We start from the raw sequence: 105,511 nt of genomic DNA, 5'->3' as shown, positions 1-105,511 counted from the left end.
CCTATCGTTCTACTAAAATCGTTAGAAATAGTGCAAAGGGTTGATTTTTCAACTCCAAATAGATTCGCAATTGACTCTGCACTCTGACGACGAACCAAGCGCATATAGACCAATTCTTAGGGGATATTTTGACTCAGATATATTCCGAGCTACATCTAGTTGAAAAAAAAAGTCAAAGATTTTTCTTTCTTATAAATAATTGCTTATAACTTCAGAGTCGTGCAATATAGAGTAATACTTGAATTTGACTCGTACAATTAGACACTTGTTTCTAGGATGATTGATAGATCTTTATTTTTGTTCTTACAATCAATTATAATTGATCTTTAGTTTTCGAGGAAAAGCGACATAAACTGAGAATTTTTGAATTGAAACGAATTTCTCGGAATTTTTTTTGGTTTTTTCTTTGGTGAGCCGCAATGAGAAGTAAAAGTGTTTCATATAATATTTTCTTCAATCTCTCATTGTAACCTTACGCGAACCACCCTGTATAATGAATATATAAATATACATTAAGGTACATGTGATATAGCCATATTCACATAATAGAGCTATAAATTTTAAATTTTGCTAAAAATGAAAATTAAATAAAAAGAAAACTGAAAAAATCCAAAAAATTTAATAATAGTTTTTTTTTCTTATTTTTATCATGTTTTTAAAAAGTTTTTTAAAAAAATGCTTATTAGTTTCACTCTGCCTGTCCGTTTCCTGTTTACAACACTTCTACAACCTTCAAGATAGACAGCTGCAATTTTACATTTAAACTAAGCTTTAAGAAAAAGTAATCTATTTCTTTAGAAGAAAACTTTGATCCATTTCACCAACCATCTTTTTCCCTTCTAAAATCCTTTATTTCTACAAAGTCCTATTGTAATGAAATGACTAATATTTTTAGATTTTGCAGAAACCGAAATGATGTGGCTGTAGAAACGCAGAAATGATGTGATGAATGAATTAATAATTTTTTTTAAGTTTTTGATATCGTTTTTATTTTAGACCGTAAGTTGTAAGAGTCTGAAATTTTAGTAGCCTTCGGATAGTTTATTTCATTAGAGAAAATTTTTATGCCTCCTCTTAAGTTATCATCGCTCGAAATTCATAAGATTTGAATTTTTAGCTTTCACTTACGAAACTACAAACTTTTTCAAATTTCTATAAATGCAGAAAGCTGACATGCCATTAAAAAATAGAATTATTCATATTTTTTGTCATGCCATTAAAAAATATATCTTAACTCACCCAATTAACATTCGAATTCGAAAATTAGATTAATGCTTTTGCAATTTTTTTTTCCCTCATCCTAAAAGTATGTAATATTTTAAAAGTATGGAAAATTCAAGATGTAATAGATTGTTTTTAGGCAGTATTTTCACTCATTCCAAGGGAAAAGTACTATTTTGCAAACCATTGGTTTGACACAACTTTATTCTTTTTATATACACACAAATTTCTATACTCTTTTAGTTGAAGTTGGAAATTTACACAGTAAAGAAAAAATATATTGGAATACCTTTATAAAAAAATTATAAATAAAAAATTACATCATTTCCATAGAATTCTAAAAATCAATTTGAAAAAATTTTAAATTTAAATTTCAATTGAAATAAAAAAAATAATGTTTATTACTTTTCAATTTGTGAATTGAAATTTCTTTCTTCTCTCCCTACCACCCTGTGGCACTCTCTTTTTTTAATTTATTCAAAACAAAAAAAAACATAGCTTAAAATTTCCAATAAAATTCAAAAATTTTAATTTTACGATTATCTTACACAATTCAAATTAAAACAGTTATCTATGTATGTGTATATTAAAAAATCTAATTTGATCAGCACATAACCGACCGCAATGTGTATTGCCTAGTTAAGTGAAAGTGTTACAGAAGGTTATAAAAATGCCTTTCAAACACTTTTTTCCATACCTAAGCTTTTAGTGAACATACCTAAAAATAATTAAAAACGTAAATTTCGCTTTATGCCTCTCGAATTCCTTGAAAAGGTCGGCAGTTAGTTTCGGTAACAAACAGAGCTCAAATATCAAATTTCAAGAAATTCTATCAATCCGTTCTGTAGATATGGTAAAAAATGCAAAATTGGTTGAATATTTCTCCAATTCAAAAAAGTCCAATCCGTAAGGCCAGACACATCCCAAAAGTTGAACAATCTGTGACAAAGCCAAAGCAAACTCACATATAAAATTTTATGAAAATCGGTTCAGCCGTACTTGAGATACACGTGTACACACACAGACAGACAGACAACCGACATCTCTCTAAAAATAGTTTATTTATGCTTCCGTACTATAGAGAAGTGCGTTCCCACCGAAAACTCGGAATGCAAAATTTGATGCCATCACATCACCTGCCTTATTGTATGCAGTGCGGTCGGTAACAGGAATTACCGTATGTATATCTCTATTTTTATCTAAATATATAATATGAATAAATCACACAATATTATATATTATAATCTTATAACAAAATTTAATTTTTTAAAGCTATTCAAATAAAAAAAGGGTGATTTTTTTTCACACTTAATTCACAAAAAATTTCGTCAGAATAATAAAATCTTTCGACAATAAAATTTTTAATAAATTTTAGTTATAATATACATACAGTGGAATCCATTTGAAATCACATGGGACAACATTAAAACCCGCATATTTTTAAATAAACGTTATGACATAAAAATTTTTACATAGCGGTTATGATTTTTAGAAACGTTCAACTTGATATATTTACAATTTTTTTCAAAAATGATGTTATTTGTTAAATAGTAAACAAAACAAGTGCTCCTTGTCCTGTAATATTACAACTCAATTCCGATCATTTTAAACCCCCTTTGCTGTAGACATAGACTGTTACAACCACAATCTTATTTGTAGCGGCTATTTCGATTGTAACTTATATTCAATTAACTATCAAAAATGTTTACAATCCCATCCAACATTTTTACATATGTTATAGATATGTTAAAACAAAAGTTGCATTTTATTATTAGAAAGTTTTGATTGCTTCTTTTAACCGACCGCATATTGCAAACAATAAGGGCCTAGGCAAATCAGTATCTCAAGTTTACCTTCTTTTTAAGAAAATAATTAGCGAGTTTTCCTGAAATTTTATAAATAAGTTTCTACTGCAAAAGTTGGCTGAATTGAAATTGTTTGTATAGCATCAGTACAAACCGCAATGTAACAAAACCCAAATGACGATAAATCCTCATTAAAACCGCGCGTATGTTCGAAGGGTATACTAAATTTGCCTTACCGTTTATAACACCAAGAAATAATGGTCTGAGATATAGACTCAAGTGTATGTTTGTGATCAGTGTCCGTCCTTCCCAACGATAACTCAAAAACTAATTGAGCTAAGTTTCCAAATTTTCAAAAATGATTTACTATAGTAAGTACCAGAACCCTATTTAAATTGGACATAATCGGGGTACTGGTTCTAGTAGCTGCCATTTAATTTATTTGACTATACCTTAGAAACTATAAAGGTTATAGTATTGAAATTTCAAACAAATAAATATGTGTAGGGCAAATGTGTTTGATAAAAGTCGTTGAAATTGCTTGGTTCTTTCTGGTTGCTGCCATAAAACTTTAAAAGTTATTTGGGTTATATCCCAGAAACAACAAAAACTGTGATATTGAAATTTCACACGAACGAATATATAAGTAGGGTCAATGTGTTTGATAAATGTCGTTGAAATTGCTTTGCTCTTTCTGGTAGCAGCCATAAAACTCCAAAAGTTATTTGGCATTATCTCAGAAATTATTGGAATTATAATAAAGAAATCTCGTGAAAACAAGTGTGTGATAAAAATTATTGAAATTTCTTGACTCGTTGTGGTAGCAGCCATACAACTTCAATAGTAGTTTGGCCATATCCTAGAAAATATTGAAAAAAAATACTGAAATTTGGCATAAATTAATATGGTAATACAATAACTTAAAGTCTAAGTCTTTCCCAAAATCAGCTATGGCATATTTACTCGCACACAGAATAACAAATTCGTGTGTACAAGGTCAACTCAATTTTTTCTCGTTTTTTAATGAGGATTAAATTTTTCCTAAGTTTTTCTTTTAAATTCCCAAAAAAATTAGGAATACCAATTGCTGATTATTTAGAAAATTTCTAAAAATATTAATTTTCTTCATAAAATGGTAGATTATATGCAACACTTAAAGCACGTCATTTAAAATCTAAATGTGAATAATTTTATTTTAATATTTGCCATTAAATGGAAAATCAAAATTCCATCTGTATTTCTTTGTATGGATTTTCACAATTCGGTTAACGTCTGTTAAATTCTGTACATTTTTCTATGTGATGTTAACTGGGTACTTTCATTATTTGTGACAGGTATACATAAAAATTGGGAATTTCCTGGCAGCAATTACTTACTTGTTAATTATGACAGATATTATATAGAAGCTTATTATCACGCATACAAAGATCTTGTATCTATCAATTGAAAAAAAACCTTGAATAGATATTCGTCAAACAGAATATTTTTAACCCACAAAAATACTCTAGTCCGAGTTCCCCCCCCCCCCCCCCTCCACCACCATACAATTTTTTTCCTACAAAAATCCAAAGAATCACTCCCCGAACGCGTTTACACCAGAACAGGATTATTCTCTCTTTGTATATTGTCAATGTAAAATCTGATTCAGTTTTGGCTTACGGTTTTGTCATAATTTGTAAACGGTAGATTTATCAAGGTATTCTCTATTTTTATTCTATATATTCTCTATAGATATTATATAGAACTATATATTCTATTATATTCTCAATAAATAATTTTTGTTAAAATGTAAAAAACAAAAAAATACTGAAAAAATCACAAATTATTATCTATTTTGTAAAAAGATCAATGTGAAAATATACTTAGGTATATGCGATATAAATTCGAAATACATTTTAGATACGAGTATACCATTTACAAAAAATTTTAATCTTAATTCACTAAACTATATCTAATGCGTTGTATATATAATTTCACTCTTTATATGTAGTACTGGAACAATATTGCAAAATTCTTATAATAAATATAAATAAATATAAATCCATAAATATATAATTCATATTGTAACCATTCAAAATTAATAAAACATCGAATTTGAACATCAACACTAACATATTATTTAATGAATATACATACATGTACATACATTGTATTATTTTATGTAAGTGTTTAACTACATATATACTACATACAATTAACAAACGGCTTAATATATAAAAAAACAAAATAGAATAATAAAAGTCATAATAAACGAAAATTACCTTATTTTGGAAAATTAATTCTCACTAATTATAAGATACAAACAAATCATGTTTGCAAAGTATAATTACATAATATTTAAATTATTACAATAGAACATTAAAAATATTGTTATTATAATAAATAACGGTAACATTTATAATCAAAAATTTTGAAGTCTGGCAACAAAAATGCAAATATGAAATGCAATAATATGAATTTAAGTGCTTATATTGGTCTGCATTAAGATAAGTCTATGCAATATAAGCCGTCAAAAATTAGTAAGAAAAATTAATTAGAAGTAAAATTATAGATTGAGGTACACGATGGTTAGGAAGCATTTAAAATATAGTTTAATGAAATAAAAAGGGCCAATCAATATACAAAAGAATAAAAAATTTTAAATTACGAATGGGATTTACTTGATCGATTTTACCTCTTTTATATATGTATAGTAAACGGGAATACAATTTCAACAGCATTATTACTTATATAGTATCATTGATATAAATCAAGTCCGTTTAAACTCATTTAAATAAAACTCCGTGTTCATAAAAACGTCTAATTAAAGATGAGCTCCATGTTCAGGAGAATGCAAAAAAAATTATTGTCTTTACTTTATTTACTTTATCCATAGTACGTTAGTTCACATTGAATTACTTAAACTAAAAAAAAAATCTATAACAAATTTATTTGCATGATCAAAAAATTTTCAATCAAGTGTAGTCAAATAACATCAAAAAATAAAGTTGGGTCAAACCAATGGCTTGTATTGTAGCATTTTTCCCTTCAACAAGTGTAAATACTGCTTCTAAAAACAATCTAGACCTACTACACTATTTAAATTACTTTTATTCATATACGAAATTATGTCATTAAGGATTGCATATATTTAGGATAAAGTCTTTTAAATAAAGTTAAAATAAATTTAAAGAGGTGTTAACGTAATGCTCGATTTTAAGAGTTAATTGCGTAAGTTAAGCAAACTAATTATATTTTTTAATGACATGGAATTTATATGGTGCCAAAATTCAAATTTTACAAATTTCGAGGGGACGGAGGTGGGAAAAAACTTTCTTCTAACGAAATGAAATATTGATTAGTGTCTTGGAGCTGTTAAAATGTCAGACTTTTACAATTTGTGGTCTAGAAGAAAAACGACTTCAAAAATTTGGAAAAAACGGATTTTATATAACGGTAATTTGTTTTTTTAAAGTTAAAATATATGCCGAGGTCGAAGCAGGCACCCACTTCATTTCTGCGTTTGCCAAATTTAGAAATGCTTATGATTCACTACAATAAATGGTTAAAAAATACCATTTTTAGGGTTTTTAGAGGAGTATAACTTTTAGAGGTGGAGGGGGAGATAGGTAAAAATTTTATTGTACGGTGTTTTCTAGTAAAGATGTACATATAGTATATTACGCTGTTAACATTAAAATATGGGCGGCTATAACAAAATGGAGATCTATAACTTCAACTTGACTTATTCAGTAATACTGTTTTAATTACAGAATGGGTTAAATTGAACGTAGATCTGCATTTTGGTTCCACATACGGTCTGTTATTGCATACGTTTAGGATTAATATATAAATTAAATGAAACACATTAAATATTAGTCGAATACGATAACTATAACTGCAAACGTAATTGAATAAACTATTATTCAAAAAAAAAATTTTTATAGGAAGACATATACCGTTACTACTAGGTTATTCAGAGAAATTTCGAAAATTGTAGAAAATGTCAATGAAAACATGTTTCTTTTAATACATTATAATTGAAGAAAAAAAATTCTCAAAGAAAGTTCTATCGCATATACATAAAATACGAAGTTATCAGTAAAGAAAAATCTTACATTTAATTATATATTTCCCGTGACCGTGTAAATTAAACTGCGAATAAGCTGAGTACTGAGTTACTGCAAATTTTTTAAAATAAAGATTTTTAATCTAAAAAATAAATCTATTTATAATTAAATTTTTTAAAAAGAAAAGTATTAACATTTGCTTTAAAATTGCAGAATAAATAAAAATCCTTATTATTCAATTATTCCTTGTTACTCTTTTTTTGTTTTATTTTTAAAAGAGAAACATTACAATAAGGAATTCATTCTACTTCTAAAGAAGAAAATATTAATTTGTTTATCCTAAACGTAAGTAACTACAGTAATGCAACATGACTTATTGAAATTAAATAATAATATCATATAGGAAACTATTAATAAAAGAAATATTACTCTGTTTTGTCGTCGTCATCATGAATTGTCGCATGTCAATATACAAAATACACACATACAACGACAACAAACATATAAGAAAAGATCAATATGAAAATAAGCAAAAAAAATAAAACTACAATAAACTTGTTTTTGTTTATCGTATGATATAAGAGTTAGTGCTCGGACATAATATTTCTTTTGTTTTTTTTATTTCTCCAATTCTTAATTTATTCTTATATTTAAAATTATTTTGTTAATATTCTTAAAAACACTCAAGCATTAAAATGTCAAAACACTTAATATAAAATAATTTACAATAAATTTGGATTTCTTTCATTTCTAGAAAATTCCAATGTTAAAATGGGTATAGACCGCTGCTAATAGATTAATATAAATGTGCTATAATTTGTAATAATTATTAATTGAAACGAGGACAAAAGTTTTATTGTTACCAAAGCTATAGAAATTCGAAAAAGCTAGAATTTCAATACAAAAAAATGGACAAACACAAGAATGAAATTGGAAACAGCAGAAAAAATTGGGATGGTCTTGTAATCAATTCTTAGTTTCAATTTGCTATTGTCTAGAAATTCTAGCCTTTCTTTATCATGTTACAGTGATAAATAATATAACGCACACTGTTGCAAAGGTCTTGTAAAAGTCTACAAAACGCTTTTTGTAGAAGAGGCTGCGAAAAACTGCTTTTCATTCCACTTGTTATAGCCGAATACTACTTCAGCATAAGTTTGCAGATTTTTCTTTCATAAATAACAAGAATAGATGGTCCCACCTCTAGTTCCAATTTGATCATTCATTTATTCATGTTCATAATATAAAAATGATTACACAGTAGGAAAAACAACAAAACAATAGCAAGAGCAACATAATATAAAAATAAAGGTGAGCGAGCATGTTTTCTCGTTTGATTTTTTATTATTAGTTTTTTTGTTTTTTTTTTCTGTTTCTTTTTCTCATTTTAATTTTTATTTTTTTGTGTTGTTATTCATATACTCGTATTTACCTATTTTATTTACTCTTGTTATTTTATAATAAACGTCAACCGCACTCCTGGATAAAAGCTTTAAAAATATTTGTTGCTCATTTTTATTTTTACTACTTTACTGCCTTACTTTAGTTACTACTTTTCTATATAATACTTCAAGCCAACCAAATATCTACTATAAGTACATTTAATATTTTACTCTTTTGGCTGCTTATTACATTGCATTTAAAAAATTGTTGTTGTTTTTTATATTACAGAGATATTAACTTTGCCAAGTGCCAGATCGCACTGGGAAAATTAAAAAAAAAAACAACAGAAAAAAAAATATTAAACAGAACCAGGGATCCCAACCGTATACTAAAGTAAGTAGATCTATTTACTTTTGCTTTCGCCCATTTACTTAGCTATAACCAAGAATTACAAAGTTTGTACAGTACATGAATAAAGAGAAACGGATTGCAATACTGCATTTTTACTACCTAGATCCGCATACATATGAATTCAACCGCATTTATTTCATAATTATAGAAACGTATTTTTAATTATAGAAATGTATTTTAGATAAATTGTAAAAAATTCATACACATATATAAAATACACATATTTAAATGAAACAGCCCCGAATAAAGCGAAATCACCTTAGTCTAAATTCATATTTCACCGCTAGCGATTTATTTTTTGACATCATCTGTTTCCAATTGCGTGTTTGTGACATTATATGCAAAATACTAAACTTTTGAGTTTGCCGTTCCGCTATTTTTCTGGGTTAGCAGCGAAAATCTTCCGCTATTGCCGTTTACCACTTTGGTTTTGTTTTTACAATTAAAAAGGCAATTATACACACCTCTACCTTTATATTTATATTTTTTGTCAGAATTTACTTACTACATATTATATACTTTTTGAGTTGGGGCCCCTGACCACAACACAACAAGTTGTTTGTTAACATTTTTGTTAACGACCATCTTTACTTTTTCATTTGATTTTGGTTTTCTTTTTAGTCTAAGGTAATGTCCCGAAGTGTAAACGTGTATTTTTTAAAATAAATAAGAAAAAAAAATACACCAGGTCTTATAAAATTTTTTAATAAAAATTCGTGTAAATTACTTCTCAACATTTTTAAGGTTTTAAAGTCAAAAAGTGCGTGGTATTGAAAAAAAAAAACAGCTGATATTCCAAAAACATTAAAAATAATTTTTGTTTTTAATGTGTTTGCAAAAATTTTGTTACTTAACAAAAAAAAAAAAAAAAAACACGAAATTTTTGAAAATAATTTTTTTTAAATTTTGTGCCAAAATACATAAAAATTTTTGTTTTGGTTTTTCTTCTCTTTTTAAACAAATTTTCAAATTTTTTTTTTTGAAATTAGGAAATCGCATTTTAAAACAATAATAATAATTATTAAATAATAATATATAAAATTAGGTAATAAAATAATAATAAAAATAATCATAGTAAACAATAATATTAATATTTGTTTATTTCCAATATTTATAGTGAAATTTAAATTCAAAATAAAATTTACAATAATATTTACTGTGTCACTATACACAATTGAGTAATTATAATTCATCAGCTGAATCACATGTAAATACGAATAATGATACAAATAAAAAAAATAAAAAAGCAGGAGAATCCTTTAACATTCAGCATGACTTCAAAATTGCAATATGATATTTAGTATATACAATTAAGCTATTACAAGTCATAAGCTGAATGTTGTAAATAAATAACTTATTTTTAATACTGCAATTTTAAGATAGAAGTTTTTAATTAAAATTTTTGATAAATAAATAAAAATGCAAAAAACTAAACTAAAAATTCTAAAATAAATCAAATGAAAAACAGATGAATAAATCAAAGAATACAGATGAAAAATAGACAGATGGACAATTGAAAAATTAACTTTTTTTCCTAAATTTAATTTTCAAGAAATCTTCACATTTTAGCAATGAAACAAATCATGCACAATCAATGATAAAAAAAAAAAATTTTTTATTTTTTTTTTTATTTCGAAATCAAAATATTTTCGAGAATTGAAAAGAAATTTCGATTTGCAATTTTTTTTTGAAAATTTACTAGAAAAAAGACAAATATTAATTTTTACTTATAATCTTTTTTTTTTTTCAAATAAAAAAAAAATTATACACGTGTATATAAATATAGAACAGGGCAGGCGATATTTTTATAAAGGCTTATAACGGATGTGCGGGCAGGCAAAAGACTTTCTTTATGAAGTTTAGTTTGGGCTTTCCTTTTGAGGCGCCAATAAATTAAGGTATCATCCTCAGAAACCCACAAAACTGAGCTTTCCTTTCAAACACCAACACAAATTGAGCTTGAAAAACTGTGTCATACAATTTCATCATACATAATTTAAATATGAAATAAAATATTATATAAGTTTTTTTACTTGCAAATTCTAATAACGTTATTTAAACGTGTTTTTTTTTTCATATTTTCTGTTAAGTTCCTTTCATTTTGAAAGACGTCATGAAGTCGTTTATATAGCAATTATCTTAATAGAAAAACTCTACAACCCAAAACCAAATTATGTTATAAGTTTATAAAAATTCATAATACTAAAAGTATTTAAGTAGAAATTAGGCGTATAAAAATTAGAAGTAAGAAAATTTTACATGTAATTTAAATTTTATTTCTAATTTTATTTCTTAATATCCTGCATTTTTAATTAAAATTTATTAATTTTGTAATTTATTCATTCATTGGATATCTCATCAGTTAATTAAATTTTATTTGGGATTTTTATATAATAATTAATTTATTGGTTGTTCGGCACCTCCAAAATAAAATTAATAGTAATTCGTTTTCTATTTATGATGAAATTAATTTTATTAGTGATATTAATCTTTACAAAATTGCAAACTAACTGGTTATAGTAATGTTGTTCGTTCCTTCTAATTACCGGCATATTATTTATTCCAACAAACAATTCTTAACATTTTTTCGAATTTAAGTACTTTTAAAACTTTAAAATTTCTCTTAATCCTTCTCAATTGCATATATACTAGATATGTATGGCAATCAAATACAACTTATCGCCAGCCCTGTACATATTTATAATAAACATACGTACATTTGTATGTATAAAATATATTTATTTTATTGGTTAACAAAGTTTTTACATTTATCGCATAGCGACAATTCTGTTAGTCACAAGAGTAGTGAAGTATAAAATCATTAAAAAAAAAAAACAAAAAAAAATTCAAGAAATAAATGAAAAACAATAATAATAACAAAAATATCAATAATAAATAAAAGAAAAAAAACAAGCATAAACTGGTTATACAGGTAGAGGTAGGTATCAGTATAGGAAATAAGTAGTCATATAATGTTAAACGAAAAAAAAATGAGAAATAACAAATTTAAAAAAAAAAAATTTTTATATTATACTTATGGTAGTTCACGCTGCTTTCGCCGCGCCACCTAGCCAAAAAAATTTCAAAAATAAGTAACTACATATTTCAGCTTAACATATTTTTTTTTGTTATCATTATTGCTCTTATTACTATCATTAAGGTTATTATTATTAATATTATTTTTATTATTATTATTTTTATTATTATTATTATTATTATTATTATTTTTATTATTATTATTATTATTATTATTATTATTATTATTATTATTATTATTACTATTATCATAATATTATTATTGTTATTATTATTATTAATATTATTATTATTATTATTATTATTATTATTATTATTATTATTATTATTATTATTATTATTATTATTATCATTATTATTACTATTATTGTTACTATTATCATTATTATTATTATTATTATTATTATTATTATTATTATTATTATTATTATTATTATTATTATTATTATTATTACTATTATCATAATATTATTATTATTATTACTACTATTATCATAATATTATTATTGTTATTTTTTATTATTATTATTATTATTGTTATTATTATTATTATTGTTATTATTATTATTATTATAATTATTATTATTATTATTACTATTATCATAATATTATTATTATTATTATTATTACTATTATCATAATATTATTATTGTTATTATTATTATTAATATTATTATTATTAATATTATTATCATTATTATTACTATTATTGTTACTATTATCATTATTATTATTATTATTATTATTATTATTATTATAATTATATTATTATTATTATCATTATTATTATTATTATTATTATTATTATTATTATTATTATTATTATTATTATTATTATTATTATTATTATTATTATTATTTTTTATTATTATTATTATTATTATAATCATATTATTATTATTATTATTATTATCATAATATTATTATTATTATTACTATTGTTATTAAAATATTATTATTATTATTATTATTATTATTATTATTATCATAATATTAATATTATTATTATTATTATTATTATTATTATTATTATTATTATTATTATTATTATTATTATTATTATTATTATTATCATAATATTAATATTATTATTTTTTATTATTATTATTATTATTGTTATTATTATTATTATTATTATAATTATTATTATTATTATTATTATTATTATTATTATTATTATTATTATTATTATTATTATTATTATTATTATTATTATTTTTTATTATTATTATTATTATTATTGTTATTATTATTATTATTATTATTATTATTATTGCAATTGAAAATTTTTTTACCCTATCGTGTTATATCTATATATTTTTGCCATTACATGTACCGTACGCTTTATATAGTCTGATACACATTTATACGTGCACAATATAATTCTTAATATTCAAAATTAAAGGCTTTGCATATCCATATGTACATACATACATGTGCTGCAAAAATTTAATATTTAGTGGTCTTGCTAACAAATTTATTTCTCACTCCCGTACATGCGTGCTCCCAATACAACATTAAAAAAATATTATTTAACTTAATTAAAAAATATAAATACATACCCCCTTTGGAATGCATTATTCAGCATTATATAATTTTTATATATGAAATTTTTATATATGAATGATGCATAATGAACGAATCGGAACATTTTTATTTTAACATATTATTCGTCTTTTTCATATACCTTATCCATAACTTCAAAATTTCAATAACACTACAGTAATTAAAGCTCGTAAGCTGAAAATTGGGAATTAAATATTATATACAGTCAAACTTCGCTATCACGTACTCTATTTAAGACGAACTTCTCTTTAACACGAATTATTTATGTTTATATAGCATTTTGAAATATGTTTTTATATATTTTAGTCTATCTAACTCGAACATCTCTCTATAACTCGAATATCTCTTTAACTTGGACATCTCCGTAAATCGAACTTTACTCTATCTCAAACTGTTTTGTGTTTGAGATCTAAATGTTAACCCATAAACATTTGCCTCTATCTCTCAGTTAAACGTGTTAAATACATATATTTAAAAACATACGAAAAATGCACTTTTCATACATTTTTCATACAAAAAACATTCACAAATAATTTTACCGACCGAATTGCATATATCGATATTTTTGCATACCTTCTCCGTGGTAGGGAAGTGTAAATAAACTATTTTTAGCAACCTGTCGGCTTATTGGTTTGTGTGTACACGCATGTATTTCAAATTCGACTGAACAGGTTTTGATGAAATTTTATATGTAAATTTATTTAGACTATGGCACGGATTGATCCACTTTTGGAATATATCACTCCTCGGGAACTGGACTTTTTAGTGGGCCTGTTATATCTGTTTTTGAAAAAAATATTTAACCGATTTTTTAGATTAAATGTTTTGTAATTTCATTTATTTCCCTAAGTTTTTTGCAAAGCATTTAAAAAATAAGTCTTAAACTAAAACTTAATATAATTATAAAGTATAAAATTCTTAAAAATCTAAAAATGTTAATTTAAAAAATAATAACAATAAATCGGGTCAAACCACTGGTTTGTATTGTAGCACTTTTCTCTTCAACAAGTGAAAATACTGCTTCTAAAAACAATCTAGACCTACTACACTATTTAAATTACTTTTATTCATATACGAAATTATATCATTAACGATTGCATACATTAAGATACAGTCTTTTAAATAAAGCAAAAATAAGTTTAAAGACGTGTTAACGTAATGCTCGATTTTAAGAGTTAATTGCGTAAGCTAAACACAATAATTATATTTTTTAATGACATGGAATTTACCGTTAGCTTTCTGCGTTTATAAAAATTGGAAAAAGCTTGCGGTTTCGGAAATATAAGGTGCTAAAATTCAAATTTCACAAATTTCGAGGGGATGGAGGTGGGAAAAAATTTTCTTATAACGAAATGAACTATTTATTAGTGTCTCGAAAAGCTATTAAATTATCAGACTTTTACAACCTGTGGTCTAGAAGAAAAACAACATCCAAAATTTGGATAAAACGGATTTTAGATAACGGGAAATTTTAACGGCCATTTTGTATTTTTAAAGTTCAAATATAGTACGCCGTTGTAGAAGATGGGAGACACTTTATTTCTGCGTTTGCAAAATTTAAAAAATTCTTATGGTTTCTCTGCAACAAATAGTTAAAAAATGCCATTTTTAGGGTTTTAGGGGGTTATAACTTTTAGAGAAAGGAAGATAGATGGAAATTTTCTTCTACGTTTCTAGTAAAGATCTATGTACATAGAAAATTTCAGCTTTCTATTGTCAAGAGCGCAGAAATTTTGTAAACAGACACAGCGAAAGACGGACGGACGTACGGACAGAGTGAAACTAATAAGCACTTTTCAAAAAAAATTTTGGAAAAGTGCTAAAACTCAAAACAACAATTCAATATAATTCAATAACAACTTTAGGCATAAAGGCAAAAAAAGATAAATAAAAACTGTATAAAAATTAGAATAAAGAAAGATCTACTTGAAATTTCAGACAAGAGCTTCATTCGACCGTACGCAAAACTTCCTAACTTTTGGAAGAAATAAGGTGTCAGCAGTTGAACGTTTAATACGGGCCAAATATACATTTTTGCGTATATAAAGAGAAATAATCAACTGATTTTATTCAAATTTAATATTTAAATTTGAGGTTTGCTCGAAAACAATGAATTTATAATTTTTTTTGGAAAGATCAGGGCTCGGAAACTGATCTGGAGGCCGAGTTTACATTTTTTACCTTATCTACGAAATGGATGAATGGAATTTCTTCAAATTTAATATTTGCGTTCTGGTTGTAACCAGAAGTTACTGACGAACTTTTCGTATAATTCGTACGGCACAAAATGAAACTCTCCTAAGAGCCAAATTCACATTTTTCTAAGTTTGTTAACTAAAAGCTTATTAGTGTCCTTAAAATTGTAAAGAAGTGTTTACAACGCACTTTCATAATCTTCTGGAATACTTTTACTAATCTAGACAAGTACATTACGGTCGGTTAGGTGCTGAAGACATCAGTTTTTTTTTATTTTGATAATCAAATGATACATTTTCTGCAATATATACAGAATACATGGATACATTATTCAGTAGTATATTAATTCACACTTTTCCATATAATTTGTAAATTTATTATAATATTTAAAATTCATTATTATTATGGATGCGACGACTTGTTCCCTTACATGCATATGCTATAAATCTATAAATTTTTATTTCTGAATAAAGCAGATTGAAAATTTAGTTTAGTTATTTATACATAGGAGCCCTCTGCTATTTGGTTTCTTTTTATTACAAAGGCATTTACTTTCTTCTGATGTCAAGTGCATATTTAGGCTTAAATTTCAAATTTCGTCAGCAAGACTTAAATGATATAAGAGAAAAAAAATATGAAAAGAAAATTTTGAAAAAGAAAATAAAAAAGATATTTGTTTTTTTATCACTTTGGAACAAATATAAAAATTTTAATTGTGCACATAAGTGTAGAGTCGTTTGAAAAAAAATGAAGAAAATGAACAAAAAGTAAACTTCGATCAAACCAATGGTTTGTAATGTAGCACTTTTCCCTTCAACAACAAAATTCCTGCTTTTAAGAATAATCTTTATATTACATTATTAAAATTATTTTCATTCACAATATACGAATATATTTCAAAAATTGCATTAATTTAGGATGAGTATGCAATCTCAATCAATAATATAAAAAAAAAATTCAAAGAGGCTTTGACATAATGCTCGAACTCAAGGGTTAATTGCATGAGTTTACAGTTTTGGAGAGGGGATAACTTGATAGCGGGTGGAGGTGGAAAAAGATTTTCTGCCAACGAAGTGAACTGTTAATTAGTATCTAAATGCTAATAAAATTTCAAACTCCTACCACTTGATGTCTAGAAAAAAAGAGCATCAAAAATTTGGAAAAAATGAGTTTTAGATAACGGTAAATTTTAACGGCCATTTTGTTTGTTAAAATTCAAACATGTTATGACGGGGTAAAAGAAGCCAGCTCCTACATTTCTGCGTTTGTATAATTTAAAAAATGTTTATGGTTTCGCTGCAATAAATATTGAAAAAATGTTTTTTTTAAGGTTTTTGGGGTCTATAACTTTTAATGGAGGAAAAATTGTTTTCTACAGAAATATGCTTCCAGTACGGAACTATTCAATTCCACCTTTCTATCTTCAAGGTTGTAGAAGCTTTCTAAACAGTCACACGGACAGACGTACGTACAGACCGAGTGAAACCAATAACCACTTTTTTTCAAAAGTGATTTTAGTAAAAGTTCCAAATTTTTTTTTGGAAAAGTGCTAAAAAAAAAAATTATGCAAACGCCACAATTCACGTAAAACGCAACGAAATTTTTTATTACAATTGTGTGCGATTGTGTATTTTTTTTATTCATTTTTTCTTTTAACACTAAAATAACAGTTAAAATTATTTCAGTTTTTTTACTATCTAGTATCGAAATTTTTTAAATAAAATGTTACTAATTTAAGAAAAGATTAAATAGAAAGCATAATTGTTTGGTCAATGGGGAAGGGGTTAACTTTAAACTGAGACAAGGATAATAAAATTTAAAAATTAATTTATTTATAAAGTAATTTATAATTTTAAATAAATATAGTGCGACTTAAAAATTGCAGCAAAGCGATATAATTACATAATTCAACGATTACAGTTTATAAGCTAAATTATATACAAATATTTTTATTACTGCAATTTTCAAGCCAAGGATAATTTTTAATAGACACAAACTTAAAAAATATATATGTATGTATGTATATAAAATTCTTATGTGCCTACATTTTTAGCACTTTTCCAAAAAATTTTGAAAAAAGTGCTTATCAGCTTCACTCTGTCCGTCCGTCCGTCTGTCCGTGTGTCTGTTTACAAAACTTCTACATTCTTAAAGAGAGAAAACTAAAACTCATCGATCTCCCCCCCTCTAAAAGTTACACCCCCTTATAACCCGTCGAAAATGGTATAATTTAAGTACATATTGCAATGAAAATATAAGCATTTTTCAAATTTTGTGAAATCAAATTTTAAAAAACAAAATGGCCGTTAAAATTTACCGTTATCTAAAACCCGTTTTCCGAAATTCCTTTATTTCCGAAACCAAAAACTTTTTCAAATTTGCATAAACGCTGAAAGCTAACAGTAACCCTTAAAATCGAGCATTATGTTAATCCTTCATTAAATTTATTTTTGCTTTATTTCAAAGACCGCACTTGTTGAAAAGTGCTACAATACAAACCATTGGTTTGATCCAACTTTATTTTTGTTAGAGTGATCTTATGATTCATTTATATTTTTGAGTTTGTATAGTTTTTAAGTGTGAGAATTTTTTTTTAATTATCGTGTATTATTTATTAAAAATAACTATGATATCTCATTCAAAAAAATTTTTTTTTTTTTCTGTGAATAAATTTATGGCATACCTACATAATTTTCTAATTTTGTAATATACAAGTATTCAATAACTTGCGATATCATCATCATTTATTATTATTATGATAAATTATTATATACATATGTATATATACATACTTATGCATAAGCACAATAAATTATAAAAGTAACATCTTCAACATTTTTAACATTTTCTGTTTTTTTTTTTCTTAATTTAACAACCTTTCAATATTGCTATTCAAATTTATCCATGTATTAATAATGATGAATAACCAAATCATTATGTAATTTAGTTATGGAATTTCTCATTTTTTAAGAAATTTTTAATACTTAAGTATGTTAAAGAAAAAAAAAATTGTAGGCAGAAATGTTGTTTCCCTGAGTTTAAAATTGCAATCATATAGGGTACAAATATGTACGCCTATATATGCACATACTCTATTTTTGTTCCAATGAAACGAACGCTTTTATATAACATACATATGGGTAAGTACGTATGTATTAGCGATCATTCTTTAGTTGATTCATAGTATGATTTTTTAAAATTTCAAGATTTTAAGTTATGATTTTAAATATCACACTCCAAATTGTAAAAGATTTCCAATTTTTCTAAGTTCTGATTGTAACATTTTATCATTGAATTACATTGCTTCGTGTGACAACTTACGTTTTTATATTGAGTCAGTCACCAAATGCAAATACTTAAGTTTAGTTATAGATAATTGGTTTAGTTGGTCTGAACGTTCTAGTAACCAAAAAAATATTTTAACGGTGTGTTAAGACAATTCTTTTATTTCTTTTATTTTTTATTTTATTACTTAATAGAAATTTTAAAATCTGCATATTATACTTTGTTGAATAGCAAAATGGAATATGGTTTTAAATGTTCGAATCATACTTACATTATCAGAATTTAACCTCTGTTACTTGCACAAAAATATATAATTAAAAATATAGTACACACATAAATTACCTTATTTTTTGAAATTTTCAAAAAAATTGTATATTAGGCACTTGTTTTATTTCAAAACACTCAAACTGTTTTTCATTCGGTCAGAATAATTGGTTCAGCGTTTTTTTTAAATTATAACCTTAACATAATTTTTTTTTAATTTAATCCCCCCCCCCCTTCCAAGGACTGCATTTGTCATTTTAAGCTCTTTTATGACAAACATAACTAATAGAAATTTCTTCATACAACTGCAGAACAGATGGATTAAATATTTAAAGGAATGAGTTTAAGCAGAAAAATTTATTAAAAAATTTTTCTTTTTGAACTGGACTTACCGCTCGACTCGAACCAGTGACTTAACGCTTTCTAAGGAGATTGTGTACCAACTGAGCTACAGAGGTATAAAAAAATTGCCACCAAATTGTTCATCATATTGTTACGTGCAAAGCATATCTAATTTATAAGTAAATCGACTCGTTACAAGCCGTTAGTTATCGTTGGCTTGCCACTTCAACTATTCTCAAAATATTCCACTTCTATTAAGAAACTAGTGGTGTGTGCTTGCATTGCAAGTTATGTCTGTAGTTTTGAAATTGCGTTCCATTCTGTGTGAGATATTTTAAGTTTACTTTCTTCAAAAATACAACCGTAATATACATATAGATATGCTTTTTTCCTAATAAATAATAAGATAAAACTTAAAATAAGAAAAGTCCTTTTAAATAATTACAAAAAAGTATGTACATAATTAAACAAATAATTAGTTCCTTTGAGATCAAATATCTTTTGAGTAATTTATTTTAGAACCTCTCTTTGAGTTATGTCGCATAAAGTCGTAAATTACCTTTGACAATAAGCACTTTAAGTGATCAATTACTGTATACGCATAAAATAATTCGCTACTAAAATATACTAACGTATATAATAGGGTGATGCGTATTTCATACGATTTCTATGCAAAAAGTTTCAGGTTCGAACCCCGAAAAATGCGATGTGTTAGATGAATTTTTTTTATTGATAATTTTATTTTCTTATTCTTATTTAAAATGAAATTAAAAAAGCTTTACCCTTACAAATCAATATCAGCGAGTTTCCGTCCTAAATTTTTTTTTTGAAAATACCCTATTTGTAAAAGTTTAATGCAATAAAATAGCAATTTCTTATTAAATTTTGTCCAACATGCAATAAAATTGACACTTATGTTTTGCTTACTAATACATTTTGTAGCAGATCGTGAAAAAAATACATAACTAAATGAGTGCGTACATACTTATAATAAAACAATGTAGATTTTCTTAACTCTTAACAGTTTTCTTAAGAAAGTGTTCACTTTTTGTTGTAACTCACACCAAAAATTAATTTATATACAATATTTATGCCACCAAAAGTAAATAAAAATTTCCCCTATAAAGTGTGGTACCATTTTGCAAAAAGCGGTCACAAAGCATCTTGGAAGGGGGTGAAGGGGAGGGTGGGTGAAATTAATGGGACCGTAGAGGAAAAACTCTATGTAATGCCTTTTGTCCCATGTCTCTAGCCCTTCCAGAAGTACCCATACTTTTCGACACCTGAGAAGTAGCTATATATGTATAATGGATTTTAATAAGAGTTGTGTAGACAAGAGAGAAACAAATTATTGTAAAAACAAGATTGTATGAAAAATAGCAAAATGAAATAAAATTAATTTCCTAATATTTTATTATACGTTTCATAAAAGTCAGATAAAAACATTGGAATATACAAAAGCAATAAAAGAGATATAAGTCTAAAATTTCATATATTGTTATATTATAGTACAAACTGTCTTGACGCTTATAAGTTCAAAAGTGCAGTTTTAGTCTGAGCTTATTTCAAATCAAGTAGTGAAAATGCAATATTATAAGTGAAGTATTGAGTTATATTAATAAAGCAATTTGTAAAAAATGGAGCGTAAGCATATTAACTCATACTTTATAAAATGTATTACCGATAAGTGTATACGTACATTCATTGGAAGTGGTGTTTCAAATTAAATTTAAACAAGATTAAAATAAAAATAAAAAATCCATAATTTAAAATGCTACATGCAACACTCTATTTGAAACAAACAATCACAAAAATGATAGAGAGTTCGCCTAAAAAGCGGTAGGCTCGAGTTCAGCTCGAGGAGAAAATTTTTTAATAAATTTTTTTTCCTTTACTCGTTCCTTTGATAACGTAATCCATCTGTTCTGCAGTTGTATAAAGAAATTTCCATTAGTTATTTTTGTTATAAAAGAGCTTAAAATGAGAAGTTTAGGCTCTTCGATAGTAAAAAAATTATAAACAACTACATATTGTATTGGTAATTAGTAATATCTCTTCTATGATATTTTAGCTCCTAGGGTTTTTAACAGGCTACCTGTTTTCATTCGATTGTAGAATAATATGGGTGAGTTTTCTAAAAAAAAAGCTTACAATTTGTCTTTTTAGTATAAATCTTTTGCAAACTGAATCTAGTATTGTGCTTTTTCGAAGCACTACCCCTAATTTTTGTATTCCACGTAATTTGTTAATTTGGGATGGTATCTACTCTCCGTAAAATATTTTATTTTACAGTTTCTTCATTAAAATTTGTTCTTGCAACATGCTTTATTTATGCAATGCATAGCTTACGGTGAACTAATTGATAAAACTTAGAACCAAATTATCTCGGAAACGGGACATCGCACAAAAAAATTATTAAGAGATAATTTGAAGACCAACTCAAAATCTTTCAAATTATTGAAAAAAATTGAGTAGAGCATTTTAAAATTTGACATTTTTTTCTTTTTTTTGCTTTATTTCCTTAATTACTTTTTAAGTAATGCCTCAAATGACACGCTGTTTATACCCGTACGAACGTTAATTTGCCCTACCATTTGTAACGCTAAGAAATAATAGTCTGAGATGTAGACTCAAGTGTATGTTTTTGGTCAGCGTCGAATTCTGAGTTGCCTATTTAAATTGGGTACTGGTTCGGGTAGCTGCCACACAACTTCAAAATTTATTTGACTATATCTTAACAACTATGAAAGCTTTGATATTGCAATTTCGCACAAGTAAATATATATTAGTATAGTTAGGCTCTTTCTGGCACCTGCCATACAATTTCAAAAGTTATTTGGCTATATCTCAGAAACTATCAAATCTGTGATATTCAAATTTCACACAAGCGAATATATTAGTACGGCCAATGTGCTTGATAAAGTTTGTTAGAAGATGCTTGGCTCTTTCTGGTAGCTGCCATACAGCTTTAATAGTAGTTTGACCACACCTCAGAAGATATTGAAAACACAGTACTGATATTTTGCATAAGTCATAGTGTGTTCCATAGTCAGCTATGACATATTTATTCGCACATAGGATAGCAAATTCATACGGGTATCACAGAGTTGACACAACCAATTATATTTTTTCTCGTTTTCATATTATTTTATTCGCCGTGACTTCAAAATTGTTGTAAAATTGTTGTTATTTTGTAAACAATTCAACCTATTATTTGCTATGTATTGAATTATTTATTAATATTGTATTATTGTATTTTTGAAGTCGCAGATTATTATTGCTAATTATTTATTATAGTACTAATTATTTTCAGCTAAACAAATGCACGCTATTGACACAAAGCTATTCCTTATGCTATACATATAATTGTATTTTATTTGCATTTTAAATATAAAAAAAAATTCTTAATATTAATGATGAAACTTTTTATCAAATACATACACACTTGTGTATTCTCAGTTATTTAAATTTTTTCTTCTTAAATTTCATATAATTACGTTATGACATATATTTTCTATATGTAATATAGAATTTTCTATATGTAATATAAAATTTAAAAAAAAATTATTTATCACATTCATAAGAAAAAGAGTACATACTTATAATATTATATAAATAATGAATAATATGTATATGTGTATGATAATCTTTTATAAAAATTTAACTGGAACCTTATATATATATATGTATATATATATATATATATATATAATTAGCAATATTATTTTTTTTAATTGAAATATGTAATATTCACACTAATTTTATAAGGCACAATTATACGGCTATTATAATATCACTTATTAAAGGTTCAACAAAGTCTCGTCCTAATATAGTCCTGGCTAAATATACGACAAAAATCTAAGATCAAATTTATGATAAAACCTGAGATAACTGTTTAAATATCAGATTGAAATACCTTAGACTTAATGCCAAAATTCAATAATTTTGCTACGAAAAGTTTATCCAAAAAATAGAATTCAGCTGATCGCTTCTTCAAACTTTCACAAAAAAATTAATTGTCAACATTTTACTTTTAAAAACAAATCTAACAGTAAGCCTGATGAAATTTAGCGAGCAATTTTTGTTATTTTCAGTGTCAAATAAATTCTGATATCAAAACAGGGTACACATATATACAACTTCCATCAGACTTAGATTAAATCGCAGATTTTGTCATATGTTTATGTAAAACAGAGTTACTAAAAGACTTTTCCTACGACATGAGAATTATTTTATTGCAAATATTTCATTTTATATTTTCTTAAATTTTTTTCTGTACCACAACGGGCCTAAATGACCTAGGTCTTCCCTTCGCGATAATCTAATATTTTTTACACGAATGCTCACTATATAAAATATAAAAAGAATAGTTCATAACACGCCATTTAACTGTAAGTTATTTTGCATATACTTTGAAATTACAATTTAATATGCTGACATTTAATCAAAACAAAATGATTCGGAACTCAGAATTAACACAACTGTCATTTTAAAAATTGTGAAATAAAAGAAAGTATCACACTATAATCCGTGTGTAAGTAAGTTAAGGATTATTTTTATTTCAATATAATACGCAATCAACAATTGTATTTCATAAGATACCAACAATTGAATTTCATTAAAATACCGTATTTGCATTTTATAAATTAAACGAGAAAAAAAAAAGAATTGACCGTGTCAACTCTGTGATACCCGTACGAATTTGTTATCCTATGTGCGAATAAATATGCCATAATTGACTATGGGACAGACTATGACTTTAAGTTGCCGTATTACCATATTAATTTATGAAAGATTTCAGTACTGTTTTTTCAATATTTTCTAAGATATGGCCAAACTATTATTGAAGTTGTATGGCAGCTCCCAGAAAGAACCAAGCAATTTCAACTAATTTTATCAAACAAATTGGTTTTATTAATATATTCGCTTACGTGAAATTTCAGTATCACAGCGTTTGTAGTTTCTGAAGTAAAGCCAAATAACTTTTGAAGTTGTATGGCAGCTTACTTAAAGAGCCAAGCAATTTAAACGACTTCAAACAAACACATCTGCTCTACTTATATATGTACTTGTGTGAAATTACAATACCACAGCTTCTATAGTTTCTGAGATTTAGCCAAAGCTAAATCGACTCAGAATTCGACGCTGATCAAAAACATACACTTAGCGTTACAAACGGTAAGGCAAATTTAGTATACCCTTCGGACATACGTTCGTACGGGTCATTGCATAATACATAATTTACATAGATTCAATATTTTGTTATTTATAGCCGTTGTTAAGGACGAAATAAATAAACCCTAAAGTCAAACTCAATTTTGTTATTTACTCATATTTAATAACTGACATAAAGAATCATGTGACATATACATATATGTATATACGAATCATCTTTTATTTTTTGCTTGTTTTCTTTTACACTAAAATACCACATGACATAATACTGCATCGCGATATTGATCTTTCTTTTCTCGTTTTTATTGTTTTTTTTTTCTTTTTATTGTTTTATGGATACAGTTGGCAAATAAATCGTTCTCTGTAAAAATAAATTTAAAAAAATTGTATACTAAAAATGATTAATATAAAATTTTATAAAAATTTCAAAAAAAAATATTAAAAATATTAAAACATTTAAATTTTTTAAAATTTATGCATTGTACATGCCATTGTCATTGAAATAATGCATGACTTGTAAAAATTTATTTATATCCCCCTACATCGGAATTGTAATTATACGAGTACTACATTAATGTAAAATTCAGCTTATAAATTCCAATTGTTGAATTGTGTCTCGACACGGTATTGTTACAATTCCGATGTCGGGATTCCTTAACATAATTCGAAGAGTTATAATACGGCACATAATACTTTTTTAACTGCAAAAATGATATTAATTAATTTATTGCAAAATTTATCAAATCTGCATAAACAATAATGTTACTGTAATTGTAAGATTAGTGTTTATAATAAGTACCATAATATTTAAATTCATAGTCTACAAACCTATAATTAGTTTAAAGGTTAATTTTTCTTCGCTTTTGTATTCATTTATTTTTATAAAAATTTCATTTGTATTGTTCCTTCAAAAACTTGTACAAGAAAAAAATCAAATTTACGGGCTTAATATTAACTTATTAAATTTTGGGCCGGTTATTAAAACATTACCGGAAAAAAAACGTCTAATAATGTTACTGAAATATCCTTAATCATATTACTGAAAACTCGCGGTTGTCATTTTTAATATGAAATATAGACGCACGGTTTTGAAAGTTAAATTTTAAGTTCCCGCTTTACACAAGTGAGTTTGAAGTACTATATATCATTGTATTTAATAATTTCTAGAAAATTTAAAATTATTCTCAATTTTTTTAATTATACATATTCAATTTTTTTTAGACAAAATTCTGCTAAATCGTCTATTATGACTAATTTATAAAATTCAATTTACAAAAATTCCATGAAAAAAACAAAAAAAAGTCAAAATTCATTTTAAAAATTGAATTAAAACGAATAACCTCCTAAGTAACTTTTGTTTATTTATCGCATATATACATAGTTATCTAATTGGAATGTTATACAATACAGTCGTATACATATACAGTCAACCAACGATCTGTTATGAGAAATTTAAAATTATCAATAATAAAAAATCAATAATTTTATTAACTTAATGGAAATTTCCTCATACAACTGCAGAATTGATGGATGACGTAATCAAAGGAATGAGTTAAAGGCAGAAAAATTAAAAAATTTTCTTTTCGAACTGGACTCGAACCAGTGATCTACCGTTTCTAGGCGGACGCTCTACCAACTGAGCTGCAGAGGTAAGAAGAAATTGCCGACGAAATGTTCTTCACATTGATACCAGCTGGTAGAGCGTCCGCCTAGAAAGCGGTGGGTCCCAGATAGGTTTGTAACACTAAGAAATAATGGTCCGAGATGTAGATTTAAGTTTTTGACCAGAGTCGAATTCTGAGTCGATTTAGATTCGTCTGTCCATCCGCCACGATAACTCAAATATTAATAGAGCTAAATTCACCAAATTTTTACAAATGATTTATAGTAAATGCCAGATCCCTATTTAAATTGGATATGATCGTTACGGTAGGTACTGTTTCGGGTAGCTGCCATAAAACTTCAACAGTAGTTTGACCATATCCAAGAAAATATTGAAATCACTGTACTGAAATTTTGTATAAATTAATATGGTAGTAGGGCAATTTAAAGTCATAGTCTGTCCCATAGTCAGCTATTGTATATTTCCCCGCACATATGATAATAAATTCGTACGGATATCACAGAGTTGACATGGTCAACTCTATTTTTTCTTGCTTATATTTTAAATCTTAAAAAAGAGATTATTCTCTTACCCTTATTTCTTTAAATTTTAAATCTTAAATCATGAATGTTTAAATTAAATGTTTTCTCAAATAGCTAACTACATTATTCTTGACGTGCGAAGATTATATTTTGCAGCGCGGGAATAAACGCAGTGTATACATATAAATCCAAAAACTTTACTCCTCATTCAGCTTTAGTTAAAAATTGCTTAATTCAGCAATGAACATATTTATTTGAATTGAATTGAACAAAACTGTGATACTATATTATAGAATTTAAGGAGAAGCATGATGCATTCTATATATTAAGCAAAATCATATATTAAACCCAAGAGTATAATACTAGTTTACTCATAGAGTACAATTAATATGTACACAACTCAGCTTACAAATAATAATTGCTTAATTGTGTATTAGTATTGTATTATTGCAACTATAAAGTCAATTATAGAGTTTTAATATTTAACGTATATTGTATTGTACTATTTTACTATATAACTAATTGTATACTATAATAATTGAATTTTTAATGCTATACCTGGAATTAGTCATAAATTTTTAAATAGCTGTTAAGTTTACTCTACTTTTTTTTATTAGTTTAATTTTATTTACTTATTTTTTGACATAATCTTTTTCCTATAGTTATAAAACAGAAACAAAAAAGCTAAAATCAAATAATTAATTAATTTTGTTTCCATGTTGAAAAAGAAGAGAGAATTATTTCTATAGAATAGAGACACAAAAGCAATTAAAAAAGACAACAAAACTTACTGTTTGTGATTGTATACATACATAAAATTTACTCTGAATAATGAAGATTGCATAAACAATTTATGTAATTGTTATACTTTCATTGAAAACAATAAAAAAAGTTAAGGAAGAACACGATTAAAATTAAGGTATGCGACCGATTTTAAAATCGAAATTCTGTTTGAGAATGCCAAATTGCAGTAAATGTTGTACAATTATTGGAATTTTCAATTCGAAAATACGAAATATATTTTGCAATGATAAGTAGATATACAGGATGTTTCGCATTATGTGACAAATAATTTCAGGGATGATTCTTTGATCAATTTCTAGCAGAAAATTGGTGCATGGGTTGTAGGGAGGGGTGCAGATGTACTCGTTTTGGAGCTACAGCCTGTTTAAGTTAAAAGTACCGGACTTTTCTTACATATATAAATAAATTATATTTTTAAAGATCAGGGCTGGGAAACCGAATTGGGGGCCGATTTTACATTTCGGTACGGACTTAATTGATGGAATATATTTAAATTTAATATTTGACAAATTTAATATTAGGCACAAAGTGAAACTGTATCAAGTGCCAAATGTATATTTTTCGAGGAGTGTTAACTAAAAGCTTACTAGTGTCCTTAAAATTATTAAGAAGTTTATAATACGCATTTTCATAATCTTCTGCAACACTCTCAATTAACTAGACAATAATTATTGCGATCGGTTATGCGCTGATCACATCAGATTTTTTTCTTTGAAAATAGTAAAATAATTTTTCAAAAGAAAATATTTCTTAAAAATTTTTAAAATAATATTTGATGTTTTTAATTTGTTTTCAGAAATTACATAATATAACAAATTGAATGGGTGTTTTAGTAGTTTTACTGACGAGCGTACTTATGTGCTTCTAACTTTTTGCCAATTTACAAATCGCGGAATCAATGAACAATACAGCTTATGAATTATAATTGAAAGGTCGTATATATAGAACTTCATCATGTACCCTAAAACTTGAACAATTACTTTATTTTTTGTAAATTTAAAACATGAAAATGATTTATTAAAAAATTTAATTGAGAATCTTCTCGAACACGTGGAGCTTTTCAGTATTTCTCGAATAATATAGTTTTCCTGAATAAATTCAATTAAAAATGGTTTTTTTTTACATTTTGTTTGCGAGAAAATTTCAACTTACGTAACAAATTACAATAAAGTTTCATGTTTAATGCGCTAACTATATAAAAAATATATAATTGAACAAAAATGAAATTTACTATAATTGATATTATAAATTTTATAACAAATTCATTATCAATTCATTAAATTTTAAGAAATTTATTCATTATAAATTTTAATCACAATGGCACTGTTGTGATTACGCCACTGATAAAATGTTGAAACACTGGTATAAATTTTGTAAAATTTTTAAAATTTCCTATATGTGGGACAATCATAATGTTAACTGACATTTTCAACTTCCTCACTTAGGTTTTTCTAATTTTAATTAGAAGGAATTTAAGCCAGGCTTGTTCTTCTTTTCCGGAACGTCACCGCGCTTAGACATTTAAAAAAATTCCTACAAATTTAAGCAGTTTGTAAAAAAAATAAATTTCTTAAATTAGTAGAGCTATTGTCGAATCAAAATTTAACAAAATTAAAATTAAATAAAATATATTTTTCCATTTCCGAAATTAGACGTATAGAATCTTTTACATAATGAACATATAGCTAATAGGAAACCGTCGGAAGTTTTTAGATCAATGAAAGAACTTGCGTGTGATTCTTTTAATGAAAACGTTATAAAGAATTTGTGGCCGCCGTTTACCCAAAAATATACACGTCATTACAAAAAATATACGTAATCATGCATTAATTGTTAATGATTTATTTGTACATTGTAATTTATTTTGCGGCCAAATCTATTGTTTAAAATGCACGAATGTCTCGGCTGGAGTTTTAAAATTAATGTCTATGACACCAAATTATTTGCTTCTATTAAAAATATTAGTGATTGCCTTTCGTTACAGGACGATATTAATAATTTCTCTACTTGGTGTGAAATAAATTGGTTTCATGTAAATAAAAAGAAATGTAAAGTATTAACACTTCATAGATCTTTAAATCCTATTATCCTCAATTACAAAATTAATCAATGAGTTTAAAAATTTAGGAGTTATTCTGGATAGTAACGTAAAATAAATTTCAATGCACATATTGATTTTATTGTATCTAGGGCTTTTTGTATTCTTGGTTTTATCAAGCGTATTATTATAATCTATTATAATTAAAAATTGCGCAATAGTTTCCGTTATTTTTTTCCTTTAAAAATAATGAACGTAACATTATTCAAATACCATGAATTATATATAAGTGATACATGAAATGATATTGTATTGAAACACAATTCAGCAATGACAACTTTTAAGCTAAATTGTAAATTGACACACTAATTTTGCAATTATAGAACTTACAAACTGTTTTTAGGTCGTTAATATGTGCATTAATATTGTTGATCATTTAATTTAAGTATATTTTGTAAAACTAAAAAGTAAAAGGATTTTCATTACCACATTATTATTAATTTAAAAATATGCAGTTAAAACATTAAAGTACATAATCATCAGTTAAATTATGACCGCTGAGTTGGGTAATTACACAGTTCACATCTTATTTCAATGTCAATTATGAATATACATAAATACATCTATTTCTCATGCAAATCTAATTGAGTAATGTAATTTTGAAGTTGCTTTGATATTATTGCTTTCAAAGACGTTTTTTTCTATAGTATTAAATTTACAAATTATAATGTGTGTATTAATATACAATTCAACAATTATCATTTATAGGCGGAATTTATTTATAGTATACATTGTTCAAAATTACTGAAATTTTTTGAATTAGAAAAGAATATAATATTATATAAGTGCATATTTTCAAAATTAGGGGCCTTAATTTTTCATGTAATTTTATTAAATTTTTCCCAGTACAGGAGAACGTATAATCAAATTTACACAATTCAGCACTTTTATACAATTCCACTACAAAATTCAGCTGAACGATGTATAAACACCTGTTTTATTGAATTTTTGAAATTATTTGTTTTACATTGTACTACTGATATTCGATTTTATATTGGTTTTATTATTTTCATGTTCTATAAAATATAATTGATTAAATTAAAGATAAAATATAAAGATTTATACAATATAGTTAAAAAAATTTGAAAGATAATAATATAAAGCTCTGTCAAACCAATGACTCTTTTATAAACAATTTATGAGGCAAAAAAAAATTAAAAGAGTGTTAACATGCTGCTCGAATACAAGAGTTTATAGCATGAGTTAAGAAAAAGTTTTTTTATTTTTTGATGGCATATGATTTAAAGTTAGATTTATGCATTAATAGAAATTTGGAAAAACTTTCAGTTTCAGAAATATATGATGCCGAAAAATCGAATTTAACAAATTTCTTGAGGTATAAATTTGAGATGGGATGGAGGGAAAAATATTTCTTCTAACGAAATAATCCGTTTATTAATATCTAACAGCTGCTAAAATTTCAGACTCCTACAACCTGCGGTCTAGAAGAAAAAATATATCAAACGAAATCAAAAACCGTTTAGCGTTATCTGAAATCATATTTAGAAAAAAACAGTTTCAGATAACCCTAAATTTTAACGGCCATTTTGTTTTCAGCGTTTCACAGTATACCGCAGTAGAAAAAGTCAGGCACTACTTTTCAGCGTTTGCAAAATTTGCAAAATGATTATAGTTTCGCTACAATGAATTTTTAGTTTTTTTGGGACTTATAACTTTTAGATTAAAAATTTTCTTCTACGGAAATAGGTTGCTAGTAAAGATCTGTGTATACATGAAATTTCAGTTTTAAATCTTGAAGAGTGTAGAAGTTTTGAAAACATGTTCACGGACAGAGTGAAATTATTAAGCACTTTTCAAAAATTTTTTTTTTTTTAAATTTTGATAAAAGAAAAATTAAACAATAACGTATGTGTGTTATTATTAGTAGATGATTCATCAGTCATCAATGTTATCAAAAATACAAAATCATGTTAAAATTTTTTCGAACCGTTTTATTTGATAAATATTATTATCTATAATTAATTTTTGTGTGCATTTCTGTTTTTTTTTTCTATTTTTTAAACTCGTTTTTAGTATAGAGTATAGCATTTCAAAAAGCAATCCAATTTTAGTTTAACGTATATAAAAATTTTCATAATGTATTGTAAAAATTATAAATATTAACTTTAATGTGAAAACAGAGCAGGAGCGATTTTCTGTGGCAAAATGTAAAAATTCAGTTGGAATCGTCGAATGTACTGCTGTAAATTTGACCGAACGCGTTAAAAAATCTAAAATCCTATTTCATCGCTGTCAATTTTTTTAAATCATCTGTTTACACGTGCGTGTGTAAATAGATTAATAATGTAATGTAAGTAAACATTATGAAATTGTGATAAATTCTATTTACATATTTCCAAAATTAAACTAATCAAACAAGTGTACTAACGTAAAATTACATACATATGTAAAAATTTGTTTTTCTTTAATTTTTATTAACTGTTTTGTTTATAACTATTTATTAAACATCTACGGATTTCTTCTCTGTAGCGACAATTGATGTTATCAAATTTTATTAAAATACAATCAAAGTAAAGCGTATTTATGCGTCGAAAGGGTGGCGTATGTTTAGCTCTTACATAATTTTTTCCCCCCTGTTCTTCGTTAGCAAAAACAATTTTTTTTTCTTGACTTATGACTTAATTTTGGAGCTATAAGTATGAAATTCCAAATATGAAATGAAATTTGTTTGGAAAAATATTACGGCAATATTCAAAAACATTAGAAATTATGCTAATTTTCAAAAGAAATAAGAATATATTTCCTATAAGAAATTTTTTTAAATTCAATTAAATTTTATATATATATGTATATCCATCCTCATCTTATCTTGTAATATAATATAAAGTTTTAATGTAGTGACTGGTACTTGTTCGGGTGGCTATAGTAAGTACAAGTCTTCACATAACTCTAAAGGTTAATATTTAATACATATTTCAAAAACTGCAGTTTTCTTACCAAAATTTTCATGCGATGTAGTACAGGGTTTACGAATTCAGTATATAGACTAGGATCGATTAAAACATTTTTATTATATTGTTTTTAATAATTATATATATACGCATTGCTATATATATACATATGTATTTTGTATATATATATATATATATAGCATAAATACGTATAATTATATGTATACGTACTATATAATTGTATTTATTTTTGAAAATGTGAGCCCATTTCTTTTTACCGACCGCATTGTACACAATGAGGTAGTTTATATAATGGCAACCAATTTTGCCGAGTAATACATTGATAGTATAGTTTTAGGCGGGAACGCACGCATAGCGAAGCATAAATAAACTACTTATAGGAAGTTGTCGATCTGTCAGTCTGTGAGTGCGATCGTGCATCTCAAAATTGGCTGAATCGATTTTGATGAAATTTTATATGTGAGTTTATTTTGGCTATGGCACGGATTGATCAACTTTCGGGATAATAAAACGCTTGTCTGGCACAGATTATATTTAATTATTCGGAATTATATTTAAAATTTCAAGAAATCGAAATCAAGTTAAGCCTTTGTAAGTCGGAACCAAGTGAGTTATGAACATTATCTCTATACAAAAGTTTTATCTACCCATGAAGTCCTATACAATGTCGTGTACCAGATCACTTAGATACGAGATACCTTGTATATATAGATACCTTTACTGCAATTTTGAAGTCAGGGTTTGTGTTTTGTTTAGTTAACTTTTAATTTTTAATCGTTTTATATCAATAAAAAAAAAAGAAGTGAAAATAAAAAACAAGAGGAAAATTAAAACTGATAAATTTTTTAAAAAAAGAAAAACCTTAATTCTAGAATAAATAAAAAATATAAGTATAACTATAAATATCGTATTGTTATTCTAATGTAACGACGATGATAAGTAAATAGGTACACATAACAAACAATAACTATTTTTCAATTATACTGTATTTATATAGTCTAACCTCAATTACTAACCAACACATTTTCAATTTTCAATGAAATAGAAAAAAGTAAAATAAGCAACAAATAACAGAAAGCAAGGTCACAAAATTTATTTGTTTATTTTTCATATTATTGGAATTTATATAGATATTCTCACCTCCGTCTCTCTGTATATAGAATATACTGCCAAATTTCAAAAAATTTAAGTTTTTAAAATTTTTAACAAAACCCCCAAAAAAAAAGCACATACTGACTGTGCTTATAACTTTTATAAGATATAAAGTCATCACAAACCCTATGCATCAGACCCTATCCATAGTTTACTAGGATCTAAAATATAAGTGCGGCACACAGAACTTATATATGCATATATATATATATATATATATATATATATGTCGGAAACTCTTAAGGGGGCCGCAATATCAAAAATTTTGAAAAGACAAATTTGCGGTATATCAAAAATCAATTATAATTAATTTTATTGGATATATATTATGGGCCATATATTATATTTCACTGTAGAACAAGTTTTTTAGTAACAGCGCCAACCATTCTACCAAAGTATTATGGTATTAATACGAGTATAATAACCGTATAACAGCTCTTGTGAACTACATCATAAAATTTCATAAAAGAGATTTGTGTACTTGTATAACACATAGACTTAACATGGTATTAATACCATTAATTTTTACCGCCCCAATTGCATACAATAAGGTAGGTTATATGATGTCACCCAATTTCGGATGTCAAGTTTTCAGTGGGAACACATAGTAGGGAAGCGTAAATAAACTACTTTTAGAGAGATGTTAGTCCTTTGGTTTGTATGTGCAATCGTGTATCTCAAGTTTGGCTGAACCGGTTTCGATGAAATTTTATTTTGGCTTTTGCGCGGATTGATTAACTTTTGGGATATGTTAGACTTTGGGAACGGAACCTTTTTCCGGGCCAATTTTCGCGTATATAAAGCATTTTCGCGTATATAAAGCATTTTCGCGTATATAAAGAGAAATAATCAACCAATTTCCGTGAAATTTAATATTTAAATTTGGAGTGTTAAAACAATAAATCTACAAATTTTTTTGAAAGATCAGAAATTTGATATTTGAGTTGTGATTGTAACCAAAACTAACTGGTGAGCTTTTCGGGGACAAACCGAAATCCTACTAAGAGCCAAATTTACACTAGGTGTTTGTTGAGAAATAGACTAGTAAGCAATTTTATGCATTTATGAAATTCATAATTTTCCCATGTTAACTTACGTATCATATATGTTTCAAATTTACTTAAAGTAGAATGAGCAAACAAAATATATATAATTTGACTCCTACTAAAATATTGTGAAAAAGTTATGTATGGGAAAATATTTAAATTAACTAACTATAATATTTGCAAATACATGTGCGTTAATATTAAGTTTTGACAAATTAATATTAACGCACATGGGAAAATAATAATAAGAAATATAGAATTTAGAATAATTGTTGTCACACAACACTAGGTGTATTACCGACATTGCGGTCAGTTATGTGCTGACCACATCAGATTTTGTTAGTTTTGTTTGGAAAATTACAAATTTTTTTATAAGGTCCTGTAAGAAAATATATGGACGATTTGAAAATTTTTGACTTCAAAAACCGAGATTTTGAAAACGCATTTAAGGCATTTTGAACGCTGTTAATTATATATGCAATTTCATATTAAAATCTATCTCTCAGGCTCATGTTTTTCAAATTTGCGAGATAAAATATTGTTAAATGAAGATTATATAGAAAATGGAACGTTTCTTATATGGTATTTATAATAAAAAAATATATGGAATATATAAAATTTAAAAAAACGAAACAAAAAATAGATTTAACTATGTCAACTCTGTGATAGTCGTACGAATTTCTTTTCCCATGTTCGAGTAAATATACTATAGTTGAGTATGGGATAGACTATGACTTTAAAACGTCGTATTACCACATTAATTTATGCAAAATGTCAGTACTGTGTAATTTCAATATTTTCTAAGTTATAGATAAACTACTATCAAAGTTGTATTTTCAGCTACCACAAGGAGTCAAGAAATTTCAACGATTATTAGCACACATAACAGTCCTAATAATACACTTGTTTTCATCAATTTGTATGTTATAGCTCCAATAATTTCTGTGATAATGCCAAATAACTTGTAAGTAATCTATATGTACACCTACAACACTATTAAAATTGCTTTCATTCACATACGAAACTATTTCAAGGATTGCATACATTTCAGAAGAATGATTTATGCAATCTTTGAAATAAAGCAAAAATAAATTTAAAGAGGTGTTAACAAAATGCTAGATTTTAAGGGTTAATTGCATGAATTAAGAAAAAAATTATATTTTTAATGGCATGGAATTAACCATTAGCTCTCTGCGTTTATAGAAATTTGGAAAAGCTTACAGTTTTGGAAATATAAGGTGCCACAAATTCCAATTTTACAAATTTCGAGAGTCAATAACTTGAGAGGGGATGCAGATGGGAAAAAATTTTCTTCTAACGAAATGAACTATTTATAAGTGTCTAAAAACGGTTAACCTATTTCAGACTTTCAGAACCTACGAACTAGAAAATATGTTAGCATGAATGAAACTAATAAGCACTTTTCTCCAAATTTTTTGTGCTAAAAATACTTATAGAATACAAAATAACCATATATTTCGAAAACGTAACTACTTATATATGAAATAACCAACATTTAGTAGTACTTAATAATTTTTAATATTATTGGGGTGTTTTACAAAAATACCTTAATACACAATTCAGCTTAATTAATTGTAATTGCTGAATTATGTATAGTATAATACAATATAACAATGAAATTTTTGTAATTTCTTTCAAAGTCATTTCATACTAACAAAAAATTTCAAAAATTGGCACGTAAAATATTTAAGATTCCACTGCCATATACAAATAATATAAATACAATATATATATTGTATAAAAAGATGCAAGTATATAGTTATCTCAATATATTTCAAACTTCAATGTTTAAATAAAAAAAAATCATTTCAAAAGAGGTAAAGAGTAAATGGTTTAGAAAACGAGACTTATGATTTAATCACCTTGATAAACTATGTGTATAGTAATAAAAAAATAAATAATGAAATCGAAAATATTAATAAAATGAAAAAAATAAGCATCATTTTTATGAATTCTATAGAATTTTTATGACAATTTTAATTCTGATTAATAATTTTTTTGCGTCTTTTTTATATAAATATATATAAAATATATATACATATATAAGTACAATTTTGAATGGAAATTTGGTAGAATACCGTCGGGATAAATTGAAAATACAAGGTGTCCGAAACTCAACAACATTTGCCAATCAGGGTGATGGAATGACTCTATAGACAAATGTAGTAACAACTAATGAAATTTTGCATTTTGAGCTCTCCTTCTTGATTTATGTGAAGGCTCAATTAATTTGAAATTTCATGATTACTCGGGAAATATGACAGCTAAAACTAATAAATAATTTGGATTAGAAGTAATTTGTGGCGAAAAGCTTGCCTTTTTATCACATTTTAAAAAAATTTTCAAAAAAAGTGCTAATTAATTTCACTCTTTCCGCCCGTCCGCCGTGAATATGTACGCTCAAGAACCTTAAAATGCCATTTTTTGACTATTGTAATGAAACCGCAAACATCTTTTGAACTCTGCAAAAGGAGAAAAGTAGTAGCGTTTTTTTCTGCTGTCACACAGCATATATAAATAATTAAAAAAAACAAAATGGCTGCTATAATTAAACGCTATCTAAAATCTGTTATTTAAAAATTTTTGATACCGTTTTTCTTCTACACAATAAGTCTAAAATATTAAAAACTCATGTTATCTACCCTCGGAATTCGTAAAATTTAAATTTTATGATACACGGTATACGGCGATCAAAAAATGTAGTTATTTCTCTTAAATCACGCAATTAACCGTTGAACTTGTGTTCGATTTCTTTTCACATATCTAAAAGTATGCAATATTTGCATCCCTAAAAGTATGCAATATTAATAATCATAAAGTCGTTTTTTTAGTTTAATTTTTTACAACACTTAAACCATTACACTATTATAATAATTAACTTACAAATTATTAAATAAAAAATGAAAATAAAAAAAAATCTTTAAATTTTAATTTATACCATGTTTAAATAAAGTTGAGTCAATCCCATAGTTTGCAATGTAAGTACCACTTTTTTTTCTCTTAAAAAAGTGAAAATACTGCTGTCGAAAACAATCTACTACAGAGTTCGTTAGAAGAAAATTTTTTTCCACCTCCACCCCTTAAGTTACCGCCTATCGTAAAATCTGAATTTTTTGGTCCTTTTTTTTCCACAATCGCAAGGTTTTTCAAATTTCTATAAACGTAGAAAGTTGACGGTGAATTGCATATATTGAAAAATAAAATTATTTTTCTTAACTCACGCAATTAACTATTAAAATCGAGCTTTATCTTAACATCTCTTTAAGTTTATTTTTGCTTTATTTCAAAAAGTGCATAAATCGCTCATTCTAAATGTATGCAATCCATGAAATAATTTCGTATATGAATAAAAGTAATTTTATTAGTGTAGTGGTATACCTATATTCAGGGATGTCGTTTGGCTCCGATCGAAGCCATTTGGCTCCGATTTGAAGATTTGTGTCCCTGGCTCCTCCTTTTGCATTTTGGTTCCGAATTTGTTTTTTCCTCAGTTACACCCAAAAACAATATTGATTATTACTCGTATTCTTGAAAAAATTTTTCAGGTGAAAAATACAAATTCTAACTGTTTTTTTTTAACCATTTAAAAATTTGTTGACAAAATCTTGGATAAGAAATTATATACGAGTACATATACGAGTACCTTTTTCTGCTAATTCAAAAGCCACCACCTATCTTTTTGTAGCCCTGCTAATCAATTGGTCAGATAAAGTTTCAAATAACCAAACTTAGGAAAATTCGTCGACGTCAGCAGATGAAATATGTTTGTATAGAATTTTTTCAATAGAAAATTTTGACATTTTCCTTAAAGTCAATCGAGTATATTGTTGGAAACTTGAAAAAAAATATTTAAAGCTCCATCAGATTAGCAAGATCATAGTGCGGTAGCTGAAAGGATATTTTCTTTGATTAAAACTAAATTGACCAAATTCTTTTATGAGTTATTTAAACATATTGATTCGAAAAGCTAGGGACAAAGTTGTGATCTTATTTAAACTTATAGTAAGAAAATCTAAAGTAGATTTTTTTTTTATTTGAAATATGCTTTTCAACACCATTTTAACTTACATAAGGAAATGAATAAGGCAGTAAAAATATGATCAGAAAAACGTCATAAACGTTTCTATAAGTTTTTTTTTAATTTTTAAGGTACGAGTATTTTCTAATCATTGTAACTAAAGCCTAAACTTTAAAAAATGTATAAACGCTTCATGTAAAAAATATTATTTTAAGTTTAAGTTTTTATTGTGATACTTTTTAATTCGAATTTATTTATTAATTTGTTTATAATTTTTGTTTAAAGTTTTTGAAATAATTGGCTCCCCTTTTTTGAAAATGGTTCCCTTTTTTGAATATTATTTCTCTCCTCTTCCAAAAAATCAAACGACGACCCTGCCTAGATTGTTTTTGGAAGCAATATTTTCACTTATTGAAGGGAAAAGTGCTGCAATGCAAACCATTGATTTGAGCCAACTTTATTTTTAAGTTGTTTCATTCAGTTTTTCTTATTTAGAGTTGTTTTTTTTTTTAAATTCTTTTGCCATGTTTTTATAAGTCATTACTAGTTGTGTATTATACACGATGCTGTATGTGTGTAGTCAGCCATTTAATTTTAATTTTTATTGTATTATTTCTTTTATTTAAATTTAATTTTAATTTGTTGTTTTTATTTTATGTTTATCATTGTTTTTATATTTTTCTATATTCTGTTTTATATGTGGAATTTTTTTTATTTTTGTATTTCTAAGTCTTTTTTGGATTTGTAGATAATGTATTATATATTACTCGTATTGGTTGTGATTTTAGTTTTTTCCTAATAATTTTCTAATATTTATGATTTTCTATATTTTCTTATAAATTTTTAGTGAAGTTTGATAGGATTAGGTGTTGCTTATCAAGCGGTTTAGCTTGATTCATTTCGCTGGATGAAGGTTTGTCGTGTCTGTACTTGTGTCTGGGGCTCTTAGTTGTAGTACCTCGTCACTTCTCCTTTTTTCACTTTATCACTTTTGAATTGATATCCTTGTTTTCCTTCGGCTGGGAAGGAGTCGCATGTTATTCCAGTGCATAAAAACTGTATCCTTTTTTTAGTTAGTAATTATAGGCCTATAGTTAAGATGTCGGGTTTTCCTAAGCTTTTTGAAGTCATTTTGATTGATTACTCCTATTCTTTCTATGGTCTTTTTATTCATTACAGTTAACATGGTTTTAAGAAGGGTAAGTTTCCGGTTACTAATTTGGTAGGGTTTGTTTCGGATACTATTAATATTATGGATGGAGTGGCCAAGTCGATGTTATTTTTACGGACGCTAGAAAGGCTTTTGATACTACTCCGCATGAAATTCTTCTAATAAAATTGTTTAGAACAGATTTTTCTCGTCGCATGATGTGGGTATATTCTCATATTACATGTGGGTTGCATCAGGCTTCTTTACATTTGGCTTTGTCTGAGGGCCTTGAGTTTTTGTCAGAGGAGGGAGTCTTCTGTTTTCCAGGATGACTATTGCCTCAACAAGGCGGTATATGAGAGGGTTAGACTTTTTGTAATCTTGGGGTAATGCTTGACAATAGGTTACATTTTGGCCCTCATTTGAATATGATTCTTGGAAGGGATAATTCAAAGTTGGACTTTATAACAAGATGGGTTAGGAAGTTTCTTGACTGGAGCAGATTCTGGAGTGTGCTTGTTGTCAGGTTTGGGTGCCCTATCGTGTAGTGGATGTTTCTCGTATTAAATTTGTTCAAGGGAATTTTCTGCGTTTTGCTTTAAGCGGTTTTGGCTGGTCTAATCCTCTTATGTTGCCGTGTTATTAAGCTAGGTTGATATTGATCGATTTGCAGTCTTTGAGGAATTGTAGGGTTGTCGCGGATATAGTGGTTATTCATCAAGTTGTGTCTGGGGTCATTGTGGCTCATTCGTTGTTGGAACGAGTTTCTGTTAGGGATAATGTATAGAATCTTAGATCTGTTGAATTGTATAATGTTCACTATCATTCTACTGATTGTGGTAGATATGAGCCGGTCAATACAATGTTGGGTTTATTAATTCTAATTCTTTGGTGGTTGATCTTACTGTCAGTAAGAGTACTCTTAGTTCTAAACTTTTGTGTAATTAAAATTTGTGGTAATTTTCTTTTTTTCTTGTGCGCTCTTATTTATTTATTACCGACCGTATTGTGTAAACAATAGGTAGGTTATGTGATGGCAACAAATTTTGCATATCGAGTTTTCGGTGGGAACGTACTTCTCCATAGTAGGGAAGTGTAAATAAACTATTTTTAGCAACCTGTCGGTCTGTCGGTCTGTCGGTCTGTCGGTCTGTGTGTGCACGCGTGTATCTCAAGTTCTGCTGAACCGATTTTGATGAAATTTTCTATGTAAGTTTATTTCCACCATGGCACGGATTGATCAACTTTTGGTATATATCAGGCCTCGGAAACTGCACTTTTTTGTGGGCCTGTTTTACATTTTTGAACATTTTGAAGAAAATATTCAACCGATTTACTTGAAATTTTATATATAGGCTCAGCTCGACCGTCCGCAAAAATTCCTATGTTTTGGCAGAAATCAGGCATCGGCAAGTAGACGTTTACTACGGGCCAAATATACATTTTTGTGTATATAAAGAGAAATAATCAACCGATTTCATTGAAATTTAATATTTGAATTCCTCGTATTAAAACAATGAACATGTAAATTTTTTGGAAAGATTAGGCCTCAGCAACTAGACGTTTACTACGGGCCAAATATACATTTTTGTGCATATAAAGAGAAATAATCAACCGATTTCATTGAAATTTAATATTTGAATTCCTCGTATTAAAACAATGAACATGTAAATTTTTTGGAAAGATCAGGGCTCGAAAACTGATCTGCGGGCCGATTTAACGTTTTTCACCATATCTACGGAACGAATTGATGGAATTTCTTGAAATTTGATATTTGAGTTCTGGTTGTTACCGAAACTAACTGGCGAGCATTTCAGGGAATTCGGGTAGCACAAAGCGAACCTCTACTAAGAGCCAAATTTACATTTTTCTAGGTATGTTAACTATAAGCTTACTAATCTCCTAAAAATTGGAAAGAAATATTTAACAGACATTTTTATAATATTCTGCAACACTTTCATTTAACTAGACAATACACAATGCGGTTGGTTATGTGCTGACCACATCAGATTTTTTTTTCTCTCTTGTCGCTTTTTCTTGTATTGTTCTTTTTATTGTGCGTCTGGTTTTGTTGTTAGTCTTTAAGTTTTTATTTGTGCTCGTCATTTTATTTTACTTTTTCTTTTATCTCCTTCCTCTATTTTAACTACGCTATCTTATCTTTTTCCTCCCTTTTCTATAACTGATAGTTGCTTAGTTATAACTAAACGATGTTTTTATTTGCACCTTTCGGCGATGTTTTAATGTTTGATCTAAGCAATGGATGTTTTATATATAAGTACGACTACAAACTACAAATTTGGCTCAACTATGTTTAATTTTAAATTTCCACTCGCAGGTGCGATATTATAAAATGTTTATTAATATTTGGTAGTAAAATGAAGATGATTGTTACTTTTACTGTTTAAAGTAATATTTTGGCTTTTGGTGTAACAAGGATCATGAGTTTAAAATTCAAATAATACTATTACAAATATAGAATTCAATTTATAAACTGTAATTTTGTAGCAATGTAATTGAATTATTGCTATTTCAAATTCACGAATTATTCAAAAGTTTTTGTTTTAAAGGAAGTCTTTTTAAACATGCAATTTAATTACACTTTAATATAGTATTTATAACTGAAATAAATGTTCAATTGAAATTAAAAAATATTAAAACAAAGATAGTTTAAACTTTTATCTTAAAAAGCTTAAATCATATTTTCAATCATTTTTGATTTTCAAATGTGTATTTCAAATCATATCGCTATAATGAAAATTTGAAAGAGAAAAAAAAATAAATCGTTTATACCTTATCAATTTTCTATCATAATCCCGTAATTAAATTTTTATTTCTGTTATTTAATAAGAAAAAAATTTATTTTTAAGGGGCGACCATCTCTTTCCATATTTTATCTAGGATTTTTATATTGTGTCCCTAATATGTTGAATTTTCGCATTTTTATTTCAAAATACAATTATCACAACTTTATGTTATTTATTTATCATTGATTAGGTTGAAGCACTTGTCAAAGAATACGCATTCAGACAAAAAAGGCCCGTTGTGATACAGCTGGTTCTTCAATATCCCCACTCTTACTTGAACCAACCCGAGTCTTTAATAAACTAGCTTAGATCCCTAACATTCATATTCGCCAAGCAATTCTCTTCTTCCTCGTCAATGTATAGTTGCTGCAGAAATCGTTAACGGAGATTCCTTTTTCCAGTTATAATCCCTATCACTGCTCCGATATTTCCTTCATAGGGAGAGATTATTTAAGCTTATCATTGATTAAACATAAATAATTCCGTATTTCTTTTATTTTACGTTACTACTGTTATTCACTTGTTTTCAATTAAAAACAAATTCTATAAAATTTTAATCACAAAAATATATGATCACCGTTATCGTTATACTCAATCAATCAAAGTCTTTTTATAGATTTGGAATTTAAAAAAATACTTATAAATAGCTAAATACTTTATTTATATATCGTAATTGAATACAATAAATAACGTAGTTGTTGACTGCTAGAAACTTGACTTTCGAATAGTCATTAAAATCGTATTTTAATGAAAAAAAAAGTGAAAAATAGTTAATTACTAAAATAATAATAGTTAAAAACAGAATTATACGAATTATTATCCGATTATCCGATTATACGAATATACAGTTAAATCATCCCGTACTTATTTACGATAAAAATATTCAAAATTTGCATATTTTGCAGAAACCGGTTGAAATTAAAACAATGAAATTCGAATAAATTTTAAAATTTGGGTCCTCTGCATTTCATTCTTTTAATACTAAATTCTTGTTTTAATTAATTACTAAATTTTAAATTAATTTATTTAATTAATACTAAATTTTAAATACTAAATTCATATATACATATAATTGTCATGATATAAACGTAAAGTATATAGTGATTTATAAAGGTATACATCAACATACACCATTGGTTAAAATCTAACCGTTAAAGTTAGTCAACTAAATCTCAACGGTTTCCACGTCCATTTCGCATGGATTTTATCAATTTTGAAATAAATTTTTTTAACAAAATTTCCATTTGCCCAAGCTTCTTTGTTTATACCTCCAGTTCTGAAAAAGATAGAGGCTATTTTAAAAGAGCTTAAAATCAAAATATTACTTTATAGTTTGCATTTTATGTATGTACTTAATTTCAGAGAACCAAGAAAGCATTCTAATTTGAGAAAAATTCGAAGTTTCTTCATTTTTCCGCTTTTTTCTTTAGTTTTTTTTATCGCGATAATTTCGTAAGAAATTTTTTTTTAATTAATAATTATGTTCTTATTTATATTCTCCTTTTTTGCAGAATTTTAACACTGGAATAAATTAAAAAAGTACTTTAATATTAACTTATATACTTGTATACATATATATTCATGTATATACATATATAATATATGTATACAGGGTGTTTTGCATAAAATGGCAAATAATTTCAGGGATGATTCTTTGATAAATTTTCAGCAAAAAATTGTATGGGTGGGTGGTTTATATATACTCGTTTTCGGACTACAGTCTGTTGAAAAAAAAGATACTGAACTTTTACTGCATATACATAAATCCTTATAACTTCGGAACCATGCAACACAGTAAAGTTTTTTTACAAAACTCGAAATTTCTCGAAAAATGTTATAACTTTTTTTTTTCGATACACTACTATAAGATTAAGCCAGTCACTACGATAAAGCCAGTTAAATGCGTTCAAAAAACATGCGGAAAATGCATTAAAATTCACAAAATATTTGTGAATGTTGTTTGTATAAAAAATGTATGGGTTAACTTTCAGCTCTTATTGTAGCGCATCGAAAAAAGAAACAAAAAAAATGAGAAAAAATAGAGTTGCTATGTCAATAAATAATGTTGTCTATGTGCGAATAAATATATGTCAAAAATGGGTAGGGGACATACTATGTTTTTAAGTTGCCATGGTATGGTTAATATGGTAATTAATTAATGCAAAATTTCAGTACTGTGTTTTCAATATTTTCTAAGATATTTGGCAAAACTACTGTTGAAGTTGTATGGCGGCTACCAGAAAGAGCCAAGCAATTTCAACAAATTTTATTAAACACGTTGGCCCTACTAATATATTGGCTTGTGTGAAATTTTAATATCACAGCCTTTATAGTTTCTGAGATGTAGACAAATATATTTTTAAGTTGCGTAGCAGCTACCCAAACTAGTATCCAAATCATATCCAATTTAAATAGGGTTCACAAATGATTTATTGAAGAAAGTGCCAGACCTCTATTTAAATTAAACATGATCGGGGTACCGGTTCGGGTAGCTGCCATACAACTTCAAAATTTATTTAGCTATATCTCAGAAACTATAAAAGTTGTAGTATTGAAATTTCACACAAACGAATATATTAGTAGGGCCGGTGTGTTTGATAAAATTCGTTAAAATTGCATGGCTCTTTCTGGTAGCTGCCATACAACATCAATAGTAGCTTGGCACACAATGTATTTTGAAAAACACAGTACTGAAATTTTATATAAATTAATATGGTAATACGGCTATGTTCTATGGTTGCGAAGTTATAAGCATTTATTTATATGCAGAAAAAGTCCGTAATTTTTTTTTACACCCATACAATTTTTTGCTGGAAATTGATAAAAGAATCATCTCTGAAATTATTTTCCACCATATGCAAAACGCCCTGTATATGTACATATGAAAATATTAACAAAAGAATAAAAATATTAATATACAGATACACAGAAAAAAAATACAAAATAATAAAAAATGAGTACTCCACCACCGCCATCTGTTACAAATGCTGATCCATTGAGAGTACATCAAAGACTTTGCCATGTTATTAAAAGACCTAATTTTGATGGTTATGGTTTTAACTTACATTCCGAAAAAGGTAAACTTGGTCAATATATTGGTAAAATTGATGAAAAGTCACCAGCTGAAGCGGCTGGCCTAAAAGAAGGTGATCGTATTATAGAAGTAAATGGTGTTAATATTGGATCAGAAACTCATAAACAGGTAAAATTTCTAATTTTATATACAAACAGTCATAGTTACTAATATTTTTGACATGCAAATTGCAATTTCACATTATCACTAAATACATACATACATAATTAACTTAAAAATTCAAATGAATAAGTCAAATAATACAAAATTTTGTTGCAATTTGCATAAGATGTCACGCATACAATCTGATACGAATCAATTATCAATATACTTTTTAATAAATTTGTACATTTATTTTCTTTTTTATTATATAAAATAATAATGTACATATATATATATATATATATATAGGTGGTTCAAAGAATAAAAGCAATAGCAAATGAAGTCCAATTATTAGTAATTGATCCACAAAAAGAAAATGAAATTTTACAAATGCAAAAAACTGTTTTAAATGCAACTGCAATAACAACAAAAACATCTAATATAGCACAATCAGATTCAGATATATTAACATCATCAACAATAACAATCAAATCAACTTCAACAATATCATCGCCAACCAAAGAAAGTAATAAAATATCAATGTCAACATTTGCAGCAAAACAACCGACGCCTCCACCCTCATCATCAATATCAACAACAACTACATCTTCTATACCACTAACAAGAATACAAACAGAAGAATTACAATCATCATCATCAATGCCATTGCCATTATCATCAACATCTTCAACAATAATAAAGAGTGATGGTGGTGTTAAAACATCAACAATAATAACCGAACAAGAAGTGGAAAAAATAACAAAGACAACAACATCATCATCATCATCTCCTCCATCTTTACCAAAATTATTCCCTGCAACACAATTCACAACAATTAAAAATAATAATGACAATGAAAATATTGATGATGATAATAATGATGATGATAATGATAATGATGAGATAGATTCAAAATTAAATAATAATGGTGCCAATAATAATATTATGATGGTTGATACAAGTAGTCATCATCATAATAAAAATAATAATAATAAATATGATGATAATAATGAATATACATCAAATAATAATAATAATATCAATAGCAGTTCAATTAATAATATACATTTAAATAATAATTTAAATAAAAATATAAATTATAGTAATAATTATAATAACAGTAATCATCATCATCATGGAAATTATCAATATAATGAAAATATTGATTATCAAAATTCAAATATAATTAATGATAATAATTCATCAGCAACTACAACAACTACAACAATAGTAACATCTTCCGGGCAATCATCATCATCATCAAATAATAAAATCAATAATAATAATCATAATATTCATAATAATAATAATGCCAGTAAAAATAAAGATGATATTAAAGAAATAACAAAAAATTTTCAACAAACAATTACTGTTGAGGAACAAAATAATCGAAAACAACAACAACATGATCTAGATAATAATGATTATAGTCAACAGATCAAAGGTTTAAATATTAATAATAATCATAATAATCGCATGGACAATTTATCAAAAAATTCAGACGAACTTCAACAGAATAAATCAAAAGTTCAACAACCATTGGATAGTAATCAACAACAACAGCAGCAACAACAACAACAGCATCAACCACAACAAAAGGATGAACAGCAAAATGATTCAAAACAAAAACAATTACTTAATTTACCAATGACAGCAGCTGAAATGCGTGCTAAATTAATGGCCAAAAAGAAATATGATCCAAAAAATGACGCTGTGGATTTAAGAAAAAAATTTGAAATAATTCAAAAATTATAAAAAAAATACTTTTATCATAGCAAAGCAACACAAAAAAAAAATATATAAAAAAGACAACCTTTTTCGTCCCCCTCCCCCCTTCTCCAGAATTTAAATATTGTAGTAATATTAGGGCTCAGGTATAGGCATGCAATTTTTAGTTTCGCAATTACTGCTTGATTGTCAACTCAAATCGATCGCGTTAACTAAAAATTGTAATCAATTTGAAAAAAATTACAAACTATTTAATTGCTTAATTGCATGCGATCATACGGTTGCATATGTGCACGTTTGCTTGAATATAAACCATAGGTTTGATTTGATAGCAATCAAACAGTTTGTAATTTTTTTACAATTTGCCTGAGCTGTAATGGAATTAACACAAAATAATTTTATAAAGGCTTAGATAGACATGCAATTTTTAGTTTCGCAACTGTTCCATTATGTATGTTAATATGTTTATATTAGACTTGAAGTTTATAAGTAAAGTGTTTAAAATTGTCAAAATAAATTTTTAATCAAAGACAAGTTTAGAATTTCATTTTTTTTTGTATATTTTTGTTTACTTTTCCTACATATGTAATTTTAAAATTTACTGGAATGCCTTAAAGAAATTTTATATTTGTATAAATTTCAATTTAGTTATTTAGAAAAATTTGTATTTGAAATAAAATTTACGGTATTAATACGTAATTCTGAATTTTTATATGAAACCATATTATATAGAAATATTATAGCATTTGTACAATTTCGAAATTAGGTTTTATTTTCATTTATGTATGTATAAGTACACATACAGGATGTTTCGCATAAGGTGGCAAATAATTCCAAGAATGATTTTTTTATCAATTTCCAACAAAAAATTGTATGGTTGGGGACTGCAGATATGTTCGTTTTCGAGCTACAGCTTGTTGAAAAAAAAGTACTGGAATTTTCCTGCATATAAATAATTACTTATATAAATATAATAATTATTATATAAATAATTACAGAAAAGCCCGTTACTATTTTTTGCAACAGGCTGTAGCTCAAAAACGAGTACATCTGCACCCTTCCCTCCAACCCATGCACCAATTTTTTGCTGGAAAATGATCAAAGATTCATCCCTGAAATTATTTGCCACCTTATTCGAAATATCCTTTATAAATATCTACATAATTTTTTTTAATTTACTTTTTTCCCATATGTTTTTTATTTTACAACATATTTTACTTTGACATTCAAAAATGTTTGAAATTCGTATCAAATTCGTAGTATCAAAATTGTTGCATAATTGTACATGCCTTCAAAATAGCAGCAATATGGTATAAATACTTAATTCAACAATTAGAATACATAAGCTGAATTTTGTATAAATATTTTATTACTGCAATTTTGAGATCAGAGTGTATTGCTACATAAATTTACGTACAGGAATACACCCTGACCTAAAAACTCAACTTATAAACTGAATTTTATACCGTTTAGTGCAATTTTGAATTTAACGATTTTTATGTATATTTATACACAATTAATCTTCAAATTTTTTCACAATATAGGCGTTATATGTTACTTTACATTTTAATAGCTTAATTGTGTTGAAAATTTTATATTATAAATTATGGTAGTCCCTATATACCTATAACGTAAATGACTTACCACCATAATTATATCCATTCATAATGTATATATATATACAAAATGTTCTTCCATTTTATAAACAAACATTTTAGATATCAAAATTTATACTTTGTCAATTATTATATAGATATATATATATATATTATTAAAATATTAGTTTGTATAAAACATTCATATATATTATATAAAAATTTGAAAAAAATATTATTACTTATTAAATATAAAATTAATAATGTAACCGCAGAGAAAAATTAATTCTGAATAAAATGAAATAAAAACGAAAAAAGTGTTTTTTTATTTTTTTAAATAAACGCAAATGAAAGCATTCAAAAATGCGATAAAACTGCAATATAGATTAATGTTATAGATATATGTTATGCATAATATTGAACTCATTCTCATATAATGTTATACCAGTTTTCGAGAATGTCATTTGCGTTAAGTTTTGCAAAGCTCTTGGATTCTATTACTTTTTTTAACGGTAGCGTTGTGAATTTCAGTTTTTGTTTTATTTATAATTTTATCCGTTTTCGTAAATTCAAAATTTGTACAAAATTTGGCAATGAGTTTACAAAAAATATGCATTTACGGAAGCGCTATAAACTTGAGTTGTCAAGTAGTACACCAACTTGAATATCTATTCGTAAATGTAAAATTTTGATAGCAATTCTTTTTTTTCTGTATCTTAAAAATCCTATAAAATACTGAATATGCAATTAATTCATTTAAACATTATAAAATATTAAAACTAAATTGAAAACTTAAATTTTTGCGTTATTATTGCCAAGAACCTAAACATGGAAACTAAAAATTGCACACAATGTTTACAAAGTTTACGCGCGTTTTATATTTACGAAGTCTTATTTGGCAGCTAGTTGACAGCCAGCGTTCATTGAAGGTGCAATCCTTAGAAAATATTGTGCAGATTTTAATTTACGAAAACAAGGAATGACCGATTTTGATGTAGAAAAGGAAAGCAGATAACAAAACAATGGGCCAAAAAATTTATATGTACATCATGAACACCATCACCTTGTAAGAGCTTCTTTATTTGCATTTGATTTACAAATCAAAATGATGGAAATTATCATAATATTTATGATATCCTTAGAATGTACCCATATAAGTTATTAAACTATCTTGATTCGATTATAAAAAAATAATTTTATTTCACACAATGTCACAACTATTACTTAAAAATTAAATTTTACAATTACTTAAATTCGAATTGATAGTTTAATTATAATATTCTATTCTTATTAACACCAATTTTAGACTAAATCATATCTTAAAATCTAACAGTATTTATAGTAATTAAAATTAAGTTCATTTCCGGCCTCGTGCAAAATTATAGACGTTTCGTCAGCATTTTTGATGGGAACGATAATTTCGTAATTTCTTCATGTTTAAACATGTTCGATTGCAGACGCTGTGTCAGCAATTTTCATGTGAACAGAAATTAGTATCGTACTGAAGATGTAATTTGATACCACTTGAATATGTAACTAAAGACGGTGATAACTCCTCCCCCTTCAAAGATCTGCGTCCCGTAGATCAAGCTGGAATTTTGGTGCTTCTATGACTGAAATTTGCGGAATCTCTATAGTAGGAACCACTGTTGGAGTGCGTTTTCTCACAACCTTGCTGATGTTTTTCTTGATGACCCAAATGATGATGACTGCAATGATGACGAGTCCTATAGTAATATCGGATGCTATAGAGAGTTGGCTCCTTGGTATTAGCTTCTGAAGTTGTTTTGTGTTGCTGATATGAAGATCGTGAATGTAGTCGAGGCTTAGCTTGATATCTCCTTCTTTTAAATTTTCTTGAAGAACAGGTGGTAAAACTTGCGACGTGGTGGCAGATTCGCTTGTAAATTTCTGACCTTTTATGTGAACGGTTTCGTTGGTATGCTGTATCATAAAGCTTCCAGTTAAGTGTTTGCTCGTGTTGCCACTTGTTAGCTCCCCATTGAAATTATTGAGAAAGATGATATTTTCACTTATGGTTTCTATGATTTCTTCCTTATTGTATTGAAGGCTGCAACTGGCGTTTATTCCCTTTAGCAGTTGATACATACAGTGTCCTTCGTCCAGTTTTCGAATTTTACTTCTTTCGCATATGGTGATGTTTCTTAAATTCTCGCATTTTGTCGATATGCCATATACGTCATCTTTCACGAGAAGTTCCTGATATTCGAGGTAGACTTGTTGGGAGTTTCGGATTGTTGATCTCGCTATAATGTGGTCATAGTACTGGTTGCCTGTCTTCGGTACTGATAATATGTAGAGAATTTCTCGTCCATTGGTTACTACCTGTGGTTTTGCGTATTCTATTGCCTCAATTTCGTTGACGTAGGGTAATGTATCGATCTCCTTCAGTATTTTTTGGATTTCAATCCTGCTAAGAAGATTTGTGTTGACAATTCCATTTTTTGCTAATTCTGTCGCTAACACGATTTCTCCCAAGGCTTCTTTTATGATTCCAAGTTTGTTAAATATTATTTGTTCGGATCGATGATCTAAGTTCCCTACATGTTCCAAAATGTGGTTAAATCTTTCTACTACTTGGTTTGTTATCCTCATAACTTCACGATTTATTTTGTACTGTTGATTATTATTTTGTATCAGCTTGTCTTGGCTTGTAACGATGTTGTCCCAGTCTGTGGCGTCTGGTGTTCCTGCCAGCCATTTCCATGCTGTACCAATCCAATTTATTGACCGTTGAACTCTTGATTTGCTGCTTCTCAATTTAGTCAGAAATTCCATTATTTGAGCCAGTTGGTGTTCTAACTGTGGTTTCATTATGCTGGTCGAGTTGATTCCATCAACCAAAGGAATGATTTGTTGTATAACCTCGTCATAGCTCTTTAAATCAATGATGTGCACCAAATTGAAATTTCCTTCCAAGATTTGACCTTGTCCTTGTTTAATGGTTGCTATTGCGCCTTTGAATTCGAAGATTTTCGGAAATGCTGTAATTCTAGTGACTGCTAGTCTAAAAAGAAACCTAAGGTTTTGATTATTAACATAATATTCTAATGTTATATGTTCTTGATGTGTGATTTATGGATTCTTTTTCCGGAAGCGGTAATAATGGTAGCTTTATTGTTTTTTGCCACAATCTCTTTCTTGTATATCGGTTTGTGCTTTGCCTTTAACGGAATTTTTATATCTGGCTTGATCCTTAAGGTGTTGTTCTTTCTGTCTATAATGGCTTCGAGCTTCTTAAGCGTGTCGTCTCCAATTATACCATCAAAGGTCTTCAATCCTGGCAAAACAAAAAATTCAATGAAGGTGTTGTTTCCCAGACTCTGAAAAAATCTTCCTCCGATCTTCTTGGTGATTGTTATATCTCCTCCAGCTGAACGTATCTTGAATGGTTTTGTTGTTGGTTTGGCATTTGTCGCGATCTCTTCTCTTACAAAATTTTTATTAGCTCCTGTGTCGACTAGAAATTTTAGGAGCTGGTTGTTTTTTGTCTTGAATTCTAAGTAAGGAACGCTTGAAAGGCGTCCGTCATAAAATTTACTTCTTGAACCTCATCATCTGCATATGCTGGTTCTTCGTCATATTCGCTGCATTCTTCTGGGTGGTCATCTACGTCGTCTTCAAGTGTTTCCATATTGAATAGCCTTTGGTGCTTATTGCTAGGCATGTTGCCTACTGATGGTGGCCTCTTGTATATTCCCCTGTAGTTGTCTGGCCGGTTCATATAATTAACCTGACGTGTTTGTATGGATCGGTCAACGTCCATCTTCTCTAACGGTTTTGGCGGTCTAGGTGGAGGTTGCGATTCTCTCTGATGTTGAATGTTGTAAGCCAAGTTCCGTTGTTCCACTGTTAATGGCTGTTCTGGTTGATACGACCTTGGGTTCCCAGCACTTGGTTGTTGTCGTTTCATGGACATTTTGTTGAATGGTACAGTGATTCTGTTGTTATCATTCCTGTTGTGTATAGCGAAGTTTCGGCAACTATAGTTCTGGAGCTCTAGACACGTTGAATATGCTTCTGGCAGAGTTGACGGTTTCTGAAGCATCAAGTACCTGGACAATTCCCCATTGAGCCCTCGGATAAATACGTCCAGTGCTCTGTTTCTTTGTGATTCTATCAGTACGTCTATAGTTTCTTTTGTATAATTCTCGGTCTTGATCTTATTGATTATGAGGGAGAATTGATGGTTGACTCTGGCGTAGAATTCATCTATGGTTGATCTTCCCTGTGTCAGTGTGCTCATTTGGTGCTCCAATGTGCGTATGTCCCGTTTGTCGGCATAATGCAGGGACAAACACTGCTTGATTGCGGGCCATTCTTCGTCGAACAGGTTGTACGATATTAGAGCTGCATCTGCTCTACCTCTAATTTTTCCTCTAATAGCTTGTAATATTGCTCTGTATATGGGTTTGTTTCTGACAACTTCGTAATCTCGTAGAATTGATTCTACGCTGTGCACCCATGATACATACTGCACTGCATCGCCATCAAAGGTTTGTAAATCTTTGACACAGTCCGGAAGTCTCGATATTTGTTTCAGGTCGTCTTCACTTTTCGGTGCTGCCAAATTTGTTACCTGCGGTTGTGGTGTATTGAACTGAGCCTCTAGTTTTGCTAGGCGAATTTCAAACCGTTTGCTTTGTTCAATTTGAGCATTGATGGCTCCATTTAATTTTTTGAGCTCTTCCATTATTTGTTCCATTTTTAACTTTTTATTAAGGTAATTTCACTAATTAAATTATTCTATTACGCGGTTTTAAACTTTTAAATTATATTTTTCTTTCAAATTTTGTCGATTAATTTCAAATTTTTTGTTAAATTTAAGTTTTTAGTTGGTTAATCTTATTAATTTTTCACTGGTTTTATTTAAATTTCTGATTACTTTTGTTTTATTTTTTAATCAAATATTTCTTGGTAATATAAAATTTAATTGGTTAATCTTATTAATTTTTTACTGGTTTCATTTAAATTTTCAATTACTTTTGTTTTATTTTTTGTATTAAATATTTATTGGTTAAATTTTAATTTTTCAATTTATTATCGGTTAAATGATTAATTTTTCAAATTTTCAATTTAATTTTCATTTATCACTTCAATTTTTTTAAATCTTAATTTTTTTAAAATTAACGAAGCTTCTATATTTTTAAAGCTTATTCAGTGAGATGCAGTTAGTTTCCCTCAGTTAAGTTTTTAAGATTAAGTGTAATGAAAAACTACTTACAGGAAAAAAACGTAATTCATCTGTTTGAGTCTTGGTGAGTAATGCGAATAGCGGTTGAGTTGTGTTTGTCCTTTTTAGACGTGAACTTTTATTCTCGTAAACGTCCTACTGCGGCACAATCTTCAACACTTTTTTGTAAGTACGGTTTGCTTCAGTTCCTTTTCCTTTTTATTTCACTTCGGATTTCCACAATACGCGCACTATAGTTGGGTACACTTTTATCGCGATATGCTTATTTTTCTTCTTTTCTTTTAAAATTTAACGAAGAGTTTTGCGATTTCACGATTCAAGTCACGTTGGGCGCCAGTTATTAAACTATCTTGATTCGATTATAAAAAAATAATTTTATTTCACACAATGTCACAACTATTACTTAAAAATTAAATTTTACAATTACTTAAATTCGAATTGATAGTTTAATTATAATATTCTATTCTTATTAACACCAATTTTAGACTAAATCATATCTTAAAATCTAACAGTATTTATAGTAATTAAAATTAAGTTCATTTCCGGCCTCGTGCAAAATTATAGACGTTTCGTCAGCATTTTTGATGGGAACGATAATTTCGTAATTTCTTCATGTTTAAACATGTTCGATTGCAGACGCTGTGTCAGCAATTTTCATGTGAACAGAAATTAGTATCGTACTGAAGATGTAATTTGATACCACTTGAATATGTAACTAAAGACGGTGATAACTTATATAATAACTCAAAAACGCTAAATAAATACGATAAATAATGGAAATAAATTAGCAACAAAAATACGTAGATCTCTTTGAGAAATGTATTTCTCTATAAAAGAAAACTTTCGCACGGTAAGCTGTATAAGAATTTGAAAGTTCTATAATCGTAACAAAAAATTCATTTCGTTATAGAAAGAAATATTTTTCTACCTCCTTACCTTTCGAACTAAATATATACATTTTAATTTGTTATCAATTAATTACAAAACACAAATAAACTGTACTTATAAAAATAAGTATTTGTTTTTTTAATTTAGAAACTAAAGAGAAAAATTAACATTGTCAGTATTAATAGGGTTCTAACTCCTGACATATCTCAGACCTCAAGTTTACTTTCAAAATTTTAAAGATTAAAACAAAGATTGAAATGACTTATGATGAAACAACAATTATATGTTCTACAAAAGAAAATCTCTATTTCCGAATAGATTTTCGGAACTTCTATGAATGCAGAAAGCAAATGGCAAATACCATACCATATTTTTCCTTATCTCATCCTCTATATGTATGCAATATGTTAGTACATGAATAAATGTGTGTTATTTAAGGGCCTGATCGTCTATCTAGCTATTTTACTCGGCAAGTGAGAAGAAAATGAGTAACTATTATAATTTGCATAATGCAATTTTCAAGTGAGAAGAATTATTCGATATTGCGTGTCTCGTTTTTTCTCTAAAATGTTAAATGAACCATTATGCTTTATTAAGTACTACTTTTCCCAATTTAGCCATATCGATTATTAAATTTTTGCAAAAGTGTTGAGCAGAGATCAGCAAGTTTTTCTATAATTCGGTTCGAACTTAGATCTAAATACAAAGCATGTTCAGTAAATCCAAACTGCAAAATTTTTAAAAAGCATAATAGAAATAAATGTTAAGATATTATAGAATTACTCGAGTATGTTAGCAATTTGTAAAAGTAACATATTCAAATTATGCAGACATATAAGTATAAATGTGAAAAGAATTTTAAGATTTGATTTAGAATTTTTGGTACATATCTGAATTATCGAAAATAAAAATGTAATACTCGTAGTTTATGCAGTTGCTATAAGAATACTGCGCAATAATATAGCTAAATTTTACTACTACTGCGCAGTATAGATGGCAGTATAATGTTTTATTATAATTTATATATAAAATGGAAAATGACAAACTCTTACGTTAGTTAAATTAAGTTAATTTAATTTTTTTTATAATATAATTAATAATTATCTATTATATGCACAAAAACTAACATACTTTTAACACAATCATACCAAGTCACATACGAAATACATAAAAAATAGTTGAAGAACATTGTCAAATAATTTGAAATAATTTTATTGATTTTTTTGTATACTAATAACTATTTTTTAATTATTCAATATTTTCTCTATAATATTATATATATAGAAAAATAAGAGAACTACAGATCACTTGTTCGCTACAACATTTAATGCTACTTATAAAATTTGCATATTTGAGAAGAACAAATTTTAAAGTTTGTAATTAAAGTACATTCTGATGGTCAATATCAAATCGGAAAATGTACACAATTAACAACCGGGTTGTGAAAAAGGACCGTTTAATATCACAAAATTCAAAAATAGACGAGGTTTTTTCAATTTCACATTTTCTGTGAAAATAAAAATTGAGTTTAAAATTATTTTTACAATTATGTACATAGTATAGTACTTATGTATAGGTATTAGTTTATTGAATATTTAAGTGAAAAGAAAGAACGAATAGTAACTTTATTAACGGGGGGTGTTGTTGTATTAAATAACATAAATTGAGTCAACAAGTTGGCATTAAATAAAATCTGACAACGGATTAAAATTGACATTACATGAAAAAACAATATAGATGAAATTTTGATGTTCTATAGAATGTCAAATATTAAAATAAAATTATTAATTTTCATTTTAGTACAATGTTTTGATAAATGTGATTTTAAATGACGTATACTTTCAATGAAGTTTAACATTTCTAAAAAACAAAACAATAATTTCGATGATTTTAAGTTCAGAACACAAAAAAACGTATAACACTATATAAAAATTTTTGTGTCATTATGTTTATTTGAAAAAGAGTTGGCTGTAACACTATCCAATATAATTTTACGCCGATTTCAATGTAAAATATTTTTCTCGCTATAACAAGCATTATTTTATATTTTTATTGTAATCGAAGCTATAGAGTAATGGTGTTTTATGCACAAAAACATTTTAAATAGTCTTAATTCTGTGTAAATAATTTAGAAATAGTATTTCTTAAATTATGTCACTATGGGTAAATGTCACTATGCAAAAATTTAAAATTCAAGCGAAATATTAAAATAGAAAACTGAAGTTTTAGAAATACAAAATATTTTTTTAAAAATTCATAAATGTAGATTATTTTTATTGTTCTTGAAATTCTTTTTTTTTATTACTTTTTTGTATTTTTTTTTTCTTATTTAATATTTTTTTGTTTTCTTTCTCGTTTATTCTTTTATCAGATTTACATATTATATACGTATTATTTATGTACATATTATGATAACGCTTTTTTACCTTATCATGAATTAAAAATTTTCTTTAAATCGGCATTAAAAATATTTTCTTGGTATTTTTTTCTATTACATCAAATCTATAATCAAATTATATTAATTTTTTTCACAATAACATTCTTATAACCTAAAAAATTCCTAAAACCAAAAGAAAGTATTCAAAAAATCTTTATCTGATATTTCATAATGAAATAAAAAGCAAAAAATAAATAAATATAATAATAAAATGTAAAATTAAAATTAAATAAGAATAGAATAAAGTTTTATTTAAAATAACAATTATTCTTTTCATATTTTTCAGCAATTCAAAAGAAAATCACACGTTAAATTCAATTAATTATTGAGCCCCCTATTTGCATTATTTAAAAGTCGTATAACGGTTACAATACGTAAAGTAAACTACACGTTAATACATTTATTATTTACGTCATAAAAAACACATTCAAAAATTATAATCATTTTTCAAAAGTGTCTTTTCCTTTCTTTAAAGGCTGTTTTGTATTCAAATTAAAGCGATATATAAACTTGCCAAAGATTGTATTTTATTTAATATTTTTATGTTTTCCTAGCAAAAACAAATCACATGGTCACCACAACGGTTTTATAATTTAAAACCGACGTTCTCTAATTCGTTTTTGACGTTTTATATACTAATATACACAGGGTGCATAGTAAAGAATACAATATTATAGGCCTGAATGTCTATCTCGCTAAATTACTAGTACAACGTTAATAAGTAATGTACCCGCACATTAATAATATTAAATCAATGGAAATTTCTTCATACAACTGTAGAACAGATGGATGACATAATCAAAGGAACGAGATAAAGGCAGAAAAATTAAAAAATTTTTCTCCTCGAACTTGACTCGAACCAGTGACCTACCGCTTTCTAAGCAGACGCTGTACCAACTGAGCTACAAAAGTATGAAGAAATTTCCCGACGAATTATTCTTCACATTGCTTTATACTGCAATCAACATCATTACTAAGTATTGCTTACACTATCTATTTCGCTACTTTACTCACCAAACCAGAAAGTGAGTAACTATTATATATTTCGTATAATGTAATTTTCGAGAGAAAAGAATTGTTCGGTATTGTACGCCCCGTTTTTTTCTAAAATATATACAAAATTTATTCACTCGAAGTGTTATTCAAGTGAATAAATTTTATATACATTGAATTTATTCACTTAGTTTTGAAAAGTGAAACGTTCAGTCGATAATTTGAGAAAAAATGCGAAAATCTAATTCAAAAAATTAGTAATTTTATTAGAAAAGCGAAATATCCATTAGAAAACACTGCCAATTCTGATTTGAAAGTGAATAAAAAAAGAAAGATACATGATTAGGCTGTGTATTATATCTTTGTTTATCAAATCTCAACGGTTTCCGAGATACAGGAATTTTACCGAATTTTCACGAAATTTCTACTTTTTTCGCTTATAGCTTCCCTTCTGAAAAAGATAAAAGCTTCAAGTGGACATTTCTTGAAAGGGCTAATAAAAGGCTTGAAATCATTATATTACTTGATTTTGTATTTAATGTACTTTAGGAATACCAAGCAACGATATATAATATCGTACTCTCATAAACAATGATATATAATATCGCACTCTTTACTCAATCAGCCGGTATATTATAAAAGCAAAATGATATTGCCGTATAGTTCAATTTCGACACAACAAAAAATTAACATTGCAATTATGGATTAACGCAATTCTTGATTAACGCAACATTTACGAATAATCGTAATATTTCATTTGAAATTATTTAAGTTCTCTAACATTCATCGTTCATACGTTCATACAAAACATTCAGCACATATTGAAAGCAAAAACAGAATAAACATATTTATTAGAATTCAAGATTTTTTAATGAAAATTGATACGTTAACAAAGTCAAATTAACCATGCTTGGTGCTTGAATATTGGCACAGCATTTTAATTTTTTTATTTACATTTCAAAACCTTAAATTAAGAAAATATTTATAAGCTCATGGGGTTTGAAATCACTACAATTTAGAATTTTTATGGTTCTGTAGATATTTTTAGCTTTTTATCATAACTATTTTACTGTAACTCTGAGAGATGACTATTAAATATAAAAAGTATCTTAATTATTAAATATAAAATAAAATATAATATGTCTCTCATCAAGAAGTTTTCATTTTTGTTTCAGATTATATTAAATCATTTTCTATAAATATTTTAAAAAACGACCTGTAACTTTGAAAATGTAATAACACTGACTCCTCTATCATCATTGTCACAAAAAAAGTTAATAAACGGAAAAATGAGTAAAAAACAAAAATTTAATATCACCAAAGAAAAAATGAGTGAATGATAAACAGCTGCTGCATCATTCATTTTCTTTATTTTTTTAAATGGTGAGACAGGTTTTTTTGTATAAAATTACAATATACAATGACAACTATTTTAGCCAATTTATTTTTCAAATGATAGCACCAAAAGTATCATTTTTATTAAAGTGTGAGTGATAAAAACAATGATGACATAGTCCCACACTACATATATTGTTATTCAATTAAGCAATTTATACAATTACGTTAAAACAGAACTGTGCATTGAATTGTACATGCTCTATTACTGCAATTTTGAAATCAAAGAATTGGACTCATTCTGAGTATCGCATTACTAAGTGATAGTGATATTTATCGTAAAAGTACATGAATCATTTGCATGGATTGGATACTTACGAGCTTATTATCATTATCACTTGGTGATTCGATGCTCAAAAAAAGACCGAATATTTCTGGTAGAATTATATGACTAATTAAAAAAAGAGCAAACATAATAAATATTGAAAGTATGAACGATCTTTAATTTTATAATTACCATTAAAATTTTATCATTTATATTAAATTATTTAGAAATTAAGGAAATATCATTAATGTTTTTAGATTTCATATAATTTAACAATAAAAATTTATTGAGTCTTATTATAATATTTTTTCTTTTCTTTGCGTATTTCAAATTTCTTTTATTTCTCTACTACAACATGTTATTCATTATATTGTAATCATAATAGCGATTTAGCAATTTTTTTTTTATAAAATCATATAATATATAACAATATTATATAAAAACAAAAATATTACAATTGATTAAAAAATTTTTCCAAATATTTTCATAAAAACTTTTAAGATTACTAATAGAACATTTTCAAAATGTTATACCGGTTTGAAGGGTTGTCCTTTATAAGTGAAGGGTTGTCCTTTATAATAATTAATTGTGGATGTTATGCTCTTACATTTCTATTGTATTTAAGACTTAAATAATTTTTGGCCACATCAGAAACATCAAATTTAAGTTTTTAGCGGAGATAACTTTAAAAGTACTAAAAGTATTGGTTCTTCTGAAAATCTAGCATGCGTAAGCATCTTTAATTTAAGACTGAAAGGTTTTGCATATTTTTGAAAAGCTTATGGTTAGAATTACAAAGCTATGAAAGCCTTTTTTGCGTTTTGATTGACAACTACAAAAATTTATAGTTTGTTTCATAGTAATAAAAAATTTTGCAAAACTTTAGCTAATTTTTTTTTAAATGCAATTCTAGTATTAAATTGAAGTTGTTATTATTCTGTTTGTAAATAAAAGAAATGGATTTGCGGAAAAACGTTCTTGAAAATTATAACTTTGAATATCTTGCTGAAGAAAAAGAATAAGATTTCAAAAAATTTTATAAAAATTTTTGTAAGATCGTCATTCTTCATCTTATTTGATTTTACTTTTTTCCTACAAAAGCAAAATTACTTTTTGTTTTTTCTCCTCAAGATAATAAAATTTAAATTATATTGTTGAGGCAAAAAGAAATATTAATGTTCTAAGTTTCAAATTAACTTTGAAACATAAATTCTTATTTTTGCTGTAAAATATGCAAATTTTTTGTTACAGAAATATGAAACGTATAACTTCATCATAGTTATTTTAACCTCTTTCAAGCCTTGATTCAATTCCATATTATGCAGTTAAAACTTTTAATTTAAATATGATGCGTTATTAAAATTTTATTAAGGAATTCATGCATCTGCTGAATTCAGCAAATTATTTCTAAGGTGATACAAATATAAAAACATCATAAGTGCAATATAATGGAACTCAAAAATGCCCAATTGTTTAGCAATATAAATGTAAGTGTTAAATATGAAACTCTATTACAGAGAGAGAAAGAAAACCCATATTGCTCGTTTCCACATTGCAGTATTACTACAAAACTCAGTAATTACAACTCTAGTAAACTGAATTATGTATATAAACCTGTAATTTCAAAGTATCAGAATGTATTTTAATTTAATACGATCATCCTCGAACTTCATATTACACATAATTCGCGCTTCCCAAAATTTATTAACGGACTATGTTAGAAATATTTTCTTTTACATACATATCTCTTTTTGATATCTTAAAAATACAACAGTAACTAAATTCAAACTTAAAAAATTAATTGAAAAGTCAAAATTGTGGTCATAAACATTTTGAAAATGTTTTACATTAAATTTTATTTAAAAAAAACTTCTATTTTTTAATTAAATAATAAATATTATGCTAAAGATACAATATGGTAATAAAATATGAAATTTTAAATTCTCTAATAGTAAATTTATAATACAATATGATATGAAATACAAAAAAGAATCTTTTTAATACAAGAAAAAAAAATTATATTATTTATAAATATATTTTATAATATTCTAGCTAAATCACACTTTTATTTTTATTTCATTATGGAACTTCTCAAAAAAAAAAAAACAAATTTAAACATTTATTCCTTACGATCAATTTTAATTTTTTTTTTATTTCTTATTTTTTATTATTTAATTAATTTAATAAAAAAAATTTCATGACCTTTTAAATGTACAAATTGTGCTCTCAGTTTTTAACATAATTTCTGAAAAAATTTCCCTGACTTCAAAATTCTAACGATAATTAATTATGAATACATAATTTTTTTTTGGTGTATAAAAAGAAAACTCCCTTTTATTCGGAATAAAATACTTTTTATTTTTGTTAATATATTTCGTTATCAAAGCTGATTTTCTTCCCGTACATAATTTATCTTATGAGGTGTAATTCCTGAATTGTGTAGGAATACTGCAAAATTACTGCAATTTTGAAGTCAGATTAACATTTCACCAATAAACTAAATTGTAAATGCAACAAAATATTATTTTAAATATGACATTTCATACATTTTGGAAGTCATTGTGTTTATATATAAAAAAAAATATTTTCCACAAAAAGAAAAAACAACACTCATATTATTATTAAGTTAAAATAAAAACAAGAAAAAAAAAGAGAAATACATTTTTACAAAATACAATTTTCTTCTTTCTCATTGATTCAAAATCATTAAGACTTAAAAAAGAAAAAAAATAAATAAATAAATAACTAATTTTTAATTTAAAGCCTCTTTCGAAGTTTTAGAAGATGCGAGAAATTTTATTATTTAAATTTTGTTTGATTTAAATTTTAAGATATCTTCCAATATGAAAAATTTAATATTTAAAAAAATATTAATTAATTTCTATAATAATTGAAATTTTCTTTTTAATGTTAAGAACGCGCATCAATTGAAAATTTCAGTTGAAATATTCTTTATTATAATATAAGGCAAAATTAGTATGCAAAAACTAATAGCTTTCCCAATACCTTTTTTTTTATAATATGTATAATTTTTATTGAATTTTGAAACTGTTCTACAATTTATTCTTCTTTATTCTTACAGTACACGAAGTAAGATAAAATTTCAATTCCATCAATTCTAAATTTTGAATTCAAATTCATAATTGCAAAATGTCGTTAGTAAATGAATTATTAAAACCACTTAATCAGAGAATTTTATATAATTTCACATATTGAATTCTTTGCAGTTGATTTTTCCGCTTTGGGATATAATTAAAAAACCGCATATTATTTTATAATATGGACTACTCAAAAAGTTTCCGTGACATCCAAAGTGCTATAAAAAAAGTTTTACTACAGCTCAATTTTTTCAATACACTGTTTACTTTCTAACTGAGTAGTTAAAACTCGTAAGAAAGCAAACAGCGAATAAACTCGTTTCCGCAATTTTTAAGTTTGAATAAACTCGTTTCTAGCAATTTGAATAGCTACATTGTACAAATTTTTTGTTCTACAATATGGATCACAGATACAATATAGTACTACTTAAATCCAAAAACGACAATCTACTATTTGTTAAATTTATACATTAAATAGCCTTATTAAAATATTTCTTTTGAAAATTAAACCTTTTTATAAATTCCAAACCATTACTATTATTGTTATTCCTTTTGCAATACTAAAAAATTTACCAAGTTTGATAACTTAATAAAAAAAAGACTATCAAGTTTGAGTTCAAAATATTAAATTCATCAGCGGAACAAAATAAATTATAACTGTTTTCGTTAAAAAACGTATAAAATTAATTTAATATTGCAAAATTTAAAATAAGGTTAATAAAAAGCTCAGTTATTTTTTTTAATATAATTATTCTCAAAAATAAATTACAGAATGCCTATGTTATCAATCGTTGTATTTCGAATGAAATTATTTACGAATTCTAAAAAACTTCTTAAAAATTTTAAAATTTATTTATAATTCAATTTTTATTTAACTAAATTATAAAAAGGCATAATTTTACAATTTGGTTACAAATATTTATTTCATCTTTACATTAAAAATAAATGTGTAGAAAATTAATAATTCAGTACTCCATTTTAAATTATAATACTGAATACCTAAATGTTCATGAGGTCGCAGCTATAAATAATTAATTTTATTAATCATTTATTTAATATAATAAAATGTTTCATGATTAACAATATAAATTTATATATTTATGTATTTATATAATTTTACAATATAAATTTATATATTTTTTTACAAATTTATGTATTTATATATATACATAAATACATATATATAAACCGTATTTTAAAATTTTAAGCCGTTTAGGTTAATTCAACTAGTTTGCTACTACTACATCTAACGAATTTAATTGAACAACACAATAGAAATTAAAAAAAAATAAAATATTAATGATGAAAATTCTACTAAATTTCATTTGAAAATTTATTTTATCTTACACTCTTGTATAGATCCATAAAGATATTTACGTAATATATATATGTTAATGTTTTAAATTGTGACGCTTATCTCTTTTTTTTTGTTCTACTAAGGCACTGTTCTAGATTTTTTTTATTTGTTTTTCTATGAAAATATCATTAACATGCAAATTTCCTTTAATAAAGTTGCGGAATTCCATTAAATATACAATAATAATTTTTTTAATTTTAAAGATTTTAATTAAATTATAAGTTAACTTGAAAAAAAAAAAATTGATTCCGTATAATATCTCATAAATTTTGAAATTATTCCGATGATTTGTAATAAATATGTAGCGAATATTTATTTAAAAACGTCACTTAACTATACAAATACAAATTATTAAAATAAATCGAAAAATAAATTTTTTTATCAATTACGAAAAAAATGTTACGATAACTACATTAGATTACGATAAATACATTTGTAAGTATCTGAAAAGTACTATTTTCCAATTTTAAATTTACAATTAACATTTTTATACTTAATTAAAAGTATAAATAAAAATTACTGAGTTTTGTAATAAACATATTATTATCAAATTTTTGACTTTTTTATGTTTAAAAAAACCTTATAGAATTTTGTTTAAAATTCAATATACCTATATCAATTAGCCAACATTTTAAAAAGCATTCACTATTTTGTTTATTTTTTTTAAATATAACACCGTCATATAACATAATCAAATGAAAAATGTTTGTGAAGAATGTGTAAAAAAAAATAAATTTTTTTGCCCTTATTAAAATTAATGGAAGTACTTTAATATTTCGATAACTTATTAAATTTAATAAAAATTTATTTAATTTTTAGTAAAAATTAATACTTAATTTAATTTTTGTTTGATTTCTCTTTTTTTTTCTTTTTTTCTTTTTGACTGTTTTTTTAATAACAAATTATATTTATAAAAACAATAAAATATATAAAAATTGTACGTTTGAGCTACTCTTTTTAAAAATTGGTTTTAAGAATAAGCAACAAAAACAAGCATAAAATTGCAATATAAATTCGATTTAATTATTATTTGTTTTTTATTTGCGCCCACTTGATTTATAATTTATTTCTTTTACTTTATTCTAGAATCCGTCAATAAGAGGATTTTTTTTCAATAAGAATTTGAAACAATAGTATTTGAAATCCCGTTTGTTTTCTGTACATTAAGATATTTATTTTTGAATATTTTAAAAATCTTTTTTTTTCAAATTTAAGCTATTAAATTTTATTCAAAATCCTTCAACGTTGATTTGATTTTCAGAGAGGAAAAATCAATATGCATTTAAAATTAAATTTAAAGCAATTTTTTTGTTTGTAACGGAAATTGTAAGGCTTCATAATTCAACACCAAAATATAATAATTGTTTAATAAAAATTATAAAAATTTCATTTTAATTAATCTAAATTAATAAAAATTCATTTAAATTAATAAATTAACAAATAAGTTACGAATGTTATTTATAAAATATTTTCGTTATACAAATATAAAAATATTTTTTAAGTATTAATTTTAAATATAACCAATAGATAAAGATTTACAATATAACCAATAAATAAATCAATAGATAAAGATGTTAATATCTAAATTGAAAAGATTTGGCAAATTTCGAAACATAAAATTTTTCTGTAAAAAAATAATAAATTTAAATTATACATAATCTTTTAAATTTTAATTCATATGTGCACTAAATTTATTTTTAATTACATAATTGATTTTAAATTTTAAACTGCAACACATTAAAATTTACTTTTTATAGGTATGTATGTAAATCCAGCTATGTATCTATGCCCCCATAAGTTCTAATTTTTATTATTTAGCTTTTGTTCTGGGGAATAAGCTGAAATTTTTTCATTTTATTCAAAAAATTAATTTACTGATTCTTTTTTCATTATTAATATAGAAATTCATCTATTACTTATGAATTGAGTTGATTTTTTGTTTTTTTAGAGAAATATATGTATTTCGATAAAAAATTTTGACGGATTCCAAAATGTTATAAAAATATTTTTTTTTTAACTTAATTTTATAACTTTTGATTTTTTCCCAATTTTATAATTTATTTTTTAATTATATATTTTATTTAAAAAGTATAATATGTAGATACTATACACATATATATATACATAAAATATATATATATATATACATATGCAGATTGCATAGTCTTTTTTACACGCTCCTTTTTTTCTTAAAAATAAAAAAAAAAGGATTAAACTCTATTTTACCGTTTCTTTTTATTAATTTTATTCATTTTTCGTTTTTTTGTTATCATATCGTATAATGCATCTAAACCTTCTTGTAAACCTTCACCGGTGATTGCACACGCTGGTTGTATATACCATCCTTTAAAATTTTGATAATTGCTACTGCTACTGCTATTATTTATATTTGAATTCGAGCTTACTAAATTAAAATGTTTAAAATCACTTTTAGATTCTTGTGTTAATATTTGTTGTTGTTGCTGTTGTTGCAATTGTTGCTGTTGTTGATGATGATGATGTTGGTCAGTAACTGATGTTATTAAATCACTTTTTATTTCTGTTGATATTGATTTATTTAATTGATTTTTATTATTCGATGTTATTGTCGTTTTTAAATCATCTCGTTGTTGTTGGTGTTGCTGTTGTTGTTGTTTCAAAGAAGAATTTGTTTTATTTGAGCTACCAAAATTATTAGTTGATATATTACTACCACAACTACCAATTGGTGTTGTGGCTGCTGTATTAATATTTTGCGATGAATTGTTTGTTTTTATCGATGTTTGATCTGATGTTTGTTGCTGCTGTTGTTGCTGTTGTGTTTGTTGCTGTTGCGATAAACCAGATGGGTTATTCGATGATGGACTAATTGATATTGAATGTGTAAAACTATTTTGATAACCTACATATGTTGTTGACAACTCATGTAAGCTTAATAATTTTTCCAATTCTTTTGGCTCACGAGCACCAGGTAAATCTTGCTTATTCGCTAATATTAAAACTGGAACACCCTAAAAAAACAAACAATAAAATTAAATAACAAAAAAAAGGTTTTTAAATTTATACAATTGTGGCTATTACTTGTAAATGTATTTTTATTTTCATACCTGATTATCAGGACACTTTGCTGTACGCATTAACTCCATTTTAGCTTCTTCCATTCTTTCAACGTCCACTGAATCGATTACGAAAACTATACCATCCGTACATCTAAATATAATGAAATAAAATGAAAATAAAATGCTTCATATTGTATTTCAAAAGTTTTAAATTACATAGTAAGTTCCAAATTGCAACCGCTTGGAAACCGTTTTGAATACACAGAAAAAAGCTAAGAGCGTCTCGAAAAATTTTCCGATACGTTTTATAAATTTTGTTTAAGCGGTGCTGCCACTGAATATCGTTAATTGTAATCGTTCAAATTTTTCTGTTTGTTAAATTTTTAAGCATTATACAAACACCATTTTGGCAATCCAGTAAGAAACCTTTAAAGCTCAAGTTTAAAGGTTGTCTAAAAACGGTTTAAAAACTGTTTTTTTTTTTACAATATGGAAGTCATCCTTTACTTGAAATTTTAAAAAACTAAAACATTGGCAGTTCATTTGCATTATACAAACACCATTTTGGCAATCCAGTAAGAAACCTTTAAAGCTCAAGTTTAAAGGTTGTCTAAAAACGGTTTAAAAACTGTTTTTTTTTTTACAATATGGAAGTCATCCTTTACTTGAAATTTTAAAAAACTAAAACATTGGCAGTTCATTTAACATAAATATATACAACAAATAAATCAAGTGGACCACGTTTTCCTTAAGTTTTGAATATTATTCTCTCAAATATTAAAAATTAAGCGCACCTATTTTGCTGTTATATATGATATATGTGGCTTCGTATGCAGTTACAACGTTATAAGAACAATATTTTTAAGTACAGAAAAAATCGGATACTTAGTGCATAAATTGGAACCAAACATTTTTTAAGCAGTAACAAAAATTGATTTAATTTAAGATCTAAAAAACTAAGCAAACAATTACTAATTTAAGCTCTAAAAAATAAAGTCACATTCAAAAAGAATTCATAAAAACAATTCGTTTGATAGAAATGATTCGATAATATACTGATGAAAATATAATACTCGCTATATAACATAGTAATAAAGGCTATTTCGATACTCTATCACAAAGCTATTAAATCAATAGAACGTAATGTCTCCAAAATTAGAGACACGGTATGCGATGAACTAAGCATAAAAGAATAGATATTTCACAGGACCCTTTTCTAAACCCTCTTATATACCTATTATACATCAAAATGCACAATTTATTTTAAACTGTTATGAGTATTCATACGGGTAAACAAAGGTCTGAAAACTTTTTACTACTCGTTGAACTACAATGAACTATACATTTTTCGGTTTACGGAAAAAAAATATATCTTACCTTGTATAACTACGCCATAATGGACGAAGCTTTTCTTGTCCACCAACATCCCATACCAAAAATTGTACGCCCTTTGCTTTACCCACAGTACCACGAATTTTTTCACAATTAAAACCAATTGTTGGTACTGTATTTAAATATTGATCAAATTTAAGTCTATACAATGCTGTTGTTTTACCAGCTGAATCTAATCCCAGCATTACAATATGTAATGTTCCCTATAATATAATATATATTAAACAATAAAAAATATATTAAACATACGTACATATAATATGTAACAATAAAAAATACCTGTGTCGATGGTAATGAATCCAATATGTTCCCACCGTTTTTACCCATTGTTGCGCCCATATTGTAAATTTAATTAATTTTTATAATATTTTCTCCTTATGATTTTTTTATATTATAATTAAAAAATTGTATATAAAATTAAAACCAAATAAATTGAATAAGAGCATTGATAAAACATTTTTTTGAAGTAAAATTATTTACAATTATGCATTAACAACAAAAAAAGGAGAAATAACATTGAGTAATCCAAGTTTCAAAAATATCGTAAAATTTAAGATTTATTCTTTCCTAAAAATGAAAAAAAAAATATTATTACATTTTGAATTTATCTTCTGTATTATATAACTTCAATTACTTATGCCTTCCATATTGTATTTATAGCAGATAAATAAAAGCACACTAATTTTCCTACTGTGATGCAGAAGTGGTAAAGTCGTTGTCAACTAACTTTATTTGAAAGCATATATTTTATTACACTGCATAAAAGACTTAACAATGATATCATCTATTTCTGGCCACGGAATTAACTTCATAGAAATTCTTTACTACTGCTCCAACGCTAAATTGTCTTTATCGTTAAAAATGACAGAGAAGGTGCATATGTTCGAACATGATAAGGTGAAATGGGGTTAACTCTCCTACAAAACTACACAACCATCTATCGAAATTTTAAGAGCTTTAATAACTTCTGTATTAGAAGACCTAATAAACTGAAACCGGAATCATTGCACGTCTCGGTGGCGGCTTCAATTACATTGGGTTTGAGTGGGTGATGAACATAGGGATCAACATCCCTCAAAAAATTTCCGTCCTTAACAAATACAGAGGATTTAATGTGGGAACGATTATCAGAAAAAATACTAAAGTTCAAACTTGACTGCCACCATTTATAACCCAAAACAATAAAGTTATTAAGTTATTTTTATTGCTAAAAATAAAGTTACATACTATGTACGACTTATTTATTACTGTATATGTTTTTATTACTATAAAATAAAAAAACAAAACAAAAATTTTTTAGATGCATTCATTCATTGTATTTCTATTAGAAATTTTTCAAAAAATTTTAATCATATTTTTCGCTTGATATTAATTTTTTTTTATTAATTCGTTGTTTCAAGAACATACTTATAAAATTCCTTGCACGTGAAGAACGAGAATTTTTCATTCCATATTTTTCAACGTGAGGCGATGTCTCTCATCTAAACGTGTGAAACAATACTGTAAATAAATCTTTCGGACATTGTATTTGAAAAGTCTCTAATACTGACATACGACGCAACGAATTCAACTTTGACGTGAGATATTTTATGTGTAGGGCACAATAATCTATCGTGGTCCCGATTTTTTGAATAATTTAGATAATTAAGAATAATGTTTTTTATAAAATTATTTAATCAAAATATATTTTAATTTATGATTTTTCGATAAAAAATGAAAAGAAAAAAAATGTTCCTAACATTGACCTATGCGCAAATGTTTGTGTCTATTCCTGACAGTTTGTGTTCCTAATACTGACAATGTAATTTCATATGCTGTAATCTATATACTATAAATGAATAATGGTTTAAAATGTTACAATGATAATATTTAATAAAAATGGAATAATAATTTAGATTTTTACGGATATTTCATATTTTAAAAAAAAATTAAAATTGGATAAAATTACAATTCAAACAAAAAAAAAACCTATTTTATATTAAATTAAAGGGAAATTCAAATGACTTGAACTTGTTATTACTAAAGATTGTTACTTTCACAAGTAGTTTTAATATGCAACAATGAATAAAAATTTTTAAAAAAATATTTATAAAAATCCAATTTGAAATTACATCATTTTTTATAAAGTATGATAAGTAACATTTACTACAAATGTATTCTTACAAATAATACTTAAAATATGATGTATCATTTCACAAGAATTTATAAGAGATCATATGGATTGTCTTGTGTCCATTCAAAAACTGTTGGATATTTAACTGCTTTCTGTTTTAACAACGACTATTTACATATATATGCTACGTAATGAGAGCAAACCTTTTTTAATTTTTATATACTGACATAATTTTGTACATAATACTGATCTTTTTTAGAACTTGTTACTAACAACAGCTTTTAAAGCTAAAATAACTGCAATGAACGTAACTGACATGAATACTTAGTGTCAGAATTTGGACATTAGAAAGAAAATTCAAGTACAATTTTGATTAAATAAATAATAAGACAAAAATTTAAATGTTTTAAATATGACGACATATAAAAAAATACAGATTTTTGACGTATTACTGACATTTATCAGTAGTTATAGAAGCACACGTCAGTAATAGAAACAGGGTCGAAATTTAAGGATTCCTAATACTGGCAGAAATAAATTTTAAAAATTCTTATTTCTTTAACGAATACCTTATAAAATAAGTAAAAAATAATCAAAATATTTCAAAACAAAATTAGAAAAATTAAGCAAAAAATATTAGAAATTTTCACTGCAACCCACTTTTGCTATGTCAATAGAAACAAAATTGATTTATGCTCAATTTTTTGCAGTTATATATATATATCTTTATACAACATATATATATATATTTTATAAAGATATTTATATATGTTGTATAAAGAAAATCTCTTAATAATTAAGAAAAACCTCGTATAGTCAGCATTAGACGCTTATCTTTAGCAAAAATAAATTGCAACAATTTTTTTCACATTTGGGACATTCAAGTGATATTAAAATTTCTAAAACAAATACGCACATCTATAGTTTGATAGGGAAAAAATACGTACTTTTGCATATATACATATTTCAAAATTCCAAAAAAAAAAAATTCGTAAATCTAGAGTTTAATGACAAAAAATGTATACTTTAAGTATTTTTATACTTATGCTAGATTTTCTTTAACTTTCTTAACTTATAAACTTTTATAAACTTTATAAAGTTTTTGCATGCAAACTGTCTGGGATAATACTTTTTGAACAAAAATGAGAGAAAATGATGACGTTTTCATTTTCTCAATGTTTAAAGTTCAAGTTTTGTAAAGTAAAATTTAGTGTTCTAAAAACTTTTCAAATCTTATAGCTGTCGAAACATATGTTTTCCTTAATTATAGCCGAAGGTTTTATTTTAAAAAAAAATTATCATCAACAATAACTTTTTTTCAAAACTTTTCCATCAAAAATAAAATAAAATAACCAAAATAGCAAATGGTTTTTTCTAACTTTCAAACATTTATAATCCAAAACCAAAATTTTTGGTTCTATAAAATATAATAAAATTCTAAAAAATATATTTTTTTACGTTTGATAAATACTTTGAAATTTGACGTTTATCGCATATCTATAAAGTTTTTAAAAGTTTTCTGTCTGGTTTATTTTTTCTTTAAATCAGATTTTCTTTTTCTTTTTGAGAGAAATTTCATGATTGTTTCTCTTTTTAAGATTTTTGCAGGTTTTATCCCAGGCAGACCTACTATCGTACCTGACAACCCTAAAAATTGCAGTATAATAATAATCTCATGTTGTTATAATTACTACGAATCCAATGTACAGGATATTTTTCGACATTCATACAAGTAAAGTTTAAAGATTGCTAATCTGCTACAAGGTCTTCTGTTAAAGATTTAAAATGTTACATAAGAATATCTATCGAAATTTTCTTTCATCTAAGAATCTTAAAATTTTATTAAAAATATCTCACTACTATCTGTATATGTAAGTACAGATTACTTTACATACTTAGCCAATCAAAAAATTACCATATCATGGTATAGTTGTTTTAGTTCTAGCAATTTAATAATATCTGCTTTAGTAATATACACTAAAAGCTAGTAAAAATTATATTAAAAACATTAAAAAATAAAAGCACAAGTACCTATACATGCAATCAATTAAAAAAAAACAATTTGTATACGTAAATTTTATTTTGGGAAATCGATTCGACTAAATTTTTTTAAAACAAGCAAGTAGAATAACCCGCCCTCCTCCCCCCCTTCCTCCCGCTAGAAAGAAAATTAATATTAAGGTAGGTAGGTACCTACTTAATTTAGACAAAATAGCCTACCTACATAAAAATCCAAACTGAATTTGTGGGTTACCTACATTTTTAAAACTAGAAACCCATCTTACTGAAAAAAAGTCTATCTTTCTAAAAGTACGTATATAAGTCTAAGTTTCACGAAGTCTTACTCAAAAAAAAAAAAATAAAAAGCAAGAAATTTGATTTAATTTTTATATCGAATAACATAAGTAAGTACATAATAATTTACACATTAAGTAAATACCTACAAATTTAGTTGTTTTATGTTTAGAGAACATACCTATTACAAGAAATTATACATAATATATGTATGTATGTATATTTTTCTATGCCATAATTATATAATTACATCCAATACATGCAATATAAAAATTATAATGAATTATAATTTCATTTATAATTTTCTTAAACCAAAAAATAAATCACAATTCTTTTTTATTTAATCATTTATTTAATCTAAAATCTAAGAGCCTCAAACTTTTACAATTTTTCTCAAAGAGCTCCAGTTAGTTTTACAATTATGACACAAAAACAACAACATGTTGGTTGGTAAGTACAATTTAATAATCTAGTTTTAAGTAGATAAACTTACTACACATACTTAGTTTATTTAGGTATCTATCTAGTTATCTCATCCAGGTCACTATACAAGAATCGACAAGGGTTTCTTTTTCATTGAGATAATTATTAGAAATGTTAATATATGTATGTAACAAAATTACACGTTACATCCCTTAATATGTTTAATATGTATGTACACACACCTAATTTTTTCATAAAATTTTAAGATTTAAAATTATTGTTAATAATTTTCAAGAAATTAAGCAACTTAATATTGTAAGAAGTAATTAGACCATAAAATAAAATATATAATGAATTAATTGAAATTAAATGGGGTGGGCAGTAATTTAAGGGAAATATTGGAAGATCATTTATGTACACATTATATGTATTTGTTTGCTTTTCTTATTTCTTGTGTCCATTTTCCGATATTGCTACCTAAACAAGTTTTTTTGCAATTATTCAATTTTATCGAAATTTCCAATATAATGGGCAATCATCTTATATTAAGTAAATATATGTAAATTTGTATGTACATATAACCGCGTACTTAATACTTTTTGGAAATCAACCACTATCTAGCAAAATTTGTGAGGTTTTTTTTTTTGTTGCAAAAAATTTACTTTAACAAAAATTAAGGCTAATATTCAAAACATTAAAATTTTTTTTGTATGTTGTTTTTGTTTTCTTCCTTTATATTTTCTTGCAAAAATTATTTATGGAGTCTTTAAAACACATATAAGTATACATATGTGAAATATGGTATATCTATTTGAATTATGTATACATTTGCATAATAACCGTATATATTTTTTTGGGGTAATAAGGGTATAAAATAATTTTATTTTAATTTATTTTTGTTTGTTTTTCTTGATACACAATATGGAAGCTGGGGTTATTTGGATTAAACTTCGTTCGTTACCTTGTTTTACCTTGTATTTTAAATTTAAACACTATACAATTTTATAATTGGTCTCTGATTTCTCCCCCTATAAATTAAAAATTTTATCTCGAGAAATTTTCCAACAAAATTGCACAGGTTTTGTTTTTTTTTATTTTGTTTTTACATATAATTTTCTCTTCCTTACTTTAATGCAGACACCATCAAAATCTTAATTAATAATAATTTTTAAATTTATATTGTATAAAATTTTCTTCTTCACATATTTTTTTTTTTCTTTTTAAATTTTATTACATTTTTCATAAATTTTTTGCACAATGTGGAAACAATATAACAAATTAATTATATTAATATAGGTATATTTGCAAAAAAAAAATAGAAAATAAAATAAACAAAATTTTTGCGTTTAAAGAGAATTTTTTAATTTTAAATCTTCTTATTTTTAGTTTTTTTTTATTATTTTATTATTTTTGTGTTTTTCGTTTTATTTTTTTTTTAATTAAAACAACACAAATACACCTCGCAACAAATATAACATTTTTCTCTATTTTTCTCTATTTTTTTTATTTTGTCTGTCGTTTTTATTCTTCTCTTTTCTTAAATAGTATATTATTAATATTTCGTATTCTTTCTTTCTCTTTCAATATAAAAATCAAATAATTTCTTTAGTGTTGCCATATACATATAAAATTTTGAAAAATACATTGTCATTTCTACTTCATCACTAACATAAGCTGCACAAAGCTATCATATCATTTTGTGTACCAAATCTATATTGAAAACAGAGCAAGAGGGATTTTCCGCAATGAAATATTAAAATTCATATATACATACTCTACATATATATGAATTTTAACATATTTTATGTATAGTAAATTAAAATTTATATATACGTTTATATGGCGGATCCAGTACTTGACATGTTATTTAAATGTGCGTATACTCGTATAATACGCAGATTAAAATAATACTATTTAAAATCGACTTGAGTTTGATATTACATGACAAGTATTAAATCTTTTAATCCAAGTATATGCAGTCGATTTTCAAATCAAGCTAATAATTTAATCGGATCGACTTGGCTTGACGAAATCTGCTTATAAAGTCGATAATAGAATACACATATGTAAATGGGATCTATTTTAATCGTTGTTCTTCATCAATTTAGTTCTGTTTTTACATCTAAATAGACGGTTTGTAAAAAAATTATCAAGTTTTCAAATCCAAGCGTGCTAGAAATAAAAACAAACCTTTTTGTTTGGTTTTTGACGTTTTTTACAATCATAATTTTATAAAAAAAAAAATATGATTGTAAAAAACTGATTGTAAATGTCACGAGGTATTCCGATACGGTATTTATGTATACCGTATCGAAATTACGGTATTTATGATTTCCGACACGTCATACTGTACACACGATATTTATGATAAATATGATATTTACGATTATCGATGCGGTATACTAAATGTATGCGTCAGTTTAATAATTTACATTATATATGTTAATGCTCTTTTCCTGTTGTTAATGTCAATTAATTTTTTTTGTGCAAAAAAATAATATAATATAAATAGCAATACAAATTTGAAAAAATTTAACTGCCTAATTGTGTATTTCGCTTTTTTACTCACTTTCAAATTAGAATTCTTCGTTTTTCTAATGTTTTACCCTTTTTTGTTAATAGTTTACCAAATTTTTGCATTTTTTTTCAAATTGTCCACGGAATATCTCAATTTCAAAAACAAAGTGAATGAACTTTGTATACATTTTACAAAACAAAAAAAAAAACAAAATACGGAATTAAATTTTTCACTTGAAAATTACATTATACAAGTATATAATAGTTCACTTGAGAAAAAAGTGAGTAAAGTAGTGAGATACACGATCCGGCTCTTAATATTTTCAATCAAGTTTCAACCACAAAATGGTTCATCAAATAGTTCACTAACGACCCGACCCGGCGTGTTAAAGGATCATGTTGAAAAGTGAATTAGATTAAGATAGCATAGAATAATTATTTGTTTTTAGAATATGGCAGCACTATTTCCCGCAATACCTAATGTTGTTGCTCACTTTCACTTAACGGCTGTCATTTTTTTTTGAAAGTAAATATGGCCTGGATTTATATAATGTATAATATATGTATATTATAAAGCAACGATGTGTGTCATACAACTATAACTGGAATTTTTTTTCCCTTTCTTATTTATATTGATGCCATGCAATATTCCAATTTCCCTAATATAATTTTTTTAGAAAATATATTTTTTTATAATAAAGCAAAATATATTTTCTCTTTCTTTCATTTAATCAAGAGGGCGATTTTATGTCATAAACTTAAAACTAAAAGGTATGTGTATAAGACTAATGCTTGTTTACACTATTCGTTTGTCGTAATTCATGATTAATTGTCAAATTCATGAAACATTATTAATTATTCTTAAAATAAGTATAAATATTTATGAATGCAAGTTCCGATATTACGTACATGTTGTTTTCTACTTCTCTTTTTATAGAAACACCTGCATATATTTTTTAATTATACTTTTTTCCACTACGATAAAACTCAGATAATTTAGGAAAAAATTGATTTGATATATATTAGACCAGTAAAATTTTTCCCATAATTTATTGAACATGAACAAAAATATCACCTACTTTACTTTAACTTGAAGTACCATCGATTCTCATAAAATTGTATAATATAATGAAAACTCAAGATTTCCTTTTGAAAAATTCTTCAATTCTTTTTCATTTCAACTCTATTTCGGGTGTCGCATTTTAAAATTCGATTAATATTTCATAAAATTTTAATAATTCCCTTCAACATAACTAACTTAAATAAATAGCAGACCAATTTTTTGACAACGCCAAAGCAAAATGTTAAAATTTACACAAAGTTGTCAAAAAATTGTATAATAACTTTTGGTGAAAAAAAAACACTCATTAGGTAAACATTATTATTTTTTACTAAGTAACATGTTATAAGTTAAAAATTATATACAGTATCACAAAGGAATCTAATGTTAAATATTTTCGAATATTGAAATATTTTAAATCTAAGCACTGGTTGACAAATCCTAAAAAAAATTGTCCATTTATGTTTTGTAAAAATTTTCCAAAGTGCAAATGAATAAGCTATATAATTTAGATTTCAAGTTAGTCTGTACTGTTTCTCCTTTTTAAACGATCGGTTTTTAATATACATTTTCTATTACAGAAAATCACGTACACACGAATGATATGGTACAGTGTTGCCTAAATTTATTAAAAATATTTTTATCGTACAAATTCAAATGCCTGTGTAAATATTCACAATAAAGGCTGCGTCACGTCAGGCTGGGCTTCTAAAATTGGAGTTTGACGCAAAAATAGAACGCCACCCAATTCTCGCCAAATAGTTTATCAATAATATTTGATGACAAAATCTAACCTAAGAATGTAGCATACTCTAATTTTTACTTATAGTTTTGTTACAAATACTTAAGTACAAAAACGCAACATAAAATAATATACTATATTATATAATAAACTACATATATATATAAGAATTTATGCTATGTTATACCATTTATATATTTGTATATATTTGAAGGAAACTTTTTCGAATTTTCAAATGAATTAAGTGTTATAAATTCGAAAAATATTAACGTAAACTAAAAAAGTGTTTATACAGAATGGAATAATAAAAATGTTGATACACATAATGTTTATTTACATATACATACACAAATAGATACAATTCAGTTGAGATAGAGGGTGAAACCAAACTAATTAATTTAAAAAAAATGTATCAATATGTAAATTTTTATTTTATTTCAGTATTTTTATTTTGTTGCCTTTATAGATAAGCAATACTTTTCCATAAACAAAATAAAAATTTATGTCAGAAAGCTTTTAATTTTCAAAAATCGGAAATTAAAAGCTATTAGATAAACTACTAGACATTAGAAAACTGTAAATCCGACTAAATTATTGCTTTGAAGAAAATATAAAAATTATGTTTGTTGGCAACATTAATATTTCAAAAAATATGGCCGAAATTTAATATGTAAAAAAGTGTGATTGTTGTAATCAGGGATATGATGAGTTTTTACGCCAATAAATAAGCATTTCAAAAGGTTAAGGTAATAAAGTTTCAAGTTTTTGGCAATGTTGCATATTAAAATATAATAATAATATAATCTTTACAAATGTATGCTGCTTATTAAACTTAATTTATTTCGTTAATATTTTATAAAAAATATAATTGGAAATAAAAATTTAAAACCCGAATATGTCAAAATATTATGACTAACCATAATTTAATTTCAATTCAATGGTGTGAATAATCTTCTAGACTGTTAAATGAAATTTTATTCAAGAGTTTTAAATTAAATTAGATTTGTGTTTGAAAAATGACAACGAAAATTTAGTATGAGTTGTAATTTATTAGAGCACTTCCTTAAACGAAAAAATAACAGCTTAAAGAGAAGCGGCTTAGTTGTCTGTAGCGAAAATGATTATTTAAAAAGAAATTTAATATTTAATAATTACAATTAATAAATTAATATTTACTAAATTTAAAAAAAAAAATAGTTGATCGCACTTCTAAACATAATAAAATTTATGGTGTTTACCATTTTGAAAATTGTAAAAAAAAAATTCGGCAAAATTATATTTTTCTTATATTAATTGTATGTCAAATATACTTCACATTTCAAAATTTTAGTTTTATTTCAAAAACTAAAGTTTTAACCTAAAATGAACATGGTAAGAAGAGCACCTCCAAATTTATCGAAAACGCATAACTTTTGACATATTGTATGAAATTTGTGTTATACTGATCAAAACTTGATACGCCTATCCATTGTTTTAAAATTTTAGATCTTCTGTAACATATTGTTTTGTTTCAATATATTTGTTTATTGTTATTATTGTAAAATACTCATATAAAATAATGATAATTTAAAACTTAGCGAACTCCACTCTACTCTTTTAACGCGTTAATTTTTGGTAAAACACATTTATGTATATTTTTTTGTACTTGTACTTTCAATAATATGTAACCAATATGACTGTAAGTGGTCATATTGGTTACCACCAATGTTACGTTATTGGTAGATTTTTACCATATTGTGGAAATTTGAATGACAAAAGGAAATTTACCAAAAATATATGGGAAATTTTGTATATCACGATAAATTTACCGTTTACACTACTGACCGTCAAATTTTTGACATTTGAGATTGTAATAATAACATTTTATATGGAAATTATTTTCGCCGTCTATTTATAAGTTTTTATCAAATAGTACTCTTTTTTTAACACATATTATTAAATATTTTATACTTTTTTATTTACAAACTACACTAATAAAAATAAAAAAAAATTCTTTGTTTACTTTTTTTTTATAGCAGCGCGTATTTTTCTAAGGAAAAAAACAACAACATTTGGCATTTAATGTTGATTTCAGTTTGACAGTGCTCGGAAAGAGACTTACTTAAAGGTTTTGGCTTCACTATGTTTTTTTTTTTCAAGAAACAATTTTTTAATGAGTATAAGCGAGATAGAAACAAAGATGTTCCTTCCTTTAGTATTTCTAATTCGTTGGTATAATCGCCCAATGGTTTTTAACAAACCCATTTTATTGAATTTGGTGTCGTGTGTTTTTGACATTTGAAAATGGAAATACTTTAGGAATTTTTGAATTGCTTTTGTAAAAATTTAAACTAAACAGCATGAGTTATCAATGGTTAAGATGGATTCATTGGTGCGTCGTTTTTGAGTTGACCTATTTAAAGTCGAACTATTTTTTCTCTTGATTGTTCATTGGTTCGTCTGAAAAAAGCTGATTGTTTGTGTTGATATAATGCATTTATTACTTTTTTGACAATTATATGTAATTGTCATAGTTCAGTATATATAAATTTGACGTTTTAAAAAAACCTCCTAGAGAGAGAAAAACTGTAAGAAAACTGTACTAAAAATAAGTCACATCGTCGTACAACTCAAATCATAGAACTTGATTTCTGTAAAAGGCATTTGTACATCCCGTACATCCCTTACGTTTTTGAATTTTTGTGATTTTAATTTTTCCTTTTTTTTTTTTTCTTTTTCTTCCTTTTTTTTTGTTTTTTCCTTCAGTAATAATTTATGTTGATTACATTTGGTCGTGGTTCTTAAGAAAAATATTAAAATTTTTTTTTATTTTTTTTGGTGTTGAACAAAAAAGCAACAAAAAAAAAAAGAAAAAAAATCGTATATCTCGCGTATATCACACACAAATAAATAAAATTATTTTTATTGATTGAAAGTTTTTAATTGAATAATTTTACATACAAGAAGCAAAAAAAGGAGAAGATTATTTTAAAAACGAAATTTAATTTAAATTTTTATATTAAAAAAAAGAAAAAAAAAAAAGGAATTGTAAATTAAAAAAATTTTCTTTTAAAGCTAAAAGAAAAAAGGTGAGAATATAAAAAAAGAATATAGTGTGTGTGTGTGTTGTTCGTTTGTGTTTTAAGTGTATAATTTTTTTATTGAAATTTAAAAGAAAAAAAAAATTAAATTTGTTTTTTTTTCTTAATATTTTTTAAATTTTAATTTTTTTTTTCTTTTATTCTTTCCATTAGTTTTATAACAAGGGTTCTTTTTGTGTAGTATAAGCGTAATAGTAGAGTTTTGTAGATCCTCTAAAACAAAAAAATTTAAGATGAAATAACAAACCTTGTGGCGAAAATAAAGAAGAAATTTAATTTAAAATTTAATAATAATATTGTTTTCGATCAATATTATAAATTTTTGTTCTTAAATTTTTTGATAATTGTGTGAATGTTATTTTTTTTTGTTGCATTTAGAAATTATTCATACATATCGTATATATTTTATATATGTATATACTCTGGATTTATTCAAATTCAATTTCGTCGTCATCTCTTCGTTTCGTTGTTGTATTGTATTTTGTGTAGTCATCGTCATTTTGTTGTCGCTGTCGTCATCGTGGTTGTCGCCGCCGTCGCTTTTATACAAAAATCTTTGTAAAGCGGCGACAACCATACAACTATTATATACATATATTTATATAATAATATTTTGCATTTGGTTAGCACCGTTCTGCTCCTGTACAAAAATAATATATATTGTAAAAAGAAAAAGTCCTGAAATCAGAGTAAATGTAATTATTTTCCCATTGCTTTAATTGCACACCAAAACCAATCCACCACCTTCAATTTTATGCTGAAGAAATTAGATGTTGCATTTAAGAGAAGAGAAGAGTGTAGAAGGGGAAAATATCCAACATGATTTTTTTTTTTTTGTTTTTTGCTTTTATTTTTTTCATTGAATTTGTAAATTGCGTTCTTTTTTTAAAAAAAGTGGTTCAAAAACTTTTTTTAGATTTCTTATTTAGATCAAATATTTTTTGTAAGTTTTCGCCGTACCATACAGCTAGCCCCTTTAATGGGTTATAAAAATTCAAAAAAGAGCTAAAGTAGTTGTTAATTAAAAAAAAAATTACAAATTAATTTAGAACATATTTTTCCCACTTTTGTACAGAATTTAGAAAAGAAATTTGAAAAATTAAATTGGGGTGTAAGAAAGGAGAAAAATTACCACCGATCAATCACAGAAAAGAAAAAACAAAAAAAAATTCGAAGACGCTTTTTTTTTTTTAGTTATTGTGTTTTTCTTTTTTTAAGGATCCATATCAGGAAAATTAAGAAAAATTTAAAAAAAGGAATTTTTTTATGTGTTGAGTTTTAATTGAAAAAATCTCAATTTTTTTTTTTTTGAAGGAGAGCAAAACCGAATGAAGTTTTGAAAGTTTTAAAAGTGAAGAAAATAGAATTGTATTTTTTTTTTTTTTTTGCTTTTTCAAAACGTTTTGAAAAATTTTGTACGCAACAAAAGCAATATACATACATATAGTTATATGAAGATACATGCATTCATATTTATATTCGTACATACATATTTTTTTTGTACATAATTCAACTCTTGAAAAATATTCAACCACACTTTTTTTTTTATTATCACAGTTAATTTTTTTTATTGTGTAATGTTTTTTTAGAGAGCATGTAATAATATTACAAATACACTTAAGCCGGCCATTATTATATTTTGTTTTTTAAAAAGAAAAGAAAATAGAAAAAAATGTACCGTGTATCTACTATCGTGGTGGTGTAGAAACGAACGAAGTGTAAAAAAAACACCAATAATAAAAAAAAAATGAATTGTTAAATCTTTAATTTAAAATATATTAAAATTGGAAATTTTTTCAACTCTTGTGCTTTATAAAATTTTATTTACTTGGATTTTATTTTAAAACAAAAAAGATATATGTAAGGTAAGTGTAAGTTTACTTAAACCTTACCTACATAAATATCTACCTTAAATTTTTAATTAATTTTTAAAATAAATATGTACTATATTTGAAAATTAAAATAAAATGGTGTAATTTATATGTTTATGTAAAAAAAAAAAAAATTGTGTTGTGTGTTTGTGGGCATAGGGTTGTTGTGTGAAAGAAGCGAAGATGGCGGTAGTGGTGGTTGGTTAGTAATTTTTTTTTTTTTTATAAAATTTTGAGGTGGTCTTTTCTTGTTCAAGTCATTATTTACTTATGTAGCTATTATATATAATTTTAATTGTAAGAAATAATTGTGTTTTGTTGTAAATATATATATATATATATATATATATATATATATATACATTTAAATATTTTCATGAAAATGCAATATTATAAAAGAATGCTGTACCTACATACTTTTAAAGAAATTATAAAATTACAAAATTACCATAATTATATTAAAAAGTATAAAATGAATTTTTTTTTGTAAGTTAAAAAAAAACAAATTGCTTTATTTTCAAAAAAAAAAAAATCAATTAAAATTTTTCCTCTCTTATTTATTCATAAAAATATATGTAAGTAAGGACGATGGGTAAATAAGTAGGTTGTATAGGTAGTATCTAAGAAGAGTAGCACATTTTTTCATTCAATTTAATATCCTGCAAAATAATTAGATACATTAAGTACCTACATACTTGCCCAGATGTCGCTAGAAAAAAAATTGTTACTTAAATATTTTGTTGTAAGAATTTTTAACAAAACTGATTTTAATTTTTCCTATCTTTAATTCAATTTTATTTATTTTACGTTCTAAAATATTATTGCCTTTTATTAGTTAGGGTAAAATTTTGAATTTTTTCTAATTTTCTAGAAAATGCACACTATGTATGCCATACAAAATATAATATGTTGGTATGTAAGTAAGGTAAAATGTGTAAGCATATAATATATATACATTATTCTATGTTCTTCTATATCTTATTATCCTATATGTTTACATATTATATATATAAAAAACGCCACTATACTTTAAACTTTGTACCTATTCAAATTACCTGTATTACCTGTAAAATAGGTAAGGAATGATTATATCTTATATTCAAAACTTTTTGTATGTACAAACCAAAAATATAGAGCATTCAAAAATTCTGCATATCTAACATATTAGAAATTTTTTCAAACATTTTCAAAAATATACCCATCATTTCAATTAATTGCTGGAATATAGTATATAGATATTCTACATATTCCTAAATAGGCCTATCTATAATACCTACATAATTAACTAATCTCTACCCATAATTTTTTGTATAAAGTTGTTTAAACTTTTATTGAAACAGGTTTCGACCTTATTTAATTCCAAAATTTATGTTAATTTTTCTTTTATCTAAAAATCATAGAAGAAGGATTTTTTTAAATTTTTCCTTGAATTTTTATCTATCTACTATTTTTTCGAAATCAAATTGTAGCATTTTTTTAAACAGAAAAAAATTTTTTTTTCATTGATTTTACTCGATCCATTTATTTCTCATCTTTGTGTCTGTTCATAAAACTTTGCACCTGAAGATTATTAATTGCATTTTTCGAATAATAACAAAATAATCGGAAGATCAAAGGGCGAAAATTACTTGGTTCAAAATTAATTTGTTGCGAAAAAACTTTGTTTTTGTTGTTTTGTTTTTTAATTTGCCCTTAAATTTCCCTCATAGACACGATATTCCTGAAACTTTTGAAATATTTTGTAGAAAAATAAAGATAATGCAAATGTCTTTCATTCTAGAAAAATACATGTGAAAAAATAAAAGCTAATAACGCATAATACTGCATAATAGAGATTAAAAATATTTGTTTTTGTTAATATACTTTGTTTTAGTTAATTTTCAAAGGTTTTGAGTCCAGTTTTTTGCCTGATAGACATGTCATTTCTAAAATGTTCATCACATTATGTTATATCAAAAAAAAAGGGCAAAGTACAGGGCTCTTCTTCCTGTAAAAAAACCGATAGGTTAGTAACCTGGAATTATGTGTAAATGACGATTAAATAAAATTTGGATTTGAAAGTCTTTACAACTGCTGGCATCCAGTTAGAAGGAGAATTTTATTAGCTTTAAAATGAGTGTACAAATTTGGATTTACCTGTTATATTTTCCGAGTTATAGTTTGAGGATCCATAACTCGGGAACAAGGGCCAAATGAAAAATGTCACTTTTGGGTGTTTTTTGTTCGTCTGGATTCATTTTATCACCCTGCTTCGGAAACACCATCAAGTCCCGCACACCCTGTAAAGTGAAATCTACGCTATATTTATATTCATAAACAAATGTTGTTAATCAAGTTTATTCATAAACATTGCTTATCTATCACAAAATATTTAAATTATCATGACTAGCACAGTTAAATCAGCTGTCCTTTTTTTTTACTAGTTTTCTCAGTTTTTTTAGGAATTCGTCTGTTAATTGTTGTACCTAAAAATAACAAAATTTCCTTTTGTTTCAGTTTTCTTTTTTTGTTTATCTTAATTTTTATTTTTCCTGAAATAGAATTTTCCACTATTTGTCCCAAAATAAATAAATTTTTTTTGTTAACGACATTTTTTGTTTATGAGCACAATACTGCAATTTCAAAAAAGTAAAAGTTTTTATACAACTGTCAAAAAAAAAAGCGTATGTATCACATTATTGTTTTGCAGTATTGTGTTTATAAAATGTTATAATATACATTTACATATATAAATATAGGTAAGCTACATATAACCTCATTTCATACCTTACCTCAACATACTACCCCCTGTTATTCATCCAAATGGTTATAGATTTTTAAAGTTTTTAAAAATGCTATTTATTATTCAAAAAAAAGAGATGCGAATAACTTCTTCTTCTATCGTGGTACGCAGGGAATAATCGGAAACATTTCAATGACAAAATGGCCGTCGCTAGAATCAACCGCCGTTGCGCTGAACAATTTTTTCAAATTTTGAATTTCATTTTTGTTTTAGATTATGATAAATTAGGGAAAGTTTGTAGTATCAACAGCTTTTCGAAACTACTTATATATTTCCGAAATTTATATATTTGTTTATATTTTTATATATTTTATATATTTGTTTTATATTTCTGAAATTGTAAGCTTTTCCATACAATTTCTGGAAAAGAACATAAAACTAAACATTAAATGCCAATATTTTAGTACTTTTTTCAACAAGCATTGTATGTAGTAAATTAATAACTAGCAAATGTATGCAATAATTTAATATGTATATGTGTTAATAAGATTAATTTAAATGTGTAGTAGGTAAGATGGTACTACCTAGATTGCTTTTTTAAAAACTAGTTTAACTTTTTCAAGAACCAATGGTTTGTAAAGCGTTGCTATACTTAACTAAAAAAACCAATGGTTTGATTGACGGCAGACAGAAATACAGGTCTGGACCCCAAGAGAGAGTGACAGTTCACACCTCAAGAATTTATACGGCTTTTTATAGGATCTATAAAGGGCCACAAGATCAACCTTTTTCAAATTTTTATTTAGAAAAAGTTAAAATTCAATCCTTTTTTACTTTACTAGTGCTTACAGTCTTAAAGTTCAGTGTTATTAAAATATTAAAAAATTGATTTAAAAAGAAAACCTTACAGGCTCTGTTAATTTTTTTAAGATTTTAATAAATGCTACACTACAAGAAAAAAAAAATGGTGCAAATTTTTTTTTTTTCGAAGTATTAAGTTGATTTTAGTGTTTTTTTTTTTCAAAATTGAAGAAAATGTACATTTGATTATGTTTACTAGCTATGTATGATATGACTCCCACAATGCATACTTTTTATATACATATATTTGTATTACGTTCGTTTTTATGTAGGGAACAACAATAACACACATTTTTTATAATGATTATAAAACTACAAGAGCACCATAATAATAATTAAAATAATAATTAAAACTTAAAATATAATAATTACAAAATTAAATTAAAATCTAATAAAATTTTTATTAATTTTATTTAATGTCATGTATTCTAGACTTAAAAAATAAAGCACCAACATTTTTTTTTATTCAGTGTATTACCATTTTTTACTTTCAATTCTCTCAGGTACGTACATACATATGTTGCCCAACGCGATTCAAAAAGAATTCGGAAAACACTCGAGTTTAAATATTATAATTAAAATTTCGAGTTGAAATTTAAATTTTTGATATGTTGCTGAGAAAACCCAAAATTTGATTTTAATATAAAAATTGTCAATTATTTCATAGGCAAATGAAAATAGGCAAAAATCATCATATAAATAAAGTTGGGTCAAACTAATGGTTTTTATTCTAGCACTTTTCCCTTCAACAAATGAAAATACTGCTGTATTATCTATTAAAATTATTTTCATTCATGTACGAAACTATATCCAGAATTGCATATATTTAGGATGAACGATTTATGCAGTCAGAAATAATATAAAGACGGGTTCACATGATGCTCGTGTTGAAGGGTTAATTGTATGAGTTAAGAAAAATAATTATATTTTTTAATGACACGGAATTTACCGTTAGCTTTTTGCGTTTATAGAAATTTCAAAAAGCTTGTGGTTTTGCACATATAATGTGCCAAATATTCAAATTTTACAAATTTCGAGAGGTGATTTTATATAACGGTAAATTTTAACCACTATTTTGTTTTTTTAAAGTTCGAAACGGTATGCCGTGATAGAAGAGGCCAGCTTCTATTTTTCTGCTTTTGCGAAATTTGAAAAATGTTTATGATCTCTCATTGCAATAAATAGTTAAATAATGCCGTTTTTAGGGTTTTAGGGGGGTTTAACTTTTAGAGAGGGGGAGATAGGTGAAAATTTTGTCTACGAAAAAGGGTTTCTAGTGAAGATCTATGTACTTGTAAAATTTCAGTTTTCTATCTTCAAGGGTGTAGAAGTTTTGTAAACAGACACACGGACGGACGGACAGAGTGAAACTAATAAGCACTTTCTTTCAAAATTTTTTTGGAAAAGTGCTAAAAAAAAGAAAACTTTTAAATTTTTATTTTTTTGCTTCGCCGTCCTTTAGATTCTGATTATTTGATATTGACGGAAAATTCAGTGTGGTCTGCACATCAATGTCTTTAACCGCTGTGTACAACCAGTGAATTTTTTAAGACTCCCGTATCCTATTCCTATATCCAAAAAAAGATAAATTAATTAAAAATAAATAAAACTTAAAATTAATGTTGAATGCAAAAAAGCGCATCCTCTCTAAAATAGCGCCTATTTGCACTATAGTGCAAATTACATTTTCAAGGTAGGACAGTGATAAATTGGCATCACTGGGTCCAGACCTTGATATTTTTGCTATGTCAAGGTTTGATCCGAAGCACTTACAAGTAATTTGGTTAAGTCACATGTTGTTTGCATTTTCAAAATATCGATTTCTTTTTGTTGTTCTTAATTGATAGGGACGGGTTATACCTTCACAAATTTAAAATTTTTGATATGTGTATGTACCTACATATTTTGTATTGTGTATCATTCATCTTTTTTGAGGCATAGTAACGTGGTTAAACCCTATTTTCTTCCTTGCTCATAAACACTTAAGCTCAGAAACTCTCATATGTAAGTATACATGTATATTATATGTAGGTTAATGTACATATGTAGTTGTGTTGAATTTTAATATTTTCTTTGATGTTAAAAGAAGAAAAGTTAAATCGTATTAGAGAGATCATCTACAAACTTTTGTTTTTAAATAAATTTTCTTTAAAGTTTTAATTTGCAAACTTAATTTACAAATCAATTTTATCATCATTTAAAACCTACCTCAGTATGTCTACCCCTAAATTTAGTAAAAATGGAAAAGAACTAACTTTTGGTACCTATCTATTTGTAGGTCAGGCGCAGATAAATTTTGTTAGTGATTGTGAAATGTAAATAATTTTTGATTAAGATAGGGAAATTTTGAGAACGTCTATAGTTGTACCTATAGTTGTACAGTCAATCAATAAGTAATGATTTGAAATGAACATGAAACAAAAAATACAAAGTTAACCTCCCTGTAGTAATGCTCTGCAAGAATAAATTCATATTGAAATGAAGCTAAGTATACAGATGTCATACACATTAGGTTCTACATAAACTTGACATATTAACTAACATAATAATAATAATAATAATAATAATAATAATAAATCTATATTATATTATACAAGCCATGTTCGATGGCGCAACCATCATGTATTTTCACTTATACTCTTCATCTTCGGAAGTATAATATAGAAAAAGAAAATTAGAAAAAAATTTTTTTTAGTGTTACTTTATTTCATATGCACGAATTACATATATTTCTTTGCTGATTTTATTCATGTTGCAGAAAATGTATAACAAAACAATATTAAGAACAGATTATACAAAAACGTATGTTATCGCCTCTGCGCTGCATAACAAGCTTCTTAAACTTATGAAAAAACAAACATAACACGAAAAATAAAAAAGTTCTCTAACAAATCTGTGTATAATTTATAACCTGTCGGTCTGTCAATCTGTCGGTCTGTCGATCTGTCGATCTGTCGATCTGTCGATCTGTCAATCTGTCGGTCTGTCGATCTGTCGATCTGTCGATCTGTCGATTTGTCGATCTGTCGTACTGTCGATCTGTCGATCTGTCGATCTGTCGATCTGTCGATTTGTCGATTTGTCGATCTGTCGATCTGTCGATCTGTCGATCTGTCGGTTTGTCGGGCTGTGTATGTACGCGTGTATCTCAAGTTCGGTTGAATCGATTTTGATGAAATTTTATATAAATTATATATATGAATTATATATAAATAATATCTTCGGATTGATCAACCTTTGGGATGCGTCAGAACTCGGGAGCTGGATTTTTTAGCCGGTCTGTTTTACATTTTTGGTCATTTTGAAGAAAATATTCAACAGATTGAAGTTTCAATGTATATTGGTTATGTTCCGGAGAGAGTGGGTGCGGCTTTTTTTGATTATTTGTTTGAAAGAACAAGAAAAAAATATTATCGCTAAAAAGTGTTATAAATAAAAATTTAAAATAAAATATGATAAAAACATATCTGGTACAGAATAAATTTGAACTTTTCCGGTCTGAAAAATATCATTTTTCGTTGTAATCTGAAATCATCAAATATAGGTACAATGGCATCGTTGAAATCTTCAAAAATTTAAAAAATTTAAGTAAATAAATTTTTATAATATTGAATAAACAAAAAGGTTCAATTATATCGGAAAAACAAAAATGTCCAATTTATCTTAATTCTGCTGTATGTTCATTAAGGAAGATTATATTTTGGAATAGTGAATGCAAAATATAAACTTATTGTAGTTAATCTATTTGTCCTCCGATGCCGTACAATACTTAAGTGTATTATACAGATCCTTAATATCTGCATGAGTACTCCAAATATAGCTTATCTCATTTTTGCTGTTTTTTTTAATATTATAAAATATGGCTAAATAATTAATATTCAAATATTCAATTAATATTCAAATATGGCTAATGAGACAATAATTAATTCTTTTTTTTTAATTTATTTATTTTTTACTAATTTTTAATATTTTTCTATTACTATATTGAAAAGGACTGGTGAAGTGGGACAATCTTTCCAAATATTAGATTTATTTTATTATGTTGTTAGAAATCTCTCTTAATTTTAAAGCACTCAATTAGAGCGGTAAGTTGAATTAGTTTGATTATGCTATAATTATTCTTATTGTGTTGGCCGCCTTTTATTTTTAGCATTCTTCCAAAAAATTTCTTGACAAAAGGTACTTATTAGTTTCACTCTGAACTACAACACAAACCTTTAGTTTGACCCAACTTTATTCTTACACGATTTTCTATGAGATCCTTAATTCTTGATTGCGGTATAATTGTTACAATTTTATTTTAACATTTTTTCCGTTTTCAAGCTCTGTTAGCCATTTCAAAAGCTTTCGGAAGTGAAGCTATATATTTTTTGGAACGGAAGTTACAAACAAGAAAACTTATATACCTATGTTAAAAGTTTTTGAAATTTTCTAAAAATCTCTGTATCTCTCAAACCGTTGAGAAGTGGCACCAACTCCGGATTAGAGAAAGTTTTTAACAATTTATGATCCTCTTGAAGGCCAATGAAATATGTACATGCATACGTACATTGTTGTTCCGAACCACACATATACTACTATCAATATAACAAAAAAGAAAAAGAAACAGTAAAAAAAGTAAAAAATATGATGAAATAGAATAAAAATTTTCTGCATTTGATTACAAATTTTGAACAACAAAAAAAGAGTAAAACAAGAAATAAAAAGAAAAAAGTGTGTGTTTTGTAAAGACTGCGAATTAAAAAATATGCAAAGTTAGTGATTTTTTTTCTAACATTTTAAAAATTGTAGTTTGAAATTGTTGTAATTGATTATAAGCAAAATTTTGTATTTAGAGGGCTTTAAAACGGAAATCATATTGGAATACTTTTTAAAATAAAAAGATTCACAAGGGGAGCGACAAGAACGAAATACAAATACACAATAAAACAAGAAAGGACAAAAAATAACAATAATAATACTTAGTTAAATAGAAAACAATTATTTGTGTTTTTTGTGCGTGCTTATATTCTAAAATATTTAAAAAAATTAAGAAAAAAAGCAAAAAACACTAGCAAAAACTTGGAATTTAAATTTTCGTTGTGGTCTTGTCCTTTTTCTTAATTTTTTTTTTTTTGTTTTTTTTTATTGTTTATCTGTATAATACAACATTGCACGAATTGACGACATATTTTAAATATGAAAATATAAGCGAAAATATAAGTAATACTCTAGGGCAGTATTGTCATATAGTACTCTTAAATTTAATTAAGAAATAATAGAAAGAAATAATAGAAGACCGATCGCAATGTATATTGTCTAGATTAGTAAAAGTATTCCAGAATATTATAAAATTGTTTGCAAAATACTTCTTTCCAATTTTTAGGACACTAGTAAGCTTATAGTTAACATACCTAGAAAAATGTAAATTTGGCTCTTAGTAGAGGTTCGCTTTGTGCTACCCGAATTCCCTGTAATGCTCGCCAGTTAGTTTCGGTAACAACCAGAACTCAAATATCAAATTTCAAGAAATTCCATCAATTCGTTCCGTAGATATGGTAAAAATGTAAAATCGGCCCGCAGATCAGTTTTCGAGCCCTGATCTTTCCAAAAAATTTATATGTTCATTGTTTTAGTACGAAGAATGAAAATATTAAATTTCAATGAAGTCAGTTGATTATTTCTCTTTATGTACGCAAAAATGTATATTTAGCACGTAGTAAGAAGTCAGTTGCTGACACCTGATTTCTTTCAAAAGGACGTTCAGCGTACAGTCGAATGAAGCATATATATGAAATTTCAAGTAAATCTATTGAATATTTTCTTCAAAGTGAGCGATAATGTAAAACAGGCCCTCTAAAAAGTCCAGTTCCCGACGCCTGATATACCCTAAAAGTTGATCAATTCGTGCCATAGTCGAAATAAACTTACATATAAAATTTCATCAAAATCGGTGCAGCCGAACTTGAGATACTAAGTTCTTTACTAGTTAATAGGCACTAGGTTTTTGCAATTTTTTCTCTAATCACTGGAATGCCCTTTTGTAATAAAATTACGCTTACGTCTTTAGTTCTTGGAATGAGCGATGTTATAAAGAAATTTTTCTTAAAAATACCTAATCTAATTTTTAATAACTTTTTTTCTCTTTTTCAGCTTTGCTATTTGATCATAAAGTTGAAGAAAGTATTAAATACAAAACAACATCAGAACAAAGAAAAATGAAAATTTGAAATGAAATAAACGTTTTTTTTAATTATTGAAAATATTATCAACACAAATAGGGAATAAAACGAAAATGTAAGATTTGATTTTAAAAAAATAATAATATAAATATTTCTTTATAATAAGAAATATAAAATTTATTTAAACAAAGTTACAAGATTAAAGAATGCATTAAAAAATTTATATAAAATTGATATCTATTTAAATATAAATAAGAAATAATAGATAAGAAATTTAAAATTGTACACATCTATATATATAACTTCATATTATTAATTGTATAAAACGTATTCGTACATTCATTTAAAAAAAGAATTACTTTTTAAAGTAAACGGTTGCAAACGTTTTTAAAACCCGAAACATTTAAATGTAAGTATTAAAATTATAATGTTTTTTTTTTTAATATGAATAACAAAATTTGTTTATTTTCAATTTTTTATATTTATTTATTTTTTATTTTTTGTTGTACATTAGCTTATATGTCATTTGTTCATATACATTTAAATAATTGAATTTAAAGTAAAGTAAATTAAAAACAATAAAAAGTTTATAAAATTTTTTGTAAAAAATGTATAAAACAATTTAATGAAAATTATATGAAGGTTGTATAAGTATTTTGCAATTAAAAAAAAAACTTTACATTACAAACTAAACATTTCCGTACGTAAATGCTGCTGTTAATTCGACTTGAATGCTTCTATCCTTGTAACAGATTTGAGGGTTTGTTGGGTACACTATTAACGTACACCATTAACCAATTGTAAGCCCGTATAAAACAACGTATTTTGATTTTAGCTTCTTCTGTACAATGGCAATCGAAAATTTACTGCTGTCCTAAGTTGATACTGAGATGTTTCTGCACAAATAATTTGAAAGCATATTGTTCTTCATTTTATATACAAATAAGAGTTTAGGAGTTAAATTTCAATTTTGTGAATTGAAATGTTCTTCTCATTTTCATCATCAAACACAAACGGTCCCCAGGTTGTCTCATTTTGTACAATTGGGTTATCAGTCTGCAGTGTTCAGTGAATAAACCAACCATCAGCCTGGCGTCCCCCTCTACACGCCAGCTTCTTTGAGACGGACAAGCAATAAAGAGCTTTGCCTGCCTCATACCCGACGAGCTATCCCAATACTCGTGTTGAAAGCGTCCTGTTATTGTTCTTACTTTATTTTTCTTACTTTCATATTGAAAGTTTTCAATTGATTTTGTAAAAATATTATTAAACAATTTCTCTTTCTTTTGCCGCCCTCTTTCATCAGTTGATTAGGTCTAAAACTTCGCTTTCTAGAAAACCTTCCAATTCTATCATATTAACATCAAGTCTTGGTAATCCTGTATAATTATTTTTTAGTTAAAAAATAGCCGATATTCTTAGATAACTTCAATTGTATAAAATCAAGCTCGTGAATTGAATTATGTATTAATATCGTATTCCTATAATTTTGAAGTCAGGCAGTTTATCATATTTCTATTTATATTTCCAGTCTAATCGTGTATCTCGCTTTTTTACTTACTTTTTGTTAACTTTCATCTTAGAATTCTCAAATAGGTAAATAAACGTCTCACTTTCAAAGTGATTAAATTTTGAAACAAATAAAACAAAGTGAATAAGTGAAACAATTGTTTTATACATTTTAGAAAAAAAAAACGAGATTCACAATACCGAATCATTCTTCTATTCATATACCGAATGATAGTTACTCACTTTTTCCTCACTTGCCGACTAAGATAGCGAGATAGACAGTTAGGTCCTTAATTTTTGATTGGATATGGTGATTTTGCTTCAAAGTAGTACTGCAAATAATTTTCAACCTTTATATTGATAATTTCAAAATGCTCGATTTTTTTTCTTTCGTAAAATTGCCTACAATATTTTTATTCAAAAAACTATTTTTTTTATTAATAAAAATATTGTAGGCAATATTTGTCATTTTAATCGGTTGGCAGTTAGTTTTACAATAGTGTAAAAAAAACAATTTTTGAAAAAAAAGCAATACTATAATTTTCTAATACAATAATGTTCTGTTTATTTTCAGATATATTAACTGAATTATTTGTAAAAAAAAAATATTTAACATATTTTCATTGACAATTTTGTAAAACAAACAAAAGGAAAAAGACCGAAAATAAAAGTTTTTATTTAATTTCATTGTTACAACTAAATATATAATATAATTTTTATGTTTATGAATAAAAATCGTTCATCACGAGCAGCAGCAGCAGCAGCAGCAGCAGTAATAGCATTAGTTAAGGGTGAGACACGTAGAAAAGAAAGAACACAAAAAGTAATTACAGAACAACTACAGCAACAAAAATTACAAAAACAACAAAAACAACAACAGCAGCAGCAAAAACAACAGCAACCCAGTAAAAAATATAAAACTATAAAGAAAAATTTAAAACCTACAAAATATAAAAGTCGCAGATTATTATTAAAAAAAAATCAAGAAAATAAAAATCATCTTCATCAAATTGAATCCATATCATCTTCGTCTTCATCATCAGAAGCAGTAGTATTTAAAAATTTATTAATAATTAAAGAAAAGAATAAATTAAATACTGAAAAAGAACAAGAAAATAAATTGTGTTTACAGCAACAAAAACAACAAGAAAAAATACAACAGCAGCGAACTAAACAACAGCAACAACAATACGATTTACAAATAAAATCACTGAAATTACAGCAGAATTTAAAGCAGGAAGACATCAAAAAATATAAAATTAATAAAAGAAATACAAAATTATTTAAATTAAAAAATTTACCCTCATCTTCAAGCACATCATCATTACTCTTACCACAATTACCACAACAAATATTATCCTCATCACACACATCATTGCTATCAGATTTAATTAAAAGTCATCAAAAGCCACAAAAACAACATAATAGATCAAAACAAATTAATAAAGGCAATAAATTAAAAATTAATGATATATCTGAAAAAAGTAACACTAAGTCAAATAAAATCAAAAATATTGCAAAAAGAAGGACTTCAAAATTAAACAAAACTAATAATAATAATAAAAATAGTAATAATAATAAGATTAATAATAATAATAAGAATAATAATAATAAAAATAATAATAAAAATAGTAATAATAATAAAAATAATAATACTAATAATAGTAAAAGCAATAAAGTAATTAAAACACCAAAAACAGCGATTAATAGAAAAACTGCTAAAACAAAAAAGTTAATAACAACACGTTCGAAAAAAATTAAATTATTGAATGATAATGGGTTTAATATCAAACATTCCTTATGTAATAATTATAATGAAAAAAACAAATCAATGATGCCACCTTCGCCAAACAAGATTTTAAATCAAAATTCTGTTGTTGCAGTAAACACAAATAACAATAGTAATACTAATAATACTGAAGTATTAGTAATATCATCACCAACATCAAGATCATCTGCAACAACATCAATAACTGTATTAACAACAGCCCCAGCTACAACAGAAACACTTATATCTGCAGTATCATCTTCCAGAGTAGCAGCAATTACAACACCAATAACAAATTCATTACAAGCATCATCATCACCATCATCAATAGTCAAACAGTCTTTGTTGCAGTCCTCATCTAACAAAAATATTTTGACAGGATCATTATCTTCCTTAACAGTGTCATCACCTATTTTACCAGTTGTTACAACAACAACAGCGGCAACTACAACATGTATATCAAATATTTCATCTCCAAGAAAATTGCAACACCAAAAACAAAATGTTGATAATGTTAATAGTTTAAATTTATCAAATAATTCGAACAATATTAATAGTAATTTAAATAATATAACATTTAAAACAAACACTTCATCATCATCCATAACAGTTCAAACGACGCCTTCAACAAATTCAACAATAAATAACCAACCAAACTTAAATTTTGGTAAAACAAATTTTTCACCAATACAAACATCACCTTTAAAGAATACAAATAATAGTAGCCAGGACTTAACAAATATATCAAATCCTAATAATAATAATAATAATATTAATAATAGAAATAATAGTAATATAAATAATAATAGTGGAATTAATGTTAACAATTCGACAACAAATGGTTCACAAAGACAAAATTATCCGCATAGTTCTTCAACATTTTCATTAAATAAAAATGAAGAATTTCATTTTATAAAACCACCTGAATGTCCAGTATTTAAGCCAAATGAAGATGAGTTTAAAAATCCACTTGCCTATATTGGTAAAATTCGTCCATTTGCTGAAAAATATGGCATTGCTAAAATTCAACCACCCAAATCATGGACACCGCCTTTTACGGTTGATGTTGATAAATTAAAATTTACACCAAGAGTACAACGTTTAAATGAATTGGAAGCAAAAACTCGCGTTAAATTAAATTTTTTAGATCAAATTGCAAAGTTTTGGGAATTACAAGGTTCATCACTGAAAATACCAATGGTGGAACGAAAAGCACTTGATTTATATAGTTTACATCGTATTGTGCAAGAAGAAGGTGGTATTGAACAAACAACTAAAGAACGTAAGTGGTCAAAAGTTGCGCAACGTATGGGTTATCCATCTGGTAAAAGCATAGGCGCAATATTAAAAGGACACTATGAAAGAATTTTACATCCGTTTGATACATTTACATCCGGAAAAGCAATTGATATAAAACTAGAGACTGAAATTGATGATCAAGATTATAAACCACATGGTATTGTTTCAAGACAACAAATAACGCCACCAAATGAAACAACAGCACGTCGTTCAAAGCGTTTCGCAAATGCAACCCAAGCAACATGTGGTTTAGGTAGTACGCAATCAAATAATAATAATAATAATAACAATAATAATAATAATAATAATAATAATAATAATAATAATAATAATAATAATAATAATAATAAAGGCAGTAGTAATAATAGTGATAATAATAAAAATAATAATAATAATATTTCAACAATACCAATTATTTGTAACATTTCATCTAATTATATTAACGATAAGTTAATAAATACACAAATTTCTAACAGTTCTAGTGACAGTAAATGTAAGAGTATCAATATTAATAATAATGATAATAATAACAATAGTAGTTCAATAATACCTAAGAGTTGTAATATTGCAAATAATGATAACAAAGATATGTTATTGAATATACAAAAATCTAATAGCACTAGTGATAATGCAAATAATAATAATAATAATAATAATAATAATAATAATAATAATAATAATAATAATAATAATAATAATAATAATAATAATAATAATAATGGCAATAATAATAATAATAATAATAATAATAATAATAATAGTAATAATAATAATAATAATAATAATAATAATGATAATAATAATAACAATAATAATAATATTAATAATGACAATAATAGTTGTAATAGTAATAATAATAATAATACTAATAATAATGACAATAATGACAACAATAATAATAATAATAACAATAATTACAATAATAACAATAATAATAATAATAATAATAATAATAATAATAATAATAATGATAATAATAATAATGATAATAATAATAATAATAATAATAATAATAATAATAATAATAATATTAATAATAATAATAATAATAATAATAATAATAATAATAATAATAATAATAATAATAATAATAATAATAATAATAATAATAATAATAATAATAATAATGATAATGATAATAATAATAATGATAATAATATTAATAACGATAATAATAATTATAACAGTAATAATAATAATAATAATAATAATAATAATAATAATAATAATAACAATAATAATATTAATAATAATAATAATGACAATAACACTATTAATAATGTTAATAACGATAATAACACTATTAATAATGTTAATAATAATAACAAAAACAGTAACAATATCAACAATAGTAATATTAATAATGAAGGTAGTGCTAATAACAGTCTTAATATCAACGATAGTGAAAATGGTAATAGTGCTAGTAATGATATTATAATTATAAATAATAATAGTAATAATAATAATAATAATAACAATAATAATAATAATAGTAATAATAATAATAATAATAATAATAATAATAATAATTATAATATACAAAGTAGTAACAATAGTAATAATAATAATAGTGATAATAATACCATAGAAAATAGTAACAGCAGTAATAATAAGAATAATAATAACGGAAATCGTAATAGTAACAGTAACATTAATAATTATGATACCAATATTAACAATAATAACAATGATAATGTTAATGTAAGCACTTCATCAACAATATCAATTAAGGATGAAATCAAAGATGAATATAATTCAATTGGATATGGTGAATATAAACGCATGCATTCATATGGTTTCGGTGGTAAAATGGCAACAGGTGGATGTGGTCGAGCAAATAGAAAATCAATGCACCATCAACTGTTACAATCATCAATAAATAGTGTAAATTTGAAAAGAAAACAGAAAAAGAATGATCCACTTGCGAAATATATATGCCATTTTTGTAATCGTGGTGATGTTGAAGAGAATATGTTATTGTGTGATGGATGTGATGATAGTTACCACACCTTTTGTTTAATGCCACCATTGAATGATATACCAAAAGGTGACTGGCGTTGTCCAAAATGTGTTGTCGAGGAAGTAAGTAAACCTCAAGAAGCGTTCGGGTTTGAACAAGCACAACGTGAATATACATTGCAACAATTTGGCGAAATGGCTGACCAATTTAAAGCTGATTATTTCAATATGGCAGTTCATTTAGTACCAATTGATTTAGTTGAACGTGAGTTTTGGCGTATTGTATCTTCAATTGATGAAGATGTTACTGTTGAATATGGTGCTGATTTACATTCAATGGATCATGGAAGTGGTTTTCCAACGAAATCTTCATTATATTTATTACCTGGCGATCAGGAATATGCTGAATCAAGTTGGAATTTGAATAATTTGCCTATACTAGAAGAATCAATATTGGGACACATTAACGCAGACATCAGTGGTATGAAAGTTCCGTGGATGTATGTGGGTATGTGTTTCGCAACATTCTGTTGGCATAATGAAGATCATTGGAGTTATTCAATTAATTATTTACATTGGGGTGAACCCAAAACGTGGTATGGTGTTCCTGGCTCAAAAGCAGAAGCATTTGAAGAGACAATGAAATCAGCAGCACCGGAACTATTTCATTCGCAACCTGATTTGTTACATCAATTAGTAACAATAATGAATCCAAATATATTAATGAAAAATAATGTACCAGTGTACAGAACAGATCAACATGCTGGTGAATTTGTAATAACATTTCCACGTGCATATCATGCTGGTTTTAATCAAGGTTATAATTTTGCTGAAGCCGTAAATTTCGCACCAGCTGATTGGATGAAAATGGGGCGCGAATGCATAAACCATTATTCAATGTTAAGAAGATTTTGCGTTTTTTCACATGACGAATTAGTTTGTAAAATGGCTTTGAATCCAGATAAACTAAATTTAGGTATTGCGACTGCTTGTTATTTGGATATGGCTGAAATGGTTGATACTGAAAAAAAATTAAGAAAATCATTACTTGAGTGGGGCGTAACAAAAGCTGAACGTGAAGCGTTTGAACTAATACCAGATGATGAACGTCAATGTGATTCATGTAAAACTACGTGTTTTTTATCGGCAGTAACTTGTTCCTGTACAAAATCCATAGTTTGTTTAAGGCATTATACCGAATTATGTAATTGTTTACCTGAAAAGCATACGCTACAATATCGTTATACATTAGATGAATTACCTTTAATGTTAAAAAAATTGAAAGTTAAAGCTGAAACATTTGAAAATTGGTTATCAAAGGTACGAGATGTTTTAGACCCTAATACACCGACAATAATAACATTAGAAGAATTACAACATTTAGCACAAGAAGCTGAAGAAAAAAAATTTCCATCATCAGTTATATTAGAAAGATTAAATTCTGCTGTATTAGAAGCTGAAAAATGTGTTACAGTTATACAACAATTGGATATTAATAAAATGCGTACAAGAACCCGTAATTCATCTGAATCAGCTAAATATAAATTAACAATGGATGAATTAGATCTATTTGTTCAAGAAATTGATAATTTATGTTGTATTATACAAGAAGGACAAAGTGTAAGAGAATTAAGATTGTTAGGAAAAGATTTTATTGAAGCTGCTAAACATATTTTATCAAAAAAATTAAATAAAATAAATGAAAATGATTTAGAACAATTAATAGAGGAAGGGTCTGTTCTTTGCATTGATTTACATGAAATGGAAAGGTTGAAATGTCGTTTGGAGCAATTGAAATGGTACAAAAAAGTTCGAGAATACCGTGACTCAAATGAAAAAATTTCATTAAATGATATACATAATTTTCTAAAAGAGGGGCTGAATATAGTGCCAGATGTTCTTATTGAAAAAGAACTAGTTCATTTACAAAAAGTCGTATTAGCGATTGAATATTGGGAAGAAGTTGCAAAAAAATGTTTTGAAAGCGGTACGCAACATGAATTGCCGGAAATCGAATTATTATTAGAAAGAGCACAAGATATTGAAGGTAAATACATTTTGATACAACTTTGTAATAAACTTTTGTTTTGATTTTTTGTTAATTTAAAGGTGAGCTCCCATCAGAACCAGCCCTGCGTGATGCTGTTAAAAAAGCAAAAGAATGGTTACATAATGTAGAAATTTTACAATCAAATGAAAATTATCCGTATTTCCATACACTAGAAAATGTTGTTAATCGTGGGAAAAATATACCATTTCATTTAGAAGAATTAAAGCGCATGGAAGAACATTTAGAGTCAGCTAAAAATTGGAAGGATAAAACAGCAAAAACATTTTTAAAAAAGCAAACTCAATTTCATTTAATGGATGTTTTATCACCAAGATCGGAGCCAGTTATGATTGGAAGCAGATTTAGGAAAAAATTGCCGGAAGATCAATTTACTGAAGATATGACTCCACAACAAATGGTCAATCAGTTTAAATCAGCTGAAGAAAAAGAAATGGTAGACATGCGTGAACTAAGAAAAATAAATTTGTCTAAAAACCCGTTAGATGATAAATATTGTATATGTAAACGAAAATTTAATGGTAATATGTTTAATTGTCAATTATGTAAAGATTGGTTTCATGAACAATGTGTACCACCACCAAAGAGTACTGTTAGATCTAGACCACAAAATTCCACACCGCCACCAAATAATAATAGTAATAATTTACAATTCACGCCACAATTGATAAATTATCGGGAGAAAGATCGCGAAGTAAAATACTTATGCCCATCTTGTATGCGGTCACGGAGGCCTCGTTTAGAAACAATATTACAATTATTAGTATCATTACAACGCTTACCAATTAGGTTACCGGAAGGTGAAGCATTACAATGTTTAACTGAAAGGGCAATGAATTGGCAAGATCGTGCTAGACAAGCATTTTCGTCAGAAAATGTTTCACAAGCGTTATCAACATTATCATTAATATCACAAAAAGTTGATGAAAATTGTAAAATTATATCGAACAATAAAAATGACGAAAATAATGTTATGAAAATTCAAAATAATAGTAATAATAAAAAGAAGTATATAAGTAGTAAGAAGTCTAATGTAAATAATAATGGCAATTCAAACAACACTAGTAACAATAATGAAAATTTAAGGAATAAAAGAAGGTATCAGTTAAAAGGTTCAATTGCTACTACAAAAAACTCAATTACTTCTGAAGATGATGATATGGATGAATCAAGTTCTGAAGAAGAATTTCGTCAACTAAAAATAAGTGAAAACATTATTTCAGCCATTGTTTCTCAGTCGAAAATTGATAACTCATCATCGCCAACGTAAGTTTTCAATTATATATGTGATAATATAAGTTACAATATAAAATTTTATGTGTACATACATAAAAATAGAAAAGGAATGTAATGTTCAATTTTTAACTAAACAAATAAATTTTCAACTAGATGTTTTATATTTTAGTATGTTTCAAAGTATTCCACACACAATAATACTTTATTTTTTTGTAATGATATAACGCAAGGTTTTTTGGTCTGCAACGTCAAATCCATAAAAAAATGCTTTAACTGAGCTGAAATTTGTACCTTAAACTTTTCTAAAGGTTCTAAGTATATGATCATTGAATTTTTTTTTCCATAATTTTCTAATTTTTTTCTTTGAGTTTTTAATCTATAGAAGTTTTTAATATCAATTGAGTAATTTGATATTAAAAGCTTCTATGGATAAAAACTGGAAGAGAAAAGGTTTGTTTGTCAAAACAAGTTAAAAATTTAATAAAGACAAAAATCCAACATTGCTTTCCTATGTTTATAGCGTTTTTAAGTATTTATCTGGTATTTATTTATATAAATATATATATATATATCCATATATTTTTAGAAAAATTGAGCACGCTTATTCTGTATTATCTCCCTTTAGTAGTATTAGTATGTCAAGTCCAACAACAACAATGCCAACAACTGAGCCTTGTAGTAGCCCTATATTAAAATCTGATGTGCCATTAATTAATTTGGATAAAATAACTCGAGAAAAATTAGAAGATTTAATGATGGAGGGCGATTTACTTGAAGTTTCACTTGATGAAACATTATACATATGGAAAATTTTAAATGCAGCTAAACCATCTATGTCTGATCTAGCACATATACATTATAAGTATAATTTAACGGTAAATATATTCTTAAAAATATGAAGAAAATTCTAAATTTTTAATTAATTTATTTTTCTTATACTGACTTTTATCCAACTGACTAATATTTAATTTTCGTTACTATTTTTATTTGTCAATTCAAGCAGCAGCTTTCTAACGATATTCTAGTCATAAATAATACAACTGGCAACAAAAAACGTCGTTCAGCTGATGAGTCCTCTAACGTACCAATGAAGAAATCAATTAATGGTATGATTCAGATTGTTTGTCTTATGCAATAGTTCAAGAATGTGGTTTATTTTCCTTCTTTTTTTGTAGTGAAAGGTAGTTCATTCCTTGGAACATTACAACCAACGTGTTTAAAATCTGAGCCAGTTACAAAATTAAAACGTGGTCGTAAGATTAAGAAATTGCCAAAAAATTCCTCTGTACCAAGTGAATCTAGAGAACAACAAATTTCAAGTGGTAATAATAGTCCTGATATTGATTCAACAATATTATCTGCATCATTAACTGGTATTACAACAACAAATAGTAATAACAATAATAATAATAGTAATAATAATAATAAAAATAATAATAATAATTATAATAATATTACAAGTAGTAATAATATTAATGTACAAACAATTATTAACAATTCTTCACCAATATTAAATAATAATAACACAACAACGATATCTACGATCAATATATTAGGTACAACGATAGCATCAACATGTAGTGCAAGTGCAACTTTAGCGACAGGGATAATAACAAGTACGTCAACAATAACAACACCAGGAACGACAAACACAACAGTTACAACAGCGACGGTGTCTCCAACAGCAGCAACAGCAGCGACTCAATCACCAAATCCATCTGGTAGCATTGCAAATTTAAGTGGTAAAAAAAGAAAACGTGCAACTGCTGGGAATGTAATAAGTAAAAAAGCTGCAGCAGCAGCGGCTGCAGCTGCCGCGCAAGCTCAGTTAGAAGAAATCGCAGCTGTAGCCACCACAGCAGCGTCCACATCTGATGATGATGAAGAGTGTAGTGCACCAAATTGTGCCAGGCCTTCAGGTTAGTAGAGCATAGTTCAAGTTCGGGGCATAAATGTTTCTTGTATGTGTTATAATATTTTAATGCACATCAAATAATTTTTTTGCCTAACATTAGAGCTCTCTACTTGACTTTTTTAAAGTCAATCTTAAGGTTCCCAAGTCATTGAATTAACTAAGCAATAATCAGCCTACTTTGGTTTATGTCAAATAATTAACTTAGAGAATTCATTTTGTCACATAAGGTGATTCAGTTCATAATTAACACAATACGTAAATATGGGTATATGTCCGGAAAGTTCACCCGAAAGTAAAAGAGGTTCAAACTTAAATGATGCCTTATTTTAAAGTTTCTTATAGCCGTTTCAAAAAAGTCATATCTTTCTAAGACCGGATAATGGCAGCTGGTAAAAACTTAACTTTGTTAAAATATGTGTTTCGGGAACC

At 26.1% G+C, this 105,511-nt stretch overlaps 3 protein-coding genes across 23 annotated transcripts in view; 2 read left to right on the top strand and 1 right to left on the bottom strand.

The window, feature by feature from the left end:
* Positions 1 to 8,746: 8,746 nt before the first annotated feature.
* Positions 8,747 to 49,537, top strand: LOC129606238 (putative mediator of RNA polymerase II transcription subunit 24). 9 transcript variants are annotated; one of them, XM_055516436.1, is made up of 5 exons: positions 9,500 to 9,629; positions 11,649 to 11,807; positions 44,419 to 44,446; positions 45,829 to 46,109; positions 46,392 to 49,537. In XM_055516436.1, the coding sequence occupies exons 4-5, from the start codon at positions 45,861 to 45,863 to the stop codon at positions 47,835 to 47,837; spliced, it is 1,695 nt and encodes a 564-aa protein (XP_055372411.1). In that variant the 5' UTR covers positions 9,500 to 9,629; positions 11,649 to 11,807; positions 44,419 to 44,446; positions 45,829 to 45,860; the 3' UTR covers positions 47,838 to 49,537. The 9 variants fall into 9 exon arrangements, with proteins under 9 accessions (XP_055372473.1, XP_055372481.1, XP_055372411.1 ...); XM_055516454.1 differs by having other exon boundaries at positions 9,502 to 9,557; XM_055516471.1 differs by having other exon boundaries at positions 9,533 to 9,587.
* A 17,066-nt stretch (positions 49,538 to 66,603) lies between these two features.
* Positions 66,604 to 75,820, bottom strand: LOC129606281 (ADP-ribosylation factor-like protein 4A). Of its 4 annotated transcripts, XM_055516536.1 has the most exons (6): positions 75,442 to 75,820; positions 75,276 to 75,342; positions 69,763 to 70,050; positions 69,469 to 69,686; positions 68,140 to 68,242; positions 66,604 to 68,043 (listed from the first exon to the last, which is right to left on the bottom strand). In XM_055516536.1, exons 3-6 carry the CDS (start codon positions 69,820 to 69,822, stop codon positions 67,276 to 67,278), a joined length of 1,149 nt encoding a protein of 382 aa, XP_055372511.1. In that variant the 5' UTR covers positions 69,823 to 70,050; positions 75,276 to 75,342; positions 75,442 to 75,820; the 3' UTR covers positions 66,604 to 67,275. The 4 variants fall into 4 exon arrangements, with proteins under 4 accessions (XP_055372511.1, XP_055372494.1, XP_055372501.1 ...); XM_055516519.1 differs by having other exon boundaries at positions 75,276 to 75,820; XM_055516526.1 differs by having other exon boundaries at positions 75,286 to 75,820.
* Positions 75,821 to 81,400: 5,580 nt separating this feature from the next.
* LOC129606187 (lysine-specific demethylase lid) overlaps positions 81,401 to 105,511 on the top strand; it is a 28,723-nt gene continuing 4,612 nt past the window's right edge. For 2 of the 10 annotated variants that reach the window (XM_055516346.1, XM_055516388.1), the window contains exons 1-7: positions 81,401 to 81,701; positions 93,300 to 93,737; positions 95,412 to 101,910; positions 101,973 to 103,197; positions 103,754 to 104,042; positions 104,168 to 104,273; positions 104,343 to 105,086. In XM_055516346.1, coding sequence (XP_055372321.1) covers positions 95,556 to 101,910; positions 101,973 to 103,197; positions 103,754 to 104,042; positions 104,168 to 104,273; positions 104,343 to 105,086 — 8,719 coding nt within the window. In that variant the 5' untranslated portion in view covers positions 81,401 to 81,701; positions 93,300 to 93,737; positions 95,412 to 95,555. Of the gene's footprint in view, positions 81,702 to 82,235; positions 82,409 to 83,302; positions 83,579 to 93,299; positions 93,738 to 95,411; positions 101,911 to 101,972; positions 103,198 to 103,753; positions 104,043 to 104,167; positions 104,274 to 104,342; positions 105,087 to 105,511 lie in introns of those variants that run through there. The other 8 variants (XM_055516425.1, XM_055516416.1, XM_055516362.1 and 5 more) reach the window with 8 other exon arrangements.

This window comes from Condylostylus longicornis, unplaced genomic scaffold (genome assembly GCF_029603195.1).
Source record: "Condylostylus longicornis isolate FDR11 unplaced genomic scaffold, ASM2960319v2 ptg000003l, whole genome shotgun sequence".
In the NCBI taxonomy this organism is placed as follows: Eukaryota; Metazoa; Arthropoda; class Insecta; order Diptera; family Dolichopodidae; genus Condylostylus; species Condylostylus longicornis.
Note: the sequence above shows the minus strand (reverse complement) of the source record. Positions and strands in the feature narration are given on the sequence as shown.

Coding starts and splice junctions, on each gene's coding strand:
- LOC129606281 (XM_055516519.1), bottom strand. CDS start 69,822: ATGGGCGCAACAATGGGTAAAAACGGTGGGAACATATTGGATTCATTA. Junction 69,687..69,762: donor ATTCATTACCATCGACACAG/GTATTTTTTATT, acceptor ATTATATTATAG/GGAACATTACATATTGTAAT. Junction 68,243..69,468: donor TTATGGCGTAGTTATACAAG/GTAAGATATATT, acceptor CATTATATTTAG/ATGTACGGATGGTATAGTTT.
- LOC129606238 (XM_055516498.1), top strand. CDS start 45,861: ATGAGTACTCCACCACCGCCATCTGTTACAAATGCTGATCCATTGAGA. Junction 46,110..46,391: donor GATCAGAAACTCATAAACAG/GTAAAATTTCTA, acceptor ATATATATATAG/GTGGTTCAAAGAATAAAAGC.